This window comes from Echeneis naucrates, chromosome 17, assembly GCF_900963305.1.
Source record: "Echeneis naucrates chromosome 17, fEcheNa1.1, whole genome shotgun sequence".
Taxonomy (NCBI): domain Eukaryota; kingdom Metazoa; phylum Chordata; class Actinopteri; order Carangiformes; family Echeneidae; genus Echeneis; species Echeneis naucrates.
The window spans coordinates 19,432,397-19,551,127 of NC_042527.1; the positions used below are offsets into that span (position 1 = coordinate 19,432,397).

Below are 118,731 nucleotides of genomic sequence, written 5' to 3' on the forward strand. Positions count from 1 at the left end.
GAATTATCTTTTTACAATTGGAAAGCTAAAATCCTCTGTTCAAAAATAAGCAACTCAAGTTAGTCTTTTTTTTTTTCTTCCAAGCAAAGAAAAAGTCTTGTTTTGTTGTTTTTGTTAGGGGATGAAATACAAAGTCATGCTGTGCTCAGACCCTCATAAATTTATTTTAAAACTGTGCTGCTACAAAGAAAAAAGAAAGTTGGCTTTGCAAGCATATCCCCTAGTTTTGTTTATAGCTCATAGCTCCTGTATATTTTAAATACGGTGAGGTCAGGTTGTATCGTGGACAGAGACGATGGTCACACTGAATTCTCGCTACACAACTTATTAACTGCTACACATTAAACAGCATGATTGCATTATTTGTTATCTTGGTGTGTTTAGACGTTGGTGTGACAGACTTTCCATCCTGCTGTCCGGTCTGCCAACATCGTCAGGTGCTGTATTTGTAGATAATTAAAAGATGTCCAATATTACTGAACATAAAAAAACTTGCATGTGTGCAGTCAAAGATTTTTTAAAATTAATAAACGCAGACTAAAGGAAGACATGAAACGAGAAACAAGAGATAAAAGTTATATTACCAGAGCATGTTGGCAGCCGGCTTAGTGTGACTTCAGAACCACAGTGGGAACTCTCAGTGTTTCTCTGCCAAAGTAAAATGTGCTATGTGAATAAATTAACTCGAAATAAAAATGAAAAGGAATGTGTGAAGGTTCAGTAGAAGAAGGCAAAATTGGTATCAGCTGGATCTAATTCTTCTTTCACATGATCATTGAACAAAAGAAGCTTTAATTTACACTAATATGCAAAAACAGGGTAAAAATATATATTTTTTTGTTTTGCCTTTTTTCTTTCTTTGTTTTGGATGTTGTGGTCTGATTGATTGATTGATTTCAAGCAATGTTCCAGCATGTCCCTGCTTCTGAAAGTCTGTTTTTAAGTTTTAAATTGACAAGAGTGAGCAGAGAGCAATCAGGACCAACAGTGTTGATAACATCCAATCAGGACGCGCCTCCAGAGGCTCGGTTTTGGCCTGCTCAGAGTCCTTAAACTAAGACTGAAGACGAAGTTCAACCTTCTGTCCTTTCAAAGTCCCAACCATGTTGAAGAATGCTTTTGTTGTCCACAAACATTACGCGAGGCTGCTGTTCTCAGGTCTGATTTAGTGTAGAATATCTTCCATCTTCATGACTCCTCCACTCATATTTGTAATGTGAAAACCAATATTACAGTAGTAGTTGTTTCTTTTAAGATGTCTCTCTGCAGGGGAGCAAAAATTGATTTGGACAGTTCATAACTCAGAAGGACATTTGACTTAGATGGCTGATCAATAGACTGAGAAGCTGCCCTCTTACTCATTACCCAGGATGCATTGAATGAGTGTACAGTACACATGCTGTCTGTTTGTCTTTTCTGGCTTCGAGCATCTCGATCTCTGCTCCGCTCTCAAAGAAACTCTGAGTGTCTTTTCTGTTTCAGCCAACTGGCCAGCCGGTCAGGCAGCAGGTCTCCAGCAGCCTGCAGCCGCCGCTGTGAATGTAAAACAGAGTGCATTGATCACCAACTGCTCAGCATAAAAACAAGTGTGGTCAAAAAGATGAATCAGCAGCAAACTGTCTCATGTCAGAGATAAGACAGTTTACTCCATTATTTACTAATATCTGTTTGCTGAGAGCTGTGGCCTTGACTCCCTCAATACATACAGATAATTACAGCACTCTGAAAAAAAAAAAAAACAAAATAAAATCAGTCTTTTCCAATGTTTGATGGTGAGAAGACTCCTCACAGAGCCGGTGAGAGAGCTGAGCAGCAGCACGCTCTGCAGACAGGTGCACTCCTGCTACTGTCAGTTAAAATAACTCTCCAAGCGTCTGATTTCTTTGCACTGTGCTGCTCTGCCCCTCTGCTGTGCTGTTTATAGGATTGATGTTCATTTGATTCAATCTACAGTCGCACTGAAGAGGGCCCACTCTCTGAGCTAATGAGCTTGCTGGCGACAGTTACCTCAGTCGGTAACATGACAGCAATCAATTTGTACCTTCAAAGTCTGGCTGCACTGCTCCTCCTCTGTGGAGCGTTTATACTCAGGATAAAGAAAAGCAGCCAAAATAGCAAAATAAATGTACTTACCTACTGGAGTGAATCTCTAAAGATATATTTCAGAGTTAGAAGAATTCTTAATAAGCTGATGTTTCTAACAGGTTTAGCTTTTCTACTAATATCATATCCAGGACAATGGTTCCCAACCTGTGGCTTTGGATCTCACTGACAGACACGAAGATACTGTGGAGGGACAAGTTATTTGCACAACAGTACAGCTTTGGTATATGTTATTGAACAAACTCATCTTCAAAAACATTACAAATATAGTTGAAAAATAATAAAACTTTACCTTTGACCGTGATAAGCCATAATGAGAGCATTATTGACCGCTTTGCTGCCAGGACACATCATATTGCCTCCTCTCCATCTTATCTCATCCACAGCAAAAACTGGAGCATCAAAATGAGTTAGTGGTGCACAACAGGAAGTGAAGAGAGTCAAGTGATTTCCCCTGCTTTCAGTTCGGGCCTGAATGGTTGGTACTGATCATATCGTGCTCTTTGAACGAATTGTTTGGCCTCCACGTTGTTATGAGGTTGGTCATGGACCACCAACATTTTTGAGATATTCAAGTGGGCCGTGATTTGGAAAAGGATCCAACAATGAAGAGTAAAGTAAAATGTTGGCACAATGGAGACGCTTCAGCTTTTCTGAAAACATTCTTTGAATTTTAGAAGCAACTTTTTAAACTTTCATTTTTATATATTATTACACACCTTATCAGACAACGCAGTGGATTGACTCAGAGTAAACCTGATGCTTCTTATCAATATTCATCCAGAGTCTCTCAGAGAATTGCTAAGAAATCCCAATATGTTTTGCAAATACTCATACTTTGTTTGTCCATGTCTTTAAACTCTGCCTCATTATTTTTGGAAAAATTTAAATGTTCCGAAATGTGGTGTGACCATGTGTGAAAATTGAGTGCAAACTAAATGGAGCCAATTTCAACCACACTTATAAACCGCCCTCTCTCGTCATTCTGCTCATTCTCTTGCTTCTTTCCTGTGTTGTTTAGTGCATTCATCTGCTCTTTAGTTTGTTTGGAAGTTTCCATGGCAAAGGAAAAAAACTCTCCATTAACGACTGCACGTTGCTGAAGTGATGTGCTGCTTCTTCTCTCAGCTCACTGGACAGGAGCTTTGATTGGCGAACTTGGCAGGTCAGAGACAGAAAGTCCTTTTGTGAAGAGGTTTTTACAGGAAAGGGCAAATATGGCTGTGGATATTTGTGAGAGACCCAATGGGAGTAAGCAGCTGAATGAGCACTCAGTCACATAAAAGCATTCTTTGAACGATTGATTCAATCTCTGAACCATTGATGACTTTAGTGTGGATGATTTGGCTGAGTGAAAGTGGAGCCATCTGGGCTCTAAGGGCACTGATTAACTGATGAACCTGAAAATTCAACCATCCTCCAACAGAAATGTGGCATCGTCTGAACAAACTGTGGAAAATAGGCCCAACTCTGACCAGGTGTTATATTTAACATTTTAGAAATGCACTTTCTTCCCTGACAGCAAGGTGAAACTCCTGTTAAGTCTCTGTATTCAAGCTCAGACGTGGAGTTTGGAGTAAAGTTAAAAAACAGCCTGTGTCGGTTCTCAGTTGAGTCCAGGCCAGCTGGACTTTGTTGTAGGTCCTTGAAGAAGTTTCATGGTGGAGAAACCCAGGTATCTAGCCTCTCCTTTAAAATGCTAAGCAGCTATAAAGATGAAAAAACAACAAATAGAAAAGATGGAAATGAATTATGTATCTTAACCAACAACTTGTGTAGCATCTACAAGTAGTGCACTGCTTGTTAGCTACAGTGAGTTGAGCTTTAGGTTTTCATCTTTATACAGTCCCACTGGTACCACATCCGGATGTATCGGGGAAACTGTTCTCCTGCTTCCACTTTGTATTCTTCTTATCCAGGCTAAACACACCCTACCTTCAGCTCTGCACTTTAAACACACGTTTAAACAATACACATCTTTGTATCTCACTCTGTGGTCTCCACCTAGACTTTCAAATGAAGCATTTACGACCATCATGTTGAAGTATTTATCAGTTTCAGCTGTATTTCTGGCACAATTGGAGCCGTTCTAATTCTTGTGCTGTGCCATCAGCCTGTTCTGCACAGCATCACACTACCAGACTGTTAAATCTGTGTTCCATGACTATGCACTCCGCGCTGTGTTGAATATTTATTTCTTAACTTACTTTGTGGATAGGTTGTGGCAGTTCTTGACATCTGGCCATGAATATTTTTTTCTTGTTGAAATAAAAAAAAGCAGATTGTTTGAGCCAGAGTCAGGCCTGTGCGGTCATTTCATCATGATCTCCCCCTGGTAGGCTGATCACAGCACAGATATGTCCACGCTGTTTCATCTTACTTTTTACTGCAGCCAAAGATCTCCAGTCTCATTCACTGAGAGATCAAATAAGCTCTGATCCGTGCTCATGAATGAGGGGAATCTAAACTTCTTATACATCTGAGGTCGCTGCCTCCAACAGCTGCTGACACGGTGAAGAGGGGTGACGCCTTGGACCAACACGCAGAGTCTCTGTTCAATTTTAGAGCCACCAGTGAGAGAACATAAAAATATCTCAAAACCGTCCTACTGTGAGTTGACATAGTTAACCATCTGACCAGCGACCACCTTTTCAACCTGTGGAATAGAAACTAGCTCATATTTGAAACTTATATCTGTCAGAGGTAAGAGAATAATCTCAGTTTTCACAAATTTCCCACTGTGGCCCGGTAGCATCATTCATCAAGCCTTCAAGTGGAACAAGCAACTATCACTTCATGGCTGGTTGTGAGAGAAATGTTCTGTTTTCCCCGTTACACAAACCTGTCTGACTCTCCCACTGTGTGTGTTACTGTTTGTGTTCGACCCTCAGGCTTTTCTGTTACGTTTCTAATCTTTCCTGCTCTCTCCTCGCAGCACATCACATGTTCAGATAATTATGAAGAACATTGAACAACCATCTGGTTTCTCTGTGTGCGGCGTGTCCACAGGTGCCACCGGGGTGTGTGGCGTGAATGTTGATCGTGTGTGTGTGTTGTGCACGGGGTGACTCTCAGACTCTGACTTCAGCATTACCCGATTCCCCTGCTGTTGAGGCTCTCAGCAGGGTTTCATTATCAGATTCCCAAGCTGTTTTCTGTTTTCGTCACTCTATCTTTGGCTGAATGAAACAAAAAGCTTCAGTCCCTCATAAATGTATTCAGCTCATTTTCAGCCACGGACCTGATGTGGTGAATGTGACACCACAGCCCCGTCCCCAGGTGGTTCTGTGTTACACAAATTGGACTGAAAATCCTGCTGTGTGTTGAATCGCACTTGCGTTGACCCACCTGTTGTAATTACAACCAATACTGGAGTCGTTCTTGACTTAGGAAAAGCCAGTTTCCATCCAAAGGAAATGCTAATTTGAAGAAATTTCCAATATAATTAAAGAAATGAAATGCAAATGAGTTTTTTTTTTCTGTCCATTACTGTTGTGAGTACTGTAGGAGTCAGGTGCATTGAGAAACAGATGTATGTGCAGCAAAATGATGTCATTGAAAAAAGCAACAGTCGAACCTTGAAACTGAAGAAACAGATTCAGTTTCACATTTTAATCTGTGACGTGTGACATAGCTCTGATGTTTTCATTCAGTCAGTGTTGTTCACAGGTTTGGTTTGTCGTTGAATAACTAACTTACATTTGTACGCCTCAGGCTGTATTTTTTTCTTCCATGCCTAAGAAATCTGTGCAGCTAAATTGAGTCACAGATTAAAACATTCATTAAGAAGGAAGAGCCTTCTGTTTGGATCCATTCAGGGGAACCATAAGAGTGTGGGGTATTTAACCTTTACGCTCTCTAAATGAAAGCTGATTATAATAACATCCATCCTGCATGCTGCACATAATGTCCCCGATAATCAGCCGCTCAGAACTGTGTATAAACATGTTCATCTTATTTTACTGATAATCTATAATATATATGTTCAAATGAACCCCAGGAATGTGTTTAATTACAGAATAAGTGTTGCTTGAATAGCCATTGAGAAACAAGACGTTGGTTTATATCTTCTGGCTTAGCTCCAGGAAGCAAAATTGTATTTACTACTTTGTAATAATTTTTGTGCCACCAGTAATTATCCTGTTTTAATGCTGCAGTAATAATTAGCTCCCTTTTAGAATGACGGCCAGATTCATATTGTTGAAGTCCTAACTGAGAGTTCTCCTATAAACCATACATACACTCAGTCAAGCTGCCATGAGTTATAAAACAGAGACATGGACTTCCACACCAATATTGTTTTCTACAACTTTATGTTCCCAGCTGAACTGACCAACTCGCACACATTCACGTTCTGGTTGAATAGCTTTTTAAGAGGTGTGAACAAACACCACCAGCGGCTCACCCCATCACGCATGAATGCAAATGAGTTGAATTTGAAAAAGAATTGTTGAGAAACTTTTCAATCAGTCCGTGTTTAGATCCAAATCTTTATCAAGCAGCAAAGCAGAAGTTCAGAAGAACTCTAAACTGATGAAAGAGACATTGCAGTGAGACTCACATTCTCGTGCAAAGAGAAAGCCTCTTCAGGCAGGCGATTTAAAGTCTTGAATGAATTTATTTCAGAGTTACTTTTGATCTTGTGACAGGTTTCTTTATTTCCGTTTTCTCCTCGTTCGTGTCATCTTGCAGTATGTGATGTTCCTCACAAATGTTTCTGAAAGAGAACAAGAGACCTTTCGGCAAATAGCACAAGCAAATGATTGTTCAGAAGTTCAGTGGAAGATTGTGTACAAATAACATCACTTCTTCTCTTATCCTCCTTCAAACACGAATCTAAGTCCATGAACTCTGAAGTAAGCTGTTAAATTGTCCAACAGCAGCACGGGTGACTGCCGTCTTCTCCTTACGTTTTAGGATGCCAAATGTCTCTCCCATCATAGCGAGCAGCTCTATTTCTTTCAGTCTGATCAAGTGTTCGCAGATCTCGTCCTCCTCCGTCCACTCAGCTGGACCCGGTTCCTCTGCGGCCGGCGCTCCGAAGGCCTCCAGAGGTCGATAATCGGATACGGACACACAGCCTGACGGTGTCAAGGCGGGCGGAGCATCGGGCTGTCGAGCAGTTGAGCTGTAGTTTGGGCCGACAGCGTGATGGCCTTCCTGATTTAAAGAATCAGCAGCTGACGTTCTCCTCAGAGGGGCGAGCTCTTTAGGTTCGCTGTCAAACTGAGGCCAGATTTTCTGGCTCTCTGCTTCTTTGTCGTGGATGGAGGGGAAATAAATGACAGCAGCCATTCTGCATAATTTGTTGTTTTTATTCATATTCAAACAGAAGGGCGACCTTGACAACAATAGAACCACAGAAGGCTGTAAGTTCCGCCACATGAATATTCAGGATTGGCACATATACATGATTAACCTAAAATTAATACCAACTTTTTGGATGGTCATAATTTGCTTCAGTCAGTTTTAGATGAAATCGATGTATTTACTAATTCCAGCTTCTGACGTGAGGCTTTTCATGGTAAAACAGTTAATTGACGAATCATTAGCTACAGCCCTGAAACGTGTTGAACTTTGACCTTTTGAGCACAGACCTTCACCCCCTAGTAGTTTAGTGAGGTTTAGTTTAGCTGAGCTCATCAGAGTCTGGTTTTCACAGTGAGGATTAAACCAGCCTGCACTGAAACTGTCCCCGTTTCTCTCTCTCTCGGTTTAGAAACATCATTGCTTAGATTTTCTTTTTTAATCATACAGGAATCTCGTCAGGGTCGGTGCCTCATCCTCACTTCCTCCTGTCCAAAAGCTGAGTGTCTTTGGGAAAGACACTGAGTCGGCTCCGATGAATGGGAGTTCGGGGGCTTTGGATTTAGTTGCACCAAATAGCAGCTTGTAAAAGTATTTTTCCTGCATTTCAGCCAAATTTCTCCTCGTAGAGCCGTGAAATGTCTTTTGTGTTTGTGGTCATGTTGTAACACTGGATCACACTGTGGGGGGGTCATTGCCCCTGGGATCAATTAGCATCAACCTGAAGGATCCAGGTCCAAAGGTTTTAGAAACACTGAAGCGTTGCCTCCTCTCCTCCTCCCTCCTCTCCTTTCCTCTCCTTTCCTCCTCTCCTCCCTCCCTCTCTCCTCTCCTCCCTCTTTTCCTCTCCTCCCTCCCTCCCTCCTTTCCTCTCCTCCTCTCCTTTCCTCTCATTTCCTCCTCTCCTCCCTCCCTCCTTTCCTCTCCTCCTCTCCTCCCTCTCCTCCTCTCCTCCCTCTTTTCCTCTCCTCCCTCCTCTCCTCTCCTCCCTCCCTCCTTTCCTCTCCTCCTCTCCTCCCTCCCTCTCCTCTCCTCCCTCCTCTCCTCTCCTCTCCTCTCCTCTCCTCTCCTCTCCTCTCCTCCCTCCCTCCTCCCCTCTCCTCCCTCCCTCCCTCCCTCTCCTCTCCTCTCCTCCCTCTCCTCTCCTCCCTCCTCTCCTCTCCTCTCCTCTCCTCCCTCCCTCCTCCCCTCTCCTCCCTCCCTCCCTCCCTCTCCTCTCCTCTCCTCCCTCCCTCCCTCTCCTCTCCTCTCCTCCCTCTCCTCCCTCCTCTCCTCTCCTCCCTCCCTCCTTTCCTCTCCTCCTCTCCTCCCTCTCCTCTCCTCCCTCCTCTCCTCTCCTCCCTCCTCTCCTCTCCTCTCCTCCTCCCTCTCCTCTCCTCCTCCCTCTCCTCCTCTCCTCCCTCTCCTCCCTCCCTCCCTCCCTCTCCTCTCCTCTCCTCCCTCTCCTCTCCTCCCTCCCTCCTCCCCTCTCCTCCCTCCCTCCCTCCCTCTCCTCTCCTCTCCTCCCTCTCCTCCCTCCCTCCTCCCTCCCTCCCTCCCTCCTCTCCTCCCTCCCCCCTCCAGTCTTGGTTCTGAAGAGATCTCTCTTGGAGCTGGAGAGGAGAGGTCGGACGTCTCTCTCCTCCGGCAGCCACCGGGCTTCTCTGCAGCCTCTGTCGGCTTCATCATGGGTGTGTGGACTAAACAAAGAGTGTCCGGGATTATCGCTCAGGTCGCCCTGCTTCTGTCCAGCTTCTGCGGGACGACCGGAGAAGGTGAGCAGCTCGAGCCGTGCGCGCTTTTACTTTTCCCGGAGGAGACGCAGCGAGTCCGGGCGGCTCCGGACCCGGAGAGAGGAGCCTTGAACCGGGGGGGGTTTCTGTCGCTGTCACCCCGCCTGGATTTGTGTTATCCGGATGCAGCTTTATTTAGTTGCTCTCTCGGTCACTTTTTCTGTCCAGTTGGACATAAAGCTGCAGAGATTTCTTCTTCTGTGGGATTTAGTGCGTGTCGGTTGCGCATCGGTGCTCGGTTGTATGAGGAGAAATAAAATGAGCGCTGATGATTGTTTAATTTGCTTTTGTTTTTATCATGAGTGGATCAGGTTTGACTGAATCTCACTGGTGTTCCTGCAGTATTAACCTTAAAGCAGAAAGAGCCCTGTGCGTATTTTTGGAGCAACTTTAAGCCCTGCTCAGATGTCTGAATGTCGGCTTTGTCTCAGCTGCGCTGGGCTTAATTTTATTTTCCCTCTCCAACCTGACTGGAGGTACTTATCCACTCTGTGCATACAACAAGGTTATCTCTTTGTTTTCTGCTTAATTGGCTGCTCAGAGCAGCATAATGAGCATCCTGGGACTGAGCCAGGTGTGTGTGTGTGTGTGTGTGAGAGAGAGAGAGAGGTTGAATGTAGGTTGGAGAGGTGGGTTTAGTACTGAAAGGTTGCTGGTTTGAATCTCTGACGGTGTCTTTTGTGTTTTTTATTTCCTTGAAATGCCACCCAGCACTGTGCCAATGTGCCATGTCTGAAGCTGTGTGTCAGCTTATGAATGTGGACCCGCCCCCACTAAACACACACACACCTCCCTGTTTGAGAAAGGAGGCAAGCAACTGATGGAGGGAAAAAGGGGTGAAATGAGGAGGGAAGTGCAGATGACGTATGTGTGATCCAGACTGCAGAAAAGGTCCTCCACCACAATGCTCTTCTCGTCTCCGTTTTCATTTTCTTTGTCTGCTTCCTCACTTTCTCATCCTCACTTGCTCCTCTCTATCTGCTTCTTTTACTCATTTTTATCCTCGTCGGCCTTTCTTCTGCGTTGTTTTCAACTTACTGTTCCTCAAACCTGCAGAGCATTTATTTTATCCGTGGAGCTACTAAAGTTTCTAAAAAGTCCAGATATGTCAGGTGGCTCATTGTGACATGTTTAAAATAAAGATATTTCCATTTGGTGTCAGCTCAGGTTTGAACACTGTAGCTTGAACTTCACTCTTAATGATGCTGTATCATGGGGAGGAATGAGATGAGCTTTAAGGCTACTTTAACAGAAACCAAAGAGGAAAACAGGACGTGGAGATCTTCCACATCCATATTCTACTTTATCAGGGATTTTAGTGTACAAACAGTGATGTTTGTCATGTTTGTACGGGATTTGGATCTAATGTAACTGCGGTGTAATGTCACAACAACTGACTGAAGGGAAGAGATGGCTCTTTCTACGGTTAGGCGGTGGAGGGAATGAAAATCTTCAGCCTCACCAGAATATCTGAATCTCTTTCTCTTCCTGCTGTTTCCCCTCAGCTTCATCCCTCCTCCCTTTGTCCTCCTGACACATTTGTTGATTTGTCTTTGTTCCCTTTTGGTTATCTCTCTCTTACCCGTTTCTCTCCTGCTGGATTTGAATCTTTCAGCAGCTGCTGTGTTGCTTTTTCATCCTCCTTCTATCCACTGTCTTTCTCCACATTTCTCCATCTCTCTCTCTCTATTCTCTCCTCTGTTTCTGATCGTCTCATAGTTTCTTCATTGTAATAATCATCTTCATTCTGACACGTTGTAACATAAGTCTTTTCTATAACTTTCATCTTGCAGTTGAATTTAAACAGTAACGTCACTCAATTCATCTTTTTCCACATAGAGACACATGGGAAGCAGATCTTCTTGTGACTGTCGCAGCAGAACAGGGTTTTTGCTTTATGTCTTATTTTTCCCATGGTTAGTCTTCTTTTTTTTTGGGGGGGGGGGCAGTACTGTATATCTCTGTGCGTTTATCTGTCTCTTTGTTTTTGTCGCCCAGCCTGACGAAGCAGCACACTCATCATCCACGGCCCATAAACCTCAGCAGTGTCATAAGTTAAGTCTGCAGAAATGGAGGGATCCCTGCTGCAGGTTTCAGACAGAGCTTCATGCCTCCCTCGCCCTCGCTCTCCTGGAGACAATTCACTGTTCATTACAGAGATAGTACAAAATGACAACAAAGTAGAAGTGTGTATTTTAGCAGCCACAGATGGTGCTCCCATGACTTGTTAGCCGGAGGAGTGAAGCGCTGGGGTTTATGTGTTGAGATTCCGGGAAGTCAGAGTGTTAAACAGCCGCCTGCCGGGCTGTAAAGTTACTGTGCATTTAATCGTCTTCCAGTATTACAGTTGCCCTGCGGGATTATAACATTAAATTCATTTAGCAGCTCACAGACTGGCAGGCAAACGACTAAAATGTAAATGAAAATTTGTCCTCAACTGCCAGAAGCAATGGTTTTCTATTTCATCATCAGTGTTGCAGGTTAGTTTAAGTGTCAGTGGACAAAAAAAAACACTGATTCCTTAAAGGTTTATTTTCCAATTTCTGTCAAGTCACTCCAACACGTGACTTAAGATAAACCCTGCAATGTTTTATTAAAATAGGGTGGCTCAGCATCTGTTGTGCAGGTGAAGCAAGGTTGGCCATTAATCATAGCAGTGGTGGTTCAATCCCCAGCCACTCCTTTCCACACATCAGACTGTCCTTGACCAAGTTTCTGAACCTTAAAAAGCTTCCAAAAAACAAGCATCTGTTGAATGAAATGCTGTATAATATAAAAACAAAACCAAAGTACTTTTCCCAGCACTGTCTGCCCGGGGCCAACAGCTTCCATGGCCTCAGGCAAAGTTATTAAATTTCATCCTACAGGGTCGTGGCCATCTGAACTAAATGTAATTTCAATCTATTAAACATTTGTTGAAAGTTTCAGACTCTGATGACTGAAGGAAAAGTGAAAGAATCATCCGTTCGGTTAGTGAGTTAGTTGATAGTCTTCATCCTAAGGGCAAATTTATTATGGATCATTATTATACATAGAAAAATGAAGAATGAAAACAGAGGATGAAGCTTAATATCTGACATGTAAGATTGAAATGCTAAATAAGACAGGAGAGAATAGCAGCTTTGATGTCTGTTCAGTAAGTCACAGCAGATTTGATCTCTGTGGTGAGCTGGTTCCTGCAGCGGGCGGCAAAGTAGCTGAAAGACATCACACCACGTTTAGTTTAGTGAGCCCAGAACTTAGAGACCTGTCAGGCTCATTTACAGACAACGTTTTGGAAACATTTTTTGGGCCCAGATGATTTTAGAATTTTAGAAACTCAAGAGAAAAAAAAAAAGTAGTCAAATTTAAATATTAAAGACGTGATGTCTGGCAGCTAGTTGGAGTCATACCTGGTTTATGGTGGACATCACAGCCTCATCCGGCGTCCGAGCACCCCATGGTGTATCGTTCCTTTCAGTTTCCCTCCTGGAAACTGACGCTTTGAGCTCTGTCTCCCTGCTGAGAGATGCAGGTTGTCTTCAGCAGCTAAACAGGAAAAGCTTCAGGAACTTTGAAGTGCGTGAGAAAGCAGCAGTTGATCCGATACACACAGTCTGGACTTATAAACATTACAAAGTCATCATTGCACAAGCAGTGTTTCAGCTACGTGTCTACATGTGTCTATGCAAGCACACGCTGACTTTTGCATATCCTGCAGAAATCCCTGATAAAGTCTAGAGGTGTTTTTCTGGTCCAGCGCTGAGGCTTTCAAAATTATTGCAACATCTGTGTGTTATGAGTGCACCATGCCGAGGGTTTGGGAAATAGATTCAAAGAGAAAAAGGCAAACATAAATTGTGGTCTGATGAATGAGGTGCATATGTGGTTTTACAGAAGACCTTGGCTGTCCTAGACGTTGTTGTGTGTTCTTGTTGTGTTTTTTTTCTTTTGCAGACCTTATCTGAACAACAGTAGGAACATTTCTCTCATTACTCCTCACACAGAAACACAGTTGGTGGTCTGCAGTTACTCTGGCTGTGACCTCAGAAAGTTTGATCTCCTTATCACTTGTTTTGTTCTGATTTATTTTCCTTTTCCTCGGAGCACTGCACTACTTTGAATTTATTTCTGTATTAATTAATGGATTTAATTAGCTCTGTTTTATTGTCTGCTGGTGGTTTCCTTCAGATGCCTTCAGAAATTCTCTTGATTCTTTGATGAGTTTGCTTTTCACCCCTTTGGATAATTCAGCTGCCTCTGAAGGGATAAACTTGGTTTGTTCTAAATATGTCAGGTTTGGGGATTTTAGTTGTTTAGTTGTTGGAAAATCGTGCCTTAAGCGTTTCCTTTTGTAGTGTTCAAAGGATATTTGAGACCTGTTTCAACAAAGTAAAATGCAGCTTCTCCTTTTTTTTTTTATACAGACAGCAAAATATTGCACATTATATTTATATTGCTGCCCTTTGTGATGATCTTAATTGACGTAATTCAACCCTTTCCTGTAGAAATTGCAAGTGATTAGCAACAGCCAAAGTGTTCCCGGGGAAACGGGGTACAGAACAAATTACTTTCTCTATTAACATAATGAAAAAATCCGTAAAATCAGTAATGGGAAGATGTAGCAGCCTGCAGTGAAGAGACACATCTGACCTGCTGCTAAATACAGTAAAAGCCACAAACGATCAAACAGCACAGTCCCGATTTAAATCCCTGTTTTTCTGTTACATTTAATCCACCAGTGATGTTCAAGCAGTGAATCACTGACGTGTAATTAAGGCTAAACGTATATGCTTCAGTGACTGTGAGAGAGTTAAGAGTAAAATTGAGGGCGAATAGAGAGTGAGAGCTATGTGATCGTGATTGGGGTTCTAGATGATCTCCTATCTCAGCTGTGGGAAATTTTCTTCCGTGTGATTGTTGAACATTGGTGCTTATGTTGCAGTTGTCAAAGCATTTTCTGCAAACCCCTTATGCATGCAGCCAGGTATAAGAACAAACCACCGTCACAAAGAGGAAACCAAAACTGTAAAGTTTCTGACTGCAAAGCCAAAGAAATTAGATGAAAGGTGCTAAAATGTTCATGGAGCAGAGAGGAAACAGGATTTGGGTGATAATTCTCTATGAGCTCATCACTATAAACACCTGCTCACATTACATGTAGTTGTCAATTATTAATATGAAAGCAGTGAATTGTGCAGCTTGAAAAACTTTGATTTCCCAGTTTGTTTCTTAGTTTTTTTTGTCTTTTCATTCCTCCATGTTACACACCGAACTGTACTGTAATGTAAAGAGATCCCCCAGAAACTGAACTGAAAGTGAGGACGAATCATTACAGATTAACACGGAGCACTTTGTGATAGGTCAGCAGGTAAATAAACTCCTCAGGTGACAGACAGATTGCTCTTGGTCGGATGATTGAGGAGTGTTGTCACCAGCAGCCAAATTAAAACCGCAGAACTCATCGGCTTCATTTTAAAGCTTTTGGTCCTAGAGGAATGTCTGCCATTTAAAAGCCATAACCAAAAAAACTAAGAAATAAACCGCCGCTCCCTGAAACCAATAAGTTGTCCTTCACCCCCCCCCCCCCCCCCCCCCCCAGACCACCTTTGGTACATCATTCACTTAATAATTGCGCATGCTGACTTTTCTCTCCAACATTTCATTTGTTTCCTTTGCTGAGGGCAAAGTTGGACTGAATCTGTTATTGAGAGTGAACTGAAGGAGCAAAAAAAAAGATTCCTGAGAGGTTTGATATTTGTTTTTATTCATTCACATACAGTAATTCAGCATCTCAGCAGCAGCTAAATCAGCTGGAACGTGACAACTGAAAACTGAGCGGCTAAATATAAAATTCCCCTTAAACACCGGCACACATGCACTGATCAGCCTTTACATTATGACCGCTGAAGGGTTAAGTGAGTAATATTGATTATTTGCTTTGGACAGTCATCAACCTCCCTCCCAGATCTATTTTACTTCTTGGTTAATTGTTTAAACGGTTCACAAAGCAGCAGCTTATTCTGTATTTCTTCCAACTCTTAATTGTGTGAGTGTGACTGATTGTTGGTCTCTGTATATCTCCATGTAATGAGACATAAAAAAGTGAAGGGGTGAGAGGGCTGGGACACGGGCCAAGGAGCAACCATTTTCTGTGCAGATTTTATACGAGAAATGTTTTTATCTCAGTTCTTTTTTCTTTTTCTTTTTTTTTTCCCAACACTTGGATCTTGAACTTCTTGTTGGAACAAATTGCTTCTAATTTGATGGAGGTAGCGGTTTGACCTTGGTGGATTTAAGAGCTCCGGTGGGTGACAGAGCTGCTGTAGCTTCTGAGCGCTCTACTAGTTTTCCATCCGCAGTGCGCTGAACTAATTGTCTAAAGGGCTATATTTCATACACAGTACTTTCGTATTGATGCTAACCTGTATAGATTAGAGTAGAGACTTGGCCCTTTAATGTGGTGCAGGATTATTTTATTTCACATTTAAAGTGCACTCAGAGCACAGATTAGATTACACAGCAGTTTTGGATGGTCAAACTGAATTATGAAAGCAGACTAACGATGGGCTGATGATGGGCAGCACTCTCTCAGCACTCTCATCTTTTTCTGTACTCCTTGTCTAAAGGTCTGACACTGAAATTACTGTAGATTTCTTTGGTTTTTCTTTTGTACCTCCATCTTGGCTCTAATGGCTACTCCTGCAATCTCCACTCCTGGTGACAAAAGACTGGAATAGCTGCAGTTTAAAAAGTCCATTATTGCACTGAAAAGATTAGAGGTCCAGGATTGATTGGCTGGGTTATAGAGAGGGGTAATGGACTTTCACATCTGTGGACCTGGAGACGTCGTCATTTGACCACCAGGTTGTAAAAACATACAGCTCTCTTGCATGAGATAATAAATAAGCCAGAGAATATGAGACACATGTAGGATTGTTTGGCCTTGGAAGAGTTATGGGCTCTTCTCAGTAGCGCTCTTCTTCTCAACGTATTTGGCCGTAGTGTTCTACGTGGGCACACCATAAATAAAACGATAGTTTACAGCACAAGGAGAAAGGTGGCACATATTGTACGGTAAACCACTTCATGAACAGATTTAGCCAGTAAATGTTTCAGTAGAGAAGTTGATTAAAGTTGTTTGTCACAGCCAGAGACTGTGAATAAAAGAAGCTGTGGACTCTGGGGGGGTCTGTGAGGTGAAATCAATGCTGAAGAGCCTTAAAACCTGCATTCTGTCTAATGACCAAAGTCCAGTAAAGCCCAAAAGTTTGGACACACCTTCTCATTCAAATGAATACTTACCAAACTTTTGGCCTGTACTGGACTTCTCACTTCAATTATTAGCTCAGAAAACGCTTTCATAACAAGTTTATGGTCTCCGTTCATAGTGTCACGTCTTCAATATAACGTGATCTTAGTTTTTGAAATGAGGACAATATATGATAACGGAGTGTGTGTTGTATGACCAACAAAGTGAATCACACATTCTGGAAAACTGTTCTTCCTTCTGTGGTTACTTCTGCTTTCCGAAAATTAAAATGATGAAGGGCCAAAAAAATTCAAAATGGCAGTGACATCATGGTTAGTTCACACTTGGTTACTGATGGTTTCATTAAAAAAGAAATGTTACAAGTAATACAATATATTATATATGTGGCCATTGTCGGATATGTACATTTTCTGAGTTAGATATTTCGAGTCTTGAAAAACGACTTATTCAAAACACGTACAAGCAGTTATTCAGTTGTTGAGAAAATGGAAAAAAAGACAGACAGGAAGATGGACATGGAGATCTCTCCATTTATAACCAGAACATGCACATATTTGAAAGAGGAGTTGTGATTTAAATAGGGATCCAAAAACTGGTGAGAAAAAATCATCAAAAATTAGATACTTTTTCCTCAAAGAAGGTCTCACTTTCTCATGTCCTTTCCCTCTCAGCTGATTTAGAACCACTGGGGTGTGTGCTATAATCATACCCTAATGACAGATAATCTGAAGAACACTAAATGACTTTAATCCCAGTCTAATGACACATAATACCACTACACCCCTGCCCTGTGTGTGTGTGTGTGTGTGTGTGTGTGCGCTGATTTGCATTTTTTCCCACATCTTTGGGTGTTTAAATCAAAGTGACCCACTGGTTTCCTCTGAGTCACCATATTCCCACTCTGGATGATATAATTAAAACTTTGTTGAATGGTAAAAGCTGTCTCTGAGTCAGATTCAGTTTTACAGGGAATGAGTGGTCAAACTTTAACGAGCAGACGTGATGGACAGGTTATCGTGTTTCCTGTGAACTTGGTGACCAGTGTCTGTTGCTCTGTTATTCTGTCATTCATAAACTCTGCGTCTGAGGAGTCCTTTGACGATGACACTGCTGCAGGTTGTGGAGGGATCTAATATGAGTTACAGTGAATCATTGAGATGCTTGAGGCCGGATGGAAAAATCAGCAGTGCGATTACTCACCTCATGGAAGGCTAGTGATTCCTTCAGACAATGCTGGTTATTTAAGCTGCAGAAGCTCTGGGGGAATATTATAGGTGCTTGATTAAATATCAGAGCTCCTGAAGAATCCCTCGTCTCTTCCAGATTTTTCTGGAACTGGTACACTGAAGAAGGTGCAAAATTCAGCAGCCTGTTTCAGGTTTGGCAAAGCACTGCCTCATGGGAAGGTATTGCCTTTTAGTGACTTGGTTGTGTGCCCTAGTGACAGCGCCAAGTGGTGAAAATCTCTGCAAGCCTCCTGCTCCTGTTTGATTCATGAGAGGGCAGCATCAGAGTGAACCAGGATGAGGAAAAAGGGAAGCAGCTGAGGATAAATCCGCCTACATATTTCTTCTTTAGTGTCATTTATGGAAATGTGTGCAGGCAAAGCGGAGCCACGGACGAGCTCTGATGAAGTCAAGGTTACAGAGCCAACATGGAGCCACCAGCCATGAATCTGGAGTTATTAACCCAGGAACAGGTAGTTTAGTGAGGAGCTGACAGAGGACTGCAGACCTGCTGGACCGGATTAGTTCAAGGCCGACCCCAAAAGGAGTCCAGCTCCCCCAAAAAATGGAGCCATTCATCATGTGATCTGTCGTCATCGAAGAAGATGTCACTTCAAATATCGGCTCTCATCTGCAGGAAGTCCTGACGCTCTGCCATTTTGAGACACTGGACTTAAACAATAACGGGTTCTTACTCTTACAGCTCTACTCACAGCAGCCAATACAGCAGCTCTGACTGCAATAATTTCATATTATACAGCAGACATTAAATTTACAAGCTGTAACCTCATGAGTTACCAAGGCCACCATGCTCTTTTATTCTCTATTACAGATGAAATTTGATTTGTACCAGGTTTTTTTCATCTATGGGCAGTTCATACCAAACTTTCAACGACGTAGCTTGTCTCAAATGTTTCACTGTCTCCCCACGAACATTTCATGGAAAACTGATTGTGGGTTGTATTTTTTGCATGCAATGCTGAAAGATCAGATCTCACAGCCGAAGGTAAAAGGGATTAAAAATCTAAGTGGAGCATGGTCGTGTCCAGTTCTCCTTCTCCGCTGTTTGTAGCAAAGAAAAACTGGATCTTTCCTTCAGGAAACAGACGATTGTGAAATAGCAATTCCCACTTTTTACTGGTTCATCATAGATATTTGAATAATGGTCTACTATCAAATCTCTCTCCCAACCTGAATGGCAACAGCAATTTAGAATCTATGAAAAAATTCCTGCATAAGTTGACCTTGTCAGAGTAGAGTGTGGTATTCCACGGTACGCCTCATCATCTGCTCTGTGCTGTGCTCCATGCCCCCCACATTGATGCCAATCTTCCAGAATAAACCGGTGCGTCTCTATTACTTCTTACAGTGCAGTCCAGACTCTAACGTGTCCTCTTTACAAGCTGAGATAGATGATGTTCACAGTTTAATGTTCTCCCTGCAGTTGTATTTTATTTTTTTTTTTAACCTGGCGGCTGCAGCGCTGCAGCGACTGCTGATGAGAAGAAGCAGCCGGTCAATTTGTGTCGAGGAGGGGGGAGGACAGAGTGCAGCTGAAGATGGAGAGGAAAGACTGAATGTCAAGAGCGAAGTCGGAGTACTTTGAGGGGGAAACTGGGGAGGAAGAGGAGCAGAATGAAGGTGGATGGTGGAAGGGACAGACAGAAATAAGAGGAATATAAAGTATGAGGGGATAAAACCTAAAAACTTTAGGGGTCAGAAGTCTGGTACTTGTATTCTCTCTGTTTCTCATGACTGCAGTGACATTTAACTTCCTTTCCCATTTTATCCCTCACTGACTTTCTGTAAGTGTGCACAGACCACCATCTGCTCTGCTGCCTGAGGCGGTGGAGGAGGATGACAGCGAGGTTTGAAGGAAAGTGAGCAGCGGAGACTGAGACAGAAATTAAGGGGAGTGTGTTGGAGAGGAGGGAGACAAAGCGAAGGAAAAGTAAAAGGCTTGCGACAAGAAGGAGATGAGGATTAGGGTGAGAGGAGGAATAAGCAAGAGAGGAGAAGGAGGATGAAAAGAAAGTGTGTCAATCTAACAGTTTCCCTTACTGTGACATTTTCAACTGCCTGTACCATTTCACCCCTGCAGGCTTTTAAGGAAGTGTGAGTGTGTTCATGTTCGGTCCTGCTCTGCGGAGCCCCCAGAGTCCTGCGGTTCTGCACTGGTACGTTTTCATGTCCGCCCAAAAAAGTGTAGTTTATAGAACAGCAAAGTTCTTCATGGCCAAATGTATTCAGTACCATTTCAGTGGCATGTTTGGTGACTGAAGGTTCGAACAAAGACTTCCGTTTATACAACTGCACATTCATGTGTTTCTTACTGATTGCTTTTGCTTTTCCTCATCAGCTGAATAATGAATTTGTATATAGAGTACTTTTCTTAGCAAAGCTTCAAAGTGCTTTGCAAGAGAAGGTAAAGCCAGATAAGAGTGAAGTTACATGAGAGTAGTAAAACAAAAACGGCAAAAAAAAAAAAAATCAATCAACAATCAATCCAAATGGAAAAAGAACTGACTGAGGCAATAAATATATAAGATAATAGTTAGACATGACCTAAGGCTAAAACCTAGAAATGCATTTTAAGAGGAGATTTAAAGGAGGATAAAGAGCCACAGGGTTGAGACAGAGTATCAGGGCCATTTCAAAGTTAAAGGGAGGCCGGCACCAGATGATGTTTGGACCTGAAGAGTCTGCAATGAGATGAGCAGGCTGATACCAGAATAAAGTGGCTGATTTCACCATGCCCCCCCCACGCTCCATTTCTACCAAAATACTGTTACTAAATTAATAACACATGATATGATTCCCTTATCACCTCGTTATTTCTGCGCTTCAGTGTGAACCGTTACTCAGCTCACAGCTGCACTGATGCTTTTGCTTTCTGTAGCTGGTTCTTACAAAGCGGCTCGCAACCGCCGGAGGTTTTCAGGTCATGTCCAGTCACATCGCAGCAGTGTGACAAATTATAACCCCGGCAATCAAGAGGCAAAAAAAAATTACATTGCTTTGAAGAGCGATATCACCACAGAGATGAAAACACTTCAAGCTCCAGCCAAAGATTAAATTTAAAGCAGGCAGGGAACAAATGTGTGTAATACTGGTCCGGAACAATGCAACCTCCAATCCTCTGCTCCCAAACCACCACAATCACTGCAACCAGCATCTTTCTGAGGGGGGTCTGATGTGAAGATAGTTTCTCACTTTTATGTGTTATCTGGTGTAAGAAGGTTGCGATCTTTTCTTTTTTTATTCCTGTGAGCTGAAAGGACTCCTAAGCTTCGCTATTCAAGATTTTCAAATTGGAAAAAGTTCTTCAACTAAAGTTTCTAGTCCACCAGATTGCATCTGGTCAGAGGAAGATGTGACCAACAAGCTGTAACAGGAGATATTCACCATACCGGAGCAGTACACTAATTGGTGCATGTCCTAGTTTTTCACCCCAGCTTTCATCTGGACGCTCATCTGGACAACTCCAGCCACAGGAAAGATGAGCTACGAATGTGTGTGTGATAGCACACAAGAAGAAGAACGTCAAATTTGGAGCAAAGAGAAGTTTGTTTTTGTTTTTTTTTTTTTTTTTTGAAAGAGCACTCATGTTCTAATGTCCCCTGAGGGAGGACGGCTGGAGTAAACCTAAGTAGGCTCCTGGCGTGGTTTAGAGAAGGTGTGAAGAGGCTACGCACACACAAAGAGTGTGTTGGTCACACTATACAATTTCTCTCTTTGGAGCTGATACAAATTGTGTGTGTTGCAGAGCCAGTGCAGACAGGTTTTCTGGTCTCCGTAGACCAGCTGTGACAGCGAAGGTGTAAAGCGCCTGTCCGGTCGTCTTACGTCGGGGGTGTGATCGTATAATCTTGGCTGTTCCAGAAGCTTCTACACTTTACAGGACATGTTTCCCCACTCTATCAGTATTTCTCACATGGAGCTCTTGTTATTGTCCTGCTGACTCTCTGATGGACCAAAAAGGGGACAGCTGTTAAGTTTATAGATTAGTAAGCAAGGCGCCTGAAAATGCTTTTAATAGACCAATTAACACAGCTAAACAGCTTCCCCTTGTGAAAATATGCATGCCGGTGTCTTACTGTTAAAGTGGTAGTTTAATTTATTTGACATGACACAAGAGGTACTTACCCAGAGTCAGTATGATTGCAGTTTGGAAAAGCAGGCGGACAATTCTGACTCAGATGCTGATCAAAGTCGTGATGTGGACAAAGAGAGCAGAAAAGAAACAGATATAACCATATAGATGAAGTCTGAGAAAGTTCAGTCTGCAGCAACTGGACTTGGGTGAAGACATTTCTTCTCTCATCTAAGAGGCTTCTTCAGTTCCAACCAAGTACAGCTGCCCTGCATTCAACTGTTTCAGAAAATGAACACATCATTTTTGCCACAGGTTTAATTTCTCTTCAGAAAGCAGGTGGTGACCAGAACTGCTGTCTTACTCTACATGCATATAACTGCATATTACGACTTTGGTTTAAATTCCTCAAATTCCAGCAAACTGAACCAGAAATAGTCTGTTGGAGATAAAACAGAAGAGTTAAAGTGTGACACATCTGATATGGATTGTGTATAGAACTGTGATTACCTGAATCCCAGAAATGATCTGGTCTAAGATCTGGTGGAATATTACTCGTGTTTCACTGGGCTCAAAATTCATTTGAGCAGCAGGTTGGCCGTAGTCCCTGTAAAAAGACTGAAGGTACACTATGTTGTTTTAGCTCTTCTCATTTACATAAAAACAGTTTGCACTGGTGCAATGCAGAGTTTGTAGTTTTATGAATCCCTCATGTCCAATTCACTCTTCCATTTTTTAAATAAATTAGATTTGCCAAGGTGCTTGGATGACAAGAATATCCTTGTGCTTCACATTTTCTTATTGGAAGAGAAAAATGATATTTTGTGTATTCTTTTTCCCCATGGAGACCTTTTGTCTGTTTTTATTTATTAGGAGACATTTGCAGGCAAATACATTCAAATCATTTACTTAATGCAGCTGCTGGATTAGTAGATATTTTATTATTTGTATCTCCTCCTGAAGCCATTAGTACGACTGATGTAGCCTGCAGCATTCCCTCCAAATCTGCATAATTCTGGTAATGAAATTCACAGCGAATGTAATTTTGGGGGGCTTCAGCGGCGTTTGAGCTCAGTCTTGTTTCTAACCTCTCTGTGTTTATGTGAGTTAAACCTGTCAGTTTAAAGATGAAGAGATTTTTAAACGCTGCTGTGATCTCTTCATTTGGTTGATGTCTGTCTCCCACTCAGCCACCCACATCGCCGCTCAGTGTGATGAGCCTCGGTGAGAAGGACGATTGTTCTGCAGACCACTGTGTGAATCAGCATACACTTTTGTATGGATGTGTGTGTGGGCAGTAGTCATATATGTGTAGCTCGTCCTGTAGCATGTTGTTTCTTTTTTCTGCTGCGATAATGCCAAAGAGCAGAAGGAATGAAAATTTATGGTGAGTGTGTGAGACAGTGAGATGAAAAACTGGATATGAGTAAGATGCAGAGCTTCTGTGTTGTGTCTGAGCGGAGGTCTGTCATGGAGGAGGAGATACGCTGGCAGCTCTTCAAATCATTGTGAAAACACATTACAGTCGATGCTTCCTCTACTCCAGATACTCCAGTGAAGATGCAGAAGTATGTGAAAAAGCAACTGGGCCAAAATGCTCTCCGTGGCTCCCTCTAAAAAAAAAAAACAACAACTCTCAGGTCGTACTGAAGTCAGTGTTAAAGTTCGCTCCAACTCAACTTCCCCATAAAACCTTTTATGGCAGAATTCTGAGTTTACAAACTGAGTCATCTTTGCACTCAATGAAAGGTTGGCTGCCGGTCAGGAATGAGCGAGCTTAAGTCATATTTTTCTGCTTATTAACTGTAATCTTCCTCGTCCACTCTGGGCTCTCTCCATCCATGAAAGCTGCCACAGTTCAAAGCCCATGACAAAACCCAGCTGCATTTTCTCTACTCTACAAACTTTTTTTTTTTTTTTTTTGTACCACATAGAGCTGTAACCTGTACTTCATCTCAGTGGTTCACATTAAGCACAACTATCAGATTGCATGAAGTACAACCATAGAAGATGAAGATGAGGCGATTATCAATATCACGAACAAAAGCTTCACATCTGCACACAACTTCCTGTTAGAAGCATCGACACTTTTAAAGTATGTTTAAGTGCGAGAGTTGATGATGAATTATTGTTATTTTGCGTATTTTTGATGGCTTTTCAATCAATCATATCTCGTACCATTGTTATAAAACCAACTATGCTCCTGATTAAAACTAAACACAGATATTTCACAGTGTTCTAGTTTAATGCTTTCTTCCTTTGTTTATGAGCAAAGAGGAGCAGACTGGAACTCTTGGTGGGTCAAACTGGAGGTAGAACTAGTACAGATTAGTGAAATGAACATTGATGTTTTCTTCTTGAGGATGATTCTAAGTGCTCTGGAGCAAAAGGAGACTCATTATCCTGCCGGCTGCGATGTGCTCTGAATGGATAAATCGGCTGGGTGGGCTCACACTGAGCAGCACTGAACCCGGGCTCTGAAGTGCAGGACCTCCTGTCCGCCGCTGTTTGTTGAGGTGATGGATGGAGCTCATCAGTATTCAGGGTCTTCACCGCAGACACTTTGTTTTTCAGCGTAACAGTAGAGAAGCGGACAATGCAGGTGGACGAGCTGCGGCCTCCCTCTCTGTCTCTGATATCAGTCTGCCATGTCAGCCATGATTAAATGTACTTAACAGTGCGTATTTTTTTCCTGCCGTCACATTTGTCACTCTGTGGATGGGTTGGCCAGAGGCAGGTGAATCGGTGACCATGAGGTTATTTGCTTGTAATGAAAAAATATTTGTCACTCATACGGCACTGCAGCATCTTTGTTTCATGGTTTGTGCAGCTTTTCCTTGTTTTATTGTCGCACCTGAAGTTGAAAACGTCTGATTTGTGGGTCAGTGGTAGTAGAAAGTCACTCCTAAGATTGGAAAATGTCCTGCTCCTGTCTCGAAGTGTTGTTGGTCATTAAGGAATTTGGTTTATTCTCCTGGTAAAAAGGTAAAAACCAAGAGAAAAGTGTTTTACAGTGAATTTAGCTCCGATCAGACGTTGAGGCCGACAGAAAGAGGCAGGAGGTGCGGGGCTTTATTATTCAGGAAAGCTCTCTCAGCCGGGGTCAGCGTTGAGGTCCAGTGGCTGCAGAGTCCAACAGGTATTCAACATTTAGCTCCATTTTCCTCCGAGCTGTCTGTGTTTGTGCTCCGCTGGTCACACAGACGGCGACGTCCACTCTTAAATGCCAACTCTCAGCTGAGGGAAAGCAGCCCGACGTTTTTAATCTGCGGCTCCTTTCTCTCTCTCTCTCTGATTGGAGTGTTACCTCGGCGAGGTTGCGCCGCTCTCACCACACATTATCTCCTCAGGGATTAAAGCACTCAACGCTGGAGAGCCGTACCTCTTATTTCACCTCTTCAGACGGCTGTAATTCACCTGCTTTTCACGCTGAGGATGAGGACTCCCCCACCACCCACAGTAACAAGTGTCGGTCAGGCCGAAGCCAGCGGGGATAAAGATTAACAGAAGGAGGGCCAAAGAGCTGAAGGCCTTCTGATGATTGTCATGTGACTGCACCGCATTTAAAGCAGCAACATTAAATATGTATGAAGCAGAACAAAGCTCTTTAACTGATGATGGAATCGTTGAGGTCTCACTGCAGACTGCTTTAGGATGGTAAATGATAACTGCTGGAAAAGGCTTTCCCTGAACGAATCTTATATACAGTTAACATCAAGTTGTTTTATTTTTCAATGCATTACTGTGCAGCTGGACTAAATAACTATAGATTGTATATTTATATCTGAGCTGGTTTAATACTGTCCAGAAACTACAAAAGTCATTATCCTTAAGTTGGCGTTTCCAACAACTAAAATATAATACTATTATATTTTTAATTCTTGTATCTCATTGAATCTCATCTCATCTTATATTTTTATTTGTTGGCAATATTTACACTCTTAGCTCTGTTTTTGGTCTCCTCCTACTGAAGTTTTTTTTCTCTTTAGCTGCTAATTGTTCCACAGTGGTTTTAATGCTTCTGGCTGTTAGCAGTAACAACAGTCAAGTGAGAACGAGGAGCAGAGTTTGGGGATAAAGCATTAATTGGTTAATTAAATGCACATTAATAAACATTCCCGTAAATGGCCACAGGCTTAAGAGGTTTTATTCCATCTGTGGTCCTTGGACAGACATTACAAAATCATCCTAAAATCAAAACACAAGAACATCTCTGAGGTCATCAGGACCGCTTTCATGTTTCAGTTCGTCTTTAGTGTAGAAATTCTGATGACAGCAGTTTTAATATTTCCAGTATATCAACCAACAAGTCTGATTATATTTGAATGTTTTAGCATCAGCGTACCAAATCCATTAGCATTCCGTAGTGCTCACTGTCTCCTTTGGGTGGGATTTAAACAGCGTAATGGTGCAGATGACATTCACAGCTCTGCATGGTCATTTCACATAAAGGAGAGCAGAGGTCACACCCCAGTGGGGGCTTTTATTTATTCTCTATTAGCACTGATGCAGTGTGACGGAGCCACTGATCTGATCACCTGTCACTTCTCAATGTGCTGCCTGTCCTGGTGAATACACTGTAGTGGATGTTGTCCTGCAGGGTCTTCTCGCTGCTGAGCCTCACCTGCTCGTGGCTCTCTAATTTGGACATCAGGTTGTTTGTTGTTAAATGTGTTATTACCACATCAACAGTGACACAAAAACAGATTTATTTTAGGGACGACTTCCACCTCTATAATATATTCAATTGCCTCCACATTTGGCAGGAAACCAGCTGGGAGACTTTTACAGTTCTTTGAACACTGTAATTATACCAAGATGTCACTGATCAGCCAGTGAAAGAGTGTTTCATGATTAAAATGAAAAAATGGTAAAAAATAATAATAATTTCATGCTGTATACTTAAACTCGGGATAAATAACTGAGGAATCTGTCAAATCGACATGTTAAAGATCAAGGTTCAAAGGCTACAAATGAAACGTTCCCCCTCTTGAAAAAAAAGTGAAGTCATCTGGCCGCAGAGGAAACTGAGAGGCAGATGAAGACCTCGTGATGTTGAGGTGAAGTGCACTAATGTTGACAGAGTAATCGAAGCCAGAGCTGTGGGCCGGGATGGGCCGCGGTGTGAATCATAGTAATTGGCTGTTGTCTTAGCGCTGGAGAACAACATCCATTAACGGAGAGGCTTCAGATGGAGGCGGCGTTAGTTTGGCTGTAGCTCACAGTCTGGAGCTCCAGAGGAGACCGATGCTCATGAGTCCGTGTGTTCAGACCTCAGAACATCCAGTTCTACTGTTTCTAATGTCACATGTCTTTTCTTGGTTCAACAACAGCAAAGACACATTATCGACGGCATATTTATGCTCTCTTGATGGGGACACTAATTAAAACACACTCAATTACTGTTAATTATTGTAGCGTGTAAAATATATAGATGATCGGCCGTAAACCATCAAAGTGTGTTAACAGGCAGGTTTCTCCTTCTCCATCAGTATCCAACCTGCAATGAGCCAGTCAGGACGCCATTCATCTCCTCAACATTCATTTATCCATCCATCCAGGCTGAATTACACCTTTCATTCATCCCACTGCACATTATTACGCTCTTCATTCATCTAATATGCTGCCTTTGCAGCTGAAAGACTAGATTCCACTTTGGGGAGCATTAAGATTCGTTCTCAGTGAGAACAAAACTCAAAAACATGTTTTGGTTATTAGCTTAACTTAGAGGATTTAGAAAATTACTGACTTTGCTCCCAAAAACCAATGAAAACCTGACTGAGTAAATTCTGAAACTTAGCTCCTGAACAGCTTGGGTAATTTGGAAAAATGGGACGTTCATCTCACAGCATTCCTAAGCTTCAATCCTGCTGGGGTTTTTTTTTTTTTAATCAATTTGACAGTTTTTCACTCTGAGTAAGAGAAGGAGAATAACTCATCTCCTGCTGCGGCTGATATTACGATGTCCTTGGTGTAATTTTTATTGTTGATCTCTACTCTCTGAAGCACTCAGCTCTTGAAAAGAGTTTGGAAGCTACACTCCAACTGCTTTTTTGATTGATGATTTTCTGTCATGCTGAGAGAAGAGACCCTCCTGCATCAACCTTCTGTCATGACCTCACTTACTGCTCAATGATGAGACTAAAACATAGTCAGAGGCTGGTTGCCACGTAGCTGACCTGCAGCTTAAAGATAAAAATGCACTAACTTTGCTTCTCTAAACTCACAGATGTTCCCTGACAATGATTTGATGGTCCTGTCGAGTGAAGACTATTCTATTCTGTTCCTCTGAGCCTCTAACTGTTCTTTCATTCATTCACAGGAAATGTAGTACTACTATTCAAGTATTTGAATGGAATTCTTTCCTCTGAATTGTTGATGCAAGGTCATCTCTGATACACAGGTCTGACGTGAAATCTCTGCAAACTTATTAGTCTCTTTTTTAATTGTGTGAAAGTCTGCCACTGGGGCAAGGGCTGAATATATTGGTGATTCTGTCGATTAAAGATTTGACTGATTATGAATGATTTAGTTCAGAGCTGATGTGATTAGTTTGAGAGTTGACTGGGAATCATCATCATAGTGGTAAAAAACACCTCTGACATTTATAGAAGTCATCTTGGAGTTGTGATTGACATTTAAAAAATGTTATTTTCATTTAAAAAATGATTCTGACTCCCAGGATGTAGGCTGAAGGTATTAATCTGCCGTTGCGTAGCTATTCCAGGCACTCTTTTCCTGCCTGTTCACCTTCGCGATGTGAGACAACAAGCCAACAACCCACAGGCTGAAAACGCCAGCTTTGGAGAAAGATTTGGATCAGTTGATATATGTTATGAGGCCTCTTTTTTGCAGGCAGTCAGTCATTCAAATAACTGAACAAATGTTTCTCCATAAAGACATTTTTTAAATATCACCACCTTTCAGCTGGAGCTCCATTGCTGCTTCCTGAGCTCATCGCTGCCCAGAATATTTCAGAAACACAACCAAGCAACAAAACAGTTTTGGCTTTAACCTAACCCATCTGAAAATCCATCAGTAATGACAATGAAAACATTGTTGCTCTGACAATACAAAACTGGGCAGAATAGTGGTTTTGTCTTGGGGCTGTTGAAGCTCAGTTAAAGCTGCCTTAGGGAGATAACTGTGGGCCGAGTTTAAAGGGGGGTGTCATATTTTTCTGGAGGTTTGTATTTTCACACTGAGATAAAACTTCTGTCATAATCATGTGATGAGAGGAGCTATGAACATAATATTGATCAAAGAATTTATCTGAATCACTCTCCTGTCAAACATTAATAAAATAATGAAGAATTGTAAAAAATGAAAATGATTTTTTTTTCTGCCTCACAGACGTGTGCGACAGCCCGCTGGTGTCCAATCTGCCGCCGTCGTCCTTCAGGAGCTCCTCCCAGCTGTCCAGCAGCCACGCGCCGGGCTTCGCCAAACTCAACAGGAGAGAAGGTGAGGAAGAGTCTTCACTGTCGATGTTACTCATTAAGAGCATTGTTGTTTTTCACAAGGATGAAATGGACTGGATGTATAACTGTAAACTCACATTTGTGTAAAGGCCTCTCCTCTGTCACTGTGGCTGTGGATCTCTGGGGGGGACAAGACTTTGTTTGAACTCAGGGCACGAAACAAAACAAACAGGGAAGTTTTTAGCACATTCACAAATGCTCACAAATAACTTTCCGGTCGCTCGTTTAGGGAAAAGACGATCATAAAAATTAGGACAGTCGAAAAGAGAGAACCAGCAATAACTTCTTTTTGCTGTGTTGGTTCTGTTTGTGTTGTTTAAATATAATTTTTTTGTCCAGCAGGCAGTCCTACAGTGGAAGTTGATGTGACTGATGCTTTGACAAAATGAAGATCACGATTTGTTGTGGAGTTTCCTGGTGGGAACAGGCTCCTCTGCTTTATCCTGACATCAAAGCCCAGAATCAACTGGGATTGTGAGATGAGCTTAATTTGGATCTCAATGTTTTTCACCAACTGGGACACTAGTGGATGCTGAACCTTGTAGTCCTTAGTTTGCTGCTGGAGAAGCACAGTCTCTGCTGCTAAATTCCTCCAGTTTGCTGATCTGGAAACAAAGAGCTGAGGAGTATCTTTGCTGAGGTGATAGTTCAAAATGAAACACTCTGAAGTCTCCTAGCGTAAGGCTTCAGATAGTTATTGGTCCTTCATCAAGTGCAGTTAAAATGATTTAATGAAAACTGTGTTTGTTTTCAAATTATGGTTTTTCAGAAATACTTAACATCTCAACGTCTCAGAACCACTTTGAATGAAAGGAAAAAGAAACGGGCAAAAGAGTTATTCAGGATAACATTGTTTATCATCTAAACGACAAAATCACGGGACTCAAAGATGAGAAATTCTGAAGAGCAGAGGACACACAAGGTAACAAATCTTTTGAAGCAGGTGCAGATGAAACTGAAACTGAAAATTTTGTAACTCTCAGCTGAACAAAGTGTAAGATACAGAATTGTGCCGGCAGGACGATAGCACAAATTATGAGCACGTGGAAAAAGAAGTTAGACTTCAGGACATGCCTTCATGACTTCAGGAATTAACCGAGTCACATCATCAACAGGTTCTGTTATAATGATTTATTGGAAAATGTTGATGAAGGATGGTCTTTTGTTTTCTTGCTTGATTTTTCCGGAGGCCTTGTGGGAAATCTGTCTTGGCAGCAACTGAAACGGCTCAAAGAGGGAGAAGGCGGAAACCCAGAAAATATGATGGGTGGTGGATTACCATAGCGAAAGGGAGTCGAATATTAGGCTGCTAACTGGGACGTAATAGCAAACAGATTGTCAGTAAATTACTGCAACATATTTAAGCTTGAATTTTGCTTTATCAGCACATAAAGTGGTTTAACAGTCACTGCACAACTGCTGTTATATTCATATTTTCTCCCTATCTCACTCTGGTATGTCGTCTGTAGATTAGAAAAACTGTGTGTGTCACATTTCCTCCTTAGCAGCATTCATGGTGCAGGATCCCGACCGCTTGCTGAGGAAATCGATGAATAAATAAATGTCTCCATCTCATTTCCATCTCCTGCTGCTGCCTCCTCCTGTTGTTCTCTGAGGAGCGGCTTTGCTCTCAATTCATTTGCAGACTAAGTGAACAGAGATTATCAGAGTCTGAGAATGCCACCTACACAGCACCTTCACAAGGGATTCAGTCAGTCGGCCATGCAGCTGGAATCTCTGACTTTGCACAGTTTAAAACGTTATTGTATGATGACAGAAAACATGCTATGGTATCCGCAGAATCTCTAGCTGGAAAATTGAGATGAATTTCCTCCCAAACATGGTAGGAAAGTTTTGGATGAATATCTGAAGGATTGCCAGCGTTCAGGTTGGAATGAATGTCAGACACATCTTTGACGGCAATCCATCTGATGTCATCTGATCACATCAAAGCGTGACGAGATGAGCCGGAGAGGCATTAAATTGTTTTTTGATTCATCCTCAGGAAACCATGCACATCCGTGTAAAGTTTAATTGGTAATTCAGCCACTGAGCGAGGAGACATTTCAGACATTTCATAAAAAGCCAATCCGTGGACACCACAAGAAGAGAGCAGAAGGTGTCTGAAGACACTGGCGGACTAAAAATGAGTTTGACACCATTTTTAGGGTAGCAACAACCTCTTGTTACCTCTTTCCTCCACACTTAATAAAACCCAGCAGTTGTCCTGTCGCTGTCTGAGACCGGAGGATGTGGCTCTGTCCCTCAGACCCCAACAAGGCCGATCACAGTGAGGGTCTGATTCTGACAACAGAGGTGGATAAAAAGTCACGGCAGTCTATTGATTGGATATGAATGGCTTTTTTAAAGGATACTGGAGGATGAATGACTCGACTATTTCTGTCGACCCGGCAGTCTCTTATTTTTCATTTTGATTCCCCCGCTGAATTCCTCCTCTCTTTCTCTCAACTTCATCTCTTCCTTTATATAAATTGTACCTGTCCATCATCCTGTCCTTCTGTACAGTCTGTTTTCTGTGATAGTCTTTAGTTTCACTCCGTCTCCAGTCCTATTTTCATTTTCATCGCTTAGAACTAATTTAGTCAGCTCTGTCTTCTTGCCAAATGTTAATAGCAGTTTCCATGTTGAAACATTTTCTTTCTTTGGTAGGTGACGTTGACAGTTATCAGTGACGCTGCCGCAATTATGTAGGAATGGATTTGGAAAGAAGTCCAGAGTAATCAATTTGCCAAAGAAAAAGATTTGAAGGTGGAATTAAACTTTAATTGGAGCCTTTAAGTAGGGACTGAGTCAGAAAGAATGGCAAGTTAATCAGAAATTGATCTTCATATTCAGCCATAACACTTAAGTTTTATTTCTCAATCTCTTTTTTCTTAACATTTAACTTTCTAAGGACTGCGGAGGAGTAACAGCCGATCTCAGCTGGTGCTCATGCCTACCTAGCCTGCAAGTCTGAGCAAGGAGAAAATGCAAAGTCCCTGCAGGAAATCCTGAAACTGGGGCTGAAACCCTTAACCGTCATTCTGAAGAGCCACAGCGCTGAGCACTGAAACACTCATCTCTTCATATTAAAGCAGCCTTGTCTCTCACAGATTATCAAAAAGTACTTAAACAGCACAATAACTTCAATCTTATTTGATGATATGATATTTGTAAGAGAGTTGGGCAGCAGGTGGCAGGTGCTGCAACGAGCTTTCAGACTCATTGTCATAATGACTGATATGGATACAGTTTACTCAGGACAAGATAGATCTAATAACCTACAAAGACATACAAAGAACAGTTACATTGTAAATTGTTTCATAATCTTCCTGCAAATTGTTCTTGACAAGATGATTTATCGTGGATATGAAAAAATAAGATTTAATCTTCCTGAAATGAGATATTTTGACTTTTCTCAAAGTGCCAGTTTTGCAGCGTGACTTTTAGAAAAATGGAAATCTTTCCTGCTTTGTCTGCAGAGAAGCTGCAGCGTTGTGCTGCTGCTGTCAGAGCAGCACTGAGCCCATTAGCTTCCTGTTGGATTCTCTGTCCGACTGACATGTTATCAGGCTGCTGAAATTACCCTCCAGACTTCGTATTCTCATGCAAATGACCAGAACTTATGTCAGTCTGTCCGTTACGTCTCTCCAGCTACCTCTCTTTCATACTTCCTCTCTGCGTCCTTGGTCTTTTCCTCTTTTCCTCTCAGCCTGTCTGTCTCTTATTTCGGCCGTCTGCCTCTCTGTAGCTGTCTGATGGAAAATCGGTGCCATTATTGATGCTGAAACAGTCACTTGTTTAGTTATCAATCCTCCTGCTTCAGAGTGAAACATTCAGAGGCAGTCGAGCTCGCCCGGGTACTGAGCTGCACCTCATGTTATTTTCACATTCAATATCAGACAAAGACGACACAGAATCTCAGCCAGCTATAGAAAACCAGTCGACGTTTTTCACAGTCCAAAATTGAGCTTTCCAAACATGGTCTCCAGAATAGACAGCTGCAGACAGCAGAATAGACAGCAACAGTATTTCTGTTAGAATGGCAGAAAGGAGCAGAAGCTTTCATCTGGTTTGTTTATTATTGAAGTTTAGATAGAGATTGTGAGCACCAGTAACAGAAAATGCTTTTCCGTTTAAAGTGGTGTTAGCTGATAACCGGTTTTTGGCAAAAATCAAATCAGTAACTTTAAATTTCCATTCACCAATGTCAAGAAAATGTTAGGAGTGATGTTAAATCAGCTCTGTGTTTAAGGATTTATTGGAATGGCTGAATTAGTGTTGCGACCTTTGACCAGAGGGTTGAGTTGGTTCGACCCCCAGACCTGCAGGATGGATCCGAACAGGAAACGTGAAATCAGAGCAGTGCCCCGTCCTCGTTACCGGCACCGAGGTGCCTTTGAGAAACGCTCCAGTGGAATGACTCAGCTGTCAGCCTGGTCACTGCGTTGGCTCTAACATGCAGCACAGTGGGAACAAAGCCTTTGTGGTCTTTCGCCCCAAAAGAAGCAACTTAAATCACAATTTATTTGACTCCTGAGATAAACCAAACAAAACGAGGCTGGTTTTACTCGGCCACGTTTCCGTCGTGACCGTCTCACTGTTCCCTGATTCGTTAGGCAACAGCCATCGTTTCTTCCCCACTTCACTCTTGACCTCCATTAACCGGTACTTTCCTCGGTGGGTGGTGGATCTGGTTTGTCGACAGACACCAGGAACAAATCAAGGAGATCGCTTTGATCCAAAGTGACAGTGGTTGGAGGTGGAAAAAAACTGTTGAGCCCCTCGGCCCTCCGTTCAGCTCGGTGAGATTAGCGTCAATTATACTGACGGGGTGGACATAGTGAATCCTTTCACACCGCTCCATCTCTGCGTCATGTACTCGTTCTTTTTCTCCTCAGTCTAATCTTCATGATTAAAGGTCAGAGTGTCTGCTCTTTTCTGTGCTGCTGTCTGTTAGTCAAGTGCTTATTAGCTTTGGCCTTTAGTCCCACAAAGATCAAGTCCATCGACCGCCAGACCAACACTTATTCCTTTACACTGCATGCTGTTCACAGACACATTTCACTGCTAACATTGTCTGTTCAAGTTCCAACTGTTGACCTTTTGAACCTTACATGACAGGGAATATATCCCCTGAGCACAAGTGTAGGAAATTGGTATCAGTTCAGAGACATTAGCCACAGTTATGGACACTTAGTTATCAGAAAATGGGAATTTCAAGAGAAGCAGACAAAGAGTGCAAGAATGTTATGAAGTAGAATATTTTTAGGTGACAGCACCAAACTGGCTCATAAAATGTAATTGGTTGGCTCATTAAAAGGGCTCCGTTTTCAGCTGTTTGAAGATAACGTCACATTTTAGATTAGGACATCAAACATTTTAGTACCTTGTGGCAGAAGTTAATATTGTGGCCTCATAGTGGTACCAAGTTCATCTTTTACAGAGCATTAAAGTGCTCTCATATAAATATATGTTTTATAGCAGATTGAATGTTGTAGAGTTATTTAGAACATTAGTATTTCGTGTTTATTTCGTGGCATGAAAAGATGCTCGAACAAAAAATAAGGATAATAAACTGAAAAAATATCATCACTCAGAAATAACACGTTCGTCCCCGCCGGGCACAGTCAGCTGTTTCATGTACACACAGACTGTGTGTCGTGCTCCAAGATGCCTTGACAGACGGATTAGTGGAGCAAATGTTTTTTGTTCATGACGTGATCTGTGACCACGGGCTTATTGGCAGTCCAGTCATGCAAGTCTTTCACGGCCGGAATACAACGATGCAAGTCACGAAAGACCGCAAGCTATTATCGGTCAGAGTTCAGTGTGTTGTGTGACTTTCAGCCAGATCACAGCAGGTGTTTAAATGTTGTGTAGTCTGTTCCTGGCATTGGGGCCATACGCTGCTCTGTGTTTTGTCATATCCAAGGAAAGGAATTCTCGTCTTTGAGGATGTTACTACAGCGATTCCCCTTCAGCATCTATTTAGTTTACACACAACAGGGCCTGTTTGTAGCTACAATAACTTTGTGCACAACAGTCCGTGCCAAAAAAAATGGCCCTGCTGCTGGTGGAGGACAGACAACTGCATTGTCTCTCTGAAAGTCAAGTGGCATTTAAGCTACTTTCACAGTTTGTTGTTTGTCGAGCTCTCTGACACACTCAGTGGTTGTGTGTGTGTGTGTGTGTGTGCGCTCAGTGGGACGCCCCTCCATCACAATCCGTCCATCTGGTGTTTGAGCTCTGCATCGTCCTTTTGGCCTGACAAAGCATTTTCCTACACACACACATGCGCACACAAGCACATAGACAAAGATAACGCTGCCTACTTTTTCAGTGTCTTTATTGTGTAGCATCCCATTTAATCAGCCCCAGTTTATCTGTCCAGGCAGACTCAACAACACCCCAAACCCACAGACACATTTATTCAAGCAATGTAGGCCGTGTGGATGGTCACAAACCCACTGCCTCTCTTCGTGGCTCAGCAAGAACATCGTTACACGGCGGCCTCTGAACAATGTTCCTTATTTGTCCCCTTATTATCGTGTTATGTATATTTTTACTTCCAACCCGTGTTGGTGATATTCTGTTTCTCCTGAAAACCTGCTCCTTTTTTTTCTTTAATAATTCAACTCACTCTCACTCTCAAATCAGGGAGCCAGCAGAACAGCTCAAAGCTCAGAGGCAGCGAGCCCGGCAGTCCCATGCCTGAAACCTCGGCCTCTGTCTGATGCTGGCACCGGGCGGTTGTTTCTGATTGATGGATATACAGAGGGAGGACAAAGGAGGAAAACAAAGCCAGCAGAAACACATGGTGTCATAAGAACTGATCAAAAGATGCTGCAAATTTTAGACAAAAACAGAGACCTGGGATGAGCCTGTTCTCAAGAACAGCTGGACGTTACAGCTGAGTAATTTTGCTTTAACGTGAGCCTCGTCACGTCCTCAGACATTCAGGGAGGTTACATCCTTCAGTGGCTGAGTTTGAAAACGGCCATCAGACCGTTCCCATTTCAAAGGCCCCTTCATATGTGGCCAACAAATGTGCCCTCCTTTTCCTTGGAAAGCGAGGCTGAACACAACTTATCCCAAGAGTCATTGCATGCTGGTAATGAAAAGGATAAGGATAGTATCATCACATCGAGTCTTCATCTATCTAACAGTAAGAGCGGGAAAAGATGGTAATGCAAAGGAAAAATCCTCCATAGACCAAATTGTCACATCTCCGTTCAATTTTGTAAAAATCTGACTCAGAGATGCATTTCATTTGATTTCTGAATCGATTTCCTGCATCGTCTTGGTTTGTAAACTGTTTTACAGTTTGACCTTTGTAGCTTATTCATTTCACATATAAAATGACAATGTGTGTGTGTATTTTTCAGATGGATATGAAAAGAAAACCTTTGTAACTTCACTGTGGGCCACATATTGTGGCAATTGTGAACGAATAATTTAAATTCCAGAGGAAAGTTCATAAATGGGACTTGAATCCCATTACAGCTCCAGAATGGATTTAAAGACATTCCCCTTGTCCAATCAATTTCCTTCATTCACGCAGCACAGGTTTAGTAACGAGTGAAAGGTCAAGCAATGCAATTCATTTTTCAGCATCTTCCAAACCTATTTAATTTCATCCCAAATAGATGAAAGTCTAATAAATCACTTACTGGATGCTGTTTTCTTCCTCCCTCGCTCTCTGCAGGAGCTGGAGGTTGGTCCCCTCTCACCTCAGACAGGTATCAGTGGTTGCAGGTCGATCTTGGCGAGCGGACCAAGATCACCGCCGTCGCCACCCAGGGCCGATACGGCAGCTCCGATTGGCTGACGTCGTACCTGCTGATGTTCAGCGACACCGGACACAACTGGAAACAGTACAGACAGGAGGACAGTATCGGGGTGAGTCACACTGCGCACTCATCAACCACACAGTCCTTCATCACTCCTTATTTCCCATCGCACACAAGCTTCATTTTCTGTCTTTGATCTTGATCTTGATTTCCCTTCAGGGATCAATAACCATCATCTTGTCTTGTGTAACTCCTGTGAAGAGATGTAGGTATGTCTGTGTGTACAGCACAGATAAACTCAGTCATCACCACTTTAGTTCTTCATTTATAATAGATGAAGCCCTGCAGGAGCGCTGCTGAGTGTACAAACCTGTTGCCAGACATTTACGCTGCTGTCTCTCAATCTTTTTTTTTTAACTCTTTTACTTCTTGGTTTGTAGATGAGTGTAAATCTTGTCTGTATTTTTCAACAAACACTGATCTGGGCTTGCTGAACTCGCTATCAGAGTGGGAAACGTGTAACTACAGGACTAAATGTTAACCCTGCCTTCAGTCTAATGACCATCAGGAAGTGACTCCACTGGTAGCTCCATACAACACGATGGTGCCATGTGGAGGAAAACAGACCATAAAGGAGGTGTGGTTACCCGATGGTTGACAGACTGAGCCATGCAGAGAGAGCACAGAGACCCCACAGTCCAAAGACATGCTGTTCCAGTCCCACTGCGATCTGCGACTGGAGTACTGTACAGAAAATAACAGATGTGGATGTAAAGTGCAGGCTGACTGGCGGTGGAGGTATTTGTGCATACAGGGCTGTAATTCCAGTTGTTCCGCTGGTGCATGCTTCAGTATACAGATATCTCATCTGTGTGACAGTAATGGCTGTATGGCGCCCACCGAGTCTAAAAACAAATCAAAGTGGCGCAGGAAACATGGAAAAGAGTGCAGCGTTTCCCTTTCTGTGGACATTTATTCATGTCAAAGCCGTATTTGTTACAGCGCAGCAAAGCGGCGCTCTTGATCAGAGCTGAGGCAATTTCCTCATAAGTAGTAATCCAGCTAATCTCAGCTCCATGGATCTTCCCTGAAAAAGCACAAAGTGGCTTCTCGTATCTTAAAAAACGTGCAGATCTGACACTCTGCATAAACTCTGCTCAATCTGAGTTATATTTCAGTGTTTATGAACTTCTGTATTTCAGCCAGCCAGGCTTAGAGAGGCATCCAAGGAAGAAGTTGGCAGCAGAGTCTGTGGCTCTACCACAAGATGTTTCTTACTGGGATTCTGCTTAAAGGGACCGAAATCAGGAAGCTTCCTGTACAGAGAATTCCTCCGAGTGATGAAATCTGAGGAGAACTCCTCTGTTCATGATGTTTTCTACAAATGTCCTCTCACACTTAAAACTAGTTCCTTGTTGACACTTTGTAGAGAGTGAAGAGTGAATGAAAGCGTCATGATCTGTCTGTATTTGTCCATTTATTTTTTTTGTTTTTGAATATCTAAGAGACAAAAGATTGCTTTCCTCCTCCGTCATGTCAAGTTGAAGTACAGTCCAAGCTGCCATTTCTGCAAGTTAACGCTTTTCGTGACGCATTATGAGCGCCGTGAATTTGACCTTTGACTTTTGGATATGACACATCATCACATCTGACATGATGGTGCAAGAGTGACATTTACTTTATACCAAACTCCCATGAGGAGATCCAGCTCCTCTGTCATGATTACAGAGGAATTAATGAGTTAATTATGTATCTAAGCTTTTATTCAGCAGTGGGAGAGCCAGTTAACCTGCATGTCAACTTCGAGGGAGGGATGTAATTAGGGTAGATAGCCAGATGGAAGAGCTAGAAAAAGATGAAGAGTGATCCATCAGGCGTTCAGCTCAGAGTCAGGAGAAAAAAAAAAACATGATCAATTCACTGTTCCGTCATCCTCTGCTGAAAACACTCATGGTATCTTAAAGTAAAAGTTTCCTCAAAGGTGTTCGATTTTGTTGTTCCATTTCACTCGTTCTCCTTCTGGTAGTTGATTTTTTTTTTTTTTTTTTTTTTTTTTTTTTTATATATACCCAGCATGCTCTGCTTCCACAAACACAAGCTTACAGGAATGTGGTTTCTTTTCAATATGATCATCAAATAGCTAGAAACAGTGATGAACTTCATCACACATACCAAGAAACTGTATAAAGGTCAGCTATAACTCCTGGTGACTAAATCTGACCTTCATCTGTGTCACATCCAGATTAATCAACAACTCTTCAAGCATGTAGGTAATTTATTCCTGCTCTCCGATACAGCCCATAATGACAGCAGCTGTACCAAACCTTTACTGTCACGGTTACAGTCAAAGATTAGAGCTTATTAAATGGTCGTGAAGTGTAAAATAGGCACTATATATATGGCATTTCTCGGCTTACTGATCACTCAAAGCACTTAACATTACAACCTGCACTCATACAGTCTTTCAGCAACTTTTTCTACACATACAAAATCCCATTTCGACCAGCTCTCATGCTCTCATGCTGATACAACCTCGCAGTTTATAGTTCAGTGTCTCACCCAGGAATACTTAAACATGGGGACCGGACGAACCAGGAATCAAACCACTGACCTTCCGATAAGTGGGCCACCTGTTTTACTGTGGGAGGTAGAGGACCATTGTCAAGTGGCTGATAAAAGCACGGCACAACAAGAGAACACTGAGGCGACCCGATAGCCAAGTGGGCAGAACACATATGCTGTGAGTGGGCGAGTCCCTGGTTCAACTCCCAGTCAGCTGGACTCTTCCCCCTTCGCTGTCTTACCTCATCTCGTCTCTCCCTACTCCGCTTTTTTGTCTTATAAAGGTGTAAAATGGCCCAAACATAACTAATAAAAGGATACTGACAACAGCACAAAGTTATTCAGACCGTGGGGGGTGGGCGGTAGGGTGAGAAATACAGATATCTTTATATTGTAATTTATTCTTGCGTGTGCTGCTCAGAGGAGTCCGCAGCTCTCCGGGTCTTCTCTGGCAGTTGTGTGAGTATGTTACTATGGTTACTGTGACACTCTGTTTACCTGGGCTCTGAAAACTTTCTCATGGCTCCCGATGACAGCTTATATTGTTGTACATCCGGCCTCTGTGGGCAGGCTGGAGTTGTGATCATTCATTGAGGTCCAACAGGAATTCTCTCGGAGCCTGTTCCATATTCATTCTGGCTCCGGGCCTGCAGCTCTCCAAGGTGCTGATCCAGACAGGGAGCTCTTCAGCACCTTGGAGAGCGCCTTGGCAGCGGTGAAAATAAATGGACGGAGCGGCCGCAGATTTATTCTGCCGTCCTCACGGCGATCTGATTCATCAATCCGACAAATCGGCCTGACTCCTTCGTGTTATTTTAGCACAATACACACAGAATGTGTTACTGTCGCTGCTCGAAGAGCATGCAGACATTTTTGTCCCTCTCAGGTTTTGTTGTAAGCATTTGATCTGGCTCCAATATCAGCTCATGTTTTTCATCTGTCACACTGTTTTTGACAAAATACCTGCAAACGTAAAGAAAACCGTTTGTAGTTTTCAAAGCGAACTTGTACATGTGAACAATTTTTTTTTTGTGTTTGTTGTAAGACTTTCAAAGTAACAATATATTCCGTTGTATTTGTGCATTTTCAGTCTTTTCCAGGTAACAGCAACGCCGACAGCGTGGTTCAGTACAAACTGCAGCAGCCGACCATCGCTCGCTTGCTCCGCCTCCTCCCTCTGGACTGGAACCCCAGCGGGCGGATCGGACTCCGGCTGGAGACGTACGGGTGTCCTTATAGTGAGTCTAATGTTCCTTAGCAGTGTGATACTCTCCTGGGTTTTTACTCTGCTGCAAAAATATCTGGATACTGGCGTCACTGGTTTCATTCAGACAACCCGGTTTTGTTCACTGGCCTCTGGGGAAATTTATTTCACATAGTGGACTTAATATAAACCTGACTGAGCACATATCATCAGGGGAAATCTGCATCTTTGGGTTGGAGAAGACTTTCTAAAACCATGTTTTGGCTTCATTTTCTCATTTTCCAGTGAAAGTTTAGGATGAGCTCAACTTTGCATCACTCCATCTTGTCTGATGGACTCCCAGTAGAAGATTGAATTATGTGTTCAGCCCTTTTTACTACAAGAGCAGGTCTTTTTTCACTCTCAGCATTTCCCGCTGTGTCTTTGACCTGATTTCTGTCCTCTCAGCTTTTTGTTTACTATATCGTCACCTCATCAGAAGCACAACGTACTCATGAATATCAAAAACATTTGCACATAAGCATGAATACATTGATCAAACAGTTACAACAGTTATGAACATGTGATTTCCATATAGACTGCCTGGTTTCTCTCCACAGCTGTTAGTGCCAATGTCATTTTTTGATGGTTAGTTTCTCTGTTCATCTGAAAGGTTGTGACAATAATAATAAGAAAAATAAATACATTTTGGTTTTGAAAGCATCAAACTAATGCGCTAGAAAAATAACCTTGAAATGTCACACGCCGGCTACTGCTGCTTGAAACAAGACATATCCCCAAGGGCTTTCATGCAATAACTTAATTTGTCACTAATACAAATAGGAAAGTTGTTCTTCAACTAAAGCTAGCATTATTTATGCAGACTGTCTTTTTCTGTACGTCTCATAAAAACCCATCTGTATTTCAGACACATGAAAATGTCTCACGAAAGAGATTTTTTTTTCTCGAGAAAAAAGTCGAAGTGAATCCAATCAAATTCAAAACAACTCTGTAGAGTTTCTTCAAACCAAAGGGAAGTTATGTTTGCCTTCAGCGTTGCCATCAAAGAACACCAAGTATCCTGAATGTCTTTTCTTTTTCTTGAAACATTTGAAGAGTCAAGTTTGGTAACGATATATCTCACAGGTTCTGCAGCCTTTCTTCATTTTATGGAAACTTTCCAGATAGTTTCTCACAAATGAGTCCGTCTTTATGACCCGAAAACGAAATCTCACTTTGCTGAATTTGATACAGATTATTATGTAATTGTAGAAAATTGCTTGTTTTAATGGTTACAGAGTTTGAAGTAAAAATAGAAAAAGATTTAGTAGATAAATAAAAACAGGATAATAAACAAATATCCATCAACTTCCAACACAGACAAATACATTTAAATCTATTTATACAGCACATAAATAGCAACTAAGCTCACAATCACAAAGATCTACAGACAATTAAACAGCGCAGCAAAGGCGCAGAAGCATGTGGAAATCAGGGACACAATTTAATTTACTTGGCCAGTGAGAACCAAAACGTTTTCAAAAGGCTCTTACATGTCGAGTGCGATGGTTTGTTACATTGATGGCCCTCTCTGTCTCTGTGTATTTCAACATATTCCCTCATCAGCTATTCGTCATGCTGCTTCACCAAATGTAAAGATGATTCATGGCAAAAAATTTATATCCCTTAAAACTGCGTCTGCTGCCATCCCCTTGGTAAGAAGATGGATTATGAAAAACATTTAAAAGATGGATTTTGATAAATTGCCTGTGGTTTGGAAATATTCTCATGTTGGAATAATATCTTTACTCTCCATTGTGACGTTTGGCAGAGTGTTAAACTAATGGACCATGAACAGCAGAAAAGCAAATGTAATATACTGATGGAAGCTGAAAACAGTTTATCACAGTGTGACTGCATTGTTGGTATTATTCTGTGATTGTGGGAACAAAAATGTGCCTTGGCAGTTATCATTATAACAAGATTTAAGACAAAGGATGCAGAAGAACATCAGGGATTCCCTTTGAAACACTGGTGGAGACAATTAATCATTCAAATCTATAACAACTCGATACAACACAAACAGCTTAAACATCACCACAAGACAAGACATTTATGTCATGAGAAACATTAAGGAGTGCCAGGACATTAACATTCGGCCAAGGTACTTTAAAAGAGCATTTTAAGTTATAATTTGAGTCAAACTGAAGTTTTAAATGTGTGTGATGAATAACGCTTTCATTCTGAAGGAACTGTTGTTGATGCTGTCGGTAAATTGCTTTGTTTAGACACATTAACAGGCGTTGTCTCTCCTTCCTTCTCAGATAATTTCCTCTCCTGTTGCTTTTCACTGCTCAGATGTCTCCTCGGCTCTACAGTGTGTTTTCAAATCTTTCAGCTCATTGTTTTGCTGTTGCTCTACTTTACTGTTTTGATTCGCGTTCAACATTTTAATCAGAGTCATTTCCAACGACAACAAGCAGCTCTTTTCATGGAGGGCAGGTCTGATAAACTCACTGCACATTATCTGCTCTCAGCGCTAAATGGTAAATGGACAAACTAGCTGTTCTGGCTAATGTAGTGAATCTTTCAGCAGCTAAAGAGCTAGATATTTTCCTCAGGCGTTGGCGGAGCTAAAAGGAGAGTCATCCAGGTGAATAAAAACATCTCTCCAAAAAATGTATAATGTTGCTCTAAATCTGTAGGATGAGTAATTTAAAAAGGTTTGCTTTATTAACTTTGAATGCTGGTGTTGTATTTGCAGCTCGTTTCCACTGGCAACAAGTAGTTAATAAAGCCTGAAATCACACTTCCTGCACACAAGGCTGCAAGAGTATTGACTTTTTGGCCCCTCAGAATAATACCGTTAACTGTTCTGCAGTCTTTCTACAACTAAAAAGCCTGAGTTAGTCAGAATAAGATACAGAACCAGTCAGGGAGGACACAATCATGTAGAAATGTTTGGTCACAGATTGATTGATTGATTTATTTATTTTTATTCAAAATGCACTATATATCTGAAGACTTGTGGGAGCACCTTTTGTGCTAAAAACGCTGCAGCCATAAAACCAGGTATGTGGAACTCACGAGTCTTTGCACATGATCCTTAGAGCTTTCAAACATTGTGTTATTTGTCAAGTTTGTGTCAAGACTTTGGACCGTTGGACCTCTAAAGAAAAGCCAAACAGACTGTATTTTAAAAGAACAAAAACAAGCCGAAGCCGTAAGTTGCTGAACTAAACACAAATGTGGTGGATGACTCAGAGCAGTATTTACTCGTTGTAAAAAGAAGAGTGTTAGAGTGTTATCAGGATGATTGTGATCAGATGTGGTACTGTAGCATCATCTTGTATCCAACGAAGTTAAATTCTATGGATCAGAAGAGCAGATTTTTCAGTTTTTCCACTCGGTGGATGACTCAGCGCTCTGGAGCTTCAGCCTGCTGCTCTGTAATCAGCAGGAAATTTACTGTACAGTGCAATAAGAGCATTAGTGCGAGCGATTGCCTGCAAGACTTGACGAGGGCAAGTCACAGACGTGCCAAGTTCATTAAAAAAACATTCAGTCACAAATTAGTTGTAGGAGTCAGCTGCTGTGCTTTTCAAACAATTCAATATTTGCAGTGGAAAGCTGCAGCCTGAAGTCCGCGCACACACTCTGGGGTCACTTCTCCTCTACCAGGTGTAATTTATTTATTAAAAAGTGAGAAAAAACCAAACAAGGTCTCCATCCTCACTGTTTCTCTTTTCCTCTGCTACAGCTACTGCTAATATCACACCAGCAGCCGCTTTCTCTCCAGCTGTATCTGAGTGTGTGTTTCTTCTACTGTTGTACTGTGGGCGTGACTTGAGGACCTTTGAGAGTTTGAACTTCCACTCAGACACAATTATTTGTTGTATTTGTTGTAAACAATCCAGTTTGAGGAGCTGCAGATGTGTCATGCTGACTCCTCTGTCTTTGTTCTGCTTTGTGTTTCAGCCTCTGATGTGGTGAGTTTGGACGGCAGCAGCAGCAGCAGTCTGGTCTACAGGTTGAGTCCTGCGCCGAAGCAGACATCCAAAGAGGTCATCTCCCTGAAGTTTAAAACCCTGAGGAATTCTGGGACGTTGCTGCACGCCAAGGGGCAGGGAGGACTCAGTCTCAGTCTGGAGTTAGAGAGAGGAAAACTGCTGCTGCTGCTCAGACAAGGTAACCAGATATCCTGATACTGAACGTACTGACACAGTTTTTTAGAGTGGAAAATATCAGACATTATTTTAGTAATAACAGCCATTTATTTACCAAGCTTGGCAAGAGCGTGAGCCGTCACTGTGCTTACAGGACAAGGGCTTTTAAAAGTCCTGTGAGCAGCTCTTCCTCCTCAGGGCAGGTCACACCGTGACGCAGTATTGGACAGGGATGAAAGAAATAGATGCAAAACACAAAGGTTACCTTCTGGAGCTGGACACAGCTCATGGTAAATGAATATCTGTTCATGAAAAATTTAAAATGAGCTCCCTTAAGAAATCTAATAATTACATTCACAAAGAGGCTCCATGTTATATCGGATTAATCCAAACTATATCTGTAATTATTTCCTCATCTGAATGAATAAATAATAGTACTGTATTATTTTAAATGAACCAAAATGTTCAAGTCCCGTCTGACAATGTGAAAGAGCAAACCAAAAGCATAAGTTATCATAATAAAATAAACAAGGCTCCTAATTTGTTAGACTCAATAAATCTGTAAGATATTCACTACCTACTAACTTCCACTTACTTTTATTTAAAGTTCAAAAGAAACCAAACAAAAAATCAAAACATTGCTTGGTGTTTTTCAGACTTTGTGGTCATATTGATGCAGCAGGATCCATATTGGGTCGAGGGCGAAATAAACCCTCTGGAGTAACTGCAGATTGGTTTTGGTTGGGTGAGATGGCCGACACACACGCCGCCACCCGATTGGTTTAAATTTTGGCTCGCTCTCTGCTGCTGCATCTCTGTCTAGTTACAGCTGTGATGGATGGGTCCCGTTTACTGTAGCATGTGTTGGGGCCGGACTCTGAGAGACTCCACACGTAGTTTACACTGTGGTGTGTGTCTGTGTGCGTCTGTGTGTGTCTGTGAATGGGGTTAAACCAGAGGTTGTTGGGCTGCCATGCTGAATCATCCCCATATGGCTCTCCTCTCATCAGGAAATCCCATTTGGCTGCTGAAATAATTTTTCCATCCGTACGCTCTGTTTGCTCTCTGTCTATTTCCCTCCAAAAACTTTCACTCGTCTCTCCTTTTTGTTTTTATCTTTCTGTCTGTCCACTTCTTTGCCATCTGTTTCTTTCATCTCAGCATCCTCAATCTTTCCTCATCTGTTCCCTTTTTCACACCTCCTCCACCCTTCTCTTCCTCCTCTCGCAGAAAGGAAAATTGTGGAATGAACAGATGTCCAGCACATCTTTAAAGAAATGAACATGCTTTGAAGCAGAGTCACAACGTTTCAAGAGAACTCTGCTCTTTTAAACACAGAGAAAATTTTAAGTGTCGCCTTTGAAAAGCACCCAGACGTCACACGAACAACCGTCACCACAAGATGTGGATGGAGACAAAGTGTGTTTACTAAAACACATTTACCACCTGTGCTTCAAGGGAAAATTATTCCACCTTAAGAGAGTCTGCGCTACCTTATCCACATTAAGACATTTCCGCCTTAAAGACGTCTGCGTCAACTTGAAGAAAAAGGGTGTTAGAGTAAAGAGGGACTGCAGCTCTGGCAGAGGAAATTAAAGCCATCCATTCAAATGAAAGAAGAGAGACTGGGAGGAGGTCGGCTTCTGTTGCAACTGATCAACACTGAGAACAACAGGCATTATTCACTCCTCTCTCCCATCCGCATCAGTTTCTGTCCCTCTCTCCCTCTCTTTGTTTCCTTGTATGACTCTTTGCTCTTTTGTTTTCCATCCTTTCTCTTCTAATTAATGTTGTTTGTCTCGGTTTGTCTCCACAGATCATCCAGTCTTCATTTTTTACACGTCAGAAGAGACTGTTTCCCTTTTTTTGTTGGCCTGTGTTCTCTTTATTTGTCTCTTCTCTCCACTATCTCTCCGTCCCTGACACAAACTCACATCTCCCTTTGATAACTCCCCCCTCCACAACTCTTCCTTCATTATTATGTATCACTGTCTTTTGGATAAACCAACACAATTCTTCGCCGCTCATGTGTTTTTAACTGCTCCCATAAGCCTTCTGAGTTTAATGTCCTTCAACTTTCTCAATGGCTTTATTTCCTCTTTTTATTCTTGTTATGTTGCCGATTGTGTAGTTCAGGTAATCATCTTACGTGTGCGTCATGAGCTCATGCACAATGTGCTCTGCTGTCGGAACACTGAAGTGTCCAGGACTGACCCCCACAGAGCAGAGGGAGTTCGCTTTATGAGGCAACTCTGAGTAAGAGCTCTGCAGAAAAACAGCAACACTGTCCTGGAAAACAACAAAAAACAAACAAATGGTAGAAACATTACAGAGTAACTAGTTTAGAGTTGATGCTTAACTTTTCTGCGGTTCTCACACCTTTCACCGCCATGCAGGGGCAGACACGTTGGGGTGAAGGTAAATAGATTTATTTTTCATAAAAGCGAAGGCCGGGGAATCTGACAGCTGCAGAGGGCAGAAGGCTGACTGAGGCTGAGGATGAATGAACGAGTGAAAGTCAACGGACAGAAAGGAAACTGGCAGGAAGCTGGAGCTCTGAGTCCGGTCACAGATATATCAAGAAAAAAGATCTCCACCAAAGACTGATGAGGAATGGAGAGTAACTAGAGTTAGATCGGGACCAGATCAGTAAAGGATCCAGACACCAGGTCCACATACACGTAAACCACATGGAGCTTCATGTGCATCTCATCAGTTTGTCACTTTCTGTCTCCATCCAGTGCAGAGCTCGTGCTTTGTGGTTATCACGTGACGGACACAGTGCATTGTGGGAGGGTTTTGTTCAAATAATTACACCCACAAGTTTTCCAGTGAGAGCTGTCAGTGTCTCTCCCCTCCATCAGATTTTGAGTAGCCGTAAAAACTGACAGACAAGATGCAACAAGCTGATACTGATTTGAGCACGCAGGCAGAACATGTTCAGCCCCCGATTGACTGTATGACAGCAGTCTGCTTCTGTTCTCCACTTTTCAACAAGAGCTTAGCATCGTGCCTGTGAAGCCACTGTCACAGCAGGGAAAGATGAGATTAGAAACAAAAGATGACAGCATGCAGGGACGCCGTGGCTTTTAAGGTTTGGATGAACTTGCGGGGGACAGATGCCTCTTTGGAGTCAGCCCTAATTCCCCCGATGTTTAATTAACATTTACAGCGAGGCTTCAATACTACAGTTTTGATTATTGCTCCAATCTGTAACTAAGCAAATAAGGTTTCGTAAGATGAAGGTGGATTTTTGAGTTATTTAGTCTTAATTCTGCCAGTTTAAGTCAACATGTGACACAAATGTGACCTGTTTCAAAAAATCAAAAATAATTAAAGATAGACCCACAGATGACAGCAGAAATGTGAAGTGAGGAGGTGATATAGCAGCCAATCCTCGTCCATGAAGGAAAATACAACTGAACTGACCTAAAAAATACATTTCAATACCCGGCCAAGTTATTTTTATGGAATGCTCTGGAGCAGAAACAGTGCAAAACAAAAAGTTGACCTTTCACCAGTTGTAAAAAGTCCACTTGTATGGATAAAGGTCAGCGGTGGGAAAAAAAAAAAACATCCATTATTCCTAATCTTGTTATAGGGTCTCAGGAGAGCTAGAGAAAATTGGGTGAATGCAAAATACCAGATCCTGGACAGGACGCCTGTCTATCAGAGAGCTGACACAGAGAGGTGGGTCGGAGCTGACATCATGGCAGGTTTGTCAGCTGCCGCTCTGAAAACTCCCATTTCTAATTCGGTCGATGGCCAGCGTGAAACCAGAGGTGGAGCTGACGAGAAGTGAGAGGAGGATCTGAACTGCTCTGTACCCATAATTCAACAATATATAACCATTTTCCCATTGACTTCAACACAATCTGACTTCTTTTTACAGCCTAATTACTTCGATACAATACAGGCTTGGAATCAGCATTGGATTCATTTTTCAGTCCCATCCTGTGTCCTCAGAGCTGTCCACTGAACCGCTGCGTCGCTCCTAAAATAAAACAGAGAGGGAAGACTTGAGCACTCCTGACGATCTCAGCAGGTTGCTGCTGCACTGAAAAACAACTTCAGTGCCACGAAGAGCAGGAAGAACAGAGAGCGAGAGAGAGAGAGACGGGATGGTTCTATATATTAAAAACAATAAAGTGGGTTTCTATTTGTTTGCCCTCGGACCTGCTTTATTGATTCCTACTTTCTCATTCCAGTCAGGCAGAAATGAAATCATCCGTCCAATGAAACGCTCAATCATAAAGCCGTCTCCCTCTATTCTCCACCTTTGATAGCGCGATAATTATTCCATTAATCAGTGCCAGTAAAGGGATATTATGTGTTTTAAAGTCTGGCCATCCTTCCTCTCATATTGATTGCTCTGTCTCTTTGCACTCGCGCAGACTGTGATTAAATAACTCATCACAATGATTGTGTTGACAGAACTGACTCCCTCTGTACAATGAAGTCCACAACTCAACTCTATCTGAATCAAATTGTTTTTCTCATTCATGTTATATATATCTCCAAAACAGGCGGAAAGATCAAAGATACATTTGTCCGTCATCCTCCAAACTGTCTCAGTGAAGCTGGAGTTAGCACTCCCTGAAGGCCATCGGATACATTTTTAATGACTCACTGTCTTCAGTTCTTTCTACACTTTCTCAGTAGAAACACAAAGTTTCTCTTCCTCGTACTTTTGAGGCAGGGCTGGTACTCATCTAACATTAACAATATTTCACTATTTTTCCTGTTCAGATTAGGCTTCATCACATATTTGGCTTCAGCTCTCAGATTCCAGTAGTTCCTAATGAGATGAGAGATGGGGGGGGTGAGCTGTGCTGGTCTCTGCGGGAAACAGAGAAAAGTAAAACACTGCTGTGCTGCTGCTGTCACGGTGTTGTCGTTCCCATGACACCGGGTCAGATTGTGAGAGAGAAACAGGTCAGATAATAAGGAGACAACAGGGTAACAAACAACAACATGTCATGTCGGATAACTAGAGGCAAAAATAGGAAAAACAGCCAAACAAATTACAAAACAGAAAAGGAAATGGGCTGTTTGTGGAGAAACCTGAAACAGGCACAACACATCAGATAACCCTGAATAACTGGATAATACAGAAAAAGCAAATAAGCCACATAACTTTGGTCTAGTTTCACTGAAGTTCAGGCTCATTGTAAAGTTTTTTTTTTTTTCTTTCTCTTTGTTATGTCGAGCTGAGAGTTCGCAAATGAAACAGTGATGATGTGTTGATTAAAAGACTGAGTCTATCTCTCTAAATTACATTTCTCACTGTGTGATCTGTTTTAAATAGCAGTCTATTTATCTGCCTGCCTTTCTTCTTCTTCTGTCATTCCTCCGTGCTCCCTGTTGTTTGTACATTTGCATCCTGCCTTTGTTCCTCTTCATTCTCTGTTCTGTCCTCCACCTGTCTTGTTCTGTCCGATTTACATCCCACCTCATGTGTTTGTCACATCCCTTCAACTCACCTGCTCCCTCTCCAGGTGGTAGCTCACCCTCTGAGGCCCGACGTCTCGCTTCCCTCGGCAGCCTGTTGGACGATCAGCACTGGCATCACGTCACAGTGGAGCGTCGAAACGTCCACCTCAACCTCACCGTGGACAAACATACCGAGAGGGTTCAGATCCCTGCAGAGTTTGGCCACACGGACATCGAACAGGTGGGATGACGCACACTGCCCACACACACACACACACACACACACACACACACACAAACCACTGCAAACACTGTGCATTGATTTTTCTTTCTTCTGTCACTTTGTGTGTCCTTCGGTCCCTGTACAGCTGAGTGTCGGGGCGGCCCTCAGCTCAGACTCTAAGAGGACTTTCCACGGCTGCCTGGAGAACCTGCTCTACAACGGCCTGAACTTGATAGAACGAGCCAAACACAACAACCCACAAGTCACTCTAACGGTAAATACAGTAACGCGTGAACAGCCAATTACTGTCAGACCAAACTGTGTTGTTGTCACAGCACTGAAACACTAACCTCATGGCGGTTGTGTCTTTTTCTGAAAAAGATAGAACTGTTAGATGTCTCAATAGAGTTTTTAGCTCCTTTCAACATAATTTTCCAGTTAAGTGTTAAGTAGTCAATGTTGAGGTTGAATAATTTCCAGCAGCAACAGGCAGCTCCTGCAGCTCTGATAAATCCATCATCACCAAACACACAGACAGCGTGAGCAGTAACAGGCTGTAGAATATTGGACTGATTCTACATGAATGATGACGTCTCCTTGTTTGTAAATAGGAGGCTGTTGGCTAACCCTTCAGAATATGTCACTCTTATCTTTGAGAGCAGGTCTCTGTTGAGACAAATACACTAATGCAAACTTTATTCACCACAAAACCTTTTTGAAGGTCCGTTTAGTTTAAGCTCCTCTGTGTGTTTGTTCACTAACAAGAGCTGTTGCTGATGCAGCATTTATTTATTCACCAAGAGCTCGGAGCTTAAACGACAAAAATCATCTGTGTACATCATCACATCTTCAGATACAGATCTGTATTTGCAGATAAACAATTAGCTCAGTGGATAGGAAACAGAAATATTTGCCCCAGTAACATATAAAAGTATTTTTAACTTCTCCAATGTGATGGTTACGGATGATGTAAATCATTTGTGCTTTGATGTTCTGCTCCGCACACTCTCTGGACTCTGCGCTTTGCTCTTTGAGAGACTACAGGATCAGCAGCTGGGGCCGAGCCACCGAAAATAAAACTTCAGGCTCTGCAGTAATCAACCATTCTGCTTGGTGTTTTTGTTTTTTTGGAGGGATTTTTTTTTCTGTGACTTTCTTATCACAAGACATGCAAACAAACGCCATGACACACGTTCACTGATGCCCCTTCACTGCGAGCGGATCCCTCACATCCATAAATAACTACAGACCACCATCTAAAACGTACTGCGTCGTGTAGGTTGGCAGAGCTCCGCTGGGAAATCATCTGCATGCTGCTGCTGCTGCTGCTGCTGCTAACAAGCTGCTAGCTGGCTAATGGAGCTAATGAATGCTTAACGAGGTCAGTGAGTGATGAGGGGCCAGAGGAGAGTAGATGCTGGTTAAACTTACAGTAACGCTTCCTTGTCTTCGTCGTTAGGACCTTTAGATGCAGTGGCACTAAGTGAAGGGAGCTCAGTGGAGAGCAGCTCCGAAACCGTTTGTAATAAATGATCTCTCATTAAAGTAAAAGACCACAGAGCAGAGAAGCAAGAAAAATGTCCAGAGATTCACATGCACGGCTGCAGATCTAATAGAGGCTGCTTTACAATAGCTCCGTAGCTCTTTAGGTAGTGGAGTATTAACACAGTTATGGTCCCTTTAATGGAGAAACCACTTTTGACCCTCATAAAGGCTTGGTAACAGAAGGTAGAGGCCTAACTGATGAATGTGTGCAAGTGGGATTTTGGGTGTGCATGCGTGTTCCTTGTTGCTTTTCAGAGAGATTTTATTGCTCACTTTTTACTTTATATTTTGTAGCAGCGCCGTATTCTCCACTATGTTCTTTCATATATCACTTTAACAGCTCTACGCATGCCTTTTAGATATCATCTGTGTTTCCGGAGCATTATAAAGATAGCAGGCTGATATTCCCATCAGAGACCCGGGTGTGTGATATATTTCTGCTGCAGCTCCAGCAATGAACCTGGTCTCATTACCACAAGTCAAAACAATGGACCGGGACGGATATATAGCCCTGCTCGCATATATATGCAACAATCCACGCCTCTGAGCTGGGTGACATTGGTCCTCTCAGTTAGCACTCATGGATTTTGTTCGCAAGGAGACTTGCTGATGAGATCTCTGCCACATGAGGTCACACCGACACGCCCTCTGCAACTGATTAATATTCATGTTTCATGTTGTTTTATCCCTAGTCTCACTTCCTCTCTCCACTCTGCATCTCTTCATGCATCTCAGGGCAACGTGACCTTTTCTTGTGCTGAGTCTGTTTCCGTCGCCGTCACGTTCCCTGGCCCCCAGAGCTTCCTCCAGTTGCCGGGGGCAACAGCATCCTCCTCAGAGGGCATGGCCATCAGGTTTCAATTCAGGACCTGGAACAAGGCAGGGCTTCTGCTCACTTTTGGCCTTCCTCACAAAGGTGGCGGAGTGTGGCTGTACCTGAGCCAGGCCGGACTTCGGCTGCAGGTCCACAAGGATGGCAGGTCAGCGCTGGAGCTCAGTGCAGGTCAGTTCGGCTGCTCTGAAGGTAAATATTAACCGAAACGTCGTACATCCAACTGAGAAAAAGCATAACACGATAACATAATTCATTCACAACTGGGAACCGACACCGCCATTTTTACTCCACATTATTTTGTCCTGTTAATTTGATGAATCTCAGATTTGCTCCTCTGAGGGAACCCTCACTGTTCCTCCATCCTTCTTCTCATGTTGACTCGTGTAAAGATCTGGTTTAAAACCCTCATTGTGTTGGTTCATTTTGAGCTCATGTGTTAGTTTATTGTGTTTCATTACATTTTCTATATGAAGTAAATATCACAGAAGGCCTGGAGCAACGATGTATTGTTCCACCACCAAAGAACGAAAAGGCTGAATCCAACTTTTCATTTCATCATCAATAATTGACTCTTATTTTCTTTATTTATTACAAGTTCAGTTTAAAATGTCAGACAATTAAGGAACAGCTCCGTATTGATTGCACATTTTACTATTAATGTCCAGCCAACGGTTAAAAATTAAAAGACATCGACTTTTCTCTCACAGAAAACTGGTGAAGTACAGATTTCAGATACTGGTAGTGGCGAGTCTTTGGTTTTCCTTTAAGCTATTAATCAATAATCCATATTGTTTCCAGTGACATCAACCTGTCTGCCCATGGCGAAATAATGAAACCACCCACCAACAAACAACGTGGAAGTTAATTTGGAATTTAATCATTTGGAAGTTAATCCAGCCATAGAAACTCTGCTTTGAAAACGGAGCCGTAAACATGAGTGCTGTTTTTATTACTGCTCTTCAGGTTCGGCTCTCAGTGATGGTCAGTGGCATTCAGTGGAGCTGACGTTAGGACAAGGACGGCTGACCGTGGCTGTGGATAAAAAAGAAGGAGGCATCGCCCACGCCAGCCCTTCATTTCCTGTCACCGTAGGAGGTCCACTCTTCTTTGGTGGTAAGACTGGAAAGTGTTTTACTAATATCTGTAGAAGGAGCTGAACAGGAGGCCATTTTATTCCACCACACCAAAAAAATAAGTAGTCTGTTCACATGAGTGCACCAGACATGCAATGATAATCATCTTAATTCATTTTCACAGAAGAAACACGGCATAAATTTACATTAATAGTGTAAATTGGTGCTCAGAAGTATTATTGCCGTTCCTAATTATGCTTCTGGCTCATTTTGCAGTAGCTGAGTGATACTTAATCTAGATTAAGATTTTGAACTTATTTATTTCCATTTTGGCAATATTTAACTAAAGGATGAATTTGATGCTTTTCATGTATGAATTATGGAATTTATTTCTGCCTTCAGGATTTAACTTCATTTCACCCACACTCCCCTTTCTTTTGATCCTAATGCCCGCCAGGGAACAGACACGTTAAACTGCTGCCATTTTTATTTATTCATTTATTTGCATTTTGACATGATAATAGTATATTCCACATATGTTTTTTTTTTTTTATGGTTAAATGAAATTTGCCTTTGAAGCGTATTTGTATCTGAGATTTTCTGACAAGGTATGTATGGTTAGGAGCAGTTGGTGTCAAGTTTAGCCTCCAGTTGTTTTATAATGAAAGTCTGCTTCATTATTCTTCTCTCCTTCCATTTCTCTCTTTATGCTGTCCTCCGTTTTTCCCTTAATATGTTCTTTCCACACACGTCTCCTCCCTCGTCTTTCCCTGTTCCGTTCTCCCCCAGCTTCCTCCCTTAAGTCTCATCTCTTTTGTCTTTTCTCTGCTCAGCAATATTACAATCCAGGCATGTTCTGTTACTGCCTGGGGCTTTTTATCACCCTGCTCGTACTGTACACGCTTCGACATTACACATTTGCACACTCACTATCTCGTCTTCTGCAGCAAATGGACTACAGAGGAATTCGATCAAGGCTTGACCTGCAGTAAACTTGCGTATTTCCACACACAAAATTGCAGACTGCACCACAAAAACACAGCTCAGCTCTTACCACTTTATGTCCCTCTTCAGTAAATCAGAGTGAGTTTTAGACCCCACAGAACTGTGTCCTCCATAACAACAGTGTTTTCGGCCATTTCCTTAACGTAGAGTGAGCTGTCTTCCACTTTAGTTATGATGTATCTGCCATTTGTGTTAATAGTTCCATAATACGCCCTTAATTGACAGGGTTTAATCAAGTTGAATGCTTCTAGCTGTGTAATCTATGAGATTTTATTTTCCTCTAGAAACATCTCAGGGAAATTAAGAGTCGTTTAAAAAGCAGCAGGTAAAACTGAAAAGTGACTAATCAGCTCCATGTGCTGTAAACTGTTTGCCTGCTTGAACCTTCAGCTTCGTTCTACATCCCATTAGTGTTGATTGGCTCGCTGCTGTAATGTTGCTCCACTTTGTCCAGGTTGTCCCGCTGAGGACGACGGTCAGGACTGTAGAAACCCCTTCGACATCTTCCAGGGCTGCATGCGTCTCCTCACTGTGGACGACCAGCCGGTGGACCTGATCCTGGTGCAGCAAAGGCTGCTGGGAAACTACAGTCACCTGCAGATTGACATGTGTGGCATCATTGACAGGTAAACTAAGTGTTCAGCGTCGCTGCAGATGCACTTCGTATTGTAAAATGATTTTAGCTACAGAATGCTGCTGTCTGAGGGAAACATTAGAACCTTCAGTCTTCCATTTGTCTTTCTGGCCACAGTTCATAAGTTTCCTGCCACTAATGGCTTTTGAGCCCATTAGGGGTTTATCTTAATTAGGTTGAAGTAAAACACCCCGAATCACTCAATTTTTTTTAACTCATCAACTTTCACTTAAGAAAAATTGCAGCAAAAAAACTTCTATTCTTTTACACCTCAACAAGTTGATCAAAAACGGCAGAACACAACTGTGTCATTACATTTGTGTTAGTCGGACTCAGTGGATGTAAACTGTGTGTGTAACTCCTCCATTTATAGGTGGCATTTTTCCTCCCTATTTTCAAAATCCACCTCACTACAGGAAAAAATAACAACTTTCAAGCAAACAGCAGTGAAAACAACAGTAATTGACGTGGATCTGTTCCACTATACACTTTTATCTCATCCTGGATTAATCTGTTCCTCCAAGAGCCACATCCAGTGAGCTCCTCCAGAGCTGGAGTGTGGGCAGCTTCCACCTCAACTATCAAACTATTCTCATGTTTTTTATTTGTAAAAGTCAAATTGGTTGGCAAGACTCTTTTTTTTTTTTTTAACTTTTATTTAACCAAACTTTTTATTTAAACTAGCTTCTCGAATGCTATTCTGTGGGGCATCATCACCGCATGGTTTGTTTTTTTCATAGCGAAGCGATTACAGCTGTAGCCCTTCCATTCTCCAACACTGACACACTGGTGTGAAAATCTGCCTGCCTCTGCATGAATACAGGTGTATGAGCATAATAAATCATAATTTGATGTGACAACTTGGCCAATTTTCCAATGAATGTAGCACGTGACCTTTAAAAAACATTGATGCTGCACAAGCTGTATGGATGAGACCATATTCTACTTCAATTTTAAAACCCAGAAACATAAACACCAGAGAGCCTGAGCTTGAAATGTCAAACATTCAGCCTAACTTCATCTGAGCCATCCCAGTTACTGAAAACATACATGCACTCTAGTTTATCCATTTAAATGTTTGTGGCACTCACCCTGTAAAAAAAAAGAATAATTTAAACCCAACAACAACAACAACAGAGAACTACTGACAGGAAAATGTAGCTGAGATTTCTACAAAGAGCATCTTTGTAGCTGTAACTGTGCATTAACTGTTAGTATTTGGACAGTCCTCCACGGTTTTTATTTCAACTCTAAATCAAAGAACAGATATGATGATAAAACACCAAGTTTGCCAATTCTAAATTTGATGTTGATGTCGATATAAATACATGAGGGAAGGAGCTCTTTTTAAACCTGGTGCCCAAAGTTTCTGGCTTCACAATGAATGATCTCTTAATATTTGTCCATGTTTGACTTCAGAGCACATAAATGATAACAAAGAGACCAGAATCTGGAGCCAGTTTCTGTCAGTCAGAAATGAGGGGGGGGTCATTTATTTGTGAGGGGAAGTGGTTCACAGAGTTGGATCCAGGAAAGACACAAACAGAAACACACATAAAGAATCAAAGGCTTTCCTTTCTCTCACTCACAGTATTTCCATTAAGAAATGGAAGAATTATCGTTCCGCAGAGACCTGAGCCTGACGGGCCTGTTTCTTTTATGTTCACCCTCATATCTGATAAATCAGCGTCCTTTCTCAGTGTGTGCCATTCTCACTTGTTGTTGAGTATTAGTTTGCCAAATACAAACTACCCTGACTTTCACTGTTAGAGCAGGAATTACCTCCTTTATTATGTTCTACTCTTTGTTTGTGATGTGAGGAGTTTTTATTCTGATTGTTTTGCTGCAGGCAGTGTGTTACTGACGCTGAGGAGTTTTGTGTTTGAAGGAGTTCTAATGGCCGACAGTTTGAGGGGCCGACAGTGTAGCTGGTGGGTGTTCGGCTGAGGACTCTGCATGTTACATGCCATTCCCCATTTCTCTCTATTTCCTCACTCATTCCCTGTCATCTCTCTACTGTGCCATCTAGTGCAGACATAATAATACCCCATCCCCACCCACATCCACCCTGAAGTACACCACAGAGACAAAAGCAGGTACTGAATGCTCAATAAAAAAGTGTGTAAGCATTAAACGACCAGCTACTTTCCAATATTACCTGTCAGTTCTCTTCAATGTAATAATAATAATGATAATAAACTTCACTTATATTTCTCCTACTTACCCACTTAAGGTTACTTAAGGCTTCAAAATGTAGATGTAATGCACAGAGGAGCTGTAAACCATCATCTAACAGGCCTCAGAGGTTCCAGCCGTGTTAGTGAACCCTGAACAGATTCAACTCCCAGTCCTGGACCGTTTTCTGCACGTTGGTCCTTCTCCCTCTGCTGTCCTAAACACCAACAAAACTTCAAGAAACCTTTAGCTCTCTAAATATATATAAATATATAGAGTTTGGGTAAAATATCCTGAGAGGAACATCAATGTTTGCATCAGATGTCAAACTCAAACAACTTTATAATTTATCCCTGCAGGCCAATTCGGTTTCCAGTCAGCCAGCCGTTAAACAAAAACATAACAAAGTCAATCATCAAAACAAAACGTTCATTCAGAGGTCTTCTCAGTTTAACAGGTCACGACACCGGTCTGCATGCATGGCTCTGCAGAGACCGTGCTGACGTGTAATAGTTCTCACAGAAACATTTAGAATCCTGATGGCAGAAGGAATAAAAGAATTTGGTGAGGACCAGATGGTGGCTCCCAAAAACACTGATGTTCATCCAACGTTTCAGATTCACGTCCGTAACACAAAGACACAAACTGAAAATCTCCAAATTTCACTTTCACATGTGATAGAAAGAAGAACAGAGGAGCACAGTTCATTGTTGTTTTGTCTCTCACCATTCTCATCTTCATCTTTATAACAGTCATTAGTAATAATCTCAGATAGAGAGCTGACTCCTGTGGAGCGGAACCTCGTGTTCCTGCTGTTTCAATGTCACACTAAAAATAAAGCGCAATTAAACGAATAATTACAACAATTATGAACTAGTGTGTGTCTGCAACAACAGACAGACACAGCAGACACACACTGGATACATATGTTCGTGAACACAGCTACACACACCATCCACACCGCCTCACTACAGAAGGGAATGAATTTGCTCCAGTGGGTTTAATTAAATGTCTTCCTGTTTCAACTTTTATCAGATTAGCATTCAGCAGATTTCTGCCCCTGCAACAGGAACAGAAGACAAAAATCTGATCTCTTCTTGCATTTTCTTTCTGCTGGACTCTCCTGATTAACCCAAAGGTTCGTGGGATATAAAGTTTAAAGGAAACTGAAGTTAGAGACTTAACTTCCAGGTTCTTCTCTTTCCTCACAGCAGGCTGGTTAATTTGTGTTTGTGTGTTTGTGTGCAGGCTCAGTAACAGTGTAACTCCATGCAATGAGCACAAAATATAGGCAGCCATGCATTTAATAGATTTGACCCATCAGGCTTTTACAGCAGCACCAGAACTAAATCACCACTCAGATCTAATTTACTTCAGCTCTGCATCCACATGGCAGACAACTTGGTCAGAAGGTCAACATAACCTATTTCCTGAATGACAGAAACATGAAAATGCTTCTTTAGCTCGTTTATCGTTGTAACATATTTTCTAATTGGCCCTCAGAAAAATCTAAGTGTATCTAGTCTGAACTTTTACAGACATGAACAATGTTTGGGTTTTTTTTTTTTTTTTTCCCCCAGACTGTGTGACCTTCTCCAGACTTTTCATCCAGTAGGTATCGTATGAAACTGTATTGTCCATGTTTAGGGCTACAAAGTGCCATCTATGTGATACTCTAATGTCAAGTGAAATCAAACCAGCAACAATCAGTGAGCAGCAGACGGAGGAGTTCTGACAGAAATGTGTTCTGTTCCTGAATACCTTACAGGATGAAGATTTAGTTGAGAAGGCTGCTCGGCTCACCTGTTGGAGCACATGCCGCAGATTACTGCAGTCCTTGGCTTAAGTCGAAGTTATGGCCGGTCACGTCATGTTTCTCTCACTCTCCTGTGCTTCTACTCGTCCATTTGTGTTGTCTGTGTTGTGTAATCTTAAACAGCAGCAGTAGATTTTGCTCGTGTCCAGCTGAAGAGACAACACAGTCGGCGTGAAATCGATCAATTCCTTCCTTAGATTTCACCTGAGAAGCAAAAATAACATCATTTGTTATATTAATAGTACTGATGGCCTACATCATTACTATGACACGGATATCTGATGTATATATTTTAGACTAGAAAAAGATAAACCAAAGATAGATTAATTTTAGTACACCAGTTCATCTTATAACAGGTAAATGTGTGATCAGTGGCTGTTCATTGACTATGGTGAGTGAAGATGGGTTTTAAATTTACATTTTTAAACTCTATAACTTCAGATGAGGCTACAGTGACGTTAGCCTCCAGATAGGCAGTTAAATTAACCTCACCCACTGGGAGCTTAGGATCAGGGGTGGGATTTGAACCCACAAAGACTTTAGTCCCTGGCATCTTGAGTGCAACACCTTAACCACTTGGCCGTCCTTATTGTGTTGTCTGTGTGGGTTTCAGCATGAGAGTGTTGTGTAGTTATAAATGATCACTGTGCTCTACATGTGTATTGTGAGGACTTTAACCAGCTGAATGTTTGGTTGGAGTGGATCTTAGGTCCAGTAGCTTGTCGTTCAGCAGTCACTGGTGACTGAAGCACGTGGAAACAAAGTGACGCATTTAAATCTCAGAAGGGTGATTATTTGAATTCAATTGTTCTTTCTATAACAAAAGAACAGCAACGCAGTGATTAAAATCTCCTGCTGTTATCGGCCCAACGAGCTAATCAAGAAAGTTGAAACGAAACAAAGCACGCTGATTTGAATGCAGTCCAGACACCTCACTAATCACCACACATCATTGTTGTGCCTGTTTGAAAACTCCCGCAGCTCAGAAAACCTGATACCAGGAGTGGGGATCGAACCCACGTGGACATTTGTCCATTGGATCTTAAGTCCAACGCCTTAACCTCTCGGCCATCCTGGTCTGATGCTGCTAATGATGCTGATCAAAGGGCCGCTCCCTGGAGCTGAAGTGTGTGTTCCAGCTCTTCAGCTGCCTGACTGATACCGACACCACTTTGATTACATCAATACTCATCTTCCCTGAAATCCTAAAAACTGACTCCCACGTAAACAAACTCCAGATCACCCAAAGTAACATATTCATCTAAAGTGAGAGTGAAGGCTTTAAGCCTGACAGATAAAACAATTAAAACAGCGCGGAGATAAATGGAGGTTAACGTCGGCCTGTAGCGGTCTGACAGACTGCTGACTCAGCACTTTTGACGAACTAAAAGGGAAGCTGCAGATTCTGAACAGTCATTGGTTTTCTCCTCGATATTCCTGCCTGCTTCCAGAGAAAACACACACACACTGTCACATGCCCTCGGATAAGTAAACACGCTCCTTGAAACGTGCTTTTATAAAACTCAAGGCCCGCAGAAGCACAGCATTCACATGCTGCCAAGCTTCGTAAACACCAATGATGTGAAACTGTGTGTGTGTGTGTGTGGAGGGGGGGTGGGTGTGTCTGTTTGTGTCAAACCTCCCGGAGGTGCCAGCCGGTCCTGGAACAGATGGAAAGCCATGTGTGGATAAAAACACTGTTACTCATTGTCTCCTGCCGTCCGTCCTCTGTCCGTCTTTCTCTCAGCAGAATCAGGTCACATGACGTTTCTGAGGCTGTTTCACCATCTTCGGGTCGATCAGCGGCTGAGATGAGTTAGTTTAGGAGCACAGCCATATTTAGTTTTATGTGAATTGGTTTGAGATTTTTTGAATACAGTCAATAAACAGAGAAATATTACTTGATATCAGGAGCTTTTGCAATTAAATTCATGTCCATAATGTTTCCTAAAGCTACAGAGCTCCATCTCATAAGGTTTCATTGGCTGCTGGGAAAATATTTCATACTAAATGTTTTATAAGCAGCTGGCATGTTCCTAAACTGCTGAGTGCAAAGATGTCCAGATTTTCTCCTTTTCTCTGCCGCACAGAGGCTCAAGTTCTAATAATAAACAACTTTGTGTTTGTTGAGAAGAAAAAACCTTTGCTGCCATGAATTACCTAAAGCGGTGCTCGGGGGATTTGAAGCTGCAGTGGCACGTGTGAGCACGCTGAAACAGATGAATGGATCCTCACTCATATGGTAATAATGTTCCATGTGCTTCCATTATCCCTCTCTCGTACACAGGACCGATGTCATGATGGCTGCATGATATTTATCTATAAATAACACACAGGCTCACAGTGAAGTCTCCTGAGAGCTGCATTCCTTTTCTTTTTGTTTTACCACTTAACGCCTGAATTTATATACAAGTATGTAAAAAATAAATAATTTTTGTTTTTGCTTTCAAGGAGATGTCAAATGAAGTGCAGATTGTTAATTTGATTATAGCACATAAGGTAGTGCTACACCACAGTGAATATGGGGGGGGAGCAAAGGACAGAGAGTTAAATAGCCTCTTCAAACAGCCTGCTGCTGAGATGAAGTCAAGATAGCCTGTATTCAGAAGAAAACCTTTATTTTTTTGTAAGATGAGAGAAAAAAAATTGAGAGAAATGTGAAGTAATGAAGTTCCTCTTTCTTGGAAAGGTAAAAGGTACTTCAGGTAAAAATTCTTCAGATGTAATTTTCAAATTTCAACGAGACAAGAAAAATATTCTCTTTCTCAAATCAACTGTCTCACACAATTTAAACCAAATGCACAAATCAGTTTTAAAAATGAAAGGTGTTCAGTGGTATATTTAGCCATCGGGTAAATAACCTTGAAGTGCTTTGGCTAAAAAGGTTTTTACTTCCTTGAAATGGAAAGCTACATTTCAAAAAGGGGCTGTTACATTTAATGATGTGGTTTTCTCTCCCTGGAAGGTAGTGGGAGTTTGAAAGCATGTTCCCCCTCAGTCATCTGCGTTTTCATGAAGATGATGATGTTCAGAAAGACATCTGCAGCCGGATGTCAAAGGCCAGTCAGGAGCACTTTCATTATTATAACCACAACAAACATAGTGGAACTGACTTGCAAATGTTTTTAGCTGAGGGGTTCTGCCCCTACTCAGCCTCCGTCTCGTGTCACATTATCGGACCGTAAAGGAGAATTTTCATCAGATGTCAGATCTCTGAGCGAGCACTGAAGCTTTTATACGTACAGAGTAGTTCCTCCCAGCAGACGTGAATGAGTAAAATTAGGTTTTAATTAGAGTAAGGGCACTGGGTGTGATCTGTGATCTGTCCCCGACTCTCCATGACTGTGCAGGAGCAGTTTGGGGCGTCACCTAGTTTCCGTAGGTGCTTTTTTTATCCAGTGGCCTCGTAGTGAGTCATGTGTGAAGCAGAAAAACTGGGCCAACAGCATTTAGATTTAAACCATTTTTAATAAACTGTGAAAACAGCAGAAAAGAGATTTTCTCTCTCATTTACTTCCTTCAGGTATTGTTGTATTCTGGAGACGTGATAATGGCTCATAGTAATGGACACCTTTATTGATGTTGCCATAATCCCTTCAAGAAAAGAAACAGGCGTTACTCTCAATGCACTGTGGATGTTTTTGTTCGGGATACGACTGGATTACAAAAATCGAGATGTGTCTCTTTGGTTTGGTGTACAAATGTTTAGGAGCCCTCGAGCAAAATACTGAAACTCCTTCCCGACGGATTTGGAAATTTAGAATAAATCAGCTACATTATTAAACTGTGTTTTCTTACAAAAGGCTAAACCCTCCAGACACGCTGAGTTTCAGCTGCCTCCTTTGTCTTCTGTGAAAGTTTGTCACGAGCCGGTCAAGAAGAAGAGTGTTGGAGAAGGTCTGAAGCTTCGTGACAAGAAAATAAATCACTGACTGCTCCTGTCTCCTCTGTCCTCCTCCCCTCTCAGGTGCTCTCCCAGTCACTGTGAACATGGCGGCCGCTGCAGTCAGTCCTGGACCGTCTTCCACTGTAACTGCTCTGACAGCGGCTACAGCGGCGCCACCTGCCACAGCTGTAAGTCCCCTGTCTGTCAAACACGACCGCTAAATTAAAAACTCTGAGAGGTTTGGGCAGCTAGACGAGGAGCGAGGCGAGACGGTGCTGATGAAATACAAATGAGGAGCGAGGCTGCGTGTCAAACCAAATCATGACGGGGGAATATTTCCCTCCGCATAATTTCAACCCAGTGCCAGTGAGCAACGAGAGAAAGATCAGATAAAATGAGATAACATAAAATCACCTTTGCTACAGCTCATTAAAACATTAAACTCATTTAAGAACAGATGATAAAATTCTGCTTTATTTGTGTGGCCTGTTTTAAAAATCACTTTAAGCATACAAAAAGGATGAAAGTGACAGAGAATTAAGAAGAAACCATAGCTGGCTGCCATTTCTTTGACTGAATGAAGGACTATTTCATTCATCTTGAGGATTTTTTTGCTCACATAGCTGTGATTCTTCCAAATCCAGAGGCTGAGTAAACTTATTCAGAAAAGAAAACATCTCCTCTCCAGATTCCACCCAGCGATCAAGGTAATTATTTTACATTCCAATGTGACAGAGGAAATCATTATCTGTTGTCCATTTCAGATAACCAGCCACCCCCCAAAAAAAAACTGTTTTTAAGGTTTCATCTTTATCACAGTGATTTACTGACAGTTGTGTGTGCAAAAAACAAACTTATTTAAAAACCTTCAGCGGCACCAATTTGTCAGAATGTGAAGAAATATGGGCCAAAATTACAGGGCAGCTGACAGCTCCTCACAGACTCCATAGAAGGCTTTCACTTCCTTTTTACATCCCGGACAGCCCTGAAATTATAGGAGCTGTTGTTCCAAAAGTGAGAGCATAATTATCTCAAGTCCCAAATAGAATTAAGATGAAGAATGAATAAATTATTTCAGGGTTTCTGACATGATTTTACCTTAGAACGTCGCGTCTTGCACACAGATGGAGAAAAAGAGGAGGAGAACGCAACTCTTATGTTTGTAAAGATGGCAGCCAAAAGTATAAAAACAAGAACCAGACTGTAACAAACCAGAACCATCCTCTAAACGGGCCTGCCCCCCCAAAGGGTTATTTTTATTATTTGCACGTCCTTTATCTCCGCTGCAGGAGGTTCCAGTATTATTATATCTATTTGTATGCAAGAGATATGATGGAGGTTAATGAGTCTGTGGCTGTGACCAAACTGCCAAAGCATGACTGAATACATAAAACCACGGCAGTGAGGTGAGATGATGGCAGAGATTTACTGGGTCTCTGCCGACTTCCCTTTGAGCCAAACACCTGAAGGCCGAGAGAGAATACTTCCCCACACGCCTTCAGCTCTGCTCTTGTTTTTTTTAACCACGCCGATATTATGTGATGAATTAAAGGAGCGAGATAAACAGGTGAGAAGAGTGTGGGAACCTTCAGATACGGATTTGACTGCAGAGGAATCGCAGGTGACTGGAGGAGGAGGAAGAGGAAGACGTGGAGCTGAGAAAGCTTTGATTTACTGACTCGTTTCTGTCCTCTCCAGCTGGACTGATCATGAATTTCTCCGCTGCAGCTGAAGAAATAAAACCTTTTTGGCGATACATACATATGAAGAAACTCCCATAATCCTCCACGGGGTTGTTATCCTCATCCCCTGGCAGCTTCCATGTGCCAGCTGATGTGCCGATGTTGACTTGATTTGTGTTGAAGCTGATCTCATTATTTCCCTCCCAGCTGTGTACGAGCAGTCGTGTGAGGCCTACAAACACAACGGCAACACGTCGGGACACTTTTACATCGACGTGGACGGCAGTGGACCAATCAGACCACAGCTGGTCTACTGCAACATGACAGGTGACACACACACACTTTTATTCCAGGTTCAGATAGTTAACATTTCCATCACGGGATGTAACGGATGATGTTCTCACCTACTTTGTCTTCCCTCTGTAGTCCTCTTCTTTCGTCCTTCGTGGCATTCATAGTCATGTAATTAGACTTTCGATGACGCACACTTTCTCCCTCTCTATCTTCCTGATTCATATAATTTCTACAGTCCAGGCATTCTCCTTTTTCTCAGCTCCTCTCTCTATTTAAAGGGAGCAGCTCTAATTAAAATAACACTTTGAAATATACAGTCCACGTATCTAAAGAGAGAGGAGTTTGCACAAGAAGAACGTAGAATATATTGGACAAATTTCCCTTTCCCTTTCTATGCAGATTTCTCGGCTACACAGAAACCCCATAATGCACCAGGTGTAAAGTAATAGTAGTAAATATGAACTGTATCTGTTTATTCCTGCTAGAGGAGAACACGTGGATGGTGATCCAGCACAACAACACGGAGCTGACCAGAGTCCGACCGTCTCCAGGCGTAAATCAGCACATCGTCCACTTTGACTACTCGTCTCAGGAGGAACAGCTGTCGGCCGTGACCAGCCAATCACAGCACTGTGAACAGGAGCTGTCCTACCAGTGCAGGAAGTCCCGCCTCCTGAACACCCCAGGTGAGACACAGTCGTTCCTGGAGGAGCTCCCTTTCCTGCCTGTTAGTCATCGTGAGAGTCACTCACCTTCTTGGGTCTCCTTTTGTCAAATAGGGATTCAAACTGGCAACTTCACATGTTGCTTTAAAATGTGACGTGTGTTGGTCATTAGCTGGCTTCACATCTGAGTTTTAAAATGCGCTCTGCTCCACTGCAGGGCTAAATGAGATAAACACAGCCAGCGGATGAGTTTCTAATTTCACACTGCACTGTTTTATTACACTTTGATTAATTTTGTCACTATCTCTGAAACATACACGGAATATAGAGCATCCTGCAGTCAACTTCTTATGATTTTATCACTGAAGAACTTTAACCAGCTACTCTAATGGAGTCAAAGGTAGATTTTCTTTTTGGATTCTGTGTTTGTGACTATTCTTTCATCGTTTAAAATTCGAGCTCAATTTTTAAATATCTGCACCTAATCCTTTTAATCTTTTCATCTTGTATAATCTTATTTTGGGGAGAGCACACCATAGTTTTATTTATTCCCTTTTCCCTAAATTCCCCTCAAGTACTCATTTAAATAAGGAAAGACTGTGAACAAGGACTTGTTCTTAATTGACTTGTTGGGTTAAGTGAGAATTGAAGACAGCTTTGGTTTCATAGATTTTCTTCACCTGGAGGTGTCCAACAGATTTTCTCACTCACTCTCTCTCAGAAATAAAAAAGCATCTTTGTGTTGATCCTGCCAACCTATTTAAAACTGTTCAGACTGCTTTCTTCCTGACTCAGGGGTGCTGAGTGTTACTAAAATATTAAGTAATGAATTGTTTGGATTAGCATGGATCATTTTTTTTTCTCTTCTTAATATTAAATATCATGAATATCTATGTGCAAAAACTGCAGAGCATCACAGTAACTGTTATGACTGTGTATATGAGCATCATTCAGTCAGTGTAAAACAACTAACACACTGACTAGTTGAGACACACAAACAACCAAAGCTGCATTGAAACCAATTTATCCATGTGTGTTACCCAACAATCATTGTAACAAATTATGAAATAGCTGTTATTCTTAGAACATCTCAAAGTTGTAAAATTCTTTTTGGGACTTTTATAAACTGTTGTGTAGTTTTTATGAGCTTTTAAATGCATCCTCTCTTACTCCAGTTAAACTGTGTGAGTTGTATTCATTGTCCCAGTGGTGCCTTAAATAAGTCAAATGGCCTCTCTGCTTTATTACCACAGAGCTGCTTTCAGTCTAATTGCCACAGGTCTAAATCCTCACCAGCAGTTCTGTGACGCTAACCCACTCCTGTTTAACAGCTTGACTGTGTAGAAACTAGGAAGTGTAAATGTGTCATGATTGATAATTAACAATGAGCACAAATACAGCTGATGGGTTAGGGTTAGGAGCTAAAGGAAAAGTGAGCAGGACCAGGAAGTCAGGCGACATGAAACGAGACAGAATGTGACTGTCAAAATAAAACAGGAAGTGGCACACACACAAACACACACACAAGACAGGGCGAGACAGTCACACCGATCCAAGTTCATATGGTTGCCAATCACATAGCAGCTATCTGTACAACTCTTTATAGTGTCCAGCAACCTCAAAGTCTTGTTTTCTTTTCAACTACAAAGATCATACAAGAGAGAAGTGCGAGTGGTGAAGAAACTTTCTCAGGGTTGGCTAATAAAATGATGGATGAAAATAGTGAAAGTGGTAGAAAAGGAAGAATAGGTAGAGAAATTGAGGCTCCATTATAAACCTCCTGCTGCTGTCCCAGAAAATAAAGAAGCGCTGGCTCAACAGAAACATTTCCAATCACCTTCCCTCCGCCCCCTCCGCCTACACACTCTCAGAATATGAAATACATTTTTCACTATATGCTATCATCACCTTCCACCCAAAATGATATATTAAGTGTTGGAGGCAGGAGCTGGAAAACATCCCTCTGCCTCAAACACTGAATTCATCTTGGGAGGCTGAGAGATGGCGACTCCTTCCATACAGCACTCAGCTACTCACGGCCCGTCATCTCAGGACGCGGTACAGCGTGCGGTATTTCCTGAGAGAGAGCTGTGTCGCAGCCTTAACGCCCTCCGATCACCTCAGGTAGGAGAGGCTGCAGTCGGCGGTGGTCTCACAAAGTACAGACCAATAAAACGGATCTGCCTCTGCCTTCCAAATGAAGCTGCAGTGCCTCGTTCACATCTCTCCAGTGGCCTGCTCTAAGTGCAGGTGTGAACACATTGAGATCAATAAATTCACTTCACAATACAAATGCAAAAGCATCCATACTAGTTGATTATATTCTGTATTGAAGTAGATATTATGATGGACAAACGTCGCTTTCAGACTGAGACTGTCATGGACTGTTGTGTTTTTCAGTCTGCTGAATTTTTCACCATTTACTATGTATTGCTTGTTGAACATCCACTTTAGTCCCAGCCGTTTCATACCACACCAAAAATGTCGTATGATTTCTGATTAATAAAACTTTGTTCTAACGTGAAACACCCAACCTCTGCTCCATCAACCTGTGCCACTCACTGTCTCTCTCACTTATGTTCAAATAAATCAGGTGGATAAGATCCAATCAGCCACTTCAGCTCCATGTGGAGACGTTTTAAACCAGAAGCAAACAGACACATCTAGACTTGACCAATGACTGGAGATAAAGCAGTGTGTGTTTGCTCCTGTGTGTGTTTCAGAGGGCTCTCCGTTCAGCTGGTGGCTCGGTGGTCCCGGCTCCGGTGGTCTCCAGACGTACTGGGGCGGAGCTCACCCGGGCAGCCAGCAGTGCGCCTGCGGCCTGCAGGGCGACTGTGTGGACCCGCAGCACTACTGCAACTGTGACGCAGACCGCCTGGAATGGTACTGGCCTTTATGTTTGGGTTACCTAGTCCGTTGTTTGTGAAACCTGTTTCTGTTGTTTGTCTGTCTGCTGGACTGCGTTACCCAGAGCGGGGGCAGACAACCATGTGCCAGTCTTCAGGTTTTTACTCGTCACCTCAGCAGGTGGTTTTACTGATGAGGTTCCCCTCAGAGGGTGGAGTGTTTGTTTGGATCTGGTTGATTTTAATAATTATGCAGCATCAGCTCTGCTTTCTCCCTTTTATTCACTTACCTGCAGTTTGTTGATGAATAAGTGGACCTTTTGAGCTCGTAATCTTCCTCTGGGGCAGTTAATCTTATCAGGGGGTATTGTATTCAAATACAGAGTGCTTTGTATTAAAGCCACACTGGAAGGTAAAAGGTCCAAGGGGTAGGACAAATAAAAGATTTATATTAGAACTTAATCATTGCATCAATCAGGGTGAATCTGAACTTAAAAGCAACATCTGCAGGGAGGCATTTATAGAGGAAATGCATTTTCTGACATTTTGTCTTTATCACAGCTCACTTCCCTCTCTGTCCTCTCCTGGTTCAAACTGTCAGAGTGCTCAGTGCTGACACATCCTTACAGACCTATCATCAGGTTCTCATCTGACTGCCGCTGACTTCTGGATCATCAGCAGTGCACACAGCTGAACATGAGTGTAAATGGACTCAGCTGTTTGTTTCGAGAGCGCCAGTGGAGACGTCTGTCACTGAAACCGATCGAGATGAGAGACGGGAGGGTCGACTGTCAGCGCTGACACTGATACAGTCTGCCTCACCAATAAAACTGTCATATCGCCCCCTTTATTCTCCTCCTCCTCCTCTATCCTTTTGTCCATCTTCCTCCCCCACTTTCTTTTAACTCTTTCCTTCCCATTTTTTTTCCTCTCTGTCTTCATCACACACTCTTCATCTTTATCCCTCCATCGTCCTGCAGGGCTGAAGACTCCGGCCTGGTCAGCCATAAGGAGAGCCTTCCTGTCAGGTCTCTGGTGCTGGGTGACATCCAGAGGCCGGGGTCAGAGGCCGCCTACAAGGTCGGCCCACTTCGTTGTCATGGAGACAGTGAGTCCCTTTCTGACACTGTAAACTCCACCACATTTTTTTCTGTCCCTTTTCTGACCCTTTTTCTTGCTATCAAGCAACACACTCGTTGTTGTAACGCTTAGATGAGAGATGAATGCTCAGACTTCTTGTTGATATAGAAAATCAGGATTTTGTCTTTCGCATTTTATTCCTCGTGCCACTAATGTGATAAATGAATCCCTCTGGGCACTGTACCTCCACATCAACCCCATATTTCTTTTTAAGTTTTCACACTCTAACACTTGCTTCTCATTAAATGCATTACAAGGTAAATGCTGCTTTTGCTTCTTTCAATTAATTGTAATTACAACCAATTATATCTACTCTGGTAGAGAGATGAATAAATATTTATCACGATTAATCAAACAAAGCAGCGAAACAGAAATCAAACCCTTGTGTGAGCTCATTAGCTGAACACGTGAGCTCATTTGCTTCCTGTGTGATTTACATTTAAAGGCCTCACTGCATTTTTTTTAGAGAACTTCTGGAACGCTGCATTTTTTGACAAGGAGACGTCGTACCTGCACTTCCCCACCTTCCACGGGGAGCTGAGCGCCGACATCTCCTTCCTGTTCAAAACCACGGCCTCCTCTGGAGTGTTCCTGGAAAACCTCGGGATCAAAGATTTCATCCGCATCGAACTGAGCTGTGAGTAGGCGCCTGAGGAGGAGGATTTAATCCGGATTAGAGCAATGTGTCAGCAAAACCTGGAAGTCAAACACTTAATCTCTGTGAGATTCTCCTGGAGGGAGGACATTGTTTACTTTAGTTTGGTTGAACTCAATGGGTCTGACCTTCCCATTTTAAACAACTGAGAACACAATTGTTCAACCTCTCATTCTAAAAAAATAAAAAAAATAACATTATCATTATCGCTGATGTTGGCCAATCAGACAGTGAACAGGTGACTTAAGTCCTTCCACGCCATCATCATCATCATGGACCTGTACTGTGATGCTGAAACTAAATAAAGCCCAACCACAAACTGATGAAACTGATGAATCAAATCCGCTCTTTCTAAAAAGCCCTGATTTGTTTTTGTACCGATTATTTTGTCCTGTAGTGGCGACGTTAATTAAGATTTGGATCAGTGTGATCCTTTGACTGAAGCTCATTCTCCATCTTTTACTCGAGACGTCTAGACTCACGCCTCTGTATTGAATGAATCACAGTGTTCGACATAAACAGAAAATTAAAGTCTGCAGTTATAAGCTGCAAAGATCTATTTGAAATGACTGTAATGACAAGAAGTTGGTTTCGCTTCAATGACGGTTTCATTTGCTGAGACTCGGAGCACAAACATCCACTTTTCAACACTTAATCAACTTTTCCTCTTCCAGCTCTCTGTAGTTCTGCTTAGCTTTCTATCTGTCACCCACGCCGAGGCCCCCGCTGTGTGTGTCATTGGGAATATGACAGCAATAACCATGAGGGTGTTAATTTACTTTATGGGTACCTCCACATTGTTGCCGGGTATGTGTTGTACATTTACAGCCCTGTTTGCTGTGGTGTCATTTAAATTAGCACATAAATATCCCCAAGGGCGTTCTTTACTCTGCTTGTGGTTATGACAGAAATGCAGCATGTGGTGAGCCACACCTTTATGAGCAGTCTTGGTCTGGGATTTAGAGTTAGTTGCTTTCTGAAGCTCAATAAGAACATTTCTGTTCAGTCTTGAGTTTAGTTTTGTTCTTTTTCTGCTGGATTTAGTATTTTCTTAGAGATAGGATTTCAGGGGACGCACAGAGAATCTAATACTGGGACACTGCTGCACCAACAGCCGCTCCCCTCAGGGAAATTATCATGGGCTTGGTTGTTGCAGCTCTGAATACTGCTGCTCTGTTGGCAGCTTCCTCAGATCGCTGTGTAACACTGCTGCCGGGGCTGAGAATAGTTCCTAAATGAAGTTGCTGTAGGAAGCTGGGATATTGTTTCATCGTCCTCTGTTCTCTCAGAGTAATACATCTTCTCCTTCCAAAACATGAAGGACGAGGGTTTGTTTCAAAGATGCCAGTAGTTCCCAAGATTCTCTCCTTCTGTCGGAAATGAACAAAAGAGGGATTTTGTGAACAGAGCAAATGGTTTGAAAGGTGTAAGATTTGGAGGTTTGGGTTGGACTCTATATCATCACAGTGTCCCATCATTCCTCAGGGATATGATGTTGTATGCCCTTACTTGTGTTGATCACGCTTAACTGTTCACTGCATCTCAGTTTGTCAGGTATTAGCTTTTCTACAAAACATATATTTCATTTAAAGGCAGTTTCCCATAAAACCAAGAAAACACAGCAGAGTAATCAAGCTGTGCTCTATTTACAATTCAATAAATGTGTGTTTCCTTCCTCCTCCTCTGACTCCACCTTCCTGTCTCATGTCTTCTGTTTTAAGCCTCCACTAAGGTCCTCTTCTCCTTCGATGTGGGTAACGGCCCGCTGGAGGTCAGCGTGGAGTCCAGCGTCTCCCTGAACGACAACCGGTGGCATCGAGTCCGAGCCGAGAGGAACGTCAAGGAGGCGTCGCTGCGGTTGGATGAACTTCCTGCCGCCACGCAGGAAGCTCCTGCTGACGGACACTTCCACCTGCAGCTCAACAGCCAGCTGTTCATAGGTGAGGAGCGGGCACGTGTGGATGGGGATCATTTCCTTCAGTAGTGAAAGTGTTTGTCTGATGTGAGTCTCTCCCACACACACACACACAACATGACTGAACGGATATCTTCTCATACAGTGTCCTCCCTTGTTGACGTTTCAGATTTTCCCAAAAGCAGCAACTTGATTGAAGAATTTTTAGGGTTTGGGTTTTTTTTATTATTATTATTGTTTAATATTTTTTTTTATTTTTTATTTTTTCGTTCTTTCTTTCTTTTGCTCTCACTTTTGTTCATATTAGATGTATGAAGCTGTTGGAAACGTTGTGCTCGTCACTTCAACTTCGCATTTCTCACTTTTATGACGTATCTATTTGACATTACATAACCAGAAAAAATTAAGTTCAATGGGCGAAGCTCCTCATGTCCCATTTGGTGTTTAACTCAGCAAATGTGCCGTTAAGTTCTGCAGTTGTGTCTCCAGTGACAGATGTTCCTCTTTGCCATCACCTGGTGTCTGTGACTGATGCAGCTCTGCATTCTGAGCAGAACAGTGGAGTCATTATATCAGCTGTAAGTCGTCTGGTTCATTAAAGCTGCGACAGACACTATTTTTATTGGTGAGTTTTAAAGAAAAGTAGCTCTGTGCATATGGTGTCATATATTAAGACCAGGTAGTAGGACACTAAAGCAGCAATTGATTGGATTGGATCAGTTCTTCATCACACAAATGGCCAATGTGACAAAGTACTAGATCTAAGGACTCTAGCTCAGTCCTCCCTGGTTCCATCCCAGGTAGTAATTGAACATAAAAGAAAAAACACATTTACATCCCATTTACAGACACATTGTGAGAACTTTAATACTTAAAAAATGTTCATCGATAACAGACAGGCTACTCCGCTCTAGAAATCAGTTGTTTTCTAAATGAGTTCCGGATATCCGGGTGAAAATGTAAATCTGAAGACCAGTAGAAGATATTGCAGGAGGTGATCCTTGATGGTTCAGTGTTTTCCTGTAAGGATCCGATTCAGTCCTCAGAAAAGAGCTGCAAATAAATCTTATTCTTTCACAAATCCTAATCTACTTTTTGTGTTGTCTTCTAAGCAGGATTGTGTTAGAAAGTGTTGATTCTGCACATTCCAGCCTTGAACATAAACTCCAGTCCTAAAACAGCAAATGTGCACGTCTGACCTCCTCTCACAGTCCCACCTGCTGAAAAAGAGAAAGTGCTGTTGTCTGATCAGCACTGCTGGACAGGAAAATACTGAGTCAACACTTTCTGACCGCAGATTGCACTCAGTAAATAAACGTGCAGTCGGGAGCGGTGATTATACAGAGTCCATGATGTGACTTCTTGCAGCACAGGTCTTTAAATAATCTGTAAGTGAATCTGAACTCATTAGCAGTCATTTAATTAACTCAGTGCACACTTTTAACTTCATTGATACTCCACCTCTGTTTATCTCAGCTTCATCGCTTCAAGTCTAATCTTCTCGCTAACCCCTGAGTCCTTGTGTCGATTCACAATAATGAAAGTCCATCTAATGTTTATCGAGTTTTATCGTTTTGTAAATATTAAAATACAGCATGTCACTTAATATCAGCAAACAAACCACCGGACACTGATGATATTGGTCGATGGCGTTGGCAGCAGCAGGGAAGTCAAGGTGAATATTGATCGGATGAATGTGTTTATCTGATAATCCGCTCTGAATAACTAACAGGTCACCACCATCGGCCTGAAGCGTGTGTGTTTATCTCTGAGTTATCAGCACAGTGTGGTGGAATAAGCCTCATGGATGTTTGGGTGGGAAGGTAAACGTCCTGGTATTCACCACCAGGAGTTTGTGACGGATGTTTTTGACCACATGCTCTTACATTGTGGTAATTTTAGCAACATTGAGGCCCAGAGACAAAAAGAAAGTCCCACTTTTGATCCCTCTAACAAAAGATAATGCCTCCTTCTGTAGTCATTAAGAAAAAGCCCTGACTACGCCAGCTGAGCATCAAATACATCTGAAGACGCCTTGAATACAAATAATTTACCAACAATGCTGGTTTGGCTTTGTGGTTTAGCTGCAAACAAAGCTTCCTGTAAATGTGTGATTATTATCTTTAAACAAAGCAGAGTGACAGGTGGCTCTGTTTAAGTTTTTGTTGGCTCAGAAAGTGAGAGGCGACAGACCGCTCAGGGCTCAGTCTGCACTGTAATCACTGAACCACCAGAGCGCACAACATTGTCTACTTTAAACACAAATCAGACTTTGTAAGTATTAGTTAACACACTGGTGAACACTGTGGTTAACACCTTTAAACACCTCTTTGATGAAACGATTGGAGTAGAAATGTTAAATCTTTTCTCTCAGCGCCAGCTTATTTAAATTCATAAACCATCTTTACCAAATGCAGCGTATTTACCAGGCAAACAATCTCATTGTTTGAATCATAACCTGCTGTGTTGATTTGTATAAATTTATAAGGCATATATCAATGTACACTGAATTTATGAGTAATAATCCTGCCCTGTTTATTAGACTGCGAATTCCATTGTTTTGATTAATAAGCCGTGTTATTGCCTCGCATGAATTCTTAATCCCCCGCATTGCTCCTTTTCCACTTCCTTTATTGCCGGTTGCATTGTGGGTGCTAAAAAAATCCATACACAGCAATTTTGCAGCGATGACTGCAGAAATGACTTCTTTTATGAAGGTCTATAATCTGTTGTTTTGCTTTGTTTGGATAGTAAGTTAAGCCTTTGTACGTTTGTGCTGCTTCGCTATCTACTGGCCGATGCGTTCATACACAGTTTATTCCTCTTCTCTGTCTCTGCTGGAGGCTTAGTGGCAGCTTGGCTGAGGATTTCCACTGTTCCTTTGATCATTGCTCCACGTATTCCTGGAAATGCAGCAGCAGAAATTGATGTCAGGTGATTCAGTAAAACATTGTGTAAGTACTGTCCTGATAAGTCGGCTGTATTGACTGAGCTTGTTTCTCTTTGCAGTAAAACAAAGTTTAGTGACATCATCTTTTTGAAAACTGAAGTGTAATCAGGGTTAGGTGGATCTGCATTGATCTATTCATATATTCTTATACACTGTACTGTTTCATCGGCACTGAATCTGCACTGTCAGTTGAGTGATTTTAATGAATTGTGAATGTTTCCATCCAAAGAACCTGCACATTCATCACCTTGGTGATCGCTTTGATCTCCACTTCACTAATTGTTGTCTCCTCAGTCCCTAGTGGTCCCTATGTGCATTAGTAAAAAATATCCTGAACTCATGTGGAGAGACTTGAGTCGTCTTGTTAGAGCTGATAACTTGCTGCTGAAGGTCCCACTGATAGCTTTGCTCCTTTGGTCAGAGGTGGAGTCTATCTTTGTTTTGTACTTTGATGTTTCCTTTGATCTCCTCCTCCTAAATCTCTCATATGCTCTTTTAAATGTTTCCAGAAAGCAGCGTCTGCATCCACAGAGACTGTAATCCTGAAGTTTTACGGCAGGCAGGCCTCCCTGTTTGAAGGGTTTGTTCTCTTATCCCTGCTTCTGCTTTACAGCTTTGATCAGGGGTGGCAGTCCTCAGGGATACGTCCCTGGTCCCTTCAAGAACCACCTCCTTATTATAACAGCATGTTGGAGAAGAGTTTCTAGTTGTTAGACAAGTCATTTTTTTACGTCCAGGGTTTTAGCAGCAGCAGTTCTGCTCCTTTTTCTAATTGTCTGGATTAAGTGATGGATAGTTAGAGAATTTGATGTTGAATTTTGAGTACAAAATTGATCAAAAACTGTTTAGAAATATGAAGTTCTTTGATTAAAAAGCCAGAAGTGGAAACCTGTGAGCATAAAAATGGAATGACGGAAGAAGAAGAGTGTTACTTTAGTGAGAAACAGCTGATCGCAGGTTTCAGATGCTGTTGTAAACAGTGTTAACTGAGATGGTAGAGTCGAGATTACACCCACTTATCTGTGAATGATTTACTGATCTCTTATGCTCACTATCAGCACGTGTGACTTGTAATCCTTTGATCATTCTTTCACAGGTATGCTTGAGGAAGCTTTTACCATCACATCTGCTTACATATCCAAAGTTTACAGTAACCTGCTCTGTGATGAGGTGGTTGCACATTGAAATACACCGTCCCAAAGGTCGGCTGGAACGTGTGACCCGGGTGTCTGAAGCACACACAGCAGAAAGTGTAATGATGCCTTAAGCTGATTAACATATAAAGCATTTACATAGTGAGTGCGAACTGAGTGTTAATCATCAAAGGTCACATCATTCAGGAACACGAGTGCCATCAGAGTCTTAACTCTGTGAATGGTGATTTAAAGGTGACTCATTCTCAGACTAATGTTCCTCTTTGTGTTCGGTCCAAGGAAGCATTGAGGAAATGTTCATATCCCATGTTGCCTAGGTGATCAGTAATTCATCAGTCGAAACAGATGAGTGATAGGAGGCCTGGAGGACTCTAAAGGAGCTCACTGATTGGCTGCTGCTGCTGGAAAATAAGAAGTTGTCGCCTTCCAACTATGAAGGCAAAATCTGAGCTCAACTGCTCTCAGTCTGAGATCTTTGGAGGAAGAAAGAGGTTGATGTTGGCTCTGCGGGAACAATAGGTGACCATGTGACATCGCAGGGAGAGGACGATTGTGAACTGAAGCATTGAAGAAAACTGAAACGAGCCAATGCAGCTTGTTAGACAGACAGCTGATGAAAGTCAAGTCCCCAGAAAACCATTTTTCACCTTCAGTTGTCACCTCGTTGCTGTTTCATCGCTCCTTTTCATAAGAAGACTGTGACAGTTTGGAGCTGCAGGGGGAGCGGAGGTGGCGTGGAGCTTGTGGAGATGGAGGAGGAGAAAAACAAAAAATAAAAAATATGTCTGAAACAGGGAGGGCATAGTGTGAGTCATGGCTCACAGAGGATGTCTCCGGTTTGAGTTACACGTTCTGCCAGCTAAAGGATGAGTTGGGTTTGAATTTCATAAAGATCTTCACAATCCCCAAATGATGAATCCCGGTAACTTTCTCATGTTATGTTTAATCAGAATGTACAGCACTGAAGACGCTCTTTACCAGTAAACTATCTGAAATGTAAATGTGTATCTGTTGGATGTTTTGGTGTCGTCAGGAGGCACAGCGTCCAGGCAGAAGGGCTTTCGGGGTTGTATTCGCTCCCTGCAGCTGAACGGCGTCACCCTGGACCTGGAGGAGCGGGCCAGGATCACGCCTGGTGTTCGGCCCGGCTGCCCGGGTCACTGCAGCAGCTACGGCTCGCTCTGCCAGAACCAGGGCCGCTGTGTGGAGAGAGCCAACGGCTTCCACTGCGACTGCAGCCTGTCGGCCTACACTGGAGTCTTCTGCCACGCAGGTGCACACACGAAGGGTTGATTTGTTGTTTTTTGTTTTTTTGTCAGTCCCTTTCTCGTGGACACAAAGTCTCAGTCATGCAGCTGGTTCTTTGGACAACTGGAAAAGTCTCAGCTCTTACATTCACAGCACAATTATACAAAAGTTAATATCACTCAAATTTAAAGACTGTCACAGATGAAAAGATAAACTTTGTACAGCCGAGGGGATTTTTCAAAGACTCGAAAGAGTAGACACAGGGACATTTTTAATTCGGAAGACAGTGCGTCAATTTTCAAGCTTATACTTGAATAAATATAAAACAGCAGCCAAAAATGATGTGTGTTTATCTGCTGCTGTCGAATGTTGAAGGGCTTTTATTGCACTTAACACTCATCATAAAGTACGTAGCTACCACAAAACACCAGAGGTTCGATGCAGAAATGTGTAACTGTAACAACACATCATCACATTGACCTGTAGTCAACAACATAAGTGAGCCATCTCTACTTTTTGACTTTTTTAACATTCCTCCCACCAAAACCTGATATCTACTGAGCCCACTCATCTTCCCTACGATGCTGCTACACTCTTTCTGATTTCGTTGTGAATCACAGCATCTCCCACTAACCCTGTTTACTATCTCCAAAAGTATTCTCTGCAGGACGCAGCAGTTCTCAGCACTATTTCCTGTAATTAGAAATTCTTAAACATTTCAACCTGCTGTGTATATCTTTGAGAACAGCTTCTTACTCTCTTGTTAACAAAAGCAAAGTTGTTGTGATGCCACAGCCTCCCTTTGAAGTTAATTAAAATTTAGAAAGTCTGTGGAGATCTAAATATATGTGCCATGCTGTGTCTTCAAAATGAGTCACTACACTCCTTAAGAGGCCAGATTGACCAGTTTGTGGCAACTATAAAGAAATATAGATATGCAATACAACGTCTTCATTCTCATGGAAGATAAATCAGTGATAGTTAGCTGAAATTATTGTTCAATGTGCATAAAAGTGCTTTTCAAATATGAGAATTTTCCTCCTTTTTATTTGTGTCAGTGGACAATATTCATCGCTTTGTGTTCTATAAAGCGTTCCCAAAATCACTGTCACTGTTATTTCATTCATTAGCAAAATAATAAAGCATCTTTTCTCCTCCAGAGGTGTCGGCCATCTTCAAATCTGACACATCCGTCAGCTACACCTTCAAGGAGCCATACGAGATCATCAGGAACAGCAGCGCTCTGCCGTCCTCCATCTACTCCGACGTGACGCTGAGAGGAGAGAACGTCTCCCTGAGCTTCAGGACCAACCAGAGTCCGGCTCTGCTGCTCTACATCAGCTCCTACCACAGAGAGTACCTGGCCCTGCTCATCAACAAGCACGGTGAGGAGGACACAGGCCTTTTCTTTTCTGACCTGAGGTGGACTGGCTTGTTTCGATGTAATCTCTAATCCCCCCCTTTTTTTTTCCTTAGTAATAGTAGTAGTATCTGTTTTATTGCTTTTTGTGAACTTTTGTGCTTAAAGTTTCTCCTCTTCCACTTAATCTACCAGTTTAATGCTCTGATGCTCATTCCTTCTTCTCCTTTCTCACCTTCTATACAATTTTCCGCTCATCCTGTTTTTATTCATTCGTAGCTCTAATTACTCCCTTTAGCCTTTTGTTCGCTCCCCCACTTTTTATTTCCAGTTTTCAAAACTCAGATTATGAGTCTCTGGAGGAGTTTCCTTTTGTCTCTTCTTGTTGAACTTTTTTCCTGTGACTTTCTTCTCCTCACATCTCCTTCCAGCTTCTCATTTTTCTTCTCCTCCTCCATCTCCATCTCATCTTCTCTCCCGTTTCCTGTCATCTTCTTGTGATATTGGCCTCTCGTCCTCCTCCTCCTTCCTGCTCCAGCTTTACCAGATCTTTCAGGATCTGTCAGACCTTTCCCCTCTCTGGAGTCACCCTGTCAGCCTCTACTGCTTTTTAATCTGTCCAGCTTGGCCAGCTATTGTATTTTGACTCTGGCTGATGAAAAAAAAAAAAAAGAAAAGCAGCAGCATTTACTGGTTTTACCGGTGAGCTGATGAGTGCTGCAGAGGGAATAAAGATTTGAATGTGTCCAGTCAATGTGCTGTTTAAATGAACAACAGAAAACTCACTGACTTGTTTTATTAACTTTTAAGAGTAGGACGAACTTCTGAAATTAAAATTTTCCCATCCAATAAAAGCAGCACTTTGCTGCAAGTTTAATCATAAAGGAGTTTTTTCCGTCATTTATTGCTCAAAGCTGATGGACAGTGGAGCATTGAGATTTCATTGTGATCGAGGAGCTGTCTGTGAAAAAACCCTTTCACTCAAGGCCTCTTTTGAAGAGTAAATAAGGACCGGCAGCAGATCTGCAGATCCTTCAGGACATTCTCTTTTAGCAACTTTTTATATATTTATCAGGTTTTGTTTACAAACTATGGAAAAATACTTTGAAATGCTTTTCTTCCTCTCATTTTATTTAACTCCAAAAACATCAGTGAAATCTGCTGATGGAAATCAGATAGACCAACTACTTATTTAAAATATTCACATATTTACATCTCTGAAGGACTAAAACTGTGTTTATCCTTTTAGCCGAGATTGGTAGACAGAGCAAGGCCATCTCAGGAGAAACAACCTAAAATGTGGCATGTGTGAAATGATGGTGAAGCTCTGGGTGAGCCGTCTTTAGTTCAGTGACACCTAGTTTCCTGTTTGTTGTGTGTTTTGTGCGTGAAGATGAGCTGGAGGTGAGGTACAAGCTGGACGGCAGCAGAGAAGCAGAGGTGTTGAGCAGCAGAGTGAGGGGTCTGTCCAATGGACAACTACACACTGTTACCATCAGGAGACTGACAAACTCTGTGTCTGTGCAGGTAACACACACACACACACACACACATTTACACAGTAAAAACATAACAGTTTATATGTCTGAAAGAAATGATGCATTTTTGACATCTAAGGGGCAAAAAGGTTCGTTCTGCAGTGTTAGCTAACAGTTTTAACATCGACCATCGAGTGTTTCTGGCCATCTGACAGACCTAAATCCAGAATGGACTCTGTTTCCTGGTTTCTTTGGTCTGGTCTCCATGATCTGCCATGACCAGGAATGACTGTAGGCGACAAAGAGCTCAGTCAATACATCTCCACGACGGTGTGTCATAAAACATTTATTAAATGTCTACATTCTGCTTATAAATGCTAAGTAGGGGGACTTAAAAGAGAAGTGTTGCCACCCCGTGCGTTTTATTTCATTTATTTCATCATTGTGCTGTGTGTTGGCCTGAGAGTGTTGTAAAACCACAGCCGCTGCCGTTGTGTTTTGCTCTGCCTTCACTTTCCCGCCTGTGAGGACATTGTGTAAAGATGCTTAACAGCAACATTTTTTTCCCCATCTTTGCAAAATAAGTTACCCATCTCAAGGGTATAGTCAGGGAAACACATACTGATGCAGACAGCCCCCCCCCCAGCCATCTCCCGCTGTGTGTGTTATGGTACGGTATTGTGATATTGCCCTTATAATAAGGACTCGCTCAGCACTTCACTTTCAGTTGAGCCACCTGCAGCTGATGTCCTAGATCCAGCCCCAGCTGGGCAGCAGGGACAGACTGCACATTAAAACTGCTCCAGATGAAATATGAAGCATCTTAATGGTATCTGGATCTACTGAATCTCTTATCTTGTTAACTGCAGCATCAGATGATATATGAGGTGAGCTTAATCCAACTCGGCTCCAGCAGCCTGGACATCTGTATAATTAACAGCACAGTGAGATAAATAACAAGGTGACCTCATGTTGCCACCTTCTGATGCACTGTGTTGTGAGGCTCCAAGTGAAATATGAGCTGCATCTCATCTTATCGTTTTCCATTATATCAAATCATTTTATCATTCGTAGCGTGCTGCGAAAGCATAAGGTGGAATTTCAACAAATATTTACAGTAGATTTACATTCAATGAAATGTGGTCTGTTGCCGAAAGAGAAATCCAAATGATTCTGGAGCCCCACGGGCTGAACTGTGGCTGAACTCTTCCCATCTTGGACTCTTTTGTGATAACTGCTGCTCCAAAATGAGCATTTAAAAATGCTGCACTAATAGTACAATGCAAAATTTTTGAAGGAATAAATTCTGGCCATGATTCTCTTTTTTCAGATCAACCAGAATGCCAGTGAGGACTTCAACCTGACATCTGACGCAGAATTCAACGCTGTCAAGTCTCTGATGTTGGGCAGAGTGCCCGGTAAGTAAGAAGCACAGACATGGTCTTTTTGGTTAGAGAGATAACTCAGGCTTTAACTTTGAAGAAGAGCTGTGAGATGTTTGGCCTCAGTTGATGCTCAGCGAAGGAGGTTAAGAAATCCACAGAGTTTTAGCTGTTTGCACTAAGATTGAAGTATCATGAAATATAACAGAAAATCCGCAGCTAAACGTAGAGACGACTTCAGCATGAAAATTGATTGACCCACATTCATTAGCTTTATACATATTAGTGGTTCATTTCAAGTCAAGTCAAAGTTAAGAATGTTATTCATGTTCTCTCTGAGTGGCTCAATTGGAGACACACTCAGATATAAGCTGTTAATAACACGAGGGGCTGAGTCAGAGCAGCGAGGTGCCAGTTTAAAGGGAACACACCTGACTGTTGGTAGTAAAACATGAGTCTGGTGGTACCAAATACTGACTGTAAGAAAACAAATTCAGTTATTTTTATTTCTGATTTTGTTCCACGCATGAATGTGTTTAACTACTTTCATTTTTGTGGAGGAATATTGTCAAAATCATGTTAGACTTTTAATCATAAATGGGAAAATATAGTGTGACAACATCTTTTTGGTAATACAGTATCTGTGAGTCCTGGCTGGCAGACCTCACATTTTACGGTGCAGTTGTTAAAAGTTCTGTCCGTATCTTTTGTGTTTTTGGATGTAAATCCTCAGTGAGTCATTCAGCTCGGTGTAGCTGAGTGTGCTTCACTGCCGTCCTGTCAGCATGTGACCGGCCCTCATCTCTTTTGAACCAGCGGAGACAGAGTCAGATCAGGATCAGAAAAGCAGCAGGGAAGTGGATATCCTGTCATTTTCTGCCAACCCATCAGTCCATCAGTCTAACTAATGGAGCTGGAAGGAATACAGAGAGGAGGTGATGGAGTGAGGGCTGGATCAGCTGAGAGCTTACAGGCTGCATTAATGTTTCCCGTCGCTCTCATCAACATGCCGATGTTTCCTGGTAAAACCAGTCACCTCTCAGTCATCTGACTCCGCTGCAGCCGGTTTCTGCAGAAACGTCGGCTCTCCCAGCTGCTGTTTACTCTGCTGCGAAGGAGTGGAGGTGAATGATGGAGGGGTTCAAGTCAGTAAGACCAACAGAAAGAGGGTGAGCAGAGGTGGGCAGAGTACACAACTTCACTGCCTGAGTAAAAGTACACATACTCCTCGTCAAATATTACTCCAATACAAGTAGAAGTAGTTTTGTCAAAATATTACTTAAGTAAAAGTATAAAAAAGTACCTCAGGAAATACAGGAAAGGAAAGTAGCTTTATTGTCATTATACAACACACTGCTGCAGACATGTTTATACCTTCAGTTAAAGAGGCCCAATAAGAACCGGTCTGTGGAGAGATCCGGTCCAGTCTCTAGTCTGTACAAAACATATTTTATCTGGACACAATAAACAGTCTCAAACTCCGTCTCTGCTGGTTGTGCTGTGTTACCTCGTGTTGCTGTCTCTGCTCTTCACCTTGATGAATAGACTGTCCTGTGTGCTCCATGTCCAGTTCCTCCTCTGCCTCCTTTTATGATAGAACTTCTTGTCATAGATTCAGGATGACGGCAGAAATGGAGGCGAGTATTAGTGAGTTAGAGTCGCAGCTCTGCATTTTAGCTAGCTTAGCTAATGCTAGTGTAGCTAGCATAAGCTACACTACATAATTAATATGTATATATGCATAGAATTATTTCACGGTCCTGTTGCTGTGCTTCATGAATTTATTTTATCAGTCAAACTCCCCCATCAAAGTCAGTGGGCGGGGCCAGGCCCGCCGACAGGGGGGGATTATACATCATGGACATATCCTTAGCTGGAACGCGCACAGAGATGTGCGTGTTACAAAAATAATTACAATTAAAAACAGTGTACAGGGTAATGTTAGACTAGAGCATAAGTAGTAACGAGAGCATCAGTAGAATCATTTAAAAGTACAAAAATTGCTCTTCAAATGTAGTGAAGTGAAAGTAATAGTATCTCCCAAAAATAATACTCAAGTAAAGTACAGATGCTCCAAACTGAACCTAAGTACAGTACTGAAGTAAATTTACTTCGTTACTGTCACATCTGTCTGGTGCAGTGAAAGGTGGAGGCTGAATCACAGACAGGCTGTCTACTGTAATTAGGCTGTGTGACGTTGTGATGTGTGTGCTAATCATTAGGATCAATACTCTGCCACTGTTGTCCTGCTGCGATAACAGGATAGTGTGCAGCGGAGTCGATGTACCTGTCAGAGTATGACATGATTTGTTGGGCTGAATCGTCCGACCTCCTGAGCAGCTACAGAGGTTACAAGTTCGAGATGAATGAAGCTTCATTTCTCAGCTCTGTTGCAGTTAGTTAACTTGTGCTCTGGAACCAAGTTCAGCTTTTACAGGTTTTTTTCTTGTCAATGTCCAAACATGTAAGAAATTTCTTTCATTGTCTTGTGATGTGTGTGATGTTTTCCCAGTAAATCTGACATTAGTGATAGCAGCTCATGGCTTTAAGCCTGGAAACAGCCAGAGCATCCTTCCATAACACCACAATACCTCATCAAAAGTTGGCTCTTTGGACAAATTCAACAAGCAAGAGCTCGACAGCTGCCGGATTGTCTCACTTTCAACATGGCCAGTCTAGTTTAAAATGTATTTAAATGTCTGAAATGCGGTTTATTTGGTTCTCTAAAGAGAAATCATTCCTACTTTAAGAATCTATCTTGATTTTTATCTCTCATTTATTCCTCTCTTCAGATTCTGATGACTTGGATCCGGACCTGGCCAGGCTGGCGGCTCTCGGCTTCACCGGGTGTCTGTCGGTGGTCCGCTTCAACTCCATCAGTCCTCTGAAAGCTGCTCTGCTCCACCCAGACTCCAGCCCTGTGGCCATCACCGGACCTCTAGTCCGCTCCAACTGCGGGTCCCCGGCCTCGGCCAATCCCTACGCAGCTGAGAACACGCACCACCTGTCAGGTCAGAGGACGGCCCCCTTTCACAATCAGCCGTGTGTTAGAAAATGCACAAACGCATCACTACACCTCAATCCGATTCATGTTTGGGATATATTTAAGTCTCATATGTGCTGTTTTCTTTGCCAGCAGCTCACCAGCAGCTCACCAGCTGCAGTCTCGACCTGCTGCTGTGGGTTTTAGAGCTTGTTGAGGCGAGCCTAAAGTTGACGGCTTTAACCTCTTTCGAAAGCTTTGTTTTCACAAGGTCATTTGACATGTACTTATTATAAAGGTATTGATCATAGCCTCTTTAAATAAAGCGTAGATTTGCAGCCAGGGGACATCATTCCAACTCACATGGCATATAATCAAGCTGCCATGTACAGTCTGCCGCTCCATGGAGGAGACAGGGTGCTTTTATACGGAGCACGCAGAGGTCCAGAGGTGGAGAGCAGATCAATAGGGCCTCAGTGGTGAATCGCTGCCCCAGTCCCACCTAAAGTTAATTTGATCCGGCTGTAAAGTTGTTTGATTGAAAAAATAAAAAACCATCCTGTCACGTCAGTCGTGCTGTAGTTATCAACAGAGGGGAGTGAAATCCTTTCAGTAGCTGTCGTCTGCAAAGCAAAAGGATATTCAGAGGATGTTTTAAATGTCACTCCTCTCCGTTGTAAATATGTCACATCCTTAAGCCCTCTGTTTCTGTTCTGATAGCTAGAAAGGACTCATTCAGTGTGTGAGACTTTTCAGGACAATCCTGACAAAGTGCTCAGTGAGATAATTGATTCTGATCACGAAGGGAATTTCTTCTTTCTGTCAGTTTCATGTAGCTGCTGCGGTTTTTCCTGTTTGCTTTGAATGATGATAACTTTGATTATTTCTATTATTAAGTTCTTCCTCGTCTTATTTTCTCTTTACTTTTCTCTCTATTGTAATCATTCTCATCTGTATTTCTCCTCATTTTCCTGCTCTCTCGCCTGTATCCTCTCTCTTCCTCTGCTGTAGACCAATCTGGTTCAGTGGGTTCAGGTCAACCTTTAGTCAATGCCATCAGGACCGACTCGGCTCTGATCGGAGGTACTGAACTGTTTCACCATCTTTCTCTGTGCCACCTTGTATCGCTGTGTTTGAACTGAACTTTGCTTGCTGCCAGATTTGACGCTCAATATTTCATTGATGACAGATATTCTGCAGAAAAACAATAATGTGATGTGATCGGCAAAAAAAATTCCATCAACATTTTTTTTATTATTATTATTATCATTCTGCCCATGCAGATTGATTCACAATATAGATGGTTCTTACAGAATAAGGGTGTGGGGGGAAAAAAGTCGAAAGTCATTTAAAACTGTCCATTAAATCTCTATGACTTTGTGTCTAAGCACACAAAGCGCAGCTGAACTAATTAAACCTCTGCTGAAATGACTCACTGATGGACAAAACTTTCACACTCTTATCTTCAAATGTGTCCACACTCTAAAACCACAGTAATATAGTGCAAGATTAATTTCAGCCATATTCTGGAATCCCAATTAGCCAGAACTTTCTCTGGATAATGACATTTACAGAACAGAGCCCAAATGTGTGAAATTCTGCTCACTGTGTTTTAAAGTTAGAGTAACTTCCACCAGAACGAACAGGCTGCAGGGCAAGAGAGCCGACGCCCTGGGGCAACTCCACAATATGAACAGTATTCAGCAAGTTTAGCTGTTTTAACTCAAGATATAGAAAGTATGAAATTATTAAAACAGGCTGTAGAGTTTTATATTTTTTTATAGTATTCTCTCCACAAAAAGAAATGCTTTTGGTTTCTTTTCTTTCAAAAAAAAAAAAAAGTTTCTGTTATCAATTAATTTAATTTCTAATTAGCCAAATAACAGATACAGATGCCGGAGTAAATGTCCTCTGCCTTGCAGGTGTGATAGCGGTGGTGATCTTCGTGCTGCTGAGCGGCCTGGCGATAACCGCCAGATTCCTCTACAGGAGAAAAGAGACGTATCGAAATCAGGAAGTTAAGGGAGTCAAACAAGACGACAGCCAAGATTTCACTTTCAACAACCAGACTGACTCCCAGAATGTCTCGGGCGAACGCCGAAAGGAGTATTTCACTTAACTTGAGGCCCGGTGGCCTGATGAACTGGTGGGTTTCTGGAGCTGGGGTGTCCTGTCAGGCCTCAGGACTTCTCACTGCACTCAGATACTTCAGACTTCACTGGTAGAAGTGACTCTACAACATGTGACAAGCAAAAAAGGAAAAGAACAATGCACACAGTGTTGTCTTTTATTGTATGTACATACTGAAACAGTGCTGGACTGGATATCCTTGTTTCAGAAATTGTAAATATTAAAAAATGTGAATGTTGGAATCATGTCTACAGCGATCTCTAACTAATGCCACTCTGTCATACTGAATGGGCTGAAATATTCCTGAAGTGAACTGATATCTTTTTATGCATTAATTTAATGATTTCAAACATTTTATTTCTACATTGAGTCAGCAGACTGTGAATCCTGACTGCAGTCATTTGGCTGACTCACTTCTCTGTGAGGAAGAATGAATGTTTATTTAATTAGAAGTGGAAATGTTTGACCCTTAATTAAGCCCTCAGGAAAAGTACTTCAGTAAGAGCTGGTGTTTGTGGTTTGCTCGTGTGTAACGCCTTTTTATTGTACGCAGTGCTGCGGGGGGATAACAGACCACTCTTCAGAGGCTATGGAGCCGTGAAAACCTGCTAATGGGAGACCTGTGCTTTCTTGTACAGTAGAAAAATTTATATTGTCAGAGTCCCTGCGGCCGACTTACGCCCACCAAATTCCAGGACATCTTCTTGATGATTTTCCAACTCCAGTCAGCACATGAATTAAATATGTTTGTGAGTGAATTACTTCCAGCAACGCTGTGATACCACAGAATTTCAGTGTGAGCAAGTGGCATCTTCAAAGACAAGACAGACTTCCAGACTCCAGTCATGCACGTCGCCATGAGCACATTGTGCATTTGTGCTGTTTGAGAAACGGCACTCTGCAGTCTGGCAGCTACTGGTCGAGAGACTTAGAGACTTTTATTCAGAAGGGATTGATTTTCTACTTCATTTACATTTTTTTTTCTTCTTTTCTTTCCTCTCGCTGCATTTTTTTTTCTTTTCTATTGTAACTTCTTCCCATCTTGGCATGAAAGCTGCACAAAAACAGGGAATACAGCTACATCCATGAGGAGAGAACTTTTCGCAGTTTCCGATAAGTTTGCCAGCTTTTTAGAAACAGGTTGTTCATTCTGACAAACGTTTTCTCCTCCTGCTGGGAGCTTCCTCCCCCAGCGCTCTACAGTCAGGCTTTTTAACACTGACAGCAGCACAGGCTCTCTAACACAGTGCCTGTCTGTCACCTCATTCACTGCACACAGAGATGGTTAATGTGTTTTTTGAAATGCTAATCTTCTTCAGTCTGACAGGTGGATTGTGACTCGATGGAAAGCAGCGAGAGACTGTGAGATAATCCAGGAGGCAACGTGTCAGGCGGACACGGATGTGATGAAAACAACATTCTGATACGCTGAAAACGAAGCAAATCCCTCCATGTGTTAATTCAGCTCGTGTGTAGAGATGCAGCTGATGGAGGGAAGCCGAGAAGCAGAAAGAGCATCGACAGCAGCTGTTTATCAAATCCACACCACCGTCTCTCTGCGAGACCCCGAAGTACAGATGGGATTTTAATGACAGAAGTTTGTGAAATCTCAAAGTTTATTATTCATCGCATTGACTGTGTTTCCTTTTCTTCCTCCACCTCACAACAGCGGAGGCCACTCATCGGTGTCTTTGCCACATCCTTGACTCCAGAGACTTGACTCTTTGAAGAAGCAGCAGTAGCTGTCCTCAGTCCTGCAGCAGAGCTGACTGCAGTGCAGCACTTGAGTGCAGAGCAGAGCAGGAACGGTAATCTTAACAGTCAGATAATCAGATTAAGCACATCTGAAGGACACTGCGTAAATATACAGCTAAATAAAGATCAGGAGAAGAACAATTGGACTGTCCATGTAACATCAGCAGAAACTCACTGATGTTCACAGTCAAGTGTGCAAAGCAGCAAAAAAGCATGTCAGTCGTTGATCTGGTGCCACTGTGAATCACTGTAATGACTTCTTGGTTATTTCAAACTCTTTTCAAGCAGCAAAACAGCAATATTGTCATGGTTTTACAATTTAACCTGTTTTATTGGAACCTGTATCTGGAACATTTTGATACACTTTGGATTAGAAATTTAAAGGCCTAGTCACACTAGTAACAGAGAGGACCACAGCAAAATGAATCTCACATCTTTGTTAAATGTTTGGATGACTTGTGGCGCTGGCTGGAAGCTTGCTGTTGTTGATGAGCTCACTAGCAGCATGTTGGCCCACTGAGAAGTTTCAGAGCTTCTTCCTATTTTATATATACTGTACTCCCCATGCAGTTTCACTCTCAAGACTGTGAATTATTTCATTTTATTTTGTTAATAAAAAGCCAGCAAAAGTTTAAAATGAAGAGCCAACTATCAACGTGCAAGCTTGTTAGCTGCTAATGAAGTGAGGGCAGGGCGAGTTTTCAGAGGTATCGACACCATCCTGTAAGCATTTGCCTTTTCAAATGCTAATGTGACTAGGCCTTAACACCGATAGTATTCAAAAATATCCTCACTGTCATCAAATTCCATGAAAAAGACCAACACCTGATATAAATCTTCTTCCTCCATGCCACAAATCTCCAAAAGGAGTCAAGTCAAATTGACTCCTTTTGGGAGTTATATTAAGACACTTTCCAAATAGCTCAAATCAATATGGTCTCTTTAATATATTTTTTACAGAGACCCAGTAATTCTCAGCAAGAGCAGGCACTGGGCAACATCAGAGACATAAAGCTTCCTTTTTAAGAGGTAGAAACCTCGAACACCAGCCAAGAGAGTCAATCGCTTCCTAAACAGAACAAGAACTGCAATGGCCAGTTGTTTTTGGAATACAGATCTGACTTCATTCCCTTTTTTCCCCCCTTGGTTAAACGAAATTATATCTTTGACTTTCTATTAACTTTTAAATATATCTGTAGTAAGAACCAACGGGCTAAGGTTACCTTAGAAATAACTGATTATTTCATGGGATTAGCTGACAGTGAGAAAGATTTTGAACAACATCAAAGTTATCTGTTTAGAAGTGAATATTTTTGAGTGACAGTGGTGTAGTTTCTCTCTGGCAATAGACTGGTTTAAAGTCGAAGTGTTGTCACTGTAACCGTAGTGTTGGTGAGTAACAGTGATGTTGTGAGTGCGAGTGATTGACCATAGAACTATACAGATTCTACTCATATTCTGGTTGTTTGATTATCAATGAAATCCTGTTAAACCTTGTCAGAAAATAAACAGTCATTCTTTAAAAAAAAACAACAACAAAAAACAAAACTGTAAGGTTGCTTATTCTCTACAGATGAATCACCAAATGGCAAAATGAGACCTTTAAGTCATGCAGTAGGAGCATGTGAACCAATTTGAGTGACGCTGAGCAAAGACTCCCCCTCAACGACCAGAACAATTTACATATATTTACATTTTTTTATATTTGCGCCTTCAAACCACAGTGTAGGTGGATATACCTCCCTCACTACTAACACTTGTGGTAGCTATTAACATTCTGCAGATCAGACATGAGAGAAATATGTTGAGCTGTGAGGCATCCAGGAGGAAGTGGATGTCAAAGTGATTCTCTGCAAAGCCCCATTTAGCCCTTCTGCCCGTATAAACATCCAGATGCCTCAGGTTACAAGATGATTCAGCCACCTCTGATCAGCGAGCCCTGTTTGATTTTAAATCTGCACTCATTGGATGCGATCAGAGACGAGGCGTGGAGCTCACTCGTGATGTTCAGCCGCCTCAGAGATCATCAAAGACTCAGTGACGGAAACACCAACTTCATAAGAATCAGATAATCTCGACGGCAAAGTACAATTTGAACGTGATGAAATCTATCTGTCTGATCTGCAGACAGCACGGTGTACAGTTAATGTGGTTATTTAGGATGGTAAGTACCACTGCAGCATTTCTGCTGTCTGATTTAACATCTGACCAGCTTTGATTTGGCTCATGGGATTATATCCAGCTCAGTTTTCCACTCCTTTGGAAGCTATACAGCTGTGCCTGTGTGGGATTCACAGGACTTACTGTACACTGTAGAGATCTGTGCACCCTCTTTTTTCCACTTTAAACAGCACTGAACATTTTATATTTTATACTGGTGCACCTGTCCAGCTTCAGCACACCTGGTGAATGTATACTTAACAGGCGCATTTAACTTCTGTGGGCGAGATGGTTATACTGAAATAGTGAATAAATGTTATTTGTAAAGGTCTGAACCCCAAAGTGTTTAATAGTAAATAAATAAAGACATTATGAACCAAACATTTGAATAGATTTAAAGTTTATTATTAATTACTCAACATTGTCTTCAAGTTATTTCATTATTCTTATTTAACATGTTTTGTTGTATATATTTCAATCAGTCATTCATTCATTCATCTTCAACTGCTTATCTGTTTCCAGTTTGTGGGGGAAGCTGGAGCCAATCCCAGCTCACCGTGTAAAGGCAGGTCACCAGTCCAACACAGACCAACAACCACTCACACTCAACTCAGACCTACAGACAATTTAGTTTCACCAGTGAACTCAAACATGATGCCTTTGGATGGGAGGAAACAACATGCAGCATGGACACTCCACACAGAAAGGACCCAGGTCTGGGAATCAAACCTGTGACCTTATTTTGGAGCAATCACATGATGGTTATTTTTCCAATGAAAAGTGTATATTTAGTTATTTATTGATTTCTAATATTGATATAATCTTTCGAGTTGATAGTTACTTTATTCTTTATTTTATGCTGAAAACAAACTTTATATTTGTTATTTTGATTGAGCCTCCGGCCTCTAGGGGGCAACCAAACGTCCGGCAGCTGCGCTTTATACATTTTATTAAAATTTCGTCAAAGTTTGATTACATTTAAATAAAAATACATAAATGATATAGAAATACAAAGAAAACTTATATTTTAGATTTACTTTATTTTATGAAAAATATCGATCAGATATTTTTGATCGGTTCCGGCATCCTGGTGCTGACGTCAGCTCACGTGGTAACGCCAGTTTAACGGTTTGTTGACATGGAAACTGAAAACTTTTCGTAAAAAAAAAACACAAAAAGAGAAGAATGAAGAAAAGGACGCCACAGAAAAATGAATCCTCTGAGATAATTAGTTTTCTACATTTTCTAACAAAAATAATAATAATTAAAAAAAATAAACATTTGTTAGCATTAGCAAACCGCTCCGAGGGGAGGAAGATGCTAACGGCTAATGCTAATGGTCGTTCAACACTAAAGACCAGGAAAAGGTATTCTCACCTTCATGTTTCTCCTGCTGCCCCTACTGTGCTTTATCTGTGTAACACTAGGTGATACTGGACATTTAGAAGGCTCTGTGTTCCAGTCCACAAACGTTCGGGTTTATTGGTGGATACAGAATGGCTTGTGTGTCCTGCTGCCAGATGGGGATTTGGTCCAGCACCATCACAGGTAAGCTGTGTGGATAAAGGATGGTTTTAGATGTGAACGCTTTAAATATGCAGAGCAGTACACATGGATGAATTGTCATTCCACATAAGATGCAGTGAAGCTTCGTTCTGTTCAAGCAATTTGTAAATTTAAAATACAGATCTACAATATGTACACAAGGAAAATGAGTATTTCCATTTATAATAATAAGTGTCTGAAGAATCTGAACCGTACCGCTGTATTGCTGGAGGTGGAATAGTGTGTCGGTATTCAGCTACAGATTGAGTGTTTTTGCAGTTATACGGTGTAAATCCTGTATGATAGAATACAGGTGTGGATATAGTCCCTCAGGGTGCGATCATCCTGTTACCTGTTGGTGTAAATCCTGTATAAAACACAGGTGTTTCTGAGAGATAGAAGCCTCTGTGCCCAGAGGCCCCTGCATTTCTTAATCTGGACCTGGGTTAGGGTCATTCTAGCAATTTTGTGAATTTAAGTGAAGTTAAGATGATGTAATGTTTACTGTGTTCTACTGTATTTGTGAATTGGCATTGAAAGTGAGTTGCTGAAATTGCTGTTGAAATTGGTTTATAGAGCAGATGATACAGCTCAAGTCAAAAAAAGATCCAATTCATCCCAAGGGTTACAAGAATGGCTGTGCAGAATTTAATGACAGAACCTCCAGTAGTTGTTGAAAAATTTACTCAAAGCCCCGAATAACAGCTTCATGGTGGCATTAGAGAAAAACTAACAGGTCCATTAAAGTCAGCATCCACAAAAGAAAAGATGCCTTACCCTCCAGCAAGAACTGCAAAGCTGATCCATCTTCGCCTGTGGCAGACTGATTCAGTATTAGTTTGCCACAGGCTGAGATGGATCAGGCTCTCACTTTCATGAAGAGTTAGAGTTATTTATTTTTTTCCCCTCCTTAGTAAGACCATTTCATATTTCTCACCGTGTCAAAAAGTAGATGGAGTACAATGTATTTTTATGCGGATGGAGTCTTTCTTGCTTTGCTTTTCTTGGTTTTGTATATCGTCTGACTGAACGGGACAGGTCGGCTCGATCTGTAAGGCACAGAAATGGATAAAGCCTGATGCTCACCAAGATCTAACATCATCCATGGTTCTGTTTTCTGCTTCAGTTGGCAAGACTTATATCCCTAAGTTATTCACCTCCGACATGTAAACAGCAGCTTCAGAACCTGTAATTGCATCTGTAACCAGCTGAATTATTGGCTGCTCAGAAGACAGAAGGGTGTTTGTTTGTCGATGAGGAGGGCGGGCAGACAGTGTGGTTTGGAAGGTGCTTTGTTTTCGAGATGATTGAGTTTGTATGCATTCAGTGATACTGTTCTGTCTCCAGATTTTGAGAAAAGCCTTTTTTATTATTTAAATAGGAAATTAAATCCCTGTGGCCATGTAACATGATGGGCACTGAGGCTGAGGAAGTGGTGTTGAATCCGAGAAAGTTTGTGGAAGTGCAAGACAATGAACCCCAACCTGCTCCTGACGCTAAACCATCAGTGTGAATGTGCACGTCACTGAGATTTATTGTATGTTGTAAAAGGCTTTTAGTGGTTGATAGAAGAGAAAATCTATATTTTAGAAGTCCATTAAGGTGATTATTTAGTTAACTGCTGTTAGCTAAATCAATAATTAATTTCCAACCTCGAAGGCTGGTGTGGTGGTGTGTTTGTTTGTCTGTGACAGTGCATTTGAATTACAATGGTGAAGTACTGTGTGCTTTGTGGAAGTTAATTCCTTTTTAAACAAACTGATATGATGTGGTTGACAAAAACATGAGTGACATTAATACAGTTCTGCAGTAGAACTGGTGTAAAGTGCAGATCCACAGTTGAGACTCATTTGCATCAAGCTGTAATAATAAAACAGTCGTACAACTGTGGCAGTGATCCCTGCTCACCTTCACAGATTACTTTCATGAATTTAAAATTCATTGAAGCTGATGCCGCTGTTTAATATGCTGTGTTGAGGGAAGCAAATTCAGGGAATTCATTGAATTAATATAGCGCGTCACTCAGCATCAGTCATTTAGATTCAGATGTGCTGAATCAAATTTATTTTAAAGAGTAAAATTCAGAGTGTGAGTATGTTTGAGGAAATAATGAGATTAGCAGAATGAATACAATCACCAAGCTCTTTAAACCACGACAATACGACCTGCTGCTGTAATTATTAATGTATACATTATGGTAACTCAGTAGTATACGTCTTCCTATGTCTTATATCTGTAAAGTACAACATCTCAACGGAACCGGTTTCACTTCTACTAAATGAAAAAACAAAATTGATTCTTCATGGGGTCAGGGTTGGCGTATCAGACTCTCCGGACTTGTTTTATTAATTTTATCCAACACATAATACGACTCATTCTGAACAGAGCAAACAGACAGTCCAGCTATTTTTCACTTCATGTGTTGAAGTTGACTCTGGTCTATAATAACAAGTTGCATTGAGAGGTCTAATAGAATTCACGGTGTCTCTCCCTCCTCTTTTTATGATGCCATCAAGTCTTTCTCGTGCTCCTCTGTGTGTGGGTGGGCTGAATAATTACATTTGGCTATTGTAGCCAGGTAAACTAACAGGACGATGTATTAAAAAAGCCCTTTCTCTGACATAACAATAGGAAACGCTGCTGTGTGATGACTTGGGAGGGAAGATTTATTTCCAGCTCACCTGGCTCTAGAAAGAAAGAACCACCCCTGGCTGAAGGTTGTTGCATTAAAAAATTGATGGTACAAGCCTGCATAAACAACTTTCACAACAACCCACGAGTTGTGCTTCAGCTCCACTGAGCCCAAAATTTGGTAACGTAAAAGTCACTGTTGGTGCAGATTTTACAGTCTGCAGCTTAAAGCAATTCATGTTTGGATTCTCTGTTGATTTTGTATTTTTTCAGTAATAATGTGCCACATTTATTCTGAGAGTTCAATAATGGATTTCTTTGAAACAAAGTTGAAATCAATAAGTAACAGTCTAAATTTTTTGTGAGTACAATATTTGTTGATTATTATGGCTCTTTGAACTTCTGTATGATTCAATTTGTCAACATAATTTTACAGGTAATTTGTGTTCACAGCTTTGGTTGTTTAGTTGTTTTGTAGGCATTGAGCCGCTTTCTCTCTTAAACATCAACAGCTTGGAGTCAAATGTCACAACGCTCAGAGAACACTTAACAGACAATAATTTTAGCTCATTAAAGTATCCCGTTGTGGTTGTTGTCTTTAGAGATGCAGCAATATTAGAGAGTGTCTCATTAAACAGCAGTCAAAGAAACAGTCGAGCTTCTCTCAGGTTCAGCTTTATGTTCTGTCATGATATTGCTGGAGGGAAAAGCTCTGTTCTCTCCCAGAAGGTGGCAGGTAATTATCTGGCCCACCTACAGTTTATAATCTGAGCGGCTACGGAGATCCCTCTCGTTGTGGAGTTTGAATTGAATCAGATGAGTAGTTAGATGACAGTGTGTCCTGCTCATCATCAGCCCACCACAGCATGCAGGACAGAGTGGAGTCATTCCACTGATCACTGATCCATCACTGATCTGATGAACGTGCAAATCAAGAGCTCATACATCGAAGTATCGGTCTTGAACAGCTGATCACAGTCAGTCAAGAAGATGCTCTCTTTCTTTCTGATTACAATACTACACCGATATTTTATCAGCATTTTAGCAACAAAATCTGCCATGTTAACATTGTTGACTTCCAGAGGGTCTTACTAATTTTGATTCCCAAAGTAAAGACTAAATTAACACGATGATTATAATTAATCCATTAGATGGAGATTTATTCTCTGTGTTGAAAAGCCTGTGCAGCAACAGGTGTCCGTAATGTGTCCGTTAGGGATTCCCAGCCAGCATGTGGCTTGTTACAAGAGGAAAGGTCGAAGAAATCCACTTAAAAGGAGAGCAGGCGGGTTACATGAAATCCATATCAGCCTTTAACGAAACGGCAGCAAGAGAGAACGTGCCACAATACAATTTAATTTAATCTCCTCAGCACATGTTGTGAAAAACAATGACTTGACCTGCTGCTTTCACTCCTTCAGGCAGAGGGGTTTGAGGTCATCAGCAAAGGCACCTGCCGAGATGATTAGCTGGAAACTCCTTCAGTTAACGCTGTTGGGTTTAGGTGGATGACCTGAATGAAGAGTAGGAGTACAGATAAGTTTGCTGTGTGCTTCATCACCGGTTGGTGCTCATGTTACCGCTTCAGCCTTTACCTGTGATTGGTCAGTCAGATGTTGCTCAGGACAAACTCTTCAGTGATGGAATCTGACTTAAATTTCAGCCTGTGGTTTTGGTTGGGCAGATATAATCCACAAACACAAAAACATTTCTTCCTATTCTCCTCCTTTTGTGCATCCCAATTTTCTCTGTCTGAATTAGACCGGAGCTTTCCAAACACCATCTCGTGTTTCTTTCCAGTTCACTTCAGGTCTAAATCCTTTGAATTGGTCATAATGCTTTTTACTCTGCAGCAACTTCCTGCTTCTGTAGCAAGTGTAAAAATATGTTGTTTATGCCTGTCTGGGAATTTTTATTCTACACAGCTCTGCTGCTATGGTGGCTACAGATAGTGGCTTTCTGGGAGAAAATACAGCAGCAGCAGGATGCAGATACAAATGGAAAAGTATAAATCAGTAAACATTAGGTGTGTTCAGAATTTATTCATCGAGCCCCCACTGAAGAAACCTGAAGATTTAATCAGCAGAGCATCTACTTCTTATCAGATTTATGTCTTTACCATCTTATCAAAACAATTTAAAGCTAACGGGGTTTTTAGGAGACAAAAGATCTTAATTAAGAATCAAGGTCGTCGAAGGTCTGCTTCCTCGCAGCTCTCCACCTCCCTCCTAAGTGTGCAGAGGTGGAACAGAAAGATGTTTTTGGAGAATCTATTTATCAGTGGGCAGCGGTGCTGTTAAGGTGGCTCAGCCGTGTTAAGTGCCATGTATCACGGTGAACACTGACTCCTCTGTGTGGAGGCAGAGAGAGAGGAGAAAGAAGGCGATGAGTGTGAGAAAAAGCCTTTCAAAGTATGTCGTCTGTGGGCAGTCATGTTTAAAAAGTTGTCCTCCACTGCTGTTCGTTCTGTTGCAGATTAGCTCCAGTTCTCCAGGGATGGTTATTCCCTCATTAGAGATTAGACTACTGTTATCTATTAAGAAGGAAAGGTGAAGAGAGTCAGGGTGCTCTTGAGCTGAGACTCCAGGACTGTAGAGGAATCTGACCTGAGAACTTCTTGCTTTCCCCTGTTTGACTTTAGTCCTTTATCTTACACCTTCCCTCATTGACTTAATCAGGAAGACAGAGCAACCAGAAGCGAGTGACAACCATCAGATGCCGAAATGATTTGATGAAGAACACTCTCAAGCATGATGACAAGCGTTTAATTTACTACCAATGACAGTTTGTTAATCCCATAAAGTTCTCAAAAAAACACATCTGGCGCTATCAGTCGCAAGAGAGAAATGGTTAATCATCTACAAAATAACAAGCATACAGCACATAGACAGCTGTGGAGTAATCAGATTTGTAACTGGCAGCTGTATTAATGATTTTATCTTCTTATTCTTATCAGAAAATACATTGAGAAATACCCTGAGCAAGGATGAATTTATCTTCACCCGTTAGAGAATATCTGAAAGGGCTCTGAGCGTCGGAGCAAACTATTCTGAAGCGTAGCTTTATCAACGGTTTATTGACAAGGACACACAACTCTGTGCCTGGAGTGAAAAGCTCAGACTAAACTTTTCCGTATTGGTCAGTCATAGTCAGACGTACAACCTTGAGGTCTCAACTTTTAGATTCATGTTGAAGTGCTGTGTCTATGCAGTCATGCTTTTCACAAAATAAGCATAGTTTCACATATTTAAAGTGTCTTAAGAAATTATTTAATGTTCCTCCATCCCTGACTGTTTCTCATGAACAGTACTTCTTTACTGGAAGCTGCATGTTTTTGCCTATACTGACGTTTAATGCTGTAATAAGCTGGGCTACATGAAGGAAATATGTTTTGTATGTTATGAATATATTATTAGGAGAAACTTCTGTCCTTGCTTCCTGTCCAAAATGATTTGGACTCTGTTGAGGTGAAATACATACAGCAGTTATTAAGATGGTTATGAAAACGTACCCATGTTTTCAATCATATAGAATTATTTCAGGAGGAAGCTTCTATTTTGTTCCAGATGTCACTTAAATAGTCCCATAATAGCTGATATCAGGAGGCCTTCTCCTGCTAAAGTCTCTCATTTACCCTGTGACACACCTCCCATTACACACGCCTACAGGCTGACATTTACAGAAGCCTCCTATTTGTTGTTATCTCCTAGAGATGGTGAGCTATTTTCTGCTCAGCAGGAGCCTCCACATCTTCGCTCTGAAATCACTCTCTGTTTTTCTTTCTCTCTCTTTTTTCCATTTTCACTTCGCTGCTCTATTTCGCCGTCATTGTCGTTGCCTTCACGTGTCTCTCTTCAACTTCATCAAAATCTTTGGCAAGGGGTTTGCCAAGTTAATTTTTAAAATGACACTCAAAGCACCAGCAGCAGGGTAGATACTTCAATTTAGCTTAACGTTAATCCAGGTAATAGGCAGCGGGACAAGGATGCTTTGACAGCAGCGTGACAGGGTGGGAATAGACAGCATTACTGTCTATATGCTCAGGAAGCAGCTTTACTAAGTCGGGCTACACAGGAAATTCAAATCAAAATCACAGCACAGTAAATTAGATTATGGTCAGGTGTCACCAGAATCATTTGTGTCGCTTTAAAAAGACAATGTATTCACCCAATCTTTCCAGCCACGAAATAAAGGCAATTTAATGTTGGCTAAAACAAGAATAACTCATTTTCAAAATAGATGCATTTAACCAAAAATGGGTTGTCTGTCTTTGTTCGTTTTGCTCACAGGGCGCAGTAGAGCTGAGTTAGAGCTGACAGCTGCACTTTAATTTCCCCACTGGGCAGATTTTGCTTTTAGAAAGCATAGCTATCTTTGTTTTTGTTCTTTGATTCATAATGTAGGCGTTGTGAAGCCTTCTGAGACTGCAAGCTTGATTAAAGGCAGTACAAATTAAACTGATTTGACTTATAGGAATATTTGGAGTGTGTTTAAAGCTGGAGGGTGGTGAGTTGTGCAATCAATCAATAGAAAATAGCAGCAGCACCAAAGTGTATTCCACCCCCCAAAACTGACACCAATACGTTAACACTGATTTCCTCATTTATATTCAGGAGTCACATAGACATGAGTGAGGACTCTTCTCCACATACCAAGTGATAAATTAAAACTTCAGAGAGAGAAATAGGAAGTATCTCTAATTGAGTGTGCTGATTAGAAAAAGCTTAACTCACCGGTGTTAATCTTATCACACATTCTTTGTTGTGTGTTTGTTTGTTTGTAATCAGAGGTCCAATCAGGTCCACATTTAGATCCCACCTAGTTGGGTCTCTGTTTCTGCACGTCTGCGTTGAGCCGAGTCAGGCTGGGTGTTAAAGATCATCCACCGCTCTGTACCATTACTCAGTCTCACTGTAGTGCATCAGTGGTGCTGTTTATGGCCCAAGGTCAGAGCACAGTGATGGATTATTAGTTTACAAAACTTTGAACTGCAGTGACAGAGACGGATTTTAGGGATACAGGGAATGGCTGTTTTTCTCTGAGATCCTCCGCACTGCAACAGCAGAATAGTTCAGTGAAAAATGACCTCGGTGATCTGCAGCCACAATCACTTTGATCATCATGTATGGCAAATGTGGACAGATTTGTCTTTTGGTTGACACTGCTGAGACACATTGAACAACATACAACTGTGTGTCCTAAGTCTCTAAATAGTCCAAATGCTAAATTGTGCCAGATAACATCGCATATTTATCTTCTGTAGGAAATAATCAAATTATTTTGTAAGAATGGTCTGACGAACTTTTTGATTTTAAATTCTGATCCCATCTCTCAGAGAAAGAGAAAAATATTTTCTCAAGGGCTTAAAGGAATTTAAACCATGAAATAAATTAAAAAAACAAACAAACTGCATGCCGTTGTGTCCAGGAGCATCAACTGCTGGCTCCAGACTGCAGATTCGTTGTTTTGTGCTGCCTTAAATCAAATCTATTGCTCCGAGCTCCTGACCAGAACCACAGTTCTTTATCCTGCCGATAAAAGTTAAGATAAAGTTACAGAATGGTTCTGCTCTCTGGTTTGTTCATATCAAACAGCGCTGCCTTCGCTGCAGACAGACATCTTGCATCATGAGTTTGCCCTTCACCCACCATCTTTGCATGTGAGCTCTTTTGCTTTTGCACTGGCACGACCGTTGCTTTTTATTTCTGCCTGAAGGATGAATTGAGTTTTGAGCAACAGCAGAAATACTTTGTGCTCCAGCTGAGAGGAAACTCCTTCAGTGCTGTCCTATTTTGTGAGATAGGATGGCGCCAGCCCGTCTCATGTGATATCTGGATAGGTGAGAGGAAGCCTAGCTTGGAAACCAGCAGTCACATCAGTTTGTCAAATTCTGATGCAACTTTTGTCAGACCTGCTCCAATCTTGCCCAGAAGATTTTGGACCTGTCTGCAGTGATGTTCTACATTTTTCTTGTCCTTGGTTTTTGTTTTGGGTAAAGTCTGACCTGCTGTGATTCAACTTTCATAAAGTTTAGTCCTCTCACAAGAGACAAGAAAATACAAAAAACAAAAGAATTATTAAAATCAAAACAACAGAAGTTTAAATACCAGTCAAGCTTAACAAAATAGAAAATGGATGGCACATTTCATAAAAACCTTTCTGCTTTAGTTACCTCCTTTATCCTTTCAACCCTCACATCTCCAGTTTGTATCACCATTTTCTGAAGAATTTAAGTATCCAGAAGACATAATGCAGAAGATTGGCGCTCCTCCATTCTCAGGTGTATACACCTTTGCTGAGTAGTTCTCATGATAAATAGAGTAAACATGAAATGTAAAATCTGTGGAAAGCCTACCTTCAAGAATTTTTTTAGAAAAGTGTCGGCTGTTTCCGAAAACGCAGACTTCAGGGTTAGATTGTTTTAAGTCTCCTTGGCTGTCGCTTTGTGTCAGTAAGAATAGTGAATACTATTTCATTTACTTTTAACAGCTGTGTCAGGACCTAATCCTGATAGATTCTTCCCGATTTTGCCTCTTTTCCATCTTGAAATAAATAATAATTCAGCTTTTGATTCTTGTTTGTGCCGCTCTTTGCTCTCTGCTACGAGTTCTTCTGTTTGGGATTGTTTTGTTTGAAAGGTGCAGAAGATCTGTAGGGATTCGGCTGGGAGGAAAAACAATGACCAGGCTTTACTGTGTGCTTTTCATGTTCAGTCACCGTTCGGCTGAATACACACCTGCACAATAAAGTTGCACAATAAAGCTTGTTACAGCAACCTTCGACAGGCCTGCTGTGGTTTGACTGTTGTTTTCAGCTCCACTCTCAGGGGTTTTGATAGGAGTTGGCACGGCTCAACGCTCCTCTGGGCTTTCTCGCCTCTGAAGTCTGCTCACTATGAGCAGAAAGATGGCTGCGAAATCAAAAAATGGGAACAAACCCTTCTGTGCCTGCAAACCTACAGCATCGCTTCAGGTTTCACAAAAACATCCCCCAGAGAAACAGAAACCTGTTTCAGGAAGGTGATGCAGTGTTTCTTTGCTCTTATTCATGGAGGCTGATACACATGAGCTCCAAGGCCGACCAACCTGGCCCATTAGGCAGCATAAGCAGCTTAGCCACACCTGTGTTAAAGCAAATCTGAGACACACAGAGAGCTCCATGAGCATCACCCATTACAACGTCCATGCACTCAACAGAAATAATTGGAGTGTGAGCTGAGATTGTGACACTGGGCAACCTCTGCTTCACAGATGGTTAGGCCTTATTCCGTCGACCTATTAGCTGTGCTACTGCATCAGTCCCAGTTTACATCGGGGAAGACAGGCCACGTCCTCACAGAAAGGCCTCAGCAGGTTGCCTCAGCATTGCAGAACCTTCTTGCAATGATGCAGCACTGCTAACCACTGCAGTTTAGTATATTGTAATCACTTTCATCAACTTTAAAATGCCAGTATCAAACCAGTATCTCTTTTTCAGCCAGTGGAGAGCAGATTGTAGCTTAAAACTGTGTCAGTACGTAAATGTTTTGTGTTTTTAATCCCTGGATGTGGTCGTGGAAAATGCGTTGAGTCAGGAATGTTGACTTTGTGTTGTGTTGGGAGATTAACGGACAGAAGGTCTGTGTTTCTGGTTAAAAACTAAAATCAACTATGTGTTTTACAGTAATGTCTTGCCACACTTGAATGTTCATACAAAGGATATTGTTATTTTACCGCTGGCATATCTCTCATGAACTCCCAAGGTTACACAGCTATCAGGGGCTTCTGCCTGTGAGCTAATAAATCTCCACCACCGGTTTTATGGCCAAGTGGAATCACACTCTGGACAGGCTCTCTTACAGCCGTAGTCCATTTCTACTCCAAAGCTGAGGCCTCAAATAAGGTTAATTTATAATTAATATAATATAATTTAGACAGCTCACAGGTGAGTGCGATGTAAATACAACAGGAACATATATAGCAGGAAGCTAATTGATGGCATCTGTTATGATTTGGCACTATATAAATAAATCTGATTTGATTTGATTTGATCTGAAAGCCCTTGTCTCTGCAATCGGAGCAGCTCTTGGGAGATGTTTTTACAACATACTTAATCTTGGTAATATTCAATGTCATAAAAAAAAAATCACCACCCACTCAAAATCAATTTTGTTTCTGAAAGAAAAAACCTGAACGCATTCACAGTCGGGCTGTAGTTGTATCACCCTGGCTCCAGCAGGCTTTTTCATCTGTTGGTTGATTTCTGCCTCCTCTGATCCATAAAAACCAGTGAAGCCACCGGAGCAGATGGCTCCGATGTGGACGTGCATTATTTCATAATCACATTCAGCAGGAATACCAGCCGACTGACACCAAACCGCTTTCTCTGCCCGGATGAAGTGTCACACATTTAACATCATGTTGGAATCTGTTTTCATGCTACACTATCTCTGACACACACACACACACACACACACACACACACACACACACTGGCAGTGTGATAAAATCTGAACCATATTCATTTGAATACCATTTTGTTGTTTGTTGCCAGTTGAAGCTGTGACTTTATTCATAGTATTTGGAGGGCCATTCCATCAGCTGTAAATCAGATCTGAGCTGTCCGTCTGTCTGTAGACAGCTTAGAGGACACCTTCCTTTTCTGATACCTGATGTTTGTGAATGGTCAGTCACAGTAAGCTGATGGCATTTCACAATAATTATTCTTTCTCATTACTCTAGTATGACCTCTCCGTTGGAATATACTGGTTTCCGACCTCTCACGTTGTAATACCTAACATACGCCACAACACGTTTCTGTGGCTCCCTCCATGCAGCAGCAGCAACAAGACTGAAAAGGGGCTGATGGTATGGTCTCAAACTTATTCTATCTTATTTATATTAATAGACATTTCCTCACTTCCAGTCAATAAGCTGCTGCTTATCTATGCGTCCTCTGGTGACACTTCTGTTTTAGTGTCACATGCAGAGTCTTAGTGTGAAGGTGTCGCTGACTTATATCGAGTCTGACAACTGTGACTGTTGCATTCCTGGCATGATAACATCCCCCTTGATGAACTGTATGTGTCATGTACTGCACTTGTGCCTATACATGGCCTGTTTAAAGGCAACAACCGGCAGCAGCGCAGTAAAGAATCATCAAAGGTTGGTCGAAAGGGGCATGTGTAGAAATCCAGGGCTGTTTTCATGTCTTCTCAGCGGAACACCACCATCAATCGTTTCAGCCCCGAAATGACAAAAGCCTATGCTCAAGTGACCGTGATGGAGAAGTGACGTTCCTTCTGTGAACTTATGAAAGTTTTATTTGTGCCCTATTATAACCCGAACAAGCAGTTGTAAAAGGTGAGATCCCACTAATGGCACCAGAAAACAACCACTGAAATTTCAGTTGGTTAGTTGGATATTTTTTACTACGAGGGCCATCCATAAGCCTGTTCAACACCTGGAGTCAAACACAAGACGAGCCACACATAGGTGACATTTCTCCTCCTGACTCAAGAGGTGCTTCTCTGTTCCTTTCAGTGGGAGTGATCCGAGTATTGATTTGACCGAAGGACCGAAGCAACAGAGCGGTTACTGTATAAAACCACCTGTAGAGCTTTTACAGGCCACTTAAACCCTCCTCTCTCTGGGGTCTCTGTGTTTGTCCACAGTTTCGCCGGCTCATTTTTCCATCTGATCCAGACAGCCATATGAAAGGTAATCGCTCTGCAGCCCTGCCGTCTGTGTTTTCAGGTGAGAAGGTTTCATTATGTTGATTTCCCAGGAGCCTCACATCTCCTCAGAACAACCCTTTGTTGGGTCATTTCAGTCCTTTTTTCTCAGACCCTCGCATTACTCTGCAGTTCAACACCGAAACATACGGATCAACAAATGATCCTGCAGTGTCGTTTGTTTTCCTCCAATAATACCTGTTATTTATTCATCCTAATACCAGTGTCTCATATACTCTTACTCCTCAGCCAACATCTAGAGTTTGTGTCTCATTCAGCCTGCAGTCTGTCATGGCTCTGCCTCCGGCTCACAGCTAGTTACTGTGTCAACTCAGCGACCACCCACGACTCAGTCCGGACCCCAGAGGCTCATGGGTAATCTGTCATACGCTGTCTAACACAGGCATCTTAATCCAGCCTCGCTAGCCAAATCCACTGCCACAATCAGAGGAAACAATCATTGCTGGTATAATTATTCCTTTATTTGTCTTAAATTATTAATAAAACATTGTCACCAGGACTGAAGCTTCCAGGATTCATGAAGGATATGGTGCTAGAGATGCTTGGTGCAGTTTTGTTTTTGTTTTTTTAGCCCAATCAAACCTCTACACGGCGTACGTCTGCCTGATGTCTTGACTTTTGAAACCCACATTAAATTTCAAGAGACTCTAATCATCTCTCTGCAGTCTCCAGAGCTCCATGCTTGTGCCAGCTGCAGTAAACTGGAGAAAGGGTCCTTGTGCGGTCATGTGGGCATATGAATCTGAACAGCTTGAAGTGATCCTAATCACTTCGGCCGAGTGGTTTCTGTAAACACTTTGTTCAGTGCAGAATGTGACAAATAGGAAACGACCAAAACAAACTGGAACACTGACAATAATTCTGGACTGGAGTTAAAAAAATAAAATCTTAAGATTCTTTGATACAGTTTAATGGCTGAATTTGGAATAAAAAATAACAGGAATGGTGCAACTGACCCACGAGAGCTTAAAGAGCAGAGGATTGATGATATAGTTAGGTCTGTACAGCAAATATGGATCTGGGGCAAAGAGTTAGTTAGCTTAGCTTTGTAAAAACATTTTAAAACCATAGTTTACAAAGTCAAACAGGCAGCACACTGATCTGAATCAACAGCAGGTGTCACACTGACTACAGACAACAACCTCACACAACCCAAATCATCAGTCTAAGGAAATGGCTGCCACAAATCTGTTGTGGTAGCGGCCGTCACGTCCTCTGCAAGCTTAGCTTTTGATATCAGTCACGACTCAGCTCACAGGCTTCACATTTCAGCAGATTTCACTACAGAAGCTGCAAAGGTTAAAAATCTCTATGTGATCTGCTGCGTAGACAAAGCGAAGACCAGCGTGTGATTCAGTAGCATCCCTGGAGCCGCCAGCAGTGTGTTTGTTGTGTCTCAGCATTCCTGAGAAAAAACACATCAAAAACGTTCTGAGGCTGCGTCGATGTAGTCGCTAACTTTTACCCTCGTTAATGGCTGTTGGATTTTAAGCTCTTGTTTTTGTACACTTTTTTTTTTTTTTTTTTTTCAGGTGTGTTGACTTAAAATTCGTAAGAAATGAATCTCACTGATGAACCCAAACAGAAATATCATCTGCAGTCTGCCGCTCCCTCAGCTTTATTGTGCTTGGTATTGATTTTGAGTTCATTGTTTCACTGCCCAGCCCACAGCTGCAGTGTTTCTTTTCGCTTGTGTTGTTTGGAGCGGCTTATTGTTAAAAATCTTTAAACACTCCCTGTATACCTGCAGCCCCAAACAGCACACAGATGAAGACATTGGATCATTTAGCAGGTAAAGGACAGATTTTTCCCCTCAGGAGTTAGTACAGCCAAATAAAAAGAATCAATGATTGTACCATAACTACTAAATTAGGCTGAAGTGAATCTGTTTGCTAATAAGTTAATTTTATCAACATTCACATGTTCACAGAGAGATGGATGAAAAAGTATCGTTCCTATTGTATCCTGGTAGCTCAACCACCGTACTCATAATACTTAATTAGTAAACACAAATTAAAGTAAAGAACATGGTGTTTCATTTACATCTTTTGTCCTAATAATTACACAGAATGCAAATCAGGCAGAGATGGATAGTGAATACTAATTAGAATTGTAAATCATCCTTAATGGTTGAAATATTTTGTTGAATATTCATCACTATTATTTATTATATCAGTGCTATAATTTTTAACAGAAAGTTGTTGTTTTTTTCCCCATAACAGGAAAGCCACATAGTTTTTGTTTGTCTGGAATGATGTTCAGTTAGAGGCTGCGTTCTATCTATGGTTATATTAGCATTTTATTTCAAATGTATTGTATTTCATATTTATGTTTGAAAAGTACTGCTTGCAGTAAGCAAATACTGATTATCGTGATTTAATTAGAGTTTTTGCTGCACAGGCAAGAAGATAAAGGACTTATTTGTTTATGTGTGGGAGTGTGTGTTTGACCTTGTGCTCTCATGTTTATTTTCATTTCACAGTATATTAAGAATAGAAAAATTCAGCAGAAAACTACATGCTGCCTTTTATTTTATAATTATTTAGGTTTTTTGTTGTTTTTTTTTTACTTTCACTCTAACTTATTTCCACTCAAAGCTGCAGATAGCAGAAACAGTATAAGATTGAGATCCCTTGCTAATCTGATTGTTGTGACCACTTTGCTCCTTGAACATGTAATGGATCATCTCCATCCTCAGAAAGGCCATGAAAGAGAAATTAGGCTCGCGGAGTGAAGGCATTTTAACTCTGCAATCTGCATAATGAATTTTAAGCTGCTGAACCACAGCCGTGACGTTCTCTCTGCTTCGCCTTGTTTCTCTTTTTTTCTGGTTCTCTCTCTCACATAACAGGCTGCAGTTGGCTGATAGCAAACCTTCAGTCACATTGTATGAAGCTGTGATGTTTCTATCAGCAGACAGACGAATTAATGAACTTCCAACAGTGTCTCTGATTCTCTCCAGCCCTCCTCCTCACCCCCCTCACCACTCTGTCCTCTCAGCCCCTCATCCCTTTTCTGTCAGCCCTTCCCTTTGTTTTGGTTTGTGCTCTGGACTCCCCGCTTCACTTATATAAACTGTCAGAAAGTGTTTTTGTCTTTTGTTGTCCTCTTTGACGTTTTCATCGAAGCTGTGAAAAATTTCCACATGAAAACAGCAGAGTCCCATAAATCATTTCAGAGTCGATTGTCCTGTTCAGGTATCAGTTTTATGAATGTCGAATGAGGTTGGTATTGTCAGATGGTGTTAAGGAGTTTCGGTTTGTTTCTTTATGGTGGGAGTTCATCCAAAAGCTGCTTGAGGCCTTAAAGCAGAGCTGCAGCCATTTGTTCATCAGCTCAACTCAAATCATTTTGACGATGCTGTTGCTGGCTGATTAAGAAAAACTAATCCACTCTGATGAGCAACAACTGGAAATGGTTAGCTTGCTTTAACTTTGCAGGTGGTGACTAAACGTAGTTACATGAGCTCACTGCTGAAATAGAAATACGAACCCTGTCTGCTGCTGGCACCAGCTCTCATCATTTACAGCGAACAGGAACCTGGTGATTGTACAGTTCAAAGATAATCTCAGGTATTTTGAGTATGTTCATTTTCTAAGAGAAATCAAATGTGAATGTCATCATTCTGATATGATAAACTCGATTGAAGAAATGGATCAAGCTGAAGCTGTCTGTGTTTGTACAATGAAAGTTAAACACCAAAGCTTTCTTTGTGTAGGTCGACATGGACCAAAGCAGCTGTCGCCAACATTTAGCTCTAAATCGTGGATGTTTTTGTGGCACAGAAACATTCTGAGTAAATCTTTACGTCAGGACTGAAGAGCGCTCTGTAGCCTTGTGTGGTGGTGCAGCAGTGATGGACGTCTGACAGGAGGAGGAAGCTGGAGAGATGCTTTCAAGGTGAAGGAGGGGATCTGTTTTACTTCTTTCTTTGTTGCTTCCTAAAAAAATCTGCATTTATCGCTCTGCCTCTCTTTCTCCCTCTTGTCTCTCCATCAAATACAGATTCCCAGATGTTTTCACCTCCTGCTCCTCTTCAAGTCATCTGGCACTTATTTTAATCCTGACAAGAGGCTGGGAAACATGGAAGATTCACTTTACCCTGAGCCCAGCCTGGATCTGTCCTTTCTGTTTGTTTACTCTGTCGTCATCTCTTTTCTCCTTCTTAACAATCCCTAATGTCGTCCGCTGTCTCTATTTCTTCTCAGGTATTGTATTTACCTACAATCCAATCAGATCGACCAATCTGCAGACTTCAGCAGCAGTACGCCCACAGGCAAGGTGCATCAGTCTCCTTCCTCCTTTTTCTTTCTGCTCTTTTCCTCCTGTGGCTCCTCAGTGAAACATTCGACTCTCCTGTCCATCACCACAGACAGAACAAAGCTTTCAGACTCCAGAAACACGACCTTGTTATTCCCTGTTGCTGCCTGTTATAACTACAAGTCCTCTGAGCTGCTGCAACCAGAGTGTGAAGGTAAAGGCAAAGAAAAATATCACACCCCATTCTGTGAATTTCTGCTGTATAATGTTTGGCCAGGACATGTACAGAACAGTTCCATGAAATATTGAAAGTTAACGTTATCAAAAACACTGATACTGTATTGTTGACATTCAAGAACAATGTCAGGCAGGTTGAAGTGTTGTTTGAAAACATGAAAAAACGGGAGCATGGTGGCGTTTCACTTTATCATGATTTTTTACTAAATGACAGAACCAGAACCAAGTTGGTCAGAAACATGACTCCATTTGATCTCGTAACATATTACAGCTTGTTTCTGCTGCCACCAAATGGTCTAAGAATCTGTCAATGCAGCGCTGAAATACGGTTCAAACTGTATCTGCAAAATTATTTTCTACCTGTTTCTATAAATATTATTGGGGAGTACAAACTAAAGAAAATGAGTTAAAAGCTGAAGATCTACATTCATACATTCATACATACATACCTTCATTTCTACTTGTCTGTCCTTATCAATATAATAGTGTTAATGCTAAACAGAAAACAATTTCTGGTCTTGTGATGTGGAAGCAAAACATTGACCCGCATCTCTTGTGTTGTCAAAGTCACAGATTGTTGCCTGAGGTCTTTTGTTTTCATGTTTTTGTCTCAGGTGAATGAATCTTTTTTCAGTCCAGAACTCTGACAGATTAAATCCCTCCAGGGCTTCTGTTTGTTAATGGGAAAACTTCAGCAGATCACTGATACACGCTGAATTTAATTACCAGCTTATCCAACAATTAAGAGAAGTGTTTCACTCCTGTCATGTCGAATTGATCTTTCAAAAAAAGCAAAAAGAAAGAAAAGAGAGAGAGAGATTGAAGGGTATGAGTTTTTATTGTTGCTATCCGCATTGTTGAATTAATATGTAACATTCAGTCGTGGTTTCCTCACCATCTGAAACAAACTACTCCTGTTGTGTTCGGCAAATGGAAACTGGTGTTTTCTAAATGCCACAGAGCTGAGAGACTCATCGGGGAACAAAAACACATACAAATAAATTAGGCACATGCAGCCGAAAGAAATGAAACTGTTCCACAAGGAGGGTCATTTGGGAAGCTCCCAGAAACTCAGCTAGTAAATTTGGCCACAATTGTTGGATTATTTTCCACAAAAAATGAGAATTAAGTCCAGAGATGTAAACCTTTTTCCAGGCCGACCAGGATCCAGTTTGGACGGTCCAGGGACAAACCAATCACAGCTACACTGAGGCGTCCTGCAGCATCTCCTCTCCAGATGACCCGTTCTGACACGGGTCAGTGGACCAGATTGTTTTGTGGTCACGGGGAGAAGAAAATAAAAACTGTTTGGAAACTGGAGGAGCAGCCCTGCAGCCGACTGTCAGAGACTCTAATTGAATTTACTGCCCAAGGTGGGAAACTGGAGCAAACAGTCTATTGGATCCACAATCACAGCTGCAGGTGATTGACAGGTTAAGGCCAAGAGAGCGCTCAGACTGAAAAAGGAGAGTGAGGACAGGTGGAGGGTTCAGGTCTGACACTGAAGAGCAGCGAGCTCAATTCTGCAAACAGGAAAGGCCAGACTGAGTGAACCCCAACAACTCCCCAGAGCCTGATCTGGGTTCAAACTGCTGAGAAGTCGGGACAGGAAGCGTCTGTTATTGTCACAAGAGTCCAAGTCAGTGAAGGTCTGTTTGTGTTGGCTGGGGCACATTTGGTTAATGTGAACATCTCACAGCTACAAATAGACATTGTGATCGAACTGGAGTGATTTGTTGGCTTTATAGGCGTTAGAGACAGTCCAACTGGACCAACTGGACCAACTGCAAATGGGATACAAAACATTTGTGGAAATAGTGGACAAACAACAGCAGTGGCGTTGTGCGAATGTGTCACCAGCCACGACGCTCACTTTAGAAAGGTTCAATTCAGAAAAGAAAGCAAAAAGCCTGCGAAAAGAAACGGGAAGAAGAGATTTCTGATAGTTGACACAGTTTTGGGGTCCTGTTTGGAAGTGGAGCAAAAGGAGAGAGCCCTTTGTTTGAACTCGGCGTCGTCCAATACGTTTGTTTGACACACTGAAGCCGAGCCAGATTCCCTCCTCTCAGCTGAAGTCCTTCTTCTTGATGGCAGCTTTCTTCCTTCATCCTCCAATTTGGGGGGGTTGAAAGTGGGCTTTCTCTGCCATGTGTTGGTGGCTTATGTAGCTGATCTGAGGTCATTTAGCCCTGTGGCTGTTCGGGTAAAGTTCTCTTTCCTCCGAGGAGTTGTCAGAAAGTTTTCAGCTCGCTCTTTTTCAAAAAGAAGCAGCTATGACAGCTGCTGTCTTGGTGCTTTTACTTAAAACATTACCCTTTCCTAACCTGCTGGGGAAAAAAGCCCCTCAATGTCAGCCGCGTGCTGAACGCTCGCTATATTCACTAAGTCGTCGTTCAGCAGGAAGTGTTAGTGCTGCATAATGAACTGAGTTTTAGTGTAACTCCATAAATTTCTTCCTCTGTTGTCTCCGCTCACCTCAGGCTGCTTTGTAATATTCAGCTCACTCTATGCTGAAATCCAAATTGTGCCACCAGACACAAGGCGGCATAACAGTGATTACTTTATTAATTCAGATCTCGGGCGGTTCACTACAAGTTGAAGTAGGGAATGATGGAAAATGTAATTCACAGAGGGAACCTCCTTCAAGGTCCCAGACAGATGGAGGGGCCTCTGAGTCCAACCTCGGAGTGTCCTCAAGCTCAACATCTGGAATTTTGGATTCTTTCTAAATTGAAACTGTACCGATGGCAGCGGCGACAACACAACAGCCAACTGAATGACACCTGCAGGACACAAAAACAAAATGGAGTTAAGCTGGTGCATCATTATTCTGAAGAAAACAGGAGACGAGGGAAATAAAAGAGGGGAAGAAATGAGGGATGAAGAGGACGAGATTACAGAGCTCAACAAGCATTTGATGGACTGCAACAAAAGATATTTGGATCTCAGTGTCACTAAATGGAGCAGAAATTAGATTTACTAAAACAATTTATTCATGAAACTCCTGAGAATGAAACAATGCAGAAGCCTTTAAGATCTGTGAAGAGACGTTGGTGAGGTGATTTATCATTAATTTAATGTGATTCAGTCATCCATTTTAAAAGAAACTCAAAGAATCACAACTAATCTGTACAGAGGACGAGTTTCCAATCACTTTGCCTTAGTGATTGTTATTTTTTTATTATTATTAATGATTATAAATCACCTGATAATAATTTATTTGTCTGAACTCTTCAAATCTCACTGAATAACAACAACCTATTTGTAGATTCTGATTATATAAAGGTGGAAATAATAAGAAATTGGCTGAAAAGAAAATAAATGTGTAGTGAGAGACTCTGCTGTTGGTAAATGTGGCACATTAGAGCTAATGAGATTTTCAGCACCACGCTGATGTGCAGATAATGGAGATGCTCAATGATCGTCTCAAAAATCAACTCCAGGTTTCTTTGGCAGAAAAACGAGTCCATGCTTGTGTTACCTTGAGACTAGACTACTGTAAGCCCAACTCGTGGAGGCAGTTGGCTCCTGGTCCTGACCTGCTCTATGCGTAAAGTACCTTTATGTATCGTTGTTATGTTATGAGATTTGATTTGATTTGATTTATTCTCACCTCAGATTCTAAATGATAAAGTTTTTACCTAAGACAGTGATAAACACCCCAATTTCCACTTTCACTGCATCACTGGACCAAAACTCAACCTGCTAAAATCAAGCATGTTTTTTTTTTTTTTTTTTTTAAATTAGCTTTTCCCCGAATTAGCTTTTGTTTTCAGGGCAGCACATCTCTCCCAGCGGAGTGGTGAAGTGAGACGACCCTCTGGTCTCAACTTTATTTTTATCGGTGTAAATTCTCATTTGGAAGTTTTCTTCTAATGGCATTTTAGTGTCCCTCAGTAACAGAGGTGTTTATGTAGATGTTTATGCTGGAGACATTAGTTTTTCTATAACAGTCTGCTTTCTATTGATACAGTAACTCTTATTGACCATCATTCTACACTATAATACCCATGAGCCTCAGACACCATTGCTTGCACCATTGGATTAGTAGCCTATCATTTAGAAAGTAAAAAAAAACAACCAAAGCTTGGACACCAAATTCACAGCCTTAATGGCTCACTTTTATCTTTTATTGCTATAAGAAATACGCTGACATTTTCTAAAGCAGCTGCTCATCTTCAGTCCTGAAGTTTCCGCCCATCACTTCATCTAAGTGCTTAAACTGCAGCAAGCAAATAAACAAGGTTTTAAATTTGGGAATAAAAGATGCCAGAAATAACAACATGGGCTTCATAAATGAGTGTTTTGTTTTTTTCCCATAATATATTATTAATGTATTTGTTTGTCTTCACTGCTAAATTCCCACACGTACGGAGCCTTTAGACCTGATTCTATATATATCCAAGTTTCTCTTTTATGAGTTGCAAAGTTTCTCTGTGCTGCGACGCTTTTGACTGGCCTGATACCTCAAAGAACATTTTCATTAGCTATTGGTTCAAACCAGCCTCCTCTGCTACAGTGACAGCTTTTTTCCGCCTTTGGTCAAATCCACCTTTTGTAGTCGGTCTGCCTCCATCCCTGGTTTAATCCCCCAACTTGCAAAATGCAACGGACACCCCCTCTCCCCCTTTCTGAAGTCCTCAGTTTTTCTCCCCTTGTGTCTACCTTTGATAACATTTACAGGGAAATAAGCAGTTTGCTGCAACACACGCTCAAAGAATTCACATTAAAAGATGCTTCAAATCATCTTAAAGCATGAAACCTTCCACACGCCTTCTTTTTCAGCTTCTGTATTTACAGCCTTGGTTCAGGGGTATTTTCAGACACTTTGTCAAGGACGGTCCTTCGACTGTGGCGAAAGAGAAAGCTCTGCAAACGTTTTCACTATTTTGTAATGTAAAGCACTTTGCCCTTGGCGTGGACAAAGACGGAGACATTGTTGCATGGAGGGTAAAATCGCCCTCTTCTTCTGGCCTGCGTGTTATTGCATGGAGCTTTTTGTCCCTTTACCACTCCCCACCTTCTCTTCCATGCAACTCTCATGGAGCATTGTATTACTTTGGTGGCTGTGATGGTGAGGTTTTTTTTTTTTTTGGGGGGGGGGGGGGGGGGGTTGGTATTAGGTACAAGGCAATCTGCTTCTGTCCAGCAATTGTTGCAAAAATTGATTTTTGTCTCCGCTGAGCAACAATGCGAAGGCAGGCCGACAGGTTGATTAGCGCCCCACAAAGGCAAACAGGCTCCCAAATCTCATCTAACATAAAAGAAAGGGCCATTTCTTTGGGAATATATGGGAGAGCTGAAAGTGTCCTGTCTGCAGGGGGAGGAGGAGCACTAGGAAGAAACTCAGGGATTATTCAGAGAAATGGTTGAAAATAAACAGGTTTAATATAGACCACGCTGTCAGCAAAATGATCCATATATACAGAAAATGAAATGTCTGCAGGGCTGGGCGCTCCTGATAAGGGTAATAACACATATATACTTATATACAGTACAGATGTATGCAGAAAGCTCACAAACAGATTCTCAACCTGGCACGAGTGATCTATCACTGATCCGGGAATGTTATGTGTTGATATAGCTCCTGCACCACCTGCTGTGCTCAGAATATCTGCACACCATCGGTACAGTACAAGTTTAAAGAGTTGGAGCTGCTCTGAAACAATCTCAGGCTGCGTCTTTTTACACTGACTGATCATGTTTGCCCTCAGCTGCAGATTGCAACCGCTTCAGAACAGTATTTGATTTCCAAAGAAAAACTTTTAAGTGTCATTGAATTTTTATTCTAATGCAGCAACTGTAGCACTAAATGTACAACAATCTGTAGGCGTATAATCAAATAAGAGCAACTAAAGATTGTTTTGTTAGACGTTATTTATACAGGAAATCGGATTGGGATCAATGCTGAGAGAAACCTGATAATAAATTGCAGCAGCACGATGAGAATACAAAAATTAAAGCTGTCAGCAGTAATGACCAGACCTTTGAACTTTTATGGACACAGAGGAGACGACTTCCTGTGTCCACACTGGGTTTGGACACATCTGCACCTCCACGCTGTCTCTAAGCACTGAGCTGTAGACGTGCTCCTCGTCAGACGCTCTGCCTATAAATCTGATCAGTACAGATAAAGAATAATATTCTCTCTAGAAGTTGCACTTATGTCTCAGTTTTTGTTAAAGTTCATTCTGTGTTTGAATTTAGTAACTTCAGCTTCCACTTGATTCCACAACATCAGTTGTCTGCAACATGATAGACAATGCAAGTAGGGAGAGACAAAAACATACAAAAATAGACAGAAGCAGACAGAGAGGGAGCCCAGAGGGGGGGTCTGAACTCAGCGCAGCCACACTGGGGCTTCATGACAGACGGACTGTTTCTTCCTGCTTGGCTGCTTTAATGACAGGCGGCAAACTCATTCAGCAGGACAAACAAATCACTGGAATGAGCCTCAAAAGGCACACACACACACACACACACTAACACTGCTCCCTGCTGGAAAATCTATAACTCTACTGGGACCTTGGAATGGGAATAGAACAGCACATATATAAATTCTGGCGTGCTTGTGCATCTTTCTGCCTCGACTGACGGGTCAGTAGGTCAGAACAGGCAGATCTGGAGAGAAGAATGAGCATCACAAACACACCCGTCCAGCCAATACACTTGTTACTACACCTGTGGGGTAAAATTTCATTTTTATGGCTTTTTGGACAGAAGGAGTTTCTAACCAGCATACTAAAAGGAAGCAGCACCGCAGGGATGATTATGATTATTGTTATCATTCGTTATCTCTGAATACTGTTTTTCTTTTATCAGAGAAAGAGGTGGAAAACAGTTCATTACAAAAAGAAGTTAATAAGTGTGACTTTAACAGACTGTTGGCTGCAGATAGCAGAGCTGAAAGAAAGTCTTGCTGCCTCATTTCACAGTTGTGTTATTAGTTTATTGTCTTTAAACAGTTTAAAGTACAAAAAGGTTGGGAAAGACTCCCGTACCAACACAAAACTTTGCAGAGAGTCATCATGTTTTCATGTTTTCTTCAGTGTAAAAGTAGTTCATACAGTTCACAATCAATCAATCAAAAAGGAAAAAAAAAAAACACTGCTAAAGGTTAATTCGACAAATTTAACTTATGAGCTGTCCTTGAACATACAACCTTAATACAGCCTGTCTACACAAACTGAGCTAACTGCAGAATTTGTGGTAAGCACAGACATTTAATGTCTCTAGACATGGAGACATTAAATGTTTACGGGTTGTACATTCATTTGATATTACTTTTAATAATATGCTATTATTATGTTAGCATTGTTTTCAAAATTAAAGTTTGAATTGTTGTTTCCTTTTTTTTCCTAAAGCTTTTTTATTTCATCTGCTGAAGTTGGAAGAACCTTTTTTAAAAGTAAAAAGGAAAGAGAAAATGAAAGCAATGACAACCTAACGTGACGAACCAGCGATCCACAGGATTAGGACAGATGCTTTTGATCAAAGGTTTTGTTTAAGTTGTTTATTTTCATATTATTGGGATCAAATTATTTACACTAAACCTTTGGTTAATTGATAATTACATTATCAACATGATTCGTTCTTCATCATATGAAGTGAATGAAAACCTGAAGAAGAAAAAAAAAAACTCCTTTGAGAATATTTGTTAACTAAACTCCAATCATGATTAATATACTTCATCACATCCAAAAAATATGGCCCAAACAGCCTGGACAGTGATTCAGCTGTCATCAGCGTCAGTGTTGCAGATCAGTGGTCCGAAAGGTTGCGTGTTAATTGACAGATGTGATGTGAGTCTGAGCATCCCAACTAATTTTGACAAATCGCTGTGAGTGTGCGGCATCACAAACTGCAGCAGCGTGAAATGAGCTTTAATTACTGCCTCTTATTACAGCTCTGATGACGTTTATGCTCCGTTTCACTCCAGCAGAATCCAACATGTTTGGTTTGTAGATGAGTTGAATATGTTGTTCACCTTCAGCAGCAATAAAAACTACAACAACATCTCTGAACATCTGTGCACCTCGTGAGTTGATCATCAGTGTGGGAATTAGAGTATTCTTTAAGCGCATGCTTGACCTCAGCTTCAGAAAGGTGAGGATTTATTCATCACCATGGTGGTGAGTAAACTTGTGAGTCTCACAGGTGTGAGTTCAGATCTCTTTATTGGTCTGTGATCAGGACATGATGTTGTCTGTGTTATCAGCAGATTAAAGAAGTCTGCCAGAATATCCAGGATTTACAGAAGTAGTTCAGGATCAGTGAAGCTAAAGCTAGTTAAACATTAGACTTTGATTCAACTAAAACACTGGATATTAAATTCTGAAAAGAAACTATCACATTATCTTCTGAAATTTTATGTCTTTGAACAAAATATACAGATTGAATACAATCAGAACATCCAGTCTTCAACCATGTTGGATCAGGAGGTGAGGGATGGGAGAGGTTACAAAAGTTTGAACTCATTACTTATTTTGTTGATTATTGTTTATTCTTTTTTTCCTTAATTAAAAGTAAAACAACCCCAGCAGTACACTGAGTAAACAGAATAAAATGAGCCTTTCCTAAACTCTGAAGGTTTTATTTTTTCACTATCTTGGCAACAGTAAATTAATAAAAAGGCAAAATGTTTGCTCACCAAAATAAGTTCTTAGGTTCTTGAAGAAGGGCTCATTGTTAACATCAGTTATCTTCAGGGTTGTGTTAGATTAAATGGAAACTCATGTTGCTCTCTGTTGTTTCTCCACAAACTGATGGTCGAGAATGTTTTCCTGTTAGCGATTAATACACAAACAGGATAAGAGTTTCACAAATGCTTCTTCTTCTTTTTTTGCTGCCTCTGAAATGCGTCACTCCTGTGTGGATGAACTTCTCACCTTACTGACCACTTTTATATATTTCACCATACATTTATTTAATGCATTCAAGTGCACATTATGTAGTTTTGCGT

General features: G+C 41.7%; 1 protein-coding gene and 1 non-coding gene across 2 annotated transcripts; one reads left to right on the top strand and one right to left on the bottom strand.

Annotated features, from left to right (window-relative positions):
* The first annotated feature begins 9,019 nt into the window (after nt 1-9,019).
* On the top strand, nt 9,020-87,587 carry LOC115057176 (contactin-associated protein-like 4). The gene is made up of 24 exons (XM_029524076.1): nt 9,020-9,164; nt 29,107-29,217; nt 36,943-37,136; nt 40,680-40,827; nt 44,751-44,960; nt 50,437-50,612; nt 50,740-50,868; nt 52,875-53,142; nt 53,938-54,087; nt 55,507-55,678; nt 63,645-63,751; nt 65,453-65,572; nt 66,025-66,225; nt 68,928-69,090; nt 70,034-70,161; nt 70,660-70,830; nt 72,570-72,788; nt 77,901-78,140; nt 79,276-79,500; nt 80,869-81,002; nt 82,284-82,371; nt 85,128-85,346; nt 86,330-86,401; nt 87,241-87,587. Exons 1-24 carry the CDS (start codon nt 9,077-9,079, stop codon nt 87,435-87,437), a joined length of 3,930 nt encoding a protein of 1,309 aa, XP_029379936.1. The 5' UTR covers nt 9,020-9,076; the 3' UTR covers nt 87,438-87,587.
* On the bottom strand, nt 60,673-60,755 carry trnal-uaa (transfer RNA leucine (anticodon UAA)). The gene has a single exon. It is a non-coding gene; the product is annotated as a tRNA-Leu (tRNA).
* Nucleotides 87,588-118,731: the final 31,144 nt, after the last annotated feature.

Coding starts and splice junctions, on each gene's coding strand:
- LOC115057176 (XM_029524076.1), top strand. CDS start 9,077: ATGGGTGTGTGGACTAAACAAAGAGTGTCCGGGATTATCGCTCAGGTC. Junction 70,162..70,659: donor ACTTCGTTGTCATGGAGACA/GTGAGTCCCTTT, acceptor CATTTTTTTTAG/AGAACTTCTGGAACGCTGCA. Junction 78,141..79,275: donor TGGAGTCTTCTGCCACGCAG/GTGCACACACGA, acceptor TTTCTCCTCCAG/AGGTGTCGGCCATCTTCAAA.